This window comes from Bubalus bubalis, chromosome 16 (assembly GCF_019923935.1).
Source record: "Bubalus bubalis isolate 160015118507 breed Murrah chromosome 16, NDDB_SH_1, whole genome shotgun sequence".
Taxonomy (NCBI): domain Eukaryota; kingdom Metazoa; phylum Chordata; class Mammalia; order Artiodactyla; family Bovidae; genus Bubalus; species Bubalus bubalis.
In genome coordinates this window covers 77,584,389-77,728,567 of record NC_059172.1, presented here as the reverse complement: position 1 = coordinate 77,728,567, position 144,179 = coordinate 77,584,389, and the positions used below count along the sequence as shown (strand labels likewise).

Sequence of the window (144,179 nt, the reverse complement as noted above, 5' to 3'; positions counted from 1 at the left end):
CCAACCTGTAGAAGTTTAGGTATGGCAACAGAAATCTCCTTGAACCACCTCAGGTTCAAGAAGTAGAGGAAACAGTCTTTCATCTTCCCCATCGTGTGCTTCTTGTAAAAAAAAAAGAAGAGCTGGTCCCAAAAGAATAAAACTTAATGAAGTATGTGAAAGAGAAAAGGAACAGACACCACATGCACACAACAATACCATGTTTTCAAAATGTGAAAAAAGCAATAAAACTTGCCTATAGAAAAATAGATGGGGAAACAGTGGAAGCAGTGTCAGACTTCATTTTTCTGGGCTCCAAAATCACTACAGATGGTGACTGCAGCCATGAAATTAAAAGACGCTTACTCCTTGGAAGGAAAGTTATGACCAACCTAGATAGCATATTGAAAAGCAGAGACATTACTTTGCCAACAAAGGTTCGTCTAGTCAAGGCTATGGTTTTTCCTGTGGTCCTGTATGGATGTGAGAGTTGGACTGTGAAGAAAGCTGAGCAGTGAAGAATTGATGCTTTTGAACTTTGTGTTGGAGAAGACTCTTGAGAGTCCCTTGGACTGCAAGGAGATCCAACCAGTCCATTCTGGAGGAGATCAGCCCTGGGATTTCTTTGGAAGGAATGGTGCTAAAGCTGAAACTCCAGTACTTTGGCCACCTCATGCGAAGAGTTGACTCATTGGAAAAGACTCTGATGCTGGGAGGGATTGGGGGCAGGAGGAGAAGGGGACGACAGAGGATGAGATGGCTGGATGGCATCACTGACTCGATGGACGTGAGTCTCAGTGAACTCCGGGAGTTGGTGATGGACAGGGAGGCCTGGTGTGCTGTGATTCATGGGGTCACAAAGAGTCAGACACGACTGAGCGACTGATCTGATCTGATCTGATAGAAAAATATTCACCAGAAAATATTATCATTAGCAGATGAAAATTTCAAACCAAATCTTTTTAGAGAAATAATGAAGCAATCATGATTCTGAAGGAAGATCACAAAACAGAAATATAAAAACTCAGGGAAGAAATGGCCAGAAAACAGTCAGTAATAATGTGACAACAGGAGATGAATCAAGAACTTGAAAAGGTTGGGTTAAAAAAAAAAAAAAGAAAACAGAATAAAAAAGACCAAAAGATGTCAGAAATAAGGGTAAACTTGAAGGAAAAGAGACTGTTAAAAAAGCCTTTAACAAAATTCAAACACATTGTCATTAGACAATTTTGAAAAAATAAAAATAACAATAGAATACTGTTTGAATAAACTACAGTTTATATGCACACAATGGAGTACTATGCAACTGTAAATATTAATTAGTAAGATATATATGAACTTAAATAGAGTGATTTCCAGAAAATGTTATTAAGTGATAGAGATACCTTTATATGCAAAAAAAAAAAAAAAAAAGAAAAGAGAAATAAAATGGCTAATTTATCTTTTTATATTTACAGAAGGAAAAACAGGATATAAACCTAGTAACAAAAAAATTGGTTATCTGTGGGGGAGTATTATGAAGGTGAAAGGGACAAAAAAGGCCATGGCATTTCTCTAAGAAAGTATAACATTTCCATAATTATGACTTGTGGAAGCATGACAATATTCTACATATTCTAGAAATAAAAATTGATCACCAAGGGGCAGAAAACAAAAAATTAAAAGTAAAACCAAACAAAACCAATGTATGCCATTGTATTTCAAATGAATTACAATAATACTAAAAATAAAGGAATAAATTCAATATTTTTATTTTTTAATTGAAGGATAATTGCTTTACAGACTTTTATTGTTTTCTGTCAAACTTCAACATGAATCAGCCATAGGTATACATATATCCCCTCTTTTTTTATATTCCCTCCCAACCTCCCCATCCCACCCCTCTAGGTTGATACAGAGCCCCTGTTTCAATTTCTTGAGCCATACAGCAAATTCCCATAGGCTATCTATTTTACATAATGGAATGTATGTTTCCGTGTTACTCTTTCCATACATCTCACCCTCTCCTCCCCTCTCTCCATGTCCATAAGTCTATTCTCTATATCTGTTTCCCCATTGTTGCCCTGTAAATAAATTCTTCAGTACCATTTTTCTAGATTCCGTATGTATGCGTTAGAATACGATATTTACCTTTCTCTTTCTGACTTACTTCACTCTGCAAAATAGGTTCTAGGTTCACCCACCTTATGAGAACTGACTCAAATGAATTCCTTTATATGGCTGGGTAATATTCCTTTGTGTATATGTACCACAATATCTTTATCCATTCATCTGTTGATGAAGCATCTAGCTTGCTTCCATGTTCTAGCTATTGTAAATAGTGTTGCAGTGAACAAAGGGGATACATGCGTCTCTTTCAATTTTGGTTTCCTCAGGGTATATGCCTAGGAGTGGGAATGCTGGGTGGCTGGATCATCGAAAAAGCAAGAGAGTTCCAGAAAAACATTTATTTCTTCTTTATTGACTACGCCAAAGCCTTTGACTGTGTGGATCACAATAAACTGTGGAAAATTCTGAAAGAGATGGGAATACCAGACCACCTGACCTGCCTCTTGAGAAACCTATATGCAGGTCAGGAAGCAACAATTAGAACTGGACATGGAACAATAAACTGGTTCCAAATAGGAAAAGGAGTATGTTAAGGCTGCATATTGTCACCCTGCTTATTTAACTTATATGCAGAGTACATCATGAGAAACGCTGGGCTGGAAGAAGCATAAGCTGCAATCAAAATTGCCAGGAGAAATATTAATAACCTCAGCTATGTAGATGACACCACCCTTATGGCAGAAAGTGAAGAGGAACTCAAAAGCCTCTTGATGAAAGTGAAAGAGGAGAGTGAAAAAGTTGGCTTAAAGATCAACATTCAGAAAACTAAGATCATGGCATCCAGTCCCATCACTTCATGGGAAATAGATGAGGAAACAGTGGAAACAGTGTCAGACTTTATTTTGGAGGGCTCCAAAATCACTGCAGATGGTTATTGCAGCCATGAAATTAAAAGATGCTTACTCCTCGGACGAAAAGTTATGACCAACCTAGATAGCATATTCAAAAGCAGAGACATTGCTTTGCCAACAAAGGTCCGTCTAGTCAAGGCTTTGGTTTTCCCAGTGGTCATGCATGGATGTGAGAGTTGGACTGTGAAGAAAGCTGAGTGCTGAAGAATTGATGCTTTTGAACTGTGGTGTTGGAGAAGACTCTTGAGAGTCCCTTGGACTGCAAGGAGATCCAACCAGTCCATCCTAAAGGATATCAGTCCTGGGTGTTCATTGGAAGGACTGATGTTGAAGCTGAAACTCCAGTACTTTGGCCACCTCGTGTGAAGAGTTGACTCATTGGAAAAGACCCTGATGCTGGGAGGGATTGGGAGCAGGAGGAGAAGGGGACAACAGAGGATGAGATGGCTGGATGGCATCACCAACTCGATGGACGTGAGCTTGGGTAAACTCCGGGAATTCGTGATGGACAGGGAGGCCTGGTGTGCTGTGATTCATGGGGTCACAAAGAGTTGGGCCCGACTGAGCGACTGAACTGAACTTAACTGAACTGATGATGGTTTTATTCCTATTTTTTAAAGGAATCTCCATACCATCTTCCATAGTGGCTGTATCGATTTACATTCCCACCAACAGTGCAAGACGATTCCCTTTTCTCCACACCCTCTCCAGCATTTATTGTTTGTAGACTTTTTGTTGATGGCCATTCTGACTGATGTGAGGTGATATCTCATTACAGTTTTGATTTGCATTTCTCTAATAATGAACGATGTTGAGCATCTTTTCATGTGTTTGTTAGCCATCTGTATGTCTTCTTTGGAGAAATGTCTGTTTAGGTCTTTTTCCCACTTTTTGAGTTGGGTTGTTTTTTTGTCTTTTGTTTTTTTTTCCCCCTGGCATTAAGTTGTATGAGCTGCTTGTATATTTTGGAAATTAATCCTTTGTCAGTTGTTTCATTTGCCATTACTTTCTCCCATTCTGAGGGTTGTCTTTTCACCTTGCTTATAGTTTCCTTTGCTGTGCAAAAGCTTTTAAGTTTAATCAGGTCCCACTTGTTTACTTTTGTTTTATTTCCATTACTTTAGGAGGTGGGTCATAGAGGATCTTGCTTCATGTCGTCGAGTGTTTGGCCTGTTTTCCTCTAAGAGTTTTATAGTTTCTGGTCTTATATTTAGGTCTTTAATCCATTTTGAGTTTATCTTTGTGTATGGTGTTAGGAATTGTGCTAATTTCATTCTTTTACATGTAGCTATCCAGTTTTCCCAGCACCATTTATTGAAGAGGCTGTCTTTGCTCCATTGTATATTCTTGCCTCCTTTGTAAAAAATAAGGTATCTGTAGGTGAATGGGTTTATTTCTGGACTTTCTATCTTGTTCCATTGGTCTATATTTCTGTTTTTGTGCCAGTACCATACTGTCTTGATGACTGTGTAAGTGTTAATTGCTCAGTCATGTCTGATTCTTTGTGACCCCATGGACTGTAGCCCGCCAGGCTCCCCTGTCCATGGAATTCTCCAGGAAGAATACTGGAGTGGGTTGCCATTTCCTCCTTCAGGGATCTTCCCAACCCAGGGATTTAATCTGGGTTTCCTGCATTGCAGGCAGATTCTTTACCATCTGAGCCATGAGGGAAGCCCCATAGTGTAGCATTGATTGTATTGATGACTATAGCATTGTAATATAATCCAAAGTCAGGAAGGTTGATTTCCAGCCCCATTCTTCTTTCTCAAGACTGCTTTGGCTATTTGGGGTCTTTTGTGTTTCCATATGAATTGCGAAATTTTTTGTTCTAGTTCTGTGAAAAATGCCATTGGTACATCGATAGGGATCACACTGAATCTGTAGATTGCATTTGGTAGTATAGTAATTTTCACAATATTGATTCTTCCTACCCAGGAACATGGAATATCTCTCCATCTGTTTATGTCATCTTTTATTTCTTTCATCAGTGTCTTATAATTTTCTGTGTACAGTTCTTTTTGTCTCCTTAGATAAGTTTATTCCTAGATATTTAATTCTTGTTGTTGCAATGGTGGATGGGATTGATTCCTTAATTTTTATTTTTGCTTTTTCATTGTTAGTATATAGAAATGTAAGTGATTTCTGTATATTGACTTTGAATCCTGCAACTTTGCTAAATTCACTGATTAGCTCTAGTAATTTTCTGATACTATCTTTAGGGTTTTCTATGTACAGTATCATGTCATCTGCAGACAGTGAGAGTTTTACATCTCTTCTGATCTGGATTCCTTTTTTTGCTTTCTCTGATTGCTGTAGCTAGGACTTCAAAAACTACGTTGAATAACAGTGGTGAAAGTGGACACCCTTGTCTTGTTCCTGATCTTAGGGGGAATGTTTTCAATTTTTCACCATTGAGAATAATGTTTGCTGTAGGCTTATGATATATGGCCTTTACTATGTTGAGGTAGGTTCCTTCTATGCCCATTTTATGAAGAGTTTTTAACATAAATGGATGCTGAATCTGTTAAAGGGTTTTTCTACATCTATTCAGATTATCATATGGTTTTTATCTTTCAATCTGTTAATATGGTGTATCACATTGATTGATTTGCATATATTGAAGAATCCTTGCATCCCTGGAATAAACACAAGTTGATCATAGTGTATGAGCTTTTTGATGTGTTGCTGAATTCTGTTTGCTAAAATTTTGTTGAGGATTTTTGCATCTATGTTCATCAGTGATATTGGCCTGTAGTTTTCGTTTTGTGTGTGTGTTGTCTTTGGTTTTGGAATCAGGGTGATGGTGGCCTTGTAGAATGAGTTTGGAAATGTTCCTTCCTCTGTAATTCTTTGAAAGAGTTTTAGAAGGGTAGGCATTTGCTCTTCCCTAAATGTTTGATAGAATTCTCCTGTGAAGCCATCTGGTCCTGGGCTTTTGTTTTATGGGAGATATTTTATGACAGCTTCAATTTCAGTGCTTGTAATTGGGTTGTTCATAATTTCTATTTCTTCCTGGTTCAGTCTTGGAAGATTGAGCTATTCTAAAAATCTGTCTATTTCTTCCAGGTTATCCACTTTATTGCCATATAGTTGTTCATAATAGTCTCTTATTATCCCTTGTATTTCTGCACTGTCTGTTGTAACATCTCCTTTTTCATTTCTAATTTTGTTGATTTGATTTTTCTCTGTTTTTTTTTTTTTTTCTTGATAAGTCTGGCTAAAGGCTTGTCAATTTCCTTTATCTACTCAAAGAACCAGCTTTTAGTTTTGTTAATCTTTACTATTGTTTCTTTCATTTTTTCCCTTTATTTCTGGTCTGATTTTTATGACTTATTTCCTTCTGCTAATGTTGGGGGTTTTTGTTCTTTTTCCAGTTGTTTCAGGTGTAAAGTTAGGTTGTCTATTCAATGTTTCTATTGTTTCTTGAGGTAGGATTTATTGCTATAAACTTCCCTCTTAGAACTGCTTTTGCTGCATCTCATAGGTTTTGAGTTGTCATGGTTTCATTGTCATTTGTTTCTAGAATTTTTTTTATTTTCCTTTTGATTTTTTCAATTACTTGTTGGATATTTAGAAATGTATTGTTTAATTTCATGTATTTGTATCTTTTACAGTTTTTTTCTTGTAATTGAAATCTAGTCTCATGGTGTTGTGGTCATAGAAGATGCTTGATACAATTTCAATTTTCTTAAATTTAATGAGATTTGACTTGTGACCCAAGATGTGATCTATCCTGGAGAATCTTCCATGTGCACTTGAGAAGAAGGTTTATTCTTCTGCATTTGGATGGAATGTCCTGTGGATATCAATGAGACCCAGCTCATCTAATGTATCATTTAAGACTTGTGTTTCCTTAATATTTTCTGTTTTGATGATCTGTCCATTGATGTGAGCTGGGTATTGAAGTCTCCTACTATTATTGTGTTATTGTCAATTTCTCCTTTTATGTCTGTTATGTTGTCTTTTTGACAAACACCTCTATGTATTGAGGTGGTCCTATGTTGGATTCATCAGTTCAGTTCAGTCACTCAGTCGTGTCCGACTCTTTGTGACCCCATGAATTGCAGCACACCAGACTTCCCTGTCCATCACCAACTCCCAGAGTTCACTCAAACTCACCACTATCGACTCGGTGATGCCATCCAGCCATCTCATCCTCTGTCCTCCCTTTTTCCTACTGCCCCTAATCCCTCCCAGCATCAGAGTATTTTCCAATGAGTCAACTCTTTGCATAAGGTGGCCAAAGTACTGGAGTTTCAGCTTTAGCATCATTTCTTCCAAAGAAATCCTAGGGCTGATCTCCTTTAGAATGGACTGGTTGGATCTCCTTGGAGTCCAAGGGACTCCCAGGAGTCTTCTCCAACAACACAGATGAAAAGCATCAATTCTTCAGCGCTCAGCTTTCTTCACATCCAACTCTCACATCCATGCATGACCACTGGAAAAACCATAGCTTTGACTAGATGGACCTTTGTTGGCAAAGCAATGTCTCTGCTTTTGAATATGCTATCTAGGTAGGTCATAACTTTCCTTCCAAGGAGTAAATGTCTTTTAATTTCATGGCTGCAGTCACCATCTGTAATGATTTTGGAACCCCAAAAATAAAGTCTGACACTGTTTCCGCATCTATTTCCCATGAAGTGATGCAGAGGAACCAGAGATCAAATTGCCAACATCCGCTGGATCATGGAAAAAGCAAGAGAGTTCCAGAAAAATATCTATTTCTGCTTTATTGACTATGCAAAAGCCTTTGACTGTGTGGATCACAATAAACTGGAAAATTCTGAAAGAGATGGGAATACCAGACCACCTGATCTGCCTCTTGAGAAATTTGTATGCAGGTCACGGAGCATCAGTTAGAACTGGACATGGAACAACAGACTGGTTCCAAATAGGAAAAGGAGTTTGTCAAGGCTGTATATTGTCACCCTGTTTATTTAACTTATATGCAGAGTACATCATGAGAAACGCTGGACTGGAAGAAACACAAGCTGGAATCAAGATTGCTGGGAGAAATATCAATAACCTCAGATATGCAGATGACATGACCCTTATGGCAGAAAGTGAAGAGGAACTCAAAAGCCTCTTGATGGAAGTGAAAGTGGAGAGTGAAAAAGTTGGCTTAAAGCTCAACATTCAGAAAATGAAGATCATGGCATCTGGTCCCACCACTTCATGGGAAATAGATGGGGAAACAGTGGAAACAGTGTCAGACTTTATTTTGGGGGGCTCCAAAATCACTGCAGATGGTGACTGCAGACATGAAATTAAAAGACGCTTACTCCTTGGAAGGAAAGTTATGACCAACCTAGATAGCATATTGAAAAGCAGAGACATTACTTTGCCAACAAAGGTTCGTATAGTCAAGGCTATGGTTTTTCCTGTGGTCATGTATGGATGTGAGAGTTGGACTGTGAAGAAGGCTGAGCACCAAAGAATTGATGCTTTTGAACTGTGGTGTTGGAGAAGAGTCTTGAGAGTCCCTTGGACTGCAAGGAGATCCAACCGGTCCATTCTGAAGGAGATCAGCCCTGGGATTTCTTTGGAAGGAATGATGCTAAACCTGAATCTCCAGTATTTTGGCCACCTCATGCAAAGAGTTGACTCATTGGAAAAGACTCTGATGCTGGGAGGGATTGGGGGCAGGAGGACAAGGGGACGACAGAGAATGAGATAGCTGGATGACATCACTGAATCAATGGACGTGAGTCTGAGTGAACTCCAGGAGTTGGTCATGGACAGGGAGGCCTGGCGTGCTGCAGTTTATGGCCTCACAAAGAGTCAGACATGACTGAGCGACTGATCTGATCCGATGTGATCTGATGGGGCCAGATGCCATGATTTTCATTTTCTGAATGTTGAGCTTTAAGCCAACTTTTTCACTCTCCACTTTCACTTTCATCAAGAGGCTTTTGAGTTCCTCTTCACTTTCTGCCATAAGGGTGGTGTCATCTGCATATCTGAGGTGATTGATATTTCTCCCGGCAGTCTTGATTCCAGCTTGTGCTTCTTCCAGCCCGGCATTTCTCATGATGTACACTGCATATAAGTTAAATAAGCAGGGTGACAATATACAGCCTTGATGTACTCCTTTTCCTATTTGGAACCAGTCTGTTGTTCTATGTCCAGTTCTAACTGTTGCCTCCTGACCTGCATATAGGTTTCTCAAGAGGCAGGTCAGGTGGTCTGGTATCCCCATTTCCTTCAAAATTTTCCACAGTTTATTGTGATCCACACAGTTAAAAGCTTTGGCATAGTCAGTAAAGCAGAAATAGATGTTTTTCTGGAACTCGCTTGCTTTTATGATGATCTAGCAGATGTTGGCAGAAAAGGCAATGACACCCCACTCCAGTACTCTTGCCTGGCAAATCCCATGGATGGAGGAGCCTGGTAGGCTGCAGTCCATGGGGTCACTAAGAGTCAGACATGACTGAGCAACTTCACTTTCACTTTTCACTTTCCTGCATTGGAGAAGGAAGTGGCAACCCACTCCAGTGTTCTTGCCTGGAGAATCCCAGGGACGGGGAGCCTGGTGGGCTGCCGTCTCTGGGGTTGCACAGAGTCGGACACGACTGAAGCGACTTAGCAGCAGCAGCAGCGGATGTTGGCGATTTGATCTGTGGTTCCTCTGTCTTTTCTAAAACCAGCTTGAACATGTGGAAGTTCATGGTTTACGTATTGCTGACGCCTGGCTTGGAGAATTTTGAGCATTACTTTACCAGCGTGTGAGATGAGTGCAATTGTGCGGTAGTTTAAGCATTCTTTGGCATTGCCCTTCTTTGGGATTGGGATGAAAATTGATCTTTTTCAGTCCTGTGGCCACTGCTGAGTTTTCCAAATTTGCTAGATTTTCCAAATTTGTTGCATTCATAGATATTTGCAATTGTTATGTCTTCCTCTTGGATATCCCTTGATCATTATGTAGGTCCTTCCCTATCTCTTGTAATTTTATTTATTTTATGGTCTATTTGTCTGATATGAGGATTGTTACTCTGGCTTTCTTTTACCTCCAGTTTGCACGGAATACATATTTCCATCCTCTCATTTCAGTCTATATGTGTCTTTAGGTCTGCAGTGGGTTTCTTGTAGACAGTGTATAAATAGGTCTTGTTTTTGTATCCATTCTGCCAATCTGTTTTGGTTTGAGCATTTAATCCATTACATTTATAGTAATTATTGATATCTATGTACCTATTGCCATTTTATTAATTGTTTGGGATTAATTTTGTAGATCTTTTCTTTCTCTTGCATTTCCTGACTGTATAAGTCCCTTTAACATTTGTTGTAAAGCTGGTTTGGTGGTACTGAATTCTCTTAACTTTTGCTTGTCTGAAAGGTTTTTTATTTCTCCATCAATTTTGTATGAGATCCTTGCCAGGTACAGCAATCTTGGTTGTGGATTTTTCCCTTTCAGTACTTTATATATATCTTGCCATTCCCTTCTGGTCTGCAGAGTTTCTGCTGAAAGATCTGCTGTTAAATGTATGGGGTTTCCCTTGCTGCTTTTAATATTCTTTCTCTGTGTTTAGTCTTTGTCAGTTTGATTAGTATGTGTCTTGGTGTGTTTCTCCTTGGGTTTATCCTACATGGGACTCTTTGTGTCTCTTGAATTTAATTGACTATTTCCTTTTCCATGTTGGGGAAATTTTCAACTATAATCTCTTCAAAAACTTTCTCATACCCTTTCTTTTTCTCTTTTTCTTCTGGGACCCCTATAATTCAAATGTTGGTACATTTGATATTGTCCCAGAGGTCTCTGAGACCATCCTCAGTTCTTTTCATTCTTTTTACTTTATTCTGCTCTTAAGAACTTATTTCCACCATTTTATATTCCTGCTCACTGATTCATTCTTCTGCTTAAGATATTCTGCTATTGATTCCTTTTAGAGTATTTTTTTAGTTTCAATAATTGTGTTGTTTGCCTCTGTATGTTTATTCTTTAATTCTTCTAGGTCTTTATTAATTGATTCTTGCATTTTCTCCATTTTGTTCTCCAGGTTTTTGATCATCTTTACTATCGTTCTGAATTCTTTTTCAGGTAGTTTGCCTATTTCCTCTTGATTTATTTGGATTTCTGTGTTTCTACTTTGTTCCTTCATTTGTGTAGTATTTCTCTGCCTTTTCATTATTTTTCTTTAACTTATTGTGTTTGAGGTCTCCTTTCCCCAGGTTTCAAGGTTGAATTCTTTCTTCCCTTTGGTTTCTGCCCTCCTAAGTTTATGACTTAGCAGCAGCAGCAGCAAGTTTGGTCCAGTGGTTTGTGCAAGATTTGTATACGCTGAGATTTGTGCTGAGTTTTTTTTTTTTTTTTCCTCTTTCTTTTTTTAAATTTATTTATTTTAATTGGAGGCTAATTACTTTACAATATTGTATTGGTTTTGCCATACATCAACATGAATCCGCCACGGGTGTATACGTGTTCCCCATCCTGAACCCCCTCCCACCTCCCTCCCTGTACCATCCCTCTGGGTCATCCCACTGCACCAGCCCCAAGTATCCCGTATCCTGCATCGAACCTGGACTGTGCTGAGTTTTTGTTTGTTTGTTTGTTTTTCCTCTGATGGGCAAGACTGAGTGAGGTGGTAATCCTACCTGCTGATGACTGGCTTTGTGTTTTTGTTTTGTTTGTTGTTTAAATGAGACGTCCTGCACAGGGTGCTACTGGTGGTTGGGTTATGCCCAGTCCTGTATTCAAGTGGTTTCCTTTGTGTGAGCTCTCACTATTTGATACTCCCTAGGGTTAATTCTCTGGTAATCTCGGGTCTTGGAGTCAGTGCCCCCAGTCCAAAGGCTCAGGGCTTGATCTCTGGTGAGGAACGAAGATTCCACAAGTGGTTTCTTATGGCATTAAGTGAGATTAAAACAAATACCCGAAAATGAGAAACCAAAGATGGACCCCAGACTAATTGTGGTTACAAAATCAGGCAAATAATAATTAAAATAATGTAATATACACGTATACATATACACCCATAAGCGAAATAAAAACAGTCCATCAAAAATAAAGTTCAGTAGTTTGACCCAGACAACAAAGGAAATCAAAAGTTATATCTACCAGTTAAGAAAAATACTAACTAAAGCAGAAATTGGAAAGCAAAACTAAAGCAAGGTGCCAAGTGGGGAATAAAGCAATGAAAACAGAACTAGCAAATATGTTGAGAGGAAAGAAAAAAAAGAGAGAACTGATATGCAAAGCTAAATAGAGGTAGATGAAGAAGATTTATCTACAGTAAAGATTAACTGAAAGGGGAAAAGAACAGTAGGAAAAGCAAACAAAGAAACAAATGTAGTAAAAATATAATAGGTTTAAAAAATTAAACATTAAAATTTTAAAAAAGAGAAAAGAAAAAAAAAATGGAAGAAAGAAAAAAGAAAACTCCAGAGAACTGAAAAAGTGCAATGTAGAGACCGAGGTTTATAACAATAAAAAGTGTGACTGGATATATACATATACACCAAAAGCAAAGGAGAAAATGAAAGATATAAACATCTGAATGCAGAGTTCCAAAGAATAGCAAGAAGAGATAAGAAAGCCTTCTTCAACGATCAATGCAAAGAAATGGAGGAAAACAACAAAATGGGAAAGACTAGAGATTTTCTCTTCAAGAAAATCAGAGATACCAAAGGAACATTTCATGCAAAGATGGGCTCGATAAAGGACAGAAATGGTATGGACCTAACAGAAGCAGAAGATATTAAGAAGAGATGGCAAGAATACACAGAAGAACTGTACAAAAAAGATCTTCACGACCCAGATAATCACTATGGTGTGATCACTCACCTAGAGCCAGACATCCTGGAATGTGAAATCAAGTGGGCCTTAGAAAGCATCACCATGAACAAAGCTAGTGGAGGTGATGGAATTCCAGTTGAGCTATTCCAAATCCTGAAAGATGATGCTGTGAAAGTGCTGCACTCAATATGCCAGCAAATTTGGAAGACTCAGCAGTGGCCACAGGACTGGAAAAGGTCCGTTTTCATTCCAATCCCAAAGAAAGACAATGCCAAAGAATGCTCAAACTACCGCACAATTGCACTCATCTCACACGCTAGTAAAGTAATGCTCAAAATTCTCCAAGCCAGGCTTCAGCAATACGTGAACCATTAACTTCCTGATGTTCAAGCTGGTTTTAGAAAAGGCAGAGGAACCAGAGATCAAATTACCAACATCTGCTGGATCATGGAAAAAGCAAGAGAGTTCCAGAAAAACATCTGTTTCTGCTTTAAAGACTATGCCAAAGCCTTTGACTGTGTGGATCACAATAAACTGTGGAGAATTCTGAAAGAGATGGGAATACCAGACCACCTGATCTGCCTCTTGAGAAATTTGTATGCAGGTCAGGAAGCAACAGTTAGAACTGGACATGGAACAACAGACTGGTTCCAAATAGGAAAAGGAGTTCGTCAAGGCTGTATATTGTCACCCTGCTTATTTAACTTATATGCAGAGTACATCATGAGAAACGCTGGGCTGGAAGAAACACAAGCTGGAATCAAGATTGCCGGGAGAAATATCAATAACCTCAGATATGCAGATGACACGACCCTTATGGCAGAAAGTGAAGAGGAACTCAAAAGCCTCTTGATGAAAGTGAAAGTGGAGAGTGAAAAAGTTGGCTTAAAGCTCAACGTTCAGAAAACGAAGATCATGGCATCCGGTCCCACCACTTCATGGGAAATAGATGGGGAAACAGTGGAAACAGTGTCAGACTTTATTTTGGGGGGCTCCAAAATCACTGCAGATGGTGATTGCAGCCATGAAATTAAAAGACACTTACTCCTTGGAAGGAAAGTTATGACCAACCTAGATAGCATATTGAAAAGCAGAGACATTACTTTGCCAACAAAGGTTCGTATAGTCAAGGCTATGGTTTTTCCTGTGGTCATGTATGGATGTGAGAGTTGGACTGTGAAGAAGGCTGATCACCAAAGAATTGATGCTTTTGAGCTGTGGTGTTGGAGAAGAGTCTTGAGAGTCCCTTGGACTGCAAGGAGATCCAACCGGTCCATTCTGAAGGAGATCAGCCCTGGGATTTCTTTGGAAGGAATGATGCTAAAGCAGAAACTCCAGTACTTTGGCCACCTCTTTCGAAGAGCTGACTCATTGGAAAAGACTCTGATGCTGGGAGGGATTGGGGGCAAGAGGAGAAGGCGACAACAGAGGATGAGATGGCTGGATGGCATCACTGACTCGATGGACGTGAGTCTGAGTGAACTCTGGGAGTTGGTGATGGACAGGGAGGCCAGGCGTGGTGTGATTCATGGGGTCCCAAAGAATCGGACATGACTGAGCGACTGATCTGAAATGATCTGATCTGATACACCCATAAGCAAAATCAAAACAATCCAACAAAAATAAAGTACAGTAGATTGACCCGTTGAACAAAGGAAACCAAAAATTATGTCTAAAAGTTAAGAACAAAACTAACTAAAGTACAAAATGGAAAACAAAACTAAAGCAAAGTGCCAAGTGGGGAATAAAGAAATGAAAATGAAACTAACAAATATGTTGAGAGGAAAGGAAAGAAATAAAAGAAAGAATAGATAGGCAAAATTAGATAGAGGTAGATGAAGAAGATTTATATACAGTAAAGATTAACTGCAAGGGGACAACAACAGTAGGAAAAGCAAACAAAGGAATGAATGTAGAAAAAAACTATAGGTTTAAAAAATTAAAATTAAAAAAAGATAAAAAAAAAAAAAAAAGTAAAACTCCACAGAACTGCAAAAGCCCAATGTAGAGGCAGAGGTTTATAACAATAGTTAAAAAACAAAAAATTTGGCTGAGAAGGGCAAAAAAAAGCTCTAAAGCTTAATTAGATTTCATAGTGCCAATAAAATTGACAAGTACAACACAAGGGGGAAAAAAAAAAGAAAAAATCCTAAAGAATCTACATAACAAGTCAAAACATAAGAAAAAGAAATGTTTTTCTTGAGTCACTGCTGTCAGAGTCCTTTCCCTCCCTGGGACTCACAGTCTACCTCGCCTCCCTAGGATGCCCTGCAACACTGTGCTGGTCTCTGTACCTGCTGTGGGGGCAGCTCAGACTCTAATCTGGTCCTACTCCTGTGTGTTCTTGCTTCCAATGTCCATAGCTATCAGAACTAGTGCGTTTTCTTTTGTGGGAGCTCTCAATGTCTTTTTATATATTCCATAGACACAGACTTTGCCTAGTTGATTTTGTGGATTTAATCTGGAGCTTGTACAGCCGGTGGGAAGTTTTGGGGTCTTCTTCCTTAGCCACACTGCCCCTGGGTTTCATGTAGTTTTATTTCCACATCTGCATGTGGTTCTTCCACTGGGATTTGCTTCTGAGGCTGTCCTGGAAGACTTGGGTTTGCCCCTGTGAGGGCCAGGTGCAGAGGTGGTGCAGCTGCTTGGGTCACGGGGGTTCTGGCAGCACCAGGTAATCAGGGGATTTGGCAGCTAGGGTAGTAGGGAATAAAGTGCTCTAGAAGGGTATGGTAACCAGTATTGGCCAATACATTCCAGTATTCTTGCCTGGAGAACCCCCTGACAGAGAAGCCTGGCAGGCCACAGTCCACAGGGTCGCAAAGAGTTGGACATGACCAAAGCGTCGCTGTGTGCAGACACAAGACTTTTTGCCTGTGGCAAGTATCCCCTTGCTTCCATGGCTGCCTGGCTTTCCTTCACAGGCATTTCCCACCACAATCTCCTCCCTCACACCCCCTTGATCTGTCTCTCCAGTCAACAGCAGCCCTCACCCTGGGATTGCCCCACAATCCCTAAACTCCAGTTCCCAGCCACTGCACCTTCCAGGGGACCTGTGTCCCTGTCCGGGGTACATATGGCTGTGGCAAAAACTGTCTGATGCTCATCCCATTCAGGCTGCCACAGATCAGCTGCTTCACTCTCAGCCTTAAATGTTTCTCCTCTGACCCAGACAATTGCTCCAATGTGGGAATCAAACCCTGCTTCAGTTCCCCCACCCGCTGAGGGCAGGTCCAGTCCTATTAACACTCCTGTTTTTCCCCCTAGTTCCTTTATCCTACCGAGTTCTGCGTGGTTCTATATATTCTTTTCCACCAGTCAGTACTCCTGTCTGCTCTCAGCTGGTGTTCTGCATGCACTTCTGTGTCTGAAGGTGTGTTCCTGATGTATCCGTGGAGAGAGATGTACTCCACATCCACCTACTCCTCCACCATCTTGTTATCCTCAAACAATTTTTAAACATGGTATTTAACTATATCTCTTCAGTCAGAGGGAGGAGGGAAGAGATGGGAAGAAATGGCAAAACAAACAAACAAACAAACAAACAAACCTGAATTTTTTTTGTAGGCAGTTTTATAGTAGTATGGATGAAACAACTCTGAAATTATCTTAGGTATATTGTTGGGTTGAGGAAATTAAATAAATGCTTTGAATGTTTTCATGTTGTTAAGAACCAGGATTCTCACTATGGAAGAAGGGAGATACAAACATAGGATGAGGCAGGGCAAGGAAAACTCTATGGAGATGAACTGGATTTCAAGGTATCTGTAAGAATAGTGATTTCTGGTATCTTCATAGGTAGATGATTAGATTATATAATACATTATACATAAATATTATATAGATCACGTATGTATAGTAGATTATATAAGCATATATGTACACTGTGTGCACGCACACATACACACACACACACACACACACATGTTTCTTAACTCTGCTGAAAGGGCCTACAGGCAAAGATAAATACTCCAGGAGCAATGAGCACATTGAAATCTACATTTTGACTTCTAATTGCATTTTCCACTAAAATGACCAAGTTTCCTCAGAGAAATGGATGATTCAATGGTGGGACAGGGTTTGCAAAGTGATCCCAGAACATATTAAGCCACAAAGTAAGAAAATGTTAAAAATAACTGACTGGGACATGTTAAAAGGACAATGGAGCTAAGGAACTCTGATGAACAGCAACAGGAACTCCCACTGGGCCAAATCTGGTATAATATGGGTACTCAAATTCAGTATAGAGAGATAAAAAGTTTAAATTAAAAATAGGAATTTATGAGGTCACTTTGATAATGAATGGCTTGCGCAGGTAGATGAATGAATGAATGAATGAGGGAGAACTTTTCTGACTGATAAAGGTGGAGAGAAAATTGGAGTAGGAAAATAAAAATAATTCAACTGTACTAATAAAGATTGTAAGAGGGAAAGAGCAAATATATGGTGGGTAAACTGAACAGTACCTTGACCAAATGATCAAAATCAATATAGCAATGAGGGGCAGATATGCCATGAGTGCCATCCCAAAGTGATGTTCTCAAGACAGGACATCATTTCTGTCTCCAACTTGTGATGCTTAACTCAAATCTAATCATAAGGAAACATCAGAAAAATCACAATGAGAGGGATATTTCCTTTTTAAAAAACATGCCTGCAAACTAATACAATTATGTAAAGTTTAAAAATAAAATAAAATTTAAAAAAATAATAAAATAAAAAAAAATAAAAAATAAAAAACATGACTGCATATTAAAAATATCAAAGTCATGAAAAAGTGAGAAAAGCTAAGAAGTTATTTCAGGTTAAAGGAAACTAAAGATATATGACAATGAAAGATAACACATAGGCCTGAACTAGAGAAAAAAAATGTTATAAAGAATATTATTTGATCTACTGACAAAATTGGCAAAGTATTGTGTCAATGGTAAATTTCCTGAAAGTGATGATCACACCATATAAGAGATCATTTTTCTTAGGAAATACAAAAAGTAGTATTTATGAGTACAGATATATGATTTGTGCAACTCAGTCTCAGATGGTTCAGAAAAAAAATATGTATCTATCTATATTAACAGATATACAAATAGATATAATGCCACAGATTAGATAGATGGATTAGATCGGATTATGTTAAGTGAATAAAGAAGTAAACAGCACAAAATGTTGGGAATCTGGGTAAAGGCTATATGGAATTTTGGGGTACCCTCATTAAAATTTTCTTTACATCAGAAATTATTTCCAAGCAAAAAATTCTTATTTAAATTGGGAAAACAAGGAACATAGACACCATGTATAAGGGGTCGAACTGTGTCCCACCTAAAAGACATATTCAAGTTCTAAACTCTGGTATCTGTGAATGTGACCTTATTTAGTTAGAAAAAAGATCTTTGCAAAGTAATGAGTTAAAGGTTTTGAAATGATATCACATTGGATTAGAGTGGGCCCTAAATCTCATGCCTTATATACTTAATAAGGAAAGGAGAGAACACAAAGACAAATACAATGGTCATGAGAAAACAGAAACAGAGATGAATGTGATACAGATAAAAGTTAAAACTGGCAATGATTTCTGGGTGCTACCAGAAGCTAGGAAGAGGCAAGGAAGAATTCTCCCGGAAATGTCAGAGGGAGGATGACTCTTCTGACACTTTGAATTCAGATTTCTGGCCTCCAGAACTGTAAGTGAATAAATTTCTGTTGTTTTGAGATACCATATTTGCAGTGATCTGTTACAGCAACCTTAGGAAATTAATATATCATGAAAAACATAATAAGTGCTATAGAAGATAAATATCAGAAATAAAAAAAGTCAAGAAAATAATGGAAAATAAATATATAAATCAGGCAAAAGAGACTCAATACTTGCATAAATGGAATCTCCAAAGAACAATCAAACAGAATAAATAAATTATAATTCAAAACAGAAAATAATTGAATCTACATTTTGAAACAACACATCATACTGCAAAAAATCTGATACAGAATAGTCAACATGATATTTACCTTGGGAAGTTTACTAGATTTTGGTGATAAAGACTCTTTCAGCAACCAGACAAAAACTTACAATGGAAAGAAAAAGAGCATCAGACTTTTGGTCTGAAACTACGTAAAGAAACCAAGATATGGCTGTAGAACCTTTAGCAGTGAGCATTCAATTTTTAATCCATGAAAATCTAAAATGAAAACAAACATTGAGATAAGGGATACATGGTAGGATATTCTATTTATGAATGATAAAATTAAAAGAGAGATAAAATATAGAAAAGTAAAAAATGCTCTATGACTCATCCATTTGTACAAGTGAGAACGCAAGAATAAAGATGAAATCAAATATAAGTAAAGCATATTAAGTATTACAATGGGAAACAATGCGGGAAGATAACATTATTGACTAAAATTGAGTTGTGGAAGAAAGGGAAGGAAGAGGAAGAAGATACAACATCTTGAGTTGATATGTTATATGAATTCTAATAGTAAAATTAGTTTTGTTTGTTTTGCCTAACTGCACGCCTTTAGAGATCTTTGTTCCTTCACCAGGAATCGAACTCATGCTGTCTGCAGTAAAAGCACTGAGCCCTAACCACTGAATTGCCAGAAAATCCCCCAAATGACTTTTCTTTAAAAGTAATTTTCACCATGATTTTCTCATAAATCCTAAAAATATGATTTCAAGAGGAAATCTGTGGCTATTTTTGTGGTTTACATGAAGCACTTTAAATTCTTTAAAGTTTTTTATTATCAAAAACTTTTATCAATGCCTGTCATATCAAACATTTTGATAAGTACAGTAATATACTAATAAACTTTATTTCTCTCATTTTTTATGGATAAGGATCAAGAGTTTGGGAAGAGATGAGAATATATGGCTGAATGAAAACTGGCAGAGGACAAAAATCATTAAAAATAACTAGGAGAGTAGAGTTCTTGCCTTAACTGTAGGAATCAGGCTGAGAAACAGCACAGGGAAAGAGAAAATAATAGAAAAGTGAGGGAGGTAGGATTCCTCGTAGCAATAACACATAAATTACCATCCTAGTCTGGCATCCTTTTTTCTTCTCTTTTATTTCTGCTTACCAGAATTGGTATACACAGGTTACTGTTTATGATGATAAATACTAGTGTTTTCTATTTTCTAAATTTAGTTATGCTGTTAGTATTGTGCTCTCACAATAATGGGTGTTCTAAAAATTTAATGGCTTCTTCTAAGCCTAGATTTCCACATTTTCAATGAATTGGTTAGTTTTTTAAAAAAAGCCAAAATAATGGACAAATTAAGTTTGTCTTTGGGAGCAATGAGTTTGGCTCACAACTGAAAAAAAAAAATGCCTCCACTTCCAGAAATGATCTGGCATCAAGTACAATTTTTTTTTTTCACTGCACTTGATCTTACACTTTAAATTTTGTTTACCATATATTTTGCAAGTTATATGGATTATGTGGGCTTCCTTGTGGCTCAGACAGTAAAGAATCCACCTGCAATGCAAGAGACCTGGATTCAATCCCTGCGTTGGGAAGATCCCCTGGAGAAGGGCATGGCAATCCACTCCAGTATTCTTGCCTAGAGAATCCCATGGACATAGGAGCCTGGCGGGCTGCAGTCCATGGGGTCACAATGAGTTGAACATGATTGAGTGACTAAGCATACATATGGATTATGTGGATATACACCTCTTCCGGATGGGGTGGAGGGATCCATTCCAATGTTCTTCTCAGTGTTAATAATATTTGTATGTAGTAGAACTACAAAACTTAAAAAAAAATTTTTTCTTTTCATATTTTATGTATTACAGCTTGAAACTTATAATTATCATAGTTCCCTTATTTTAACCTTTAATTAACCCTTAATTTAACTATACAATTACCATTGATCTTCTTAGCAACCTTATAAGGAAAGTATCATTTCTGGTGTTTAATGTAGGAAAAACAGCTATTTTATTAATATACAGCGTTTGTTCTTGTTTTTTTTATCAAAATTACCCAGAGAGGTACTAGATTCCTTTGCTCCTTCTAAGACAAATTTGAAGTTTATATAATAAAATTTGTAATGAATGACTCACATTAAACAGTATCAATTATAGGTTAACTATGATAGATCTTTAGTGCCTATTAATATATCTGCCAATCATTCCTCATCCCACATCATCCCATATAGATTTTTAATGGTAATTTGGAAAATTCCTAAAAAATCACATTACTTTAAGGAAAAAAACTAGGCTATAAAATTCAATATTTCAGAACTGTAATACAAGCCATGTATGTAAGTGTATATAGTTCCAAGAACAGACAAATGTAACAAATGCACTTATTTGTGAACTCTGGACAACTACATACTAAACTGTAAAACCCAAAAAATGAATGCCATAGGCAGTAATTAGTGCAAGAAGTTGAAGAATAAGTCAGTGTACATAGAAGGATATACTGAATTCATAGTCATTTAAAAATATTATATTAGAGAGAATCACAAGTATGTATGATGTAGACATGAAAAATATTTATTGTTAAGATAAGTTGTGAAGATTATATTTATGAAAATAAGTAGGCTATCAAATTTATTCATAGATGAGTGTGAATTTCTTTCTCGGTTTACATTAAATATCATTTAGGATTCTGAGCAAAATAAGACTTCAAATAATGTCAGATACTACTTGTTGAATTTCCATCCTAGCTTTTACTCCTTTCTGACATAACCCCAATTTTAGTAGCAAAGTAGGCAGAACAGTGGACTCAGCTGCAGGAGATGAATCACAATTAATCTAATCAAATTTTCCTTTGAGTAATAGGTTTAGTGGGGGGCAGATGACCTAGTTCTAGCCAATACATTGATAGGATGTCTATGAGGTCAGCTTCTGGATAAGGTTTTCTTCCTTGATTTAAAGAAAAAACATGTCAGGAGAAACTTGCCTTATTCCTAATTTTGGATGAAATTATGTGAGACTCTGATGCCATCTTTGGGAACTAGGGAACAATAAACCCCAAGCCTCTGATGCCAGATGACTGGAAAGATGAAACGTGTGAAACCCTGAGGACACAGTGACCTACAGTTAGCCAACCCTAGAACTACTTTCCTGTCATGGGAGATGATAAATATCTATTATTAAGTCACTCTTTATTGAGCACCCTGTCACTTGAAGTCAAAATATATCCTACTTGACACGGGTAAAAAAAGCAGGTATTATCTGGTAGCTGATCAGTACATCTGTGGAGAGGTCTGAATAACCCAAGAGTTGTATGGAGTGCTAGATTCAGAATTCAGGGAAACGTGCCAAGAAGGGTTATAGAAATGATCTGTGTATATTCACTTCAAGGACCAACATTCATCGACAATCATCCCTTTACAAATACAGAAGAATTCTAGCTCACAATGTTGTATAAACAATAAAAAATTCCAAACTAACTAAATCACAGGTCTAAGTGGTGTGAAATGCCTTTCTGAATGTTTCATATTTCTGAGGCCTTTGATCAAGCAAATATTTCTACACTATTCCATAAGCCTTGTCAACTACCAATAGTATGGAAATAGTATGTCCTCTCTAAAAATACAGAAACATTATGTAAAGTGAAAATAGCACTATGAAATTAAAAGTCATAGGAGTGAGTTCTGACTCTACTAATTATTCGGTCTGTGACCTAGTAATTTTCTCATCTGCAAAGTTGAGATGTGTGCTGTGTGTGCTTAGTCACTCAGTTGTGTCCAACTCTTGCAACCCCATAGACCGTAGCTGGCCAGGCTCCTCCATCCATGAGATTCTCCAGGCAAGAATACTGGAGTGGGTTGCCATTTCCTTCTCCAGGGGATCTTCCCCACCCAGGAATCGAACCTGGGTCTCTTGCATTGCAGACTCTTTCACGACTGAGCTATGAGGGAAGCCCTAAAGTTGAGATAATGTTTTTATTACAAAGTTATCAGAGTCTTATATGTGACAGTGTAGAAAATGTGAAGGCTGATGTTTGTAAAAGGAATTAACAATTCCTTTGTTGACTATAAAAAGTGTATTAAACTTGTCAAAAGTCAATAACCTTTCCAAGTTTACAAAAGCTTCATGGCTTTCTTTGCATGCTATCTCCACTGTCATAGGGAAAAGACAACAGCAAAGAACAGCTGGTGTCAAAATACATGTTTTTGTGGAGACCATAAATTTTGCTGTATCTTTTGCTTTATTCTCAAAATATGAAAATATGTCATTTATTTATTGAAATCCATAATACAAAAACCAAAGTCATTACACAAAAAGTTGCTCAGTCATGTCCGACTCTTTGTGACGCCATGGGCTGCAGCATGTCAGGCTTCCCTGTCCTTCATCAACTCCTGGAGCTTGCTCAGACTCATGTCCATTGAATCAGTGATGACATTCAACCATCTTGTCCTCTGTCATCCCCTCCTCCTTCTGCCTTCAATCTTTCCCAGCTTATGGGTCTTTTCTAATAGTTAGCTCTTCACATCCCTTGTGGCTTAGCTGGTAAAAAAAATCCGCCTGCAATGCAGAAGACCTTGGTTCGATCCCTGGGTTGGGAAGATCCCCTGGGGAAGGGAAAGGCTACCCACTATAGTATTCTGGCCCGGAGAATTCCATGGACTGTATAGTCTATTGGGTTGCAAAGAGTTGGACATGACTGAACAATTTGCACTTTCACTTTCAGCTCTTCGCATCAGGTGGCCAAAGTATTGGAGCTTAAGCTTCAGCATCAGTCCTTCCAATGAATATTGAGGTCTGATTTTGTTTAGGATTGACTGGTTTGATCTCCTCCCAGCCCAAGGGACTGTCAAGAGTCTTCTCCAGCACCACAGTTCAAAAGCATCAATTCTTCAGCATTCAGCCTGTTTTATGGTCCAACTCTCACATTCACACATGACTACTGGAAAAACCACAGCCTTGACTAAATGGACCTTTGTTGGCAAAGTAATGTCTCTTGTTTTTAAAATGCTGTCTAGCCTGGTCATAACTTTTCTTCCAAGGAGCAAGAGCCTTTTAATTTCACAGCTGCTGTCACCATCTGAAGTGATTTTGGAGCCCCAGAAATAAAGTCTCTCACTGCTTCCATTGTTTCCCCATCTATTTGCCATTAAGTGATGGGAATGTTGAGTTTTAAGCCAACTTTTTTACTCTCCTCTTTCACCTTCCTCAAGAGGCTCTTTAGTTTCTCTTTCAGTTCAGTTGCTCAGTCGTGTCCAACTCTTTGAGACCATGAATCACAGCACACCAGGCCTCCCTGTCCATCACCAACTCCCAGAGTCCACCCAAACCCATGTCCATCGAGTCGGTGATGCCATCCAACCATCTCATCCTCTGTCGTCCCCTTCTCCTCTTACCCTCAATCTTTTCCAACATCAGGGTCTTTTCAAATGAGTCAGCTCTTCGCATCAGGCGGCCAAAGTATTGGACTTTCAGCTTCAACATCAGTCCTTCCAATGAACACCCAGGACTGATCACCTTTAGGATGGACTGGTTGGATCTCCTTGCAGTCCAAGGGACTCTCAAGAGTCTTCTCCACCACCACAGTTCCAAAGCATCAATTCTTCAGCACTCAGCTTTCTTCACAGTCCAACTCTCTCATCTATACATGACCACTGGAAAAACCATAGCCTTGACTAGATGGACCTCTGTTGACAAAGTAATGTCTCTGCTTTTTAATATGCTGTCTAGGTTGGTCATAACTTTCCTTCCAAGGAGTAAGCATCTTTTAATTTCATGGCTGCAGAAACCATCTGCAGTGATTTTGGAGGCCCCCAAAATAAAGTCAGCCACTGTTTCCACTGTTTCCCCATCTATTTCTCATGAAGTGATGGGACCGGATGCCATGATCTTAGTTTTCTGAATGTTGAGCTTAAGCCAACTTTTTCACTCTCCTCTTTAACTTTCATCAAGAGGCTCTTTAGTTCTTCTTCACTTTCTACCATAAGAGTCGTGTCATCTGAAAATCTGAGGGTATTGATATTTCTCCCGGAAATCTTGATTCCAGCTTGTGCTTCATCCGGCCTGGCATTTTGCCTGATGTATTCTGCATATAAGTTAAATAAGCAGGGTCACAATATACGGCCTTGATGTACTCCTTTTCCAATTTGGAACCAGGCCATTTTCCATGTCTGCTTCTAACTCCTGCTCCTTAACCTGCATACATATTTCTCAGGAGGCAGGTAAGGTGGTCTGATATTCCCATCTCTTGAAGAATTTTCCACAGTCTGTCGTAATCCACACAATCAAAGGTTTAACAGAGTCACTGAAGCAGAAGTAGATGATTTCCTGAAATTCTCTTGCTTTTTCTATGATCCAATGGATGTTGGCAATTTGATCTCTGGTTCCTCTGCCTTTTCTAAATCCAGCTTCAACATCTGGAAGTTCTCAGTTCACCTGCTACTGAAGCCTCACTTGGAGAATTCTGAGCATTACTTTGCTAGCATGTCAAATGAGTGCAATTGTATAGTAGTTTGAACATTCCTTGCCATTGCCTTTATTTGGGATTGGAATTAAAATTGATCTTTTCCAGTCCTGTGGCCACTGCTGAGTTTTCAAAATTTCCTAGAGTATTGAGTACAGAACTTTCACAGCACCATATTTTAGGATTTGAAATAGCTCAACTGAAATTCCATCACCTCCACTAGCTTTGTTCAGTGATGCTTCCTAAGGCCCACTTGACTTTGCACTCCAGGATGTCTGGCTATAGAAGAGTGATCACACCATCGTGGTTATCTTATTAAGATCTCTTTTGTATCGTTCTTCTGTGTTCTTGCCAACTCTTCTTGATATCTTCTGCTTCTTATAGGTCCATACCATTTATGTCCTTTATTGTGCCCATCTTTGCATGAAATGTTCCCTTGGTATCTCTTTTCTTGAAGATATCTCTATTCTTTCCCATTCTATTGTTTTCCTCTATTTTTTTTTTTTTTTTGCAATGATCACTTAGGAAGGCTTTCTTGTCTCTCCATGCTATTCTTTGAAATTCTGCCTTCAGATAGGTATATCTTTCCTTTTCTCCTTTGCCATTCACTTCTCTTCTTTTATAAGCTATTTGTAAGGCTTCCTCAGACAACTATTTTGCCTTTTTGTATTTCTTTTTCTTGGGGATGGTTTTGATCACCACCTCCTGTACAATGTTACCAACCTCTGTCCATAGTTCTTCAGGCACTCTGTCTATCAGATCTAATCCCTTGAATCTATTTGTCACTTCCACCGTATAATCATAAAGGATTTGATTTAGGTCATACCTGAATGGCCTAGTGGTTTTCTCTACTTTCTTCATTTTAAGAGAGCAACCAATATCCCTCAAGATATAAAAATTCTACCAAGCTTTTAACAAATGAAATGTAATATAGATAGATCACATCATGACTAACTAAGGTTTATCCCAGGTATACAAGGTTGGCTTAACAATCAAAAATCAATTTATGTAATTCACCATATTAACAAACTAATAAAGAAAAGCCTTAAGGATCATCTCAATAGATAGATTATCTGACAAAAAGAAAGCACATCTACTCCTAATTATCTCTCAGCAAAGTGAGGAATGGAAGCCTACATCCTGAATCTGATAAAGGGAAATCTATAAAAAAAATCTGCAGCTAACATCATGCTTAATGGTTAAAGACTGAATATTTTTCCAAATATAATCAGGAAACAACCAGGGACATTCACCATCCATCACTTAAATTTAAAAATCAACTGTATTTCTAAATACTAGAAATGAGAAATATAAAACAATAGTTAAGTATAGTTATAAAATGATCTCCAAAATTCTCTCCCCATAGTGTACATGATTTGTATAATTAGTCCCATTGAATGTGAGTAAGACTTGTCAAAATGATGGATTTACTCCCATGATTATGTTACATTTCTGGCAAAAGGAAATCTGTTGATGTAATTAAGATTCCCAAGTCATTTTGTTTCGAGTTGATCAAAATGGAGAGTATCCAGTGGGTCTGACTTTGTCAGGCAGAAGACCTTTAAAAGCATGAACAAAGGGATGCAGTGGTTAAGAATATGTCTTTTAATACAGGAGATGTGGGTTTGATCCTTGGTCAGGCAACTAAACCCAAGTGCCACAATTAGAGAGTCCACCCATGCTGCAACTAGACCCTGCCAAATAAATAAATAAATATATTTTTTTAAAGCTTGAATACAATCTTCTGCCAACCTCAAAGAAGACAGAAGCCACACTGAGCCTGAAAGCTGTAAGGAACTAAACTCTGTCATTACCTGAATGAACCTGGAAGAGCAGGCTGAGACTCTCATGATGATGCAATTGTGGCTGACTCACTGGTTAGCCATGTGAGCCCTGAGCAGCGGATTCAACCAACCCATGCCCAGATTCCTGACCTGTGGAAACAGATAGTCACTTAAGACACTAACTTGGCTTATTATTATTATTAATTATGTAAATTATGGTCATTTATTTCTCAGCATTAGAAAATTTATATAGATACCATTCATAATAACATTAAAACTATGTAACAACTGGAGATAAAACTGACAAAAATGTGAAAGATCTGTACGGCAAAATCTTCAAAATATTGCTGAGAGAAATTAGGCCTAAAGAAATGGAGATACACACCATCTTCATTGGAAAATGGATAATTTAATGTTAATGAGATATCAATTCCTCTCCAAAATGATCTATTTCAATTCAATCCCAATCAATATTGCAGCAGACTTGTTTGTAGAATTTGTTAAACTGATTCTAAAATTTAGATGAAAATGCAAAGGAACCAGAAAAACTAAAATAATTTTGAAAAAGAAATAAAGCTGGAACAGTATAATACTTAAAGTGTCTAAGACCTATCACACAACTACAGCAATCAAGACAGTGTATCACTGACATAAAGATTGTCAGACAGAAGAACAAAACAAAAATGCAGAACCTGGAAAGAGACCCCCCACTAACTAATTTACAACAAAATTATAAAGGCAATTAAGTGGGGAGAGAATATTCTTTTAGGCAAATGATGCTGGAACAACTCTATACTCCTATACAAAACAAAAACTAAAACTTTGATCTACACATCAATCCACACTAAAAAGTAACTTAAAATGATTCATAGATGTAAATGCAAAACCAAAATCTATAAAACCAAAAGAAAATACAGGAATAAACTTTTGTGACCTTGAGTTTGGCGAAGATTTTTAACTATGACACTATGGCGAAGATTTTTAACTATGACACTCTTAAGAGAACTTAAAGATAAGGTACAGGTTAGGAGAAAATATTTTCAAATCACATATATAACAGTGGACTTACATTAGAATTCATAAAGTCCTCATAAATTTCAACAATAAGGAAATAGTTTTTAAAAAGCAAACAAATATTGTTAAAGACACTGTAAAGAAGATACACAGATGGCAAATAAGCACATTAAAAGATGATAAACATCATTAGTCATTAGGGAAATGCAGTTAAAACCACAATGAGATACCACTATGTTATCTATTAGAATTGTCAAAATTAAAATTGACCATACTAATTGTTATCTGGGGTATAGAAGAATTAGAACTGTAATATACTACTGGTGGGAATGTAAAATGGTATGGCAACTTTGGAAATTGTATGGTAGTTAAACATACACCTATTAATTTATCTGGCCATTTCATTTCTGCATATCTACCCTTGAGAAAGTAAAACACATGTTCACACAAAAATCTGTAGACACATTTTCATAGTAGCTTTGCCTGTGATACTTAAAAACTGGAAAAAAAAATGAAATGTTTATCAACATATAAATTGAAAAACAAATACAGTATATCCATACAATGGAGTATTACTCAGCAATTTAAAAAAAAAATGAGCTTTTAGGTTTATCTAGTCAAAGCTATGGTTTTTCTTGTGGTCATGTATGGATGTGAGAGTTGGACTGTGAAGAAGGCTGAATGCCAAAGAATTGATGCTTTTGAACTGTGGTGTTGGAGAAGACTCTTGAGAGTCCCTTGGACTGCAAGGAGATCCAACTGGTCCATTCTGAAGGAGATCAGCCCTGGGATTTCTTTGGAAGGAATGATGCTAAAGCTGAAACTCCAGTACTTTGGCCACCTCATGCAAAGAGTTGACTCATTGGAAAAGACTCTGATGCTGGGAGGGATTGGGGGCAGGAGGAGAAGGGGACGACAGAGGATGAGATGGCTGGATGGCATCACTGACTCGATGGACGTGAGTCTCAGTGAACTCCAGGAGTTGGTTTTGGACAGGGAGGCCTGGCATGCTGCGTTTCATGGGGTCGCAAAAAGTCGGACATGACTGAGCGACTGAACTGAACTGAACAGTATAAGTGAATCTTAAATATCCTGAGTAAAAGAAGCTAGATGAAAAAAGCATATGCTATAAGAGTCTAAGAAACAAAAATAAATGTAGAACACGCTTAGCACTCAGATACTAATTTCTAATATCATTTTCCAATACATGGGTGATTCTAGGACTGGGGCAGTAAACAGACGAGCTGAGTCTAAGCGCAGTTTGAAATGCCAGAAATTAAGAAATTGCTCAGACACACACATGAACAAATACATACATGAGTTTCCAATGTCCAAAGATGGAACAACTTGAGCATAAAAATAAAATAGATCATAAGTCCAAGTATAAAATAAATACCCATGAGTTCATACTGATATAAATAAAACACTGAATAAATTGGTAAATGGGAGAGAAGAGGTAAATCTCCCATGCAGAAGAATTCCAAGTAAGTTATACAGATACTCCACCCTAAAGGAGGGAACTAGTACTAGATTGGTGAAAATGTAATTGCGATTTTGTATTGTGAATTTTAAATCAATATAACATCTTTATTAATCAACATAGGAACCATTACACTCAACACATTTTTGCCAATGAGAGAGAAAAACCTGTTTATTCCTGTAGCATAAAAATCCTCGCTTTGGTATTCATGGAACTCTTGGGAAACATTTTCCCTGCAAAAAGTTATCAAGATGCTTGAAGAAGGGGTAGTCAGTTAGCAAGATGTCAGGTGAATATGGTGGATGAGGCAAAACTCCATGTGTGCTGTGCTGTCCTTAGTCGCTCAGTCGGTCTGACTCTTTGCGACCCCATGGATATAGGCTGCCAGGCTCCTCTGTCCAGGCAAGAATACTGGAGTGTGTTGCTATGCCCTCCTCCAGGGGATCTTCCCGACCCAGGGATGGAACCCAGGTCTCCTGAATTGCAGGCAGGTTGTTTACTGCTGAGCCGCCAGGGAAACCCGAATTGGGCCCCTTCTGTTGACCAATGCCAGCCGCAGGCGCTGCAGCTTTTGGTGCACCTCATCGATGTGCTGAGCATACTCCTCAGAGGTAACGGTTCTGCTGGGATTCAGAAAGCTGTACTGTACCAGACTGGCAGCAGACCACCAAACAGTGATCAGGATTCGTTTGGTGCAAGTTTGGCTTTGGGAAGTGCTTTGGAGCTTTTTCTCAGTCCAACCACTGAGCTCAGTCCAACAGTAGTCCCTGACTGTTAAATATGGAGAGATGGTTTGTTGTTATGTAGAATAAGAGAAGTCAACAGACACTTCAAAATGATGACATTTTTTGATTTGTAGTCAGTTCATGAGGTAACCACTCATCGGGCTTTTCACCTTTCCAATTTGTTTCAAATGCCAAATGACCATTGAAAGGTTAGCAATTTCTGTGTAACTATAAGAGGATCGGTGTCAATGATCCTTTCATTGGTCACTGTCAACTTCCAATGACTGGTTACTGTGCTCCTCTTCTTCAAGGCTCTGTCTCCTTTGCAAATCTTCTTGAACCACCACTGCACTGTACGTTCATTAGCAGTTCCTGGTTGATGTGCTATTGATGTTGTGAGTCGTCTTTGCTGCTTTATGACCCATTTGAACTTGAATAAGAAAACTGCTCTAATTTGCTTTTTGTCTAACATCATTAGGGATAGTGAAAGTCGCTCAGTCATGTCCGACTCTTTGAAACCCCATGGACTATTCAGTCCATGGAATTCTCCAGGCCAGAATACTGGATTGGGTAGCCTTTCCCTTCTCCAGGGGATCTTCCCAACCCAGGGATCAAACCCAAGTCTCCTGTATTGCAGGTGGATTCTTTACAGCTGAACCACAAGGGAAGCCTAACATCATTTCCCTAGTCTAAAATAAACATGACATAAATAGCAAGTAATAAGTCATTAGCAAAAAAACAAAAAGTGAGAAATGCACCACATTAAAATGATGCAGAGTATAACCACATTTAAGAATGTATTCCAATATCAAATGGCAAAGTTCAACAATGCAAAATCGCAATGACTTCTGCACCAGCCTAATAGCAATATTAGTTCATTAATTAACAAATATACCAAATTAATATGGCAATAAGAAAAACTACACAGAGGATGTAGGGAAACTCTGTACAATCTGTTTAATTTCTCTGTAAATGTAAAGCTATTCTAAAAAGGCTGTCAATTAAAAAATTAAATCAGATACTTAGTCCTGAAAAAAACTGTGTGTATATAATTTAATACATTTAATAAATCAATTATAAATTTTTTAAAACTAATGTATAGTGACAAAAAGCAGATTATTGGTTGCCTAGAGATTCACGAGGAGTGACAGAGATTGGAGCAGATAGAAAAAAGGAAGGGATTAAAAAGTGGTATAAGGAAACTTCTAGAGGAAGACGGTATAATTATCATCTTTTTCTGTGGTGATGGCTTCAAAAGTATATACTTATGGTAAAGCTTAACAAAATGTACACTTTAAATAAAAGCAGCTTATTATATGACAATTTTATTTTAATAAGGCTTTTTCTTGCTTAAAAAATTTTAAAACTTCCAGACTTGAACTAAGTAATTGTATTTTAAAAAATAGTCTGCAGTAATATTTGGAGTTAGCCCCATCACACCTGAATTTAACCATTGAGCTTTTTTCTTCCAGTTTTATTCAGATATAATTGACATACAGGACTATATTAAGTTTAAGGTGTACAGTATAATGCTTTGAGTTACAGCCATCATGAAATAATTATCACAGTAAGTTCAGCGAATATCCATCTTATAGATATAATTTTAAAGAAATAGAAAATTTTCCCTGTGATGAGAACTCTTAGGATTTACTCTCTTAACAACTTTCATACATAACACAAGCACTGTTAATTAAACTTATCACGTTGTACATTTAGTGGTTATTTATAACTGGGAGTTTGAACCTTTTTACTGCATTTTTAAATTAAACCCCTCCCCTTGCCTCTGGTACCACAAATCTGATCTCTTTTTATATGAGTTTCTTTGTTTTAAAAGTATAATTGACTTACAATACTATGTTAATTCCTGTTACACAACATGGTGATTCAATATTTCTATACATTTCAAAATGACCATCGTGATAAGTCCAGTTATGATATGTCACCATACAAAGATATTACATAGTTAGTGACTATATTTCCCACACTGTGCATTTCATATCCCTGATTCATTTATTTTGCAACTGGTAGTTTCTTTCACCTAATCTCTCTCATCTATTTCTTTCACACCCCACCCCTAATATCCCCCCCCTCTGGCAACCACCTGTTTGACCTCTGTATCTATAACTCTGTTTCTATTTTGTTATGTTTGCTTATTAGTTTTCTAGGTTCCACACATATAAGTGAAATCATACAATATTTGTCTTTCTTTGTCTGACTTATTTCAGGTAACATAATGCCCTCACAGTTCATCCTTGTTGTTGCAGATGGCAAGATTCCATTCTTTTCTACAGTTGAGTGATATTCCATTATATATTACATATATATCACATCTTCTTTATCACACCTATATCACATCTATTAATGGGCACTTAGATTGCTTCCATATATTGGCTACTGTAAATAGTGTTGCAGTGAACATACAGATATATACATCTTTTATAATTATTGTTTGTGTTGATTTTTTAAATAAATACCCAGTAGCAGAACTGCTTGATCATTTGGAAGTCCTACTTTTAACCAGTGTATTTAAATAGTGAGCTTGTTTCACTTAAAGATTAATATATTTAGGAATTATTTTTGTCAACAATGCTAATCATGCCGCATCAAATTTCGTGACCTAATGGTGATTTAGGACATGTTGAGAATTTTATTATTGTTTTCTTACTTCAGGAATTTCAATCTTGTGGAAATATTTTAGTCAGACGTGTATGGTTTGAGGGAATTTTTATAGTCAATCAAAATTAAGCCAAATATAGTGTGTCATTTAAAATGAGACTTTATGCCAACATTATGGCTATAGCAGCCTGGAACCCCCATTCTGAGCCATCTGCTATTTAAAAATCACACTCCTAGGAATACTGGCATTTGGTCACCTGGGGCCAAATATGGCTATGCTACTTATCATCTTTATAACATTGGGAAACTGAGAGCTTCAGTTTTCTCAACCATGTAATGCAAATAACAGTACCTACTTTGTGAAACTGTTGAAAGGTTACACAAGTTAACACATGTAAAGGTCTTAGAAGACTACCTGGCAGTGCTATCCAGATTCTACAAAATCTACAGATTCTATGGCATTAACCATCAGGCAAGTGTAACTCAAAACCACAGTGAGATACCTCTTCATCTCACACACTATGAGAGCTATAATAAAAGACAGTAACAAACATTTCCAAGAAAGTGAAGAAATTGGAACCTTTATACACTGTCAGTGGAAATACAATATGTCTAGTCACTTTGCAAAGCAGTGTGCAATTCTTCAAAAGGTTAAACCTAGAGTTACTATATGACCTAGCAATTCTAATCCTCGATATATAACCCAGAGAAATGGAAATACATGTTCACATGAAAACTCATACATGAATGTTAATAGTAGCCTTATTCATAATGGCCTCCAAACAGAAAGAGCCCAAATGTCCAACGACTTCTAAACAGATAATCAAAATCATAGCATATTCACAAATCATAGTATAGTAAATCAAAGTATATTCATAGAATGAAATATTACTCGGCAATAAAAAAGAGTGAAGTGCTGATACACGCTACCATGTGATTGAAACCTTCTTTCACATGCTATGTGAAAGAACCCAGTGTAAAAGACCACATATGGTATGATTCTATTTATATGAAATGCAGAGAAGGAAAGTAGATTCAGTGCACTGTTGAAAAGGTTTTAAGGGAAAAATAGGAGTGACTGCTAATGAATATGGAGTTTCTTTTAGGGGTGATGTAAATTTTCTAAAACTAATAGTGGTGATAGTTACACAACTGTGTTTAAGCTTAGAACCACTGAACTGTACACTTTAAGACAGGTGAACCATATATGTGAATTATAGCCAATAAAGCACGTTAAGTAGTTTAAAATAAACTGGAAAAAGGAAAGCTAAAAACAACAACAGTATTAATAATAATAAATTAGTTCACTTCTCTGGCTTTATCCTCTTCCATTCCCCAATTTACCCCATGCTCTATCCATAATGGCCTCCTTGCAATTCCCATATTATGTCTTCCTATTAGATGTCCTGTGAACATATTATATCTGCTTCCTGGAGTTCTCTTCAGCCCTCTTCTGCCTGCCTAACTCCTTCATATTTAAAACTAGTCAATCAGAGTAAGCTAATGGCCCAAAAGATTGATTCCCAGTGACCTAATATGATAAAATTTACTTCTCTCATGTAGACACTCCCCAGGTGTTCAGGGATTCAGGCTCCTTACCTCCATCAGCTCTGCCCACCCAGGAGTCTTTCACTGTATTCTCTATACCAGGCTGAGAAAACCAGTGGGGCATCAGCACAGATAGAACTCGAGGAATTTTCCAAATGATTAAGTCATTTTTGAACATTGTATCTTTAAGAGATGTCAGGATACCCAGCGGTCTTGGGTTCAGCACAAAGACTATTTATTAGCTTATAACCCTATATCTCAAATGCATTGCACTACTCCCCTTCTCTCTACATCTTCAGGAAGAGGTGATTTGCTTTAAAAATTCAAAGATTATTTTTAAGAATAAGAATGCTGAGGGGAGAAAAAGTAGTATTCAACATCTCTACTGAGGAATTTATGATGTAGCACAGGATGGAAGCTGAAGTTAAAGGAAACTTTCCTTACAGGACTACTTATTAAAAAATGGAACACACTTCTTAGGACAATTCAAAGTGTAAACACATAACATCCAAACTTCTTGTACAGGTAAATTAGTGTTCTCAGCTATCTCCTGCCCCCAAATTTCTCTGCCACATTGAGGACGGTTCAAGAGGACTAGAGGATATGTTGGTTGCAGAGAGAGACATTTGAAAGCACTCACTTTTATGGAAGTCATAAGAGAGAAAAATCTCTCATGTTATTTAGAATCATCCTCAATATATTTATTCTAAAAAAAATAATACACATAGCCAAATACCGTTCTCTGTGTAAAATCTTTACAAATCTGAAATGCTGAGAATTCAGCTTCTGATAAAATCCATTCACTTTTCCAGTTAGACTGGTAGTGGTACTGAGTTGGCAGTACAAAATCGAATGTGCTTATGCAGCTCATCCCAGTACCTGTTAATTCGGGCTGGCACTTGGAATTTCAGATCTGGTCCCTCCGCGGAGCTGGGCGGAGCCGTGGGCGGGGCCTGCCGCGGGGGAGGCGGGGTGCTGGGAAAGCCGGGGGGCGGGTCTGCTAGTGAAGCCTCGTAGTATCTGAGCTTGCGAGGGTCCGCGGCGCGAGCAGCGTGCTCCGTAAGGCTTCGCTTCACGTGGCTTCGCAGTGGACCCCGCAGCTCCGGGCGCTCCGTGCTAGCGGACTGCCAAGAGATGTGAGCACCGTGGAGATGCTCGTGGCGAGCGACCGGGAGCCGGCAGAGACGGCGCTGCTCCTGAGGATGGGCTGCGCCGAGAGACCGATACAGCCCCGGGGTGTCCGGGGGAAGGGACGAGGACCGCAGCCCGGGACCGGGAGCATCCCGGTGCTGGAGCGGGCGGGAAAGTCAAGAGCCACAGCCTCTGTCCAGTGCTTGCGAAGCCGCCGCCCCTGGGGTGCGCCCCGCGGTTTGTGAGTACTTTGCGTCGCCTGTCCGCAGACGGAAGCCGGGGAACACCCCTGGAGAGCTCTACGGGATCCCCACAACCGCCGTCGCCTGGTCTCCCCGCCTACCTCAGGGACAGAGTGACTGCCACCTCCCCCCCCCCCCCCCACCTGCGGACCCGGGGCAAGGGCGGAGGCCCATCGGGGCCGCCCCCTTCACACCCAGGAGGTGGAGAGTTCACCCACCTCTCCGCCGTCCGCTCCAGCCAAATTCAACTCCGGTTCTCTCCTCCCGCGGCCCCGAGCCTCCTGACGCCCCCTGGTCCTCCCGCTATCCCCCCTCCCCAGAGACAGGGGAGGAGAAAAGAGGAGCCCAGGGCGTCATGACTGAGCTGAAGGCGAAGGGTCCCCGCACTCCCCACGTGGCGGGCGCAGCGCCCTCGCCCACCCAGGTCGGAGCCCCTCTGCGGGGACGCCCAGACGCGGGCCCCTTCCAGGCGGGCGAGGCCTCGGGCCCGACGCCCACCGCCTCGGGCCTCCCCCTCTCCCTGGACGGACTGGTCTTCCCTCGGCCCTGCCAGGCTCAGGACCTGGACGGGAAGACGCCGGACCCAGAGTCGCTGGCAGACGTGGAGGGGGCGTATTCCAGAGGGGAAGCCGCAGAGGGCGCTGCTGCGAGACCCCCAGAAAAGGACGGCGGGTTGCTGGACAGCGTCCTGGACACCCTGCTAGCGCCCCCGGGCCCTGAGCGGAGCCCCGCCAGCCCCGCCGTCTGCGAGGGCCCCAGCCCTTGGTGCCTCTTTGGCCCCGAGCTTGGCCAAGACGCCCGGGCTGCGCCCGCCGCCCAGGGGGTCCTACTCCCACTCATGAGCCGCCCGGAGAGCAAGGCTGGCGACACCCCCGGGGCCGCCGCCGGCCAGAAGGTGCTGCCCCGAGGCCTGGCGCCATGCCGGCAGCTGCTGGCCCCGACGGCCTCGAGCCACCCCTGGCCCGCGCCCGCGCCGAGGCCGTCTCCTCAGCCCGCGGTGGTGGAGCTGGAGGAGGACGACTCGGATCCCGAGGGCTCCTCGGGGCCGCCCCTGAAGGGCAAATCCCGGCCCGCGGGAGGAGACGCGATCAGCGCTCCTGGGACAGCCGCGGGAGGCGTCGCCCCGGTGCCCAAAGAAGATGCCCGCTTCTCGGCGCCCAGGGCCGCCCCGGCGGAGCATGACGCGCCCGCCGCGCCCGGGCGCGCCTCGGTGGCCACCGCGGTGATGGACTTCATCCACGTGCCCATCCTGCCGCTGAACTCGGCCTTCCTGGCCGCCCGCACCCGGCAGCTGCTGGAGGGTGACAGCTATGACGGCGGGGCCGCCGGCGCCTTCGCCCCGCCGCGGGGCTCGCCCTCCGCCTCGGCCGCCCTGGGCGCGCCCGGAGACTTCCCCGACTGCGCGTACCAGCCTGACTCCGAGCCCAAGGACGACGCGTTCTCGCTCTACGGGGACCCGCAGCCGCCCGCCCTGAAGATCAAGGAGGAGGAGGAGGGGGGCGCCGAGGCAGCCGCGCGCTCCCCGCGGCCGTACCTGCTGGCGGGGGCCAGCCCCGCCGTCTTCGCCGACTTCCCGCTGGGGCCGCCGTCCAGGCCGGGGGAGGTGGCGGTGCCCGCGGCCGCCACAGGGGCCCCCGGCTCGTCCGCGGCCGCGTCGGGGTCAGCCCTGGAGTGCGTCCTGTACAAGGCGGAGGGCGCGCCGCCCCAGCCGGGCCTGTTCGCGCCGCCGCCCTGCAAGGCTCCGGCCGCGGGCGCCTGCCTGCTGCCGCGGGACCTGCCGTCCACCTCGGCCGCCGCCGCCGGGGCCACACCTGCACTCTACCAGCCGCTCGGCCTCAACGGGCTCCCCCAGCTCGGCTACCAGGCCGCGGTGCTCAAGGAGGGCCTGCCGCAGGTCTACCAGCCCTATCTCAACTATCTGAGGTGAGGGCCCGGCGCGGCGCGCAAGGACCTGTCCGGCCGCCCCCGGCCCCCGGCGCCCGGCTCCCCAGAGTGGCCGCCAGGGGTGGGTGGCCGGGGCGGGGCGCAGCGCAGCGCAGCTTGGCTTCCTTTTCCTCACCTCTTCTCCTCATTTTGGGGGGGGGAGGGGACACCGCGGGGGCCCAGATTATGCTGTTTCTGGAGCAGGCGTCCCCGACAATATGTTTCTAAACTTTCCAGATCTGCGCAGTCCCAAGGCGAACCAGCCTCGAGTTCTAAAAGTGCAGCGTCACTCTGGGTCCGCCGTAGGCCCGCGGAGCCGAAAGGGTGCGGCGACTCTGGGGTTTTATAAAATGCTTTTCTTCCTAGAAGGACAGTTACCGAGAACGTGCGTTCCGGAGAAGAAACGGTAATGCATCGTTCTCCCGGGCGGGGTGGCGCTGGGTGCCCGGCCAGAACCCAAAGCAGAACCATCTTAGGGGTCTGGACACTTGGCGCTTCATTTTCACCCGAATCTCTAGATTGAAATTAATTTATGTGTAATATATTTACAGTATGGCTTTAAATATCAATCACTTCAGTGCACTGTAGGCTAGTATTGTTTCAAGTTCTCTACTACTTTTAGCATACAAGTTTTGAAAAACATTTTAATTTACATACGAGAGTTACAGAATTTTAAAGAAAAAAGAAAGTGCTCTGGATTTGGAATCTTGTGTTGTGAATAGTCAAAACAGTGTCAATATATTGAACAATGCTTTAAAAAGACAAACACGGGTACTTGTTTAATTACAGAGATGACTTTTTAAAATGATTGTACTTTTAGAGCAAAACCACGTTTATTGTTTCCCACCGTGCAACAAGGTTATAACATTTGTCAAAAGACTAAGTTGATTCTCTGTAATGAGTTTTGCAGGAAGTTTTTTTTTTTTCTGAACATAAAATTAAATATTAATTATTTATTACTTTTGTTGGTACTCCTGATGAGAGGCTAATAACTTGCAAGTCTGATGAATCCAGTAACAGGTAGTATATCAAGTTCAGTTTGTTATGTTTTTCAGATCTGTATTTATATATGGCTGTAATTTTTAAAAACCTTGTCACTCTGTCTATTCTGGGTTAAGGAAACTTTAGTATTAGATAGTGGTGCACTTAAAAATAAATTGAGTACTTTGTTTTGCATTTCAAGGCCGGATTCAGAAGCCAGCCAGAGCCCACAGTACAGCTTTGAGTCATTACCTCAGAAGATTTGTTTAATCTGTGGGGATGAAGCATCAGGCTGTCATTATGGTGTCCTCACCTGTGGAAGCTGTAAGGTCTTCTTTAAAAGGGCAATGGAAGGTAGGCTCCTTTCTTGTTGGTTTAATTATAAATGACACCATCTAATATTTTACAGATCTTAATTAGCCCTTGCTTCTTCTAAGAAATGATGGTATTTCCATACAACTAAAAATATATGATGATATTTTAACAATATATTTTTATTTATAATAATGTCTTGAATGTGGTTGGATATTATAATTGTATAATATTTGACTAACACTTTTAATATTAGACAAAGCATATGAATCTTGCAACATGCTAACATTGTTCATTAACTTTAGAGAAACAACTTTATTCTAATTGAATTTTTATATTTCTATCACATCTATGTAAGATAACACTAAATTAAAATTTTCTTCCAAAAGTAAAATGGTAGAAGTCATCAAAATTATATATGTACATATATATGATGCAGTTACAAGTTTTCTTCATAATTATGTCCTTTCCCTGTATGATGTTTATGTAATAATTATATAATGGTAATTACAGAAAAAAATGGTTAAAGTTCCCTTTTTGTTTAGTGCAAACAATTTAAATCAAAAGAAAAATTTGGACTCCACAGTAATTTAATTTCTGCAGAAATATTTTGCTTTAAGTAAGTCTTTCATATTTTTAAAATCATCCAAATTACATATTTACCTAATAATTTTAGATTGATTTGCATAATGTATTTCATATTTGAACTTTTATAAAACATATGTTTTAATTTCATCCTTTCTATCTACACTAAACTCTAAGCGGCCAAGCACATTTATATTTGAAGATAGAAATACACTTAGACATCATTTCACATTTGAATTCTAGCGATAACTGTATTTTATAACAAGCGGACATGAATTTATGGTTGTCTCTGGAGTTCTGAGATCACACCTAGACAAGGAACCAAAGATCTGAATGTCTGCTTTTTTGCTTCCTGTTTGTGAGTTTTCTGATTTCAAGAGTCCTCTACATATAAGTAGGAAAGGAGGGAGTGGGGAATTTTTACCTTAAGGGAGCATTCAAAGGAGTTGACATGCATATTTAATACACATTTCCCCTAAGTGAAGTCACTTCAGTCGTGTCCGACTCTGTGCGACCCCATAGACAGCAGCCCATGAGGCTCCCCGTCCCTGGGATTCTCCAGGCAAGAACACTGGAGTGGGTTGCCATTTCCCTCTCCAATGTGTGAAAGTGAAAAGTGAAAGTGAAGTTGCTCAGTCGTGTCTGACTCTCCGCGACCCCATGGACTGCAGCCTTCCAGGCTCCTCCATCCATGGGATTTTCCAGGCAAGAGTACTGGAGTGGGGTGCCATTGTAGGTTAGTACTTCTAATTCTCAAGGAGTTAAGAAATGGTCAAAGAAACCGAAAAGTTTGACCAAGAAAGGAGAGTTCGGTCCACACACTTTGCCCATTTCTGGTCAGTTCCCAAAGGAGACATTGGGTGCCTCTTGGCATTGGCATGTCGGTATAAACCCCCAACAGGTTTCTGCCATAAGCCGTATGAGATCACCATGGAACCGCAGAGCAGGGCTCCTTACTTGCTTCATGCAAGGCATGTCATTCATTCACACAAGCACACGGTAGAGGTAATAAAGCACAGCAGAAAACGCGTTTGCTAAGAGGACAAAGAACTAGAGCTCCAAGCATCCTTACCTTGTCCTGAAGGATCCTGGACGAGCCCCCAGGATGAAAGGTTGTTGTTGAATCACACGAAGACACCGGGATTCTTGACACCCGGAGGAGAAGAATTCAATCCGGGGCCAGAGACAAGGCTTGATCGCTCAGAGCTTTTGTGTAATGAAGTTTTATTAAAGTATAGAGATAGAGAAAGCTTCTGACATAGACATCAGAAGGGGGTAGAAAGAGTACCAAAAAGATTAATCCAAAAGATGTTTAACAAAAAAATTCACTATCCCTATAGATTGCTAACATATAATTCTTCATAACTATTATGCCCTTTTAGTGAAAATGATTCTCATCTATTAATGGTATATGTACTCCTCCTACTGAAATTAATGTTTCAAAAAAAGTAATTGCTCTTGTGCATTTTTAAAATATGATTGTTTCTCATGAAGGATGGATGTATTTAACTGATATTGAGTGTATGTATTAAATTAAGGGGACTTTAATTGCATTTTAAATTAGTTGAGGTGCTGTGACAAGAGAAAATGTGAGAAAATGGGACAACTGAAGGTAGTCTTAACTTTCCACTGACATCATTTAGTCATAGTTGCAGTTTGAGGCCCTTTGTGTGTGTGGAAGAGTTGATTCTCCAGTGGGTAATTGAAGTTACTGTTCCTATCTGACTTTGATCCTGGTTTAGTGAACATTCCCCTCTGCATTAATGTGATTTTCTTTATACTTACAGTTTTATTAGTCTAATTCTTAAATGAATGACCCTGTTGGAGTCTCCCCAAAGCCAGTTTATTCTAGCCCAGCTCTCTCTTTCTACAGATACACAAGTCCTAAAGACATACATCTAAATTTCTAAAGAGCATACAGTTAGTTGGTAGCTGACTGTTAGTCAACATAGGTTAGATTTTCTTTCATTGCAATGCTTATAAATCAGAGATGGTATGCAAAAGTAGGCATATGACAAATGCTACTTAATTCTTGAAAATTACTTCAAAAGTGCATATAGGACCAAGAATACTCTAATTAAAATATAAATGTTTTCACATCATTATTATCAGAATAGCATCCTAAACATAAAAGATGTCTTCCCAAATTTGCAATGACAAAGCATTTTTTGGATCACTACTGTTGGCATGGTTCTGTTTTAATTTTGAGTAATAGAAATGAAGTACCTTTATTCAACATCGTTTACGAAGAGGAGCTCAAGATAAAAGTTGATAAATCATTTGGCTGTTAAATGACGAGTAAAATTAGTGACCTCTGGACATTGAGAAGAGCTTGTAAAGTGTATATATTCAAGGAAAACTGATGAGATTAAGATTAAACTAAGACTTGAAGATCCATATTAGGAAATTATTAAAGGTTAAGAAGTTTGATTGCCAGTGTTTGCTTGAATCAGTCACTTAAGGCAAGAAAATAGAAGGTTCTTTGAGTTTTCAAGAGTGAGAAAGATGAGTAGAAGAATATTTGTAATTGAAGAGAAATACCCAGTTTGAAATCTTAGAGTAAAATAGGGCTGTGTAATGAACAACTTCAGGGTATAACTATATGTGGATGCCATATGTCCAGAAATTGAATGTCATAGTCAACAATATGAATATTAAATACCAAAGATAATGATGATAATGGCCTTCAGGAGTGCTTTGTATGTGCCTGTGACTATTTTAATGTTGTATTGGTCTTGACCCTTTTAAGCCATATGGTGTAGACATTATCATCATTTTCAGTTTATAAATGAGGAAACTGCCTTTGTAAATTGCCTTAAATCACAAGAAGCAGTGGAATAGGATTCAAATCCAAGGTGTTTGACCCCAGAATCTATGCTTTCCACCACTACACTTTCTTTCTCATAATAGGAAATTCAGTTTCAGCTTCACAAAGAAACAATAGAGGGTTGGAAGAAAAAATATGAGCCAAGTGAGAAAACATCTAAGAAGGTAGAAGGGAATCCTAACGAAGAATGCAATATCAAGGGTGATTGAAAGTGTGTAATGTAAATGGATGGATGATACTAACACCACATTTAGGGCTGCAGTGAAAAGACACATTCAGGAGCCAAGAGCCAGTTTCCCCACCCCTGCTCCAAGTTAGAAGTGGGAGACCATAATGTGTATGCAGAAGTTACTCAGGAAAACTGGATTTCTCATGGTATGAAACAGAAAAGAGAAGAGGCAGAGAAAAAAGACATCCCTCAGGAAGTAGGAGAATGCAGAGGACAGAAATGACCTCTTAAGCTGAAAAAAAGAAAGAAAGAAAGAAAATATTAGCCAAAAAATAGTTGCTTGAATAGCCCATTGCATTCCTTTACTAATACTTGGAGTGAACCAGGAAGTGGTCAGAAATTGCCTTAATGCCTTTCAAGGAGAAGTCATAATGACCTGCCAGTCCTATAAACGCAGGCCTTGTATTAAGAAGGAAAAGATAATTTCTCACTGCCTTACCTCAGTAGGCACTGTGACTCGCTCAATGCTAGGAATACCAAACAGTCAGTGTGTAATTGTTTGCTAAATGAACCAGTCATAACAAATGATGCCAAGCTTTTATTCTTTGCATATTTTATACTGTGACAGCATTTGTAGTGAATATATTTGATGGAATAGGGTTGGGAAATATTGTTAATATAGTTGAAACATATTGTTTAGAAGATAGGAAGCTAAGTAGATATTGATGGATTTTTAATTATATTACATTATGCCTCATTTTTCTATCTTAATTGAGGTATAAGTGACAAATAAAATTGTGAGATATTTAAAGTATACCCTGTAATGATTTGATATTATAGGTTCATGGTGAAAGAATTCCTCCCCATCAAGTTTTTTAACATACCTCAGGTATTTGCCTTTCTTTTTGGCAAGGACATTTAAGTTCTACTCTCTTGGCAAATTTCAGTTATATAATGTTATACAATGTTATTAACTGTAGTCACAGTATTACACATTAGATCCTCAGACCTTATTCACCTTATACCTGAAGGTTTGTATCCTTTTACCAATCTCTCCCTATTTCCCCCCACCCTCCAGCCCCTGGTAACCACTTCTCTTCTGTGTTTCTAGAAATTCAACTTATTTTTTAAATTCCACATGTAATGATATCTGTGGTATTTATCTCTGTCTGGCTTATTTCATTTAGCATAATATGCTCTATGTTCAGCTAGTTTTTGTTTTTGCATTAATTAACCAAATGTTTGTTGAGCACCTGCTGTATGCCAGGGACTATACTAGGTGCTGGTTGAAAAGTAAAACAGGACAGACCTAACTGGCTGCAGCACTAGTGGAGTTTTTAGTATAGTGGAGGAAAGGGACATTCTCAGTTAGCATGCGTTTAACAAGTTATTATATATTAATGAGTTATTCCTGGACAACTAACTAGTCACTTGACCCATCTGACAGATGCTGGGGGTGGTGGAGAAGTCTTTAGAATTAGAAAGACACCCTCATAAGCAGTCTTCCCAGGTAGTCCTGCTACTGCTGCTGCTAAGTCGCTTCAGTCGTGTCCGACTCTGTGCGACCCCATAGACGGCAGCCCACCAGGCTCCCCCATCCCTGGGATTCTCCAGGCAAGAATGCTGGAGTGGGTTGCCATTTCCTTCTCCAATGGATGAAAGTGAAAAGTGAAAGTGAAGTCGCTCAGTCACGTCCGACTCTTAGCGACCCCATGGACTGCAGCCTACCAGGCTCCTCCGTCCATGGGATTTTCCAGGCAAGAGTACTGGAGTGGGGTGCCATTGCCTTCTCCGAGGTAGTCCTAGTGGTAAAGAATTCACCTGCCAATGCAGGAGACATAAGAGACATGGGTTCCATCTCTTGGTTGGGAAGATCCCCTGGAGGAGGAAACGGCAACCCACTCCAGTATTCTTGCCAGGAGAATCCCATGGATAGAGAAGCCTTGCAGACTGCAATCCATGGGGTCACAAAAAGTCAGACACAGCTGAGCGTCTGAGCACATCATAAGCAGACCACAGAGGAAACAGAACAGAAATGAAGTATTTTTAATAGCATATTTCTTTCTGAAGTTGAGTGGAGCTGGTGTCATAGTCTAAAAATGAAAACTGATGTAGTAGCATCGTTCTCCGTGGTATGACTTCTAAAGCAGAAATGATGAACATTCAAATTTGTGAAAGATTATTTTTAAGACCAATTTTAGGTTTATAGCAAAATTGAGAGGACGGTATAGAGATTTCCCATGTACCTCCTGTGATTGCACATGCATAGCTTCTCTTATTATCAAAATCCTCCACCAGAGTAGTATGTTTGTTGCAATTGATGAATCTACGTCAACACATGCTTATCACTGAAAATCCATAGTTTACATTAGGGCTCACTCTTGGTTTTGTACCATTGAGTGGATCTGGACAAATGTATGATGACATGTATCCATGGTTAGAGTTTTATACAGAGTATTTTCACTGCCTCCCCAAATCCTCTGTGCTCTTCTGTTCATCCCTTCATCATCCCCAACTTCCTGTCAACCACTAATATTTATATTGTCCCCATAGTTTTGCCTTTTCCAGAATGTCATATAGTTGGAATCATACAGTAGGAAGCCTTTTCAGATTAGCGTTTTCCCTTAGCAATATTCATTGAAGCTTCCTCCATGTGAAAGGCTCATTTCTTTTTAGTGCTGATTAACATTCCATTGTCTGAATATACCACAGTTTATTTAGTCATTGATCTACTGAAGGACACCTTGGTTGCTTCCAGGTTTTGGCAGTTATGAATAAAGCTGCTCTAAAGATTTGTCTGCAAGTATTTGTGTGAACATCAGTTTTCAACTCCTCAGGGCAAATACCAGGCTTTCCTGGTGGCTCAGTGGTATAGAACTCGCCTACCAAAGCAGAAGTTGTGGGTTCCATCCCTGAGTCAGAAAGATCCCCTGGAGAAGGAAATGGTCGGGGGAGTCTGGCAGGCTGCAGTCCAAGGGGTCGTGAAAGACTTGGACATGACTTAGCAATTAAACAACAGCAGCACGGCAAATACCAAGGAGTGCGGTGGCTTGGTTGTATGGTAAGTGTATGTTTAGTTTTAGAAGAAACCACCAAATTGTCTTCCAAAGTAGCTGTATCATTTTACATTCCCACTGGCAATAATTGAGAGTTTGTCTTATTCCATGTCCTTGCCAGCATTTGTGTTTCTAGTGCTTTAGATTTTCTCCATTCTAACAGGAATGTAGTGCTAGCTCATTGTTGTTTTGACTTAAATTTCTCTGATGACATATTATGTGAAGTATATTTTCATATGCTTATTTGACATCTATATATCTTCCTTGGTGATGTGTTTATTACAATTTTGGCCCATTTTTTTTTCTGTTGAGTTTTAAAATGTTTTTTGTGGATTATTTTTGTTTGTTTGTTTGTTTGTTTTTAAATTTTATTTTATTTTTAAACTTTACATAACTGTATTAGTTTTGCCAAATATCAAAATGAATCCGCCACAGGTATACATGTGTTCCCCATCCTGAACCCTCCTCCCTCCTTCCTCCCCATTCCATCCCTCTGGGTCATCCCAGTGCACCAGCCCCAAGCATCCAGTATCGTGCATCGAATCTGGACTGGCAACTCATTTCATACATGATATTTTACATGTTTCAATGCCATTCTCCCAAATCTTCCCACCCTCTCCCTCTCTCACAGAGTCCATAAGACTGTTCTATACATCAGTGTCTCTTTTGCTGTCTCGTACACAGGGTTATTGTTACCATCTTTCTAAATTCCATATATATGCGTTAGTATACTGTATTGGTGTTTTTCTTTCTGGCTTACTTTACTCTGTATAATAGGCTCCAGTTTCATCCACCTCATTAGAACTGATTCAAATGTATTCTTTTTAATGGCTGAATAACAGACCTTTATCCTAGGTATTTTGCAAATATTTTCTCCCACTCTGTCTTTTTGTTGTTTTGATAGTGTATTTTACATAGTAGACAGATTCATTTTTAATGAAATATTGTTTCTCAATTCTTTCTTTCATGGATTATGACTTTAGTATTATATCTGAAAAATGTCATCAAACTCAAGGTCATGTGGATTTTCTCCTAGGTTATCTTTTAGTAGTTTTATAGTTTTGAATTTTATGTTTAGTTCTCTGATCCATTTTGAGTAGATTTGTGAAGGGTGTAATGTCTTTGTCAAGATAGATTTTTTTGCATATGGATGTCCAGGGTTGTTCTAGTATTATTTGTGAAGAGACTGTCTTTTTTCTATTGTAGTACAATTTCTCTTTTATTTTTTTAATTGATTTATTTATTTTAATTGGAGGCTAATTAGTCTACAATACTGTACTGGTTTTTGCAATACATTAAACTGAATCAGCCATGGGTATACATGTGTTCCCCATCTTGAACCCCTCCTCCCACCTGCCTCCCCATCCCATCCCTCAGGATCATCCCAGTGCACCAGCCCCAAGCACCCAGTCTCATGCATCGAACCTGGACTGGTGATCTATTTCACATATGGTAATATACATGTTTCAATGCTATTCTCTCAAACCATCCCACCCTCGCCTTCTCCCAGAGTCCAAAAGTCTGTTCTATACATCTCTGTCTCTTTTGCTGTCTCACATACAGGGTCATCATTACCATCTTTCTAAATTCCATATATATGTGTTAGTATACTGTATTGGCGGAGAAGGCAATGGCACCCCACTCCAGTACTTTTGCCTAGAAAATCCCATGGACGGAGGAGCCTGGTAGGCTGCAGTCCATGGGGTCACTAGAGTCGGACACGACTAAGCGACTTCACTTTCACCTTCATCCATTGGAGAAGGAAATGGCAACCCACTCCAGTGTTCTTGCCTGGAGAATCCCAGGGATGGGGAAGCCTGGTGGGCTGCCGTCTATGGGGTCGCACAGAGTCAGACACGACTGAAGTAACTTAGCAGTAGCATACTGTATTGGTGTTTTCTTTCTGACTTACTTCACTCTGTATATTAGGCTCCAGTTTCATCCACCTCATTAAAACTGATTCAAATACAATCTTTTTAATAGCTGAGTAATACTCCATTGTGTATACGTACCACAGCTTTCTTATCCATTCATCTGCTGATGGACATCTAGGTTGCTTCCATGTCCTGGCTATTATAAACAGTGCTGTAATGAACATTGGGGTACACATGCCTCTTTCAATTCTGGTTTCCTCAGTGTGTATGCCCAGCAGTGGGATTGCTGGGCCGTATGGCAGTTTTGTTTCCAGTTTTTTAAAGAATCTCCACACTGTTCTCCATAGTGGCTGTACTAGTTTGCCTTGCCACCAACAGTGTAAGAGGGTTCCCTTTTCTCCACAGCCTCTCCAGCATTTATTGTTTGTAGACTTTTGGATAGCAGCCATTCTGACTGGCGTTTGATGGTACCTCATTATGGTTTTGATTTGCATTTCTCTAATGATGAGTGATGTTGAGCATCTTTTCATGTGTTTGCTACCATCTGTATGTCTTCTTTGGAGAAATGTCTGTTTAGTTCTTTGGCCCATTTTTGACTGGGTTGTTTATTTTTCTAGTATTGAGCTGCATGAGCTGCTTGTATATTTTTGAGATTAATTCTTTGTCAGTTGCTTCATTTGCTATTATTTTCTCCCATTCTGAAGGCTGTCTTTTCACTTTGCTTATAGTTTCCTTCATTGTGCAAAAGCTTTTAAATTTAATTAGGTCCCATTTGTTTATTTTTGTTTCTATGTCCAATATTCTGGGTCATAGAGGATCCTCCTGTGGTTTATGTTGGAGAGTGTTTACCTATGCTCTCCTCTAGGAGTTTTATAGTTTCTGGTCTTACATTTAGATCTTTAATCCATTTTGAGTTTATTTTTGTGTATGGTGTTAGAAAGTGTTCTAGTTTCATTCTTTTACAAGTGGTTGACCAGTTTTCCCAGCACCACTTGTTAAAGAGTTTGTCTTTTCTCCATTGTATATTCTTGCCTCCTTTGTCAAAGATAAGGTGTCCATCAGATCAGATCAGTCGCTCAGTCGTGTCTGACTGTTTGCAACCCCATGAATCGCAGCACGCCAGGCCTCCCTGTCCATCACCATCTCCCAGAGTTCACTGAGACTCATGTCCATTGAGTCAGTGATGCCATCCAGCCATCTCATCCTCTGTCCCATAGGTGCATGGATTTATCTCTGGGCTTTCTATTTTGTTCCATTGATCTATACTTCTGTTTCTTGCCAGTACCATGCTCTCTTGATGACTGTAGCTTTCTTGTACAGTCTGAAGTCAGGCAGGTTGATTCCTCCAGTTCCATTCTTCTTTCTCAAGATTTCTTTGGCTATTTGAGTTTTTTTGTTGTTGTTTTTCCATACAAATTGTGAAATTATTTGTTCTAGTTCTCTGAAAAATACTGTTGGTAGCTTGATAGGGATTTCATTGAATCTATAGATTGCTTTGGATAGTATATTGATTTTCACTATATTGATTCTTCCAATCCATGAACATGGTATATTTCTTCATCTATTTGTATCCTCCTTGATTTCTTTCACCAGTGTTTTATAGTTTTCTATATATAGGTCTTTTGTTTCTTTAGGTAGATTTATTCCTAAGTATTTTATTCTTTTCATTACAATGGTGAATGGGATTGTTTCCTTAATTTCTCTTTCTATTTCCTCATTGTTAGTGTATAGGAATGCAAGGGATTTCTGTGTATTAATTTTATATCCTGCAGCTTTACTATATTCACTAATTAGCTCTAGTAATTTTCTAGTGGTGTCTTTAGGGTTTTCTATGTAGAGGATCATGTCGTCTGCAAACAGTGAGAATTTTACTTCTTCTTTTCCAGTTTGGATTCCTTTTATTTATTTTTCTTCTCTGATTGCTGTGGCTAAAACTTCCGAAACTATGTTAAATAGTAGTGGTGAGAGTGGGCACCCTTGTCTTATTCCTGACTTTAGGGGAAATGCTTTTAATTTTTCACCATTGAGGATAAAGTTTACTCTGGGTTTATCATGTATGGCTTTTATTATGTTGATGTATGTTCCTTATATGCCTGCTTTCTGGAGGGTTTTTGTCATAAACAGTTGTTGAATTTTGTCAAAGGCTTTCTCTGCATCTATTGAGATAATCATAATTTTTATCTTTCAACTTGTTAATGTGGTATATCACATTGATTGATTTGTGAATATTGAAGAATCCTTGCATCTCTGAGGTAAAGCCCACTTGGTCATGATGTATAATCTGTTTAATATGTTGTTGGATTCTGTTTGCTAGAATTTTGTTGAGGATTTTTGCATGTATGTGTATCAGTGATACTGGCCTGTAGTTTTCTTTTTTTGTGGATTCTTTGGTTTTGGTATTAGGGTGATGGTGGCCACATAGAATGAGTTTTGTAGTTTACCTTCCTCTGCAATTTTCTGGAACAGTTTGAGGATAGTTGTTAGCTCTTCTCTAAATTTTTGGTAGAATTCACCTGTGAAGCCATCCAATTCTGTGCTTTTGTTTGTTGGAAGATTTTTTATTACAGTTCGATTTCTGTGCTTCTGATGGGTCTGTTAATATTTTCTATTTCTTCCTGGTTCAGTTTCGTAAAGTTATACTTATATAAGAATTCGTCCATTTCTTCCAAGTTGTCCATCTTATTGGCATATAGTTACTGATAATAGTCTTTTGTGATCCTTTGTATTTCTGTGTTGTCTGTTGTGATTTCTCCATTTTCATTTCTAATTTTGTTGATTTGATTCTTCTCCCTTTTTTTCTTGATGAGTCTGGCTAATGGTTTGTCTATTTTATTTATCTCCTCTAAGAACCAGCTGTTAGTTTTGTTTATTTTTGCTATAGTCTCCTTTGTTTCTTTTTCATTTATTTCTGCCCTAATTTTTATGATTTCTTTCCTTCTACTAACCCTGGGGTTCTTAATTTCTTCCTTGCTTTAGGTGTAAAGTTAGGTTATTTAGTTGATTTTTCTCTTGTTTCCTGAGGTAAGTCTGTATTCCTATGAACCTTCCTCTTAGCACTGCTTTTATTGAATCCCATAGGGTTTGGGCTGTTGTGTTTTCATTTTCATTTGTTTCTATGCATATTTTGATTTCTTTTTTGACTTCTTCTGTGATTTGTTGGTTATTTATAAGAATATTGTTTAGCCTCCATATGTTTGTATTTTTAATCGTTTTTTTTTTTCCCCCATGCAGTTAATATCTAATCTTACTGCATTGTGATCAGAAAAGATGCTTGGAATGATTTCAGTTGTTTTGAATTTACCAAGGCTATATTTATGGCCCAGGATGTGATCTATCCTGGAGAATGTTCCATGTGTACTTGAGAAAAAAGTGAAATTCATTGTTTTGGGGTGAAATGTCCTATAGATATCAATTAGGTCTAACTGGTCTATTGTATCATTTAAAGTTTGTGTTTCCTTGCTAATTTTCTGTTTGGTTGATTTATCCATAGGTGTGAGTGGGGTATTAAAGTCTCCCAGTATAATTATGTTATTTTTAATTTCCCCTTTAATACTTGTTAGCGTTTGCCTTACATATTGTGGTGCTTCTATGTTGGGTGCATATATATTTATAATTGTTATATCTTCTTCTTGGATTGATCCTTTGATCATTATGTAGTGTCCTTCTTTATCTCTTTTCATGGTGTTTGTTTCAAAGTCTATTTTATCTGATATGAGTATTGCTGCTACTTCTGCTTTCTTTTGTTCTGCATTTGCATGAAATATCTTTTTCCAGCCCTTCACTTTCAGCCTGTATGTGTCCCTTGTTTTGAGGTGGGTCTCTTGTAGACAGCATGTATAAGGGTCTTATTTTTCTTTCCATTCAGTCAGTCTTTGTCTTTTGGTTGGAGCATTCAACCCATTTACTTTTAAGGTAATTATTGATAAGTATGATCCTGTTGCCACTTACTTTATTGTTTTGGGTTCGAGTTTATAAGCCTTTTCTGTGTTTGCTGTCTAGAGAAGATCATTTAGCATTTGTTGAAGAGCTGGTTTGGTGGTGCTGAATTGTCTCAGCTTTTGCTTGTCTATAAAGCTTTTGATTTCTCCTTCATATTTGAATGAGATACTTGCTGGGAATGATAATCTTGGTTGTAGATTTTCCTCTTTCATCACTTTAAGTATGTCCTGCCATTCCCTTCTGGCCTGAAGAATTTCTATTGAAAGATCAGCTGCTATCTTTATGGGAATCCCCTTGTGTGTTATTTGTTGCTTTTCCCTTGCTGTTTTTAATATTTGCTCTTTGTGTTTGATCCTTGTTAACTTGATTAATATGTGTTTTGCCTTGGGTTTATCCTGTTTGGGACTCTCTGGGTTTCATGATCTTGGGTGGCTATTTCCTTCCCCATTTTAGGGAAGTTTTCAACTATTATCTCCTCAAATATTTTCTCATGCCTTTTCTTTTTGTCATCTTCTTCTGGGACTCCTATAATTCAAATGTTGGGGCATTTAACATTGTCCCAAAGGTCTCTGAGGTTGTCCTCACTTCTTTTAATTTTTTCTTTTTTCCTCTGTGCTTCATTTATTTCCACCATTCTATCTTCCACCGCATTTATCCTATCTTCTTCCTCAGTTATTCTACTGTTGGCTCCCTCCAAAGTGCTTTTGATCTCAGTTATTATTCATTATCGATTGACTCTTTTTTATTTCTTCTAGGTCCTTGTTAAACATTTTTTGCATCTTTTCAATCCTTGTCTCTAGTCTATTTATCTGTAACTCCATTTTGTTCTCAAGATTTTGTATCATCTTTACTATTATTATTCTGAATTCTTTTTCAGGTAGACTCCCTATCTCCCCCTCTTTTGTTTGGTTTGGTGGGCATTTGTCCTGGTCCTTTACCTGCTGAATCTTTCTCTGCCTTTTCATTTTTTTAGATTACTGTGTTTGGGGTGGCCTTTCTGTAGGCTGGAAGTTTGTGGTTCCCCTTTATTGTGGAGGTTGCTCCCTGGGTGGGATTAGACTAGTGGTTTTTCAAGGTTTCCTGGTTAGGGAACCTTGCGTTGGTGTTCTGGTGGGTGGAGCTGGATCTCTTCTGTCTGGAGTGCAATGAAGTGTCCCATAGGAAGTTTTGGAATATCTGTGGGTTTGGTGTGACTTTGGGCAGCCTGTATTTTAATGCTCAGGGCTGTGTTCCTGCTTTGCTGGAGAATTAGTGTGCTAGTGTGCTATGTCTTGCTCTGGAACTTGTTGGCTCTTGGGTGGAGCTTGGTTTCAGTGTAGGTATGGAGGCTTTTGGATGAGCTCTTGTCAATTAATGTTCCCTGGAGTCAGGACTTTTTTGTTGTTTTCAAGTTTTGGAGTTAAGCCTTCTGCCTCTGGCTTTCAGCCTTATTTTTACAGTAGCCTCAAGACTTCTCCATCCATACAGCACAAATGATAAAACATCTAGGTTAATGGTGAAGATATTCTCTACACTGAAGGACACCCAGAGAGGTTCACAGAGTTACATGGAGAAGAGAAGATGGAGGAGGGAGATAGAGGTGACCAGGAGGTGAAGAGGGGGAGTCAAAAGGGGAGAGACCAATCTAGCCAGTAATCAGTTCCCTAAGTGTTCTCCACAGCCCAGAATACCCAGAGAGATTCACAGAGTTAAGTAGAAAAGATAAGGTGGAGGGAGGAAATAGAGGTGACCTGGGGGAGAAAAGGGAGAGTCAAAAGGGGAGAGAACAATAAAGCCAGTAATCACACCCCTAAGTGAAAATGGATAGTGAAGATTAGATTCTTAAAGGTACAAAATTGACAACAAATACCTAAATGCAAAATTAAAAGTCTAGAGTAGAGGTTAGACTCTCATAAATAAATATTAGAAATACAAAACAAAATCAATCACAAAAATTATAAAAAATATGTACATGAAACTTGCTTTAAAAATAGGTTTTCATCTTTTTTTGTGCAAGGTAACAGGTTACAAAAATGAAAATTAAAGGAGTAATAAAGAATGTAAAAATAAAAAATGATAATAGTAAAAATATATCTAGGAATTTCTCTGGAGCTGTTGTGGGTAGTGGCGGTCAGTTCAGTTTCAGATAGTTCCTTGTTCCAGCTTTCACTTGTTCTCAAGGTCTATGCTGCTGCTGCCACTAAGTCATTTCAGTCGTGTCTGACTCTGTGCGACCCCATAGACGGCAGCTCACCAGGCTCCCCCATCCCTGGGATTCTCCTGGCAAGAACACTGGAGTGAGTTTCCATTTCCTTCTCCAATACATGAAAGTGAAAAGTGAAAGTGAAGTTTCTCAGTCATGTCTGACTCTTAGCGACCCCATGGACTGCAGCCTACCAGGCTCCTCCATCCATGGGATTTTCCAGGCAAGAGTACTGGAGTGGGTTGCCATTGCCATCTCTGCTCAAGGTCTATAGGCCCCCTCCAATGCTTAGTTGGTGTTAGCTGCAGGATTTTAATCTGTTGCACCTGTCACTTCCAAAGCGGTTCCCTCTTCTTTGTTTATTTTGACTTCCTCTGTTTGCAAGTCACTTCAGTGTCTAATATCCACCCTTACACAAAGGGGTTAAGGTGGTCACTTATTTAGGCTCTCTTGTTCAGTTGTGCTGGGGGGAGGGAGGAACACTGCAAACAAATATTGCTGGCATGTGTGGGGGGTGCTTGCAGGGTATGGACCACACTGGGTTTGCCCCACTCACAGCGTCTGTGCTTTCCCAATCTATACTGATCAGGCCCAGGGTGCTCTGCAGGGGCACTGTCCAGAGTGGGCTCTACATTTCATGCTCTTCCCAGGTCTAAGCTGCTCAGGTTCAGATTCTTGGATACTCCATAAGGGCACAGACATGGTTGGGCACGCATTTTGTGCCCTTTCAAGGTCTGAGCAGCTCAGGTGACCAGGTGGTTGGCAAGCACACTATCCTAGGTGGGCAGTGCATCTTAATCACCTTCCCAGTTCCAGGTGTTCTGTGTGTCTCCTCTGAGGAACTGATCTCTGGCTGTAACCCTCCTGGCAGATGTCAACCGTCCAGTATCCCAGGAAGACTTGGTTAGCAACTGGGAGCGTGCTAACAGTTTGGTGGAGGATGTGTTTCTGAGGCTGAGATTGCCCCTTGCCTTGTGGCTTTGGCTGCCACCCGCCTGCCTCTCTGCCTCTAGAAGGGGAGGGCCAGTCCACAGCTGGCTAGCTCTCCTTTGGTGTCACTCAATCCTTTGTTCTGTGAGCAGGCCAAGCTGTGCCTTGGTTAGAACTTTTCGTGGGAAAGTTCTCTCTCCCTTTTTCTTTTCTCTCTCCCTGGCTATTCCAGTTTGGGTTGCTATCTCATGTTAGCTCCCTCAGATTGTCCTCAGGGCACTCAGGCCTGGTCCTTACCCTAAGCATGCAACCTGTGCCTCCCTGTCCAGCCCTCGCTGGCTGGTGGTGGCCACAAGCATCTGGGCTATTTCTCCACTGGCAGTTGCAGTTAGGCATGTATTCTGTGGGTTTTATTTTTTTTTATTTTTATTTTTTTTCCCTCCAAGTTATGTTTCCCTCTGAGATTCCAAAACTCCTCAAAGACCTGCCTGTGAGAGGGTTTCCTGGTGCTTGGAAAGTTCACCTTCATGACTCCCTCCCCAGGATGGGTCTCTGTCCCTAATTCTTTTGTTTCTCTTTTTGTCATTTATATTTTGTCCTACCTCCTTTCGAAGCTAATGGGCTGCCTTTCTGGGTGCCTGGTGTCATCTGCCAGCATTCAGAAGTTGTTCTGTGGAAGTTGCTCAGCATTCAAATGAACTTTTGATGAATTTGTGGGGAAGAAAGTGGTCTTCCTGTCCTATTCCTCTGCTATCTTAGGACCACCCCCTCCCCATTTCTCTTTTATTAGAGATAAGTTGACAGTTAAGTTGGTTCTGTTTTTAGGCTTTCTATTCTGTTCAATTGATATATTTGTCTGTTCTTTCACAATGTCTTGATTATTGTAGCTTTGGTGTAAGTCTTGAAGTCAAGTAGTGTCAATCCACCAACTTGCATATTGTGTTGCCTATCATGAGTCATTTGCCTCTCCATATAAACTTCAGAATCATTGTGTTAAAATCCATAAAACCCTTCTGGGATTTTGATTGGGCTTATACCTGTGGATTGTTTTGGGAAGAACTGACATCTTGACAGTACTGAATCTTCCTATCCATGAACATGGACTATCTCCCCATTTATTTAGTTCTTTTATTTCATTTATTAGAGTTCTGTGATTTTCCTCATATAAATTATATATATATAGTTATATTTATACATAAGTACTTCATATTTGGGGATGCTAATTAAATGGTATTGTATTTTTAATCTAAAATTCCACTTGCTCATTTCTGGTACATAGGAAAGCAACTGACTTTTGTATATTAATCTTGTATCTTGTGACCTTGCTATAATTATTAGTTCCAGGAGTTGTTCTGCCAGTCCTTTTTGGATTTTCTACATAGAAGAATATATCATCTGCAAACAATGAGTGTTATCTCTTCCTTTCCAGTGAGTGTATCTCTTATTTTCTTTCTTTTTTTTTTTCGTCCTATTGGATTTGTAGGACTTCTACTACAGTGCTGAAAATAAATGGTGAGATTAGATATCTCTGATTTTTCCTGACTTGATGGAAAATCTTCTAGTATCTCACCACTAAGTATGACCTTAGATATAGATTTTTTGTAGATTTTTTTTTTATCAAGTTGAGAAAGTGCCTCTCTATTCCTCGTTCACTAAGAGATTTTTTTCACGAATGAGTGTTAAATTTTGTTGAATACTTTTTCTGCATCTGTTGATGTGATCAAGTGATTTTTCTTTTTTAGCTTGTTAATGTAATGGAACACATTAATTTTCAAATGTTGAACCAGTATTGCATAGGTGAATTAAACCCCATTTGGTTGTGATGTACAGTTACTTTTATACTTTTTTTGGATTTGATTTGCTAAGATTTTGATGAGATTTTCCACATCTACATTCATGAGAGATATTAGTATATAATTCTCTTTTTTTGTGATGTTTTTGTCTAGTTTTGTATTGAGATAATGCTGGCCTCATGGAATGATTAGGAAGCATTCTTTCTGTTTTCATCTCTGAAAGAAAATGTAGAGAGTTGGTATCATTTCTTCCTTAAATGTTTGGTAAAATTCATCATTGAACCCTCTGGGCATGGTGCTTTCTGTTTTGGTCAGTTGCTAATTATTGATTCAGATTCCTTAATAAAGTTCTGTTCAGATTGTTTGTTTCTTCATATGTGAGATTTGGCAGATTGTGTCTCTCAAAGCATTGATCCCTTTTCATCTGAGTTATCAAGTTTTTAAGCATAGAGTTGTTCATAGTATTCTTTATTATTCATCTCATGTCCACAGGATCTATAATGATGTCTCCTCTTTCATTTCAGATATTAGTAATTTGTATCCTTTCTCTTCTTTTTTGTTAGCTATCCTGGCTAGAGGCTTACTAATTTTATTGATCTTTTCAAAGAACCAGTTTTTGGTTTTGTTTATTTTCTTTATTCATTTCTTCTTTTCAATTTCATTGATTTCTGATCTAATTTATTATTTTTCTTCTACTTATTTAGCTTAATTTACTCTTTTTTCTAGTTTCATAAAGTGAAAGTTTAGAAGATTAACTTTAGATATTTTTTCTTTTCTGATGTAATATTTAATGCTATTTTATTTTCTAATATATTTAATGCTAAAAAAATTCCCTCTAAGCACTATTTTGATGTATCACACAGGTTTTGATATTTGTGTTTTCATTTAGTTCAAAATATGTTTAAATTTCTCTTGATATTTCTTCTTTAAATCATGTTTTATTTAAAAGTGTGTTGTTAAATATCCATGTACTTTGACATTTTCCAGTTGTCTTTTTGTTATGATTTTTAGCTTAGTTTCTTTGTGGTGTAAGAACAGACATTGAATGATTTCTGTTCTATGAATTTGTTAAGGTGTGTCTTATGGCATAGAATGTGGTTTACCTTGATGGATATTTCATGTGAGCTTGAGAAGAAGGTATATTCTGCTGCTGTTAAATGAAGTAGTCTATTGGTGTCAGTTATGTCTAATTGATGATATTGTTGATTTCAACTCTGTCCTTACTGATTTTCTTCTTGCTAGATCTCTCTATTTCTGCAAGAGAGGTGTTGAAGTGGCTGACAAATAGTGGACTCGTGTATTTCTCATGAGTCCATTTCTCATTTCTGTCATTTTTACCTTACCAGATTTTGATGATCTGATGTCAGATGCATATGCATTAATAATTGTTATGTCTTCTTGGAAAATTGGCCTCTTTAGCATTATGTAATGCTCCTCTTTATTCCTAATAATTTTCCTTGCTTTGAAGTCTGCTTTGTTTGTTAATTTTTTTTTTTTTTTTGACAGACTCATGAACTTTTTTCCCTGCATTTGGAGCTCTATGGTGCTTTTTACACCTATTTTAGTCCACAAAATTATCCAACCTTCCCTTCCACGATAGTTTCTTTGACTTATATCTGGGCTTTTAAGAAGACAGTTTGCCAATAATCTTATTTAATATTCTCTCCAAAGAAAACTGTGGCAGTTTTCCTGTTTCCCTAAAAGTAAACATGTAATTCCCTGGAATTTACTTCTAAATTCTGTAAATAATAATACATCCTATTATTAAAGATAATAAATTGGATAATTTATTCTTAAACTGCATGTCCCTCAGGTTAATATTTAGCATGAGGAGTAAGCTGGTTTCAGGCACAGTTTTGTGCTATGACCCATTGATGTAAGCCTCTGCTTTACTGAAAAAGAAATAGTGAGAATGATGGAATTTGGTGACATGCTCAGTATATGGTTATGTAGCATTCTCAAATTATTATTCTCCTTCAGAACCTGCATCTTAACCCTACTGCAGAAACACAAGGGTAGGTATTGGTGTGAAGACGTGCATGCTAATGCTAACAGGTAGTGCTTTTCCTCCAGACTTTAGATTGTTTTACTTTAAGTACTCAAGTATGCGACAATACAGTCTCCTTAAAAAGTATCAAGACATTGCCAATGAGACTTAAGTTCTCTTTATAACTACCTCTTATCTGTTCTTGCCTACCATTCTTCTACACTTCTATCTTAGTTTTTTACATTTTTGTGTATGTGTGTCTGTAATATGTTGTTTTAGATATGTTGATACACAAATGATATATCATAATTTGTGTATCACTTCTCATCTTATTTGTTTCATAAAACAATGACTGGAAGCTTGGTATGTTTATATGTAATCCTAACATTCTTTTAACTATTCAGTTCAGTTCAGTTCAGTCACTCCGTCGTGTCCAACTCTTTGTGACCCCATGAATCACAGCACGCCAGGCCTCCCTGTCCATCACCAACTCCCAGAGTTCACCCAAACTCACGTCCATAGAGTCGGTGATGCCATCCAGCCATCTCATCCTCTGTCGTCCCCTTCTTCCTGTCCCCAATCTCTCCCAGCATCAGAGTTTTTTCCAATGAGTCAACTCTTCGCATCAGGTGGCCAAAGTACCAGTTTCAGCTTTAGCATCATTCCTTCCAAAGAACACCCAGGACCGATTTCATTTAGAATGGACTGGTTGGATCTCCTTGCAGTCCTTTTAACTATTACATTAATACTTTATAAGATGAAAAGCCTCTTATGAAGACATTGCTGTTGAGTAAGCATTTTGGCAGTTGACTACTTGGGTATGTGCCTTGCTCTTCTTTCTGGAATATAATTATTTTCTTTTTTTGGCTGTGCGGGGTCTTCTTTGCTGTGTGAGGGTTTTCTCTCGTTGTGGCAAGTGAGGGCTACTCTTCGTTGCAGTGCATGGGCTTCTCATTGCAGTGGCTTCTTTTGTTGAGGAGCACAGGCTCTAGAGTGCAGTCTAAGTAGTTAACAACGGGCTTTGTTGCCTCGAGGCATGTGGAATCTTCCCGGACTAGGGATTGAACCCATGTCCCCTGCATTGGCAGGCAGATTCTTGAAACACTGGACTACCATAGAGGTCCATAATTAAGTATTTTTATACTCTAAGATAAATCTGTATAAATTAAATATTAGCTTGCTTCTTGCTGCTAAAACAATTTAATTCATTAATTTTTCACTCCAGATGCGTATATTGATACTTAACTGCATTTAAATGTTACTTGTGCTGGGAATACAAGTGAATCAATGTGTATGCAGTCCATGTCTTTGACATGCACAAAACCAAGAAGAGGAAAACACAAACAGAAACCCTGATGATAAATTACTGAACACAAGAATACATTGATATGTTATGCCAAAGCAATGAATGATTCCCTCTAGGGTTCAGTTAGATAAATCTAGAAGGATTGCAGTTTTTTCCACTAATATATCCTATTGTTGTATAAGAACCTTATTCATTTAACAAATACCTTACTACACTTGACTGTGATCAGGTGCTATTCTGAGTGCTTTTGGTATTAAGTCAGTTAATTCCTCTAAGAGTCCCATGAGGTGAAGGTACTCTCACTATTTGTATTTTACCAGTGAGAATACAGAAAGGTTACTACACAGTGTAGGGGCCAAGGGCCAAGCACAGGGCATCTGACTCCAGCTTCTGTGCTTTGTGTGCTTCTGTACTGTCTCTCCAGATTGTTCTGTACTTGAATATATACTAATTACTTTATAATTTTTCAGACAAAACGTATTTCATGGGGAAATGGTTTTCAAGTTGTGCTTCTTAACTTAGTCCCATTCCTTCTTAGCCCAGAACAACCCTACTTTTATTTGTTTATTTGTTTGACTCTTCTGCTTAACATTTTATTTGAACAAGGAATTCTCTGCCCGCATTTTTGTTGAACACCACTGCATTATGACAGGAAACTGTTAGCCTCAGTCAAGTGTTTATTCAGGTACTTGAGTCAATCCTACACAGTTTCTTGACTGTTTGCTGAAAACTTTTTGGCATCGGTACAAAGATAGGATGAACGTTTGGTCAAGATTTCAAATCTAATGCTTCAATATTTTAAGAGAGTATCAACATTGTCACCTGAAAATTACATCTGAGTTATGGAGCTCTATCTTTTGTCAGCAAAACAAAGTAACTGCAGGAAATGTCTCATTAATAAATTCTTTAAGGGTCTGGTTGAAATAGTTCATTCTTAAGACAGAGACCTCAAAACAGGCACACAAATTTTTTACTTCCCTAGATTTTTCAACTTTTCCTTATTTGAAACGTCAAAAAGTCACATCCTCTGTAATCTGTTGCTGCTTAGTCATCTCAGTTGTGTCCAACTTTTTGCGACCCCACGGACTGTAGCCCATAAGGATCCTCTGTCCATGGGATTCTCCAGACAAGAATAAAGGAGTGGGTTGCTATGCCCTTCTCCAAGGGATCTTCCTGACCCAGGGATTGAACCCACGTCTCCTGCAATGTAGTCAGATTCTTTACCAGTGAACCACAGGGGAAGCCCCTGTAATCTTCTCTATCCACCTGATTTGTAGGAAGGAGATGAACATGTTCTCCTTGTTGCTGGATGACCTTCGTATAGTGAACTACATAATGCACACTTCATATCATCTATTATTGTGTTTTTCTTTTTACTTTGACTTCTACAAAGCAAAGAAGTAACTTTCCATGTTCAATTTTTTTAATGTAATTAACTTAGATTTCTGGTTTCATTCTCAACTGCTGCTACAGTGTTGGTCTTATGTACTTTATGTAACATTTTAAGAAATTATATAATGTTTTTTTTTGAAGCATAGTACTCGATAATAATCATTATTTCTTAAGGGAAAAATACTTTCTATGTTATTTTCTCTTCTATAATATAATGAATTATTTATGAAATAGAATAAGCAAGTAGTGAATATGGACCATGAGCTCAACATTGTGCTATAACATTTGTAGGGCTTCAGTGGTAAAGAATCTGCCTGTCAAGCAGGAGATGTGCATTCGATCCCTGGGTCATGAAGACCCCACCTAGAGAAAGATATGGTAACCCACTCCAATATTCTTGCCTGGGAAATCTCATGGATCGAGGAGCCTGGCAGGCTACATGGCAAAGAGTTGGACACGCCTTAGCAGCTAAACAACAACAACAAATAAAAATTAAAGTGTAAAAAATAGTGGTTATTATTTATTTAGTGTTTATTAAATTTAGGCACTGATCATAAGCTACATGTGCTAGCTTATTTAACCCTCAGAACAACCCTCTCAGGCAGGTTCTGCTTTCTTCATTTTACAGATAAGGTTCATCCAGTTGGTGAGAAGTAGGGCAGAGCTCAGTTCCTGGAGTTCATGCTGTAACCCTTTCCTGGATCCTGTGGCCTGTACAGTAGAACAGCAGTCTCCAGCCCCTTTTGGTACCAGGGAGCAGTTTCATGCAAGACAGTTTTTCCATGGACTGGACGCGGGATGGGAGGATAGTTTCAGGATGATTCAAGTTCAGTAGGGTTTGTGCTCCTATCAGAATCTATTGCCTCTGCTGATCTGACAGGAGATGGAGTTCAGGCAGAAATGTGAGAGATGGAGAGCAACCGTAAATACAGATGAAGCTTCGCTCTGTCATCCACTGCTCACCTCCTGCGGTGCAGCCTGGTTCCTAACAGGCCACTGACCACTACTGATACAAGGCCCAGTGGTTGGGGACCCCTCCAGTAGAAGGTACAGTCCTTGATTTCAAGGAACTTGCAGGTAGCTGATAGTTTAGTGCCTGACTGCATTCTGTGATGCAGACAAGTGCTGAAGTACATCAGGGGAGAAGCTACCAGTATCTGTCATTACTGACTGCCTATGGGACAGGAACCATGCTAAATGCTGTGTATTCATTCTCTCTCTTCTTATCCCCACTCTTTAGTGTCTAAGCAGAGACTCACAAGTTAAGAAGATTACCAAAACTACTAGGTAATGGTGGAAGAGCTTGTTTCTTTTGTCCTGTAATAGTTAGAAAAGGTGACTTATGGGAAATAGTAGGATTTATTCACAGTAGAATAAAGAGTAGGAATTAAGAGGCTTCAATTTTAGCTGGGTTATTCAGTAAATAGTCTTGGAACTACCGGCTCACTGTGACAAAGAAAAATTTCAGGTGGGCCAACAGTTTTGAGTTTTGGGTTTTTTTTTTTTTTTTTTTTTTAGGAAAAAAGGATTAAAAAACATAGAAAAGACGGAAGCATGTATTTTTAATATTGGAATGGCAAAGCTTTCTTTTATTACATGAAGTTCAGAATTCAAAATCAAACATGGTCAATTTTGCTACATAAATGAATTTGAAACTTTTTCTATAAGGAAAAAAAATGTCAAAGGACAGATTGGAAAGCTATTTGTAACACATGTATAAGTCGGAAGGATGTTATTGCTAAGGTACAGAATATTCTTTCTAACTTTTGTTGTTACAAAGGAAAAAAGATGAAAAGCTAAAAAGAAAAACAAGCAATAGATACGAAAGCAATTTATAAAACATAGTCTAGATGTATGAAAAATGCTCAATGTACTAATAATTATTACTGATTAAAATAATGGGCATGCCAAAAATCATATTGATAAAACAATGAATAATAATCTTTTGAAAGTTGGAGAGCAATTTGATATTATTTATTAAAAGTATTCATTACTTTGGCCCAACAATTCTACTTCTAGAAACTCATCCTTAAAAGAACTCTAAAAATGTGTAAAAATACCTCCAGGTAGATGTTGAGTACTACATTATTTGCAATACTGAAAAAATGAAAACAGTTCAAATGTCTGTTTATAGGTTAAGAAATTATGACACACCCTTGCAATAAAATACACTGTGGCATTTTAAAAGAGTGAGCTAGCTGTCTATATTTCAAGTATGAAAAAGCATCTTAAATATATTGTGAAGAAAAAGTAACAATATCATTTGGGGTAAAAATAATTTCACCCATTTGATATTACTGTGTATAGAAAACTATCTGAGAAAAAATACACCAAGCTGTTTACTGCTGGGTTATGATATGATAATATGTTTTGTTCTTTAAGCAAAAATTCCCTGAAGACGCCACTGTTGCACATCCACCTCGTGTCTGACTTCCTCCACACTAGCTCTACCTAGTGTGAGCTGTAGCTAATGGCAGTGTGCACCACTTTTCACCTTCAGGCACCCAAGGAAGTTGAATGAAACTAACAAAAGGTGACACGGCACAAATACTCAGGAGAAAAGCCAGAGGTCACCCTGCAGTATGAATTAAGGAATGGAGCCTGACTACAGAGCCAAGAACTGACAGAGGTCCACAACTCCTCATCACAATGTCAGTATTCAGAAAGACATGCAAACAAAAGTTTCATTGTAGTCCCTTGTCAGTAATACCTGATTTGACCTGACCTGAATTCACTTGACAGCAGAACCTAACCCACACTCATGTTTTATAGGCTATGTGAATATTCATACATTTTTCCTGCATAAATATTACTGTGTTTTATTACAAAGTTTTGCTCTATATCAACTATGTAAAATCTAAATAATTCTGAATTCTAAAATATATCCTCAGAAGGTTTTGGTGAATAGATTTGGATTTGTACGAAGAAACAGATTCATAAATTTGTTGAACACAGTGTCCACAGTTTTGCAGTATAGCAGCCCTGAAAATCACTGCTCAGCCTTTTGGTTGAGCTAAGTGTAGTATGGAGGGCTTCCCAGGTGGCACAGTGGTAGAGAATCCACCTGCGAGTACAGGAGATGCAAGAGACTCGGGTTTGATCCCTGGGTCAGGAAGATCCCCTGGAATAGGAACCTGTTCCAGTCTTCTTGCTTGGAGAATTTCATGGACAGAGGAGCCTGGTGGGCTAGTCCATGGGTACACAAAGAGTCAGACATGACTGAACATCTGACACAGCCCTGAAAATTATAATGAATATTTACTGGACAATTATTGATATTCTTCTTATACCCACCCCAGTGTTCTTGCCTGGAGAATCCCATGGACAGGGTAGCCTGGTAGGCTACAGTCCATGGGGTCCACAAAGAGTCGGACACGACTGAGCAATTAACACTATACTTTTACTACCATGCTGGATTTTACAGAAGGCCACAACAGATAAATGAGCCATAATACCTAACCTCATAGAGTTTTTAATTTCATCAGGGAGATGACAACCTTATAACTAAGTATAATACAGAATGTGGTTGGGATTTCAAAGGGAAAAAAGGTCATATGTAATTCAGTTCAGTTCAGTTCAGTCACTCAGTTGTGTCCAACTCTTTGCAACCCCATGAATCCCAGCACACCAGGCCTCCCTGTCCATCACCAACTCCCGGAGTTCAAACTCACGTCCATCGAGTCGGTGATGCCATCCAGACATCTCATCTTCTGTCATCCCCTTCTCCTCCTGCTCCCAATCCCTCCCAGCATCAGAGTCTTTTCCAATGAGTCAGCTCTTCACATGAGGTGGCCAAAGTACTGGAGTTTCAGCTTTAGTATCAGTCCTTCCAAAGAACACCCAGGACTGATCTCCTTTGGAATGGACTGGTTGGATCTCCTTGCAGTCCAAGGGACTCTCAAGAGTCTTCTCCAATACCATAGTTCAAAAGCATCAATTCTTCGGTGCTCAGCTTTCTTCACAGTCCAACTCTCATATCCATACATGACTACTGGAAAAACCATAGCCTTGAATAGATGGACCTTTGTTGGCAAAGTAATGTTTCTGCTTTTGAATATGCTATCTAGGTTGGTCATAACTTTCCTTCCAAGGAGTAAGCGTCTTTTAATTTCATGGCTGCAGTCACCATCTGCAGTGATTTTGGAGCCCCCCTCAAAAAAGTCTGCCACTGTTTCCACTGTTTCCCCATCTATTTCCCATGAAGTGATGGGACCAGATGCCATGATCTTAGTTTTCTGAATGTTAAGCTTTAAGCCAACTTTTTCACTTTCCTCTTTCACTTTCATCAAGAGGCTTTTGAGTTCCTCTTCATTTTTTGCCATAAGGGTTGTGTCATATGTAATTAGAGCTTCCCTGGTGGCTCAGAGGTTAAAGCATCTGCCTGCAATGTAGGAGACCTGGGTTTGATCCCTGGGTCAGGAAGATCCCCTGGAGAAGGAAATGGCAACCCACTCCAGTATTCTTGCCTGGAGAATCCCACAGATGGAGGAGCCTGGTAGGCAACAGTCCACAGGGACACAAAGAGTCGGACACGACTGAGCGACTTCACTGCACTTCACTTCACTTCATATGTAATTAGGGATACCAAAATGTATTTTTGTGGGGAAGAGAGCACTTTAGGTAGACTGCTAAGAATGCAGGCTTTTGATAGCAGGAGTTTTCATAATGGCCTTTATAAACAAAAAGTAGGAGCAGAAGCACAGTTTGGCTAAAGCATGGAACGTAGTCAGGGATCCACAGATCTTTTATCCTTATATATATAACTTGATGGTTTTTTTCCTGGGGTATTGCTCTCATGCGATTTTCAAAGGGAGATTTTCAGAGGGATAAGTGACTCCTCCCAAAAGTTAGGCGCCACTGCCATAGAGAAATGGTGAAATGTATTATTAAATGGAAGGTTGAAAATACATGGGATGACAAAATGTGATGCTGGACAGTTAATTGCGGGGAGAATGAGATGCCCTTAAAATTTTTTGTGCACTGTGGTGACGTATTCCAGTATGTTGCTTAGGAAATGTAATATGTTCACAGTATCTAGGGAGGATTGTGGAGAAGGCAATGGCACCCCACTCCAGTACTCATGCCTGGGAATCCCCATGGATGGAGGAGCCTGATGGACTGGAGTCCATGGGGTCGCTAAGAGTCGGACACGACTGAGCGACTTCACTTTCACTTTTCACTTTCATGCATTGGAGAAGGAAATGGCAGCCCACTCCAGTGTTCTTGCCAGGAGAATCCCAGGGACGGGGGAGCCTGGTGGGCTGCCGTGTGTGGGGTCGCACAGGGTCAGACACGACTGAAGCTACTTGGCAGCAGCAGCAGCAGCAGGGAGGATTGAGGCAGGAAGCTCCAAACCCATGAGAACAGACTGGAAATGATGCATTGAGGATCTGGGCCAGGATGGTGGCCCAGAAAAATGTGTTCACTGGGTAGATAGGAGCCAAGATTAGTAGGGTAACCAAAGTTTCAGGAGAAATTTGGGAGAAAAAAATGTAGATAGAGGAACTTTGATCTAGAGAAAGGAGCAATGAAAGGAGTAATGTGCGAGTAACTCTCTCGCACAGAGTTGGACACGACTGAAGCGACTTAGCAGTAGCAGCAATGGCAAAATAAAGATCTAGGATACAAAGAGAAATGCATGCCTGTGAGAAATTTCCTGTTACATGGGGATATTTGCTAAATCCTTAGGAATGGAGACGTCTGGCAACAAATTTGGCGTTATTCACTGCCTTGTTTTCATTACCTCCAGCTCCCCTGAAACCTTAAGTGAACTTTCACTTTACATAATCACTGTGCCTTCCTGTTGCTTTGGGGAAATGAAGGAAGCTGGTGATGTCAGTATAGGTGGCAAGAAACCCAGAAAGAAAGGACTGTAGCATAATGAGCCATGAGCACTTTCTACGGCTGGAGAAAGCCATTTCTCCCCACACATACTATACCTCTCATTTTCTGACATGGTGTACCCACCCCAGGGCCTGTGCATTGACATGAGTGAAAGAATTATTATAATTTATATCTATTATTATACAAAAATAAGAAATGAATTATATCAATGGTATCTGTCCTAGCACACTCTTTCAAAGTATACATCAGAGGCTTTGGAAGCACAAGACCTCCTAATGGAAGTGCCTAAGGTCCATGTTACAGACATGTTGGTGAATGAAAACTCCCCCCTTAATTCGGGTTTAGGATATAGCGAAGTATTGCAGCTTAGTTGGATCTGCAGATTAAAGATAATCCCAATTAATTAAGCATAGTGAACAATAAAAATGGCAGGGCTGGAATTCCTCCTCCTGCTGCTAAGTCTCTTCAGTCGTGTCTGACTCTGTGCAACCCCACAGATGGCAGCCCACCAGGCTCCCCTGTCCCTGGGATTTTCCAGGCAAGAGCACTGGAGTGGGTTCCCATTTCCTTCTCCAATGCATGAAAGTGGAAAGTGAAAGTAGGAAGTCACTTGGTCGTGTCCGACTCTCAGCGACCCCTTGGACTGCAGCCTACTAGGCTCCTCCATCCATGGGATTTTCCAGGCAAGAGTACTGGAGTGGGGTGCCATTGCCTTCTCCGGGAATTCCTCCTACCTCTCTAGTAATAGTTCCTCTGATACAGAGCTCTAGACAGTGTAGTCAGGCATGTAAGGCCATCAAAACAATTATAATTAACCAAGATAACAGTTTGAAATGTGAATTTATATACATTATCATAAGAAATGAACCTTGCTTTAGGAATATGTTTCACTAGAGATGTTGGCTAATAACTATGTGAAACCATTATTGTAAATTAAACATTTAAAGTTTAGTACTCTGAAACTGAGGAGAAACCTGTACAATTTTTAAACAAAGGTTTAAATTAAGGTCATGTGATACGCAATTTCATCATTCACAAATTGCATTTAACCTAATGAAAAATGTTTAGAAACCTCCTTTGAGGGTTTCTAAGGAAAAACCACAAGTTTTTGCTATTCTTCCTATGAAATACTACCTCTGAAACAAAACAAAAAATAAATGTAAAATAACTGGATGGCCAGATAAAATGCATTCAGCAAATACTTTTGAAAGATAGATAGAAAACACTGCTCAAGATCTAAATAAATAAATATTAGAAAAATATAGTTTTGGAGGTTATTATCGTGTTCAACTCTGTGACCACATGGACTGCAGCATGCCAGGCTTCATCAGACAAGTGAAAGAACACAGAGTTTCACATCTTGGTTTGTATTACAGTGAGTTACTGCCAAAACGTAGTCACCAAAACATTCAATTCAGTAGAATTTGTGGTTGTGTTACTCGAGGCTGATGAAATGACTGGGGCAGGCTTGCACAACTTGGCGACTTGACTCTCAAGTAGTCCAGACCCATGGAGTCTCAGTTGTCATTTTGCTGCTCCTGCTGCTGCTGCTAAGTCGCTTCAGTCGTGTCCCACTCTGCGCGACCCCATAGACGGCAGCCCACCAGGCTCCCCCGTCCCTGGGATTCTCCAGGCAAGAACACTGGAGTGGGTTGCCATTTCCTCCTCCAATGCAGGAAAGTGAAAAGTGAAAGTGAAGTCGCTCAGTCATGCCCAACTCTTAGCGACCCCATGGACTACAGCCCACCAGGGTCCTCCATCCAAGGGATTTTCCAGGCAAGTGTACCAGAGTGGGGTGCCATTGCTTTCTCCGAGTTGTCATTTTACACCGTGCTTAAACCAGTGGTTTAAAACCAGTGGCTTTACACGAGTGGAAGAGATTCTGGATCTCATGTGCAGAGAGTGCAGGAAATCTCCTGGTGGTTACTACCCATTTTGTTGATCTACCCAGGGGCACTAGCACATACAAAGGTTGATGTGGGTGCCTGCCCCTTCTCTGCCCAGCCTTACTCTCCTCTTGATTTTCAGAATAGGAGCTGGTGGAGGACTGAAGCTGTTTGAGAGAATTTATCTGAGTTAACATTATCTCATGATCATCAGTTGCTTTATGATGGGATTTTACTGATTGTTAGGTTCTATTTCAGTAATGAAATACACAGAAAAAAAAGTGTTTTTGATGAGTCAGTAAAGCAAAGATGTAGTCTCAATAGTAATTGCCTTTTTTACTAAAAGAATGTTTTATGGAAAGACTGCATAAACTCCTGATAGGATTTTTACTGTGATATTAAAAAACAAATCCAGGTTAAGGTTACAGGTAGCCTCATATAGGAAACTGACTTACTACTTCCTTCATAGGCAAGCTAGACATTGCAGCAAACAAACAAGTGGAAATTTTAAGTGAACAAAGCTCTGCAAGGTGTCATTACTGTGACTGATTTTTAACAGAAGACCCTTAAGATACAGAGGAGTCATAATGGTACTTTGCAATCTAATGAGGCATGACAACAAAAATCTTTTACCACACAATGGTTTTCTCATTGCACATTATTTTAAAGAAATGGTAGGATTTAAAAACAAGCTACATATTTTCCTGTATAAAAGTATATGTATCCTAAAGTGCTGATCTTTCCTATGATGACAGGTGTCTCAGTAGTATGCTACTTAGCAGAAGGGGCACTTAGTCTACCCCTTCAACTTAAAGACAGTGTTTTGATAGAAGAATGGAAGTGTCTCCCTTTTGCAAGACTGCTGCGATCTAAAGAGCATTTTGAAAAACATTTGTCTGTAGATGATTCTCTTATATGATTTTATTGTGAAGGCATTATGAGTACATTATAGATATAAGGTTTCATAACTATATACACTTTAAAATAGAATTTTCTACTTATTAAAAAATTTTCCCCGAGTGTCGATGGTTATTATATGTAGTAGTAAGAGGCATTTGTGGGCTTCCCTGATGGTTCAGTGGTAAAGAACCTGCCTCCCAGTGCGAGACGTGGGTTCGATCCCTGGGAGGAATCTTCTCCAGGAAGATCCTCTGGAGAAGGAAATGGCAACCCACTTCAGTATTCTTGCTTTGGAAATCCCATGAACAGAGGAACTTGGCGGGCTCAGTCCATGGGATCACAAAAGAGTCTGATGTGACTTAATGACTAAACAACGAGGCATTTATGTAACACTTATTACATGCCAAGAACTTGACTGCATGTGTTACATGAAGCACAAAGTGGTTAAATCACTTGCACAGGCCAATAATGAATAAATGTCAAAACTGAGACTAGAACCCAGAGAACCTTCTATCTTATCCATTACATCTCTTCTTATCCATTATATAGTGTCTCTTTGTCTTAATTGTTTGTAATGAAAACTAATTTACATCAGGGAGGATAAAACTTCACGAGCTAAATTTCAGGTAGGGCGAGGGGAGACTTTGCATAATTGATAGGTGGAATTGGAAACTGAATATTATGACTAAATAATCTGTCCTGCAAATAGTCCTTTCATTGTCCATGGTTTCTGGATGACTCTCTTCCTCCTCCTTCTCAACCTTCCAACACTCTCCCATCCTCACTTTCAGCTGTGCTTCCTAACTTTCTGAAAACACTTCCAGAAAATGCTACCACCACATGTACCCCCATGGCATCTAACTCATAATTGAATTTTCCTCCTATTACTGGGAATCTGTGGTCCTCCACAAGACAGCCTATGGCCCTTGTGCACTAGGTCCCATCTTCTATTGACTCATGGGCAGGCTCCAGAAATTTTTCCCCTCCCTGAATTATTATTTTTCTCTCTGATTGATCCTTATTCTCAGCATGTAAACATGCTATTATTTCTCCCATCCTAAAAATAAAACCAAGATATTTCTGTTGATTTTCTAATCCTTCAGGTAACAACCATTTCTCTACTAATTTTGCAGCCAACTCCTCCAATAAATTTTTTTATCCCTTTGTTTCTTAAGCCTAATCCAGTCGGTCTTTGTCTCTTCCACTCACTTCACCAGAACTTCTCTTGTCAAGATTGAAAATGAAAGTGAAACTGTTAGTCGCTCAGACATATCCGACTCTTTGCAACCCCATGGATTGTAGCCTGCCAGACTCCTCTGTCTGTGGAATTCTTCAGACGAGAGTACTGGAGTGGGTTGCCATTCCCTTCTCCAGGGGGATCTTCCTGACCCAGGGATCAAACCCGGGTATCTGGCATTGAAGGCAGATTCTTTACCATTTGAGCTACCTGGGAAGCCCTTGTCAAAATTGAGTTCAGTTCAGTTCAGTTCAGTCACTCATTCATGTCCGACTCTTTGCGACCCCATGAATCGCAGCACACCAGGCTTCCCTGTCCATCACCATCTCCCGGAGTTCACTCAAACTCATGTCCATTGAGTCAGTGATGCCATCCAGCCATCTCATCCTCTGTCGTCCCCTTCTCCTCCTGCCCCCAATCCCTCCCAGCATCAGAGTCTTTTCCAATGAGTCAACTCTTTGCATGAGGTGGCCAAAGTACTGGAGTTTCAGCTTTAGCATCATTCCTTCCAAAGAAATCCCAGGGCTGATCTCCTTCAGAATGGACTGGTTGGATCTCCTTGCAGTCCAAGGGACTCTCAAGAGTCTTCTCCAACACCACAGTTCAAAAGCATCAATTCTTTGGCACTCAGCTTTCTTCACAGTCCAACTCTCACATCCATACATGACCACTGGAAAAAATTACCACATTGCAAAATCTGGCCAACAATTCTTAGTCCCATCTTACTTGATCTGTTGGTGGCATTTGACAGTTGATCACCCCACCTTCCTGGAAATGCTTTCTTCACTTGGCTTTCAGGACAAGACACTCTTGATTTTCTTCACTAGCTCCTGTTAGTCTCCACTTCCCCTTTAGCTTTTAAAATTAGAGAGCTCAGTGCTCTGTATTTGGACCCCTTCCTTTCTGTTTTTAAACTTGGCTCAGACGATAAAGAATCTGCCTGCAATACAGAAGATGCAGGTTTGATCCCTGGGTTGGGAAGATCCTCTGGGAAAGTGCATGGCAACCCACTCCAGTATTCTTGCCTGGAGAATCCCATGGACAGAGGAGTCTGGCGGGCTACAGTCCATGGGGCCTCAAAGAGTCAAAGGCCTCAAAGAGTCCTCAGACACAACTGAGTGAGTTTCACTTTCCTTTCTGTTTTTAAACTAATTCCTTAGAGCTCATGACTTTAGATAAATCATCCATATCCTGATGCCATTTCCTTCTCCAGTGCATGAAAGTGAAAAGTGAAAGTGAAGTCGTTCAGTCGTGTCCGACTCTTCGCAACCCCATGGACTGCAGCCTGCCAGGCTCCTCCGTCCATGGGATTTTCTAGGCAAGAGTATTGGAGTGGGTAGCCTTTCCCTTCTCCAGGGGATCTTCCAGACCCAGGGATCTAGCCTGTGTCTCTTGCATTGCAAGTAGATTCTTTACCATTTGAGCCACCAGGGAAGCCATGTAGTCCCTTACCACCTCTAAATGCATATGGGTTTTCTAAATAGATAATTAGAAGTACCAGGTGTTGCTAGTTGAATGCTGCATAAAATTTAGTGTTTTAAAACTTAAAAGAAATGTGGATAGTTAGGAGAGACTTCAGAACAGATCCAGAGGCATCATTTTGTTTATAAAGACAGCATAGAACTAGCCTCGAGAAGAATAAATGAAAGCTGATCCACTATCAGAAAGAATTTTAATTCAAAAGAGATGAAGAGAAAAAAGAAGAAGCAATTTTGAATAGTAGCATCGAGGCCTTTAAAAAATGAAACATTGGAATGTCACTGGTTAGATTCTATAAACTACTTAGTTCCTTTTTTGGATTATATCCAGAATCTGATCTCTTATCACCATCTCCACTGACCACTTGGTTTCAAGTCACAATTATTCTCCTTTAGATCTATTGAAACAACCTCTTAACTGGTCTCATTTCTTTCCTTGTCCTCCTCATTTTTACTCTTTTTTTACATTTTACATTTTTACTGAGATTTTATACTCAACCTAGAAGCTAAAGTGATACTGTTAAAATTTAAGCTACATCATGTCAGTCCTCTGATCAAAACTCTGCAGTGGCACTATTTTCTTTCAGAGAAAAATCGAAGTTCTTACAGTGGTCCCCAAGGCTCTTCAGGATCTGAGGCCCTTTACACTCTGACCTTCCTCTCTACCACGATTCCCACTTCACTAGGGCAGCTCTCACATTATTAGTTTGCTCAGACAATCCAAGTCAGCTCCCAGGGTGTTGGCCACTGGCTCTTTCTGTTTTAATTTCACTTCTTGACTCACTGTACTTATCCAACTCATTCTAACTTGCAGCTTCAATGAATGTCCTGAACAAACTTTGGTGACTTCCAACCTCTCATTTAACAGTCACATTCCTCCACTAGAATGTTTCTAGTTGTTTAACACCTCTATCAATAATACATAGATTTAATTTTAGGAAAAAGTGTACATGAATTGACTTGCTAAAAGAAACAGAAGAAAAATTTGGGTAATAATCTGCTTTGAGTTCAGTTCAGTTCAGTCCCTCAGTCGTGTCCAACACTTTGCAACCCAATGGACTGCAGCATGCTTCCTTGCTGTCTCAGCTGATAAAGAATCTGCCTGCCATGCAGGAGACCTGGGTTCAATCCCTGGGTTAGGAAGATCCCCTGGAGAAGGGAAAGGCTAACCACTCCAGTATTCTGGCCTGGAGAATTCCATGGACTGTATAGTCCATGGGGTCACAGAGAGTCGGGCACAACTGAGTGACTTTCATTTTCACTTTGGACTGCAGCATACCAGGTTTTCCTGTCCATCACTAATTTCCAGAGCTTTCTCAGACTTACATCCATTGAGTCAGTGATGCCATCCAACCATCTCATCCTCTGTTACCACCCCCACCTTCTCCTCCTGCTTTCAGTTTTTCCAAGCATCAGGGTCTTTTCCAATGAGTCAGTTCTTTGCATCAGGTGGCCAAAGTATTATAGCTTCAGCTTCATCATCAGTCCTTCCAATGAATATTCAGGATTGATTTCCTTTAGGATGGACTGGATGAATCTCCTTGCAGTCCAAGGGACTTGCAAGAGTCTTCTTCAACACCACAGTTCAAAAGGATCAATTCTTCCATGCTGATCTTTCTTTATAGTCCAACTCTCACATCCATACATGACTATTGGAAAAAAACCATAGACCTTTGTTGGCAAAGAGATGTCTCTGCTTTTTAAGATACGGTCTAGGTTGGTCATCATAGCTTTTCTTCCAAGGAGCAAGCATCTTTTAATTTCATGGCTACAGCCACCATCTGCAGTGATTTTGGAGCCCAAGAAAATAAAGTCTGTCACTCTTTCTGTTGTTTCCTCATCTATTTGCCATGAAGTGTTGCAACCAGATGCCGTGATCTTAGTTTTCTGAATGTTGAGTTTTAAGCCAGCTTTGTTACTCTCCTCTTTCAATTTCATCAAGAGGCTCTTTAGTTCTTCTTCACCTGCTGCCATAAGGGTGGTGTCATCTGCATATCTGAAGTTATTGATATTTCTCCCTGCAGTCTTGATTCCAGCTTGTGCTTCATCCTACTCAGCATTTCGCATGATGTACTCTGCATATAAGGTAAATAAGCAGGGTGACAGTATACAGCATTGATGTACTCCTTTCCCAGTTTGGAACCAGACCATTGTTCTATGTCCAGTTCTGTTTCTTCTTAACCTGCATACAGATTTCTCAGGAGGCAGGTCAGGTGGTCTGGTATTCCCATCCCTTTCAAAATTTTCCACAGTTTGTTGTAATCCACACAGTCAAAGGTTTTGGTATGGTCAATAAAGCAGAAGTAGATGTTTTTAGGGAACTCTCTGGCTTTTCTGATGATCCAAAGGGTTTTGGCAATTTGATCTCTGCTTCCTCTGTATTTTCTGAATCCAGCTTGAACATCTGAAAGTTCTCTGTTCTGGGTCATTAAGATCATATTTGTATAGTTCTGTGTATTCTTGCCCCCTCTTCTTACTACCTTCTGCTTCTGTTAGGTCCATACCATCTCTGTCCTTTATTGTCCCCATCTTTGCATGAAAGAGATCTCCAATATTTTGTATTCAATTGTTTTCCTTTATTTCTTTGCATTGGTTACTGAGGAAGGTTGTCTTATCACTCCTTTTTTTTTGCTTTGGAACTCTGCATTGAAATGGGTATACCTTTCCTTATGTCCTTTTCCTTTTGCTTCTCTTCTTTTCGTAACTATTTGTAAGGCCTCCTCAGACAACATTTTGCCTTTTTGCATTTATTTTCCTTGGGGATGGTCTTGATCACTTCCTTCCGTACAATGTCATGAACCTTCATCCATAGTTCTTTTTGGCACTCTGTCTAGCAGATCTAATCCCTTGAATCTATTTGTCACTGTATGATCATAAGGGATTTGATTTAAGTCATATGTTAATGGTCCAGTGGTTTTCCCTACTTTCTTAATTTAAGTCTGAATTTTTCAATAAGAAGTAGCCCTCAAGTCAACAAAAGAGTCCAAAATGTAGTGAAAGAAAGAAAGTGATGTCACTTGGTCACGTCAGACTCTTTGCAACCCCATGGACTGTAGCCTGCCAGGCTCCTCCGTCCATGGGATTTTCCAGGCAAGGATACTGGTGTGAGTTGCCATTTCCTTCTCCAGGGGATTTTCCTGACCCAGGGATCAAACCTGCACTGCAGGCAGACTCTTTACTGTCTGAGCTACCAGGGAAGCCCTTAAAATGGAGTACTTGGGTGCAATCTCAATCCCGTCTCTTATGTTGTTGGAAGGGAGTGTTTGCTATGACCAGTGTGTTCTCTTGGCAAAACTCTGTTAGCCTTTGCCCTGTTTCACTTTGAACTTCAAGGCCAAACTTGTCTGTTACTCCAGGTATCTCTTGACTTTCTACTTTTGCATTCCAGTCCCCTATGATGAAAAGGCTGTCTTTTTTTGGTGTTAGTTCCAGAAGGTCTTGTAAGTCATCATAAAACCGTTCAACTTCAGCTTCTTCAAATGAGTGGTTGGGGCATAGACATAGATTACTGTGATTTTGAGTGGTTTGCCTTGGAAATGAACAGAGATCATTCGGTCATTTTTTGAGATTGCAAAATGCAGTACTTGGGTTCAATCTGTATACAGTCAGCAAAAACAAGACCTGGAGCTGACTGTGGCTCAGATCATGAGCCCCTTACTGCAAAATTCAGGCCCAAAAAGAAGAAAGTAGGGAAAGCACTAGAGCTTTCAGTTGTGACTTAAATCCCTTGTGATTATACAGTGAAAGAGCAAATAGATGTAAGGGATTAGATCTGATGGAGTATCTGAAGAACTCTGGGTGGAGATTCATAACATTGTACAGGAGGTGGTGACCAAAACCATCCCAAAGAAGAATAAATGCAAGAAGGCAGACTTGTTGTCTTAGGAGGCTTTACAAATAGCTGAGGAAAGAAGAAAAGCAAAAGCAATTGAGAAAGAGAAAGATATACTCAGCTGAATGTAGAGTTCCAGAGAACAGCAAGGAGAGATAAGAAGGCCTTCTTCAATGAACAATACAAAGCAATAGAGGAAAACAATAGAATGGGAAAGACTAGAGATCTCTTCAAGAAAATTGGAGGTTTCAAGGGAACATTTCATGCAAGGATTGGTACCATAAAGGACAGAAATGATAAGGACTTAACAGAAAAGGTTTTAAGAAAAAGTGGCAAGAATACACAGAAGAACTATACAGAAAAGGTCTTAATGACCCAGATAACCATGATGATGTGATCACTCATCTAGAGGCAGGCATCCTGGAATCCAAAGTCAAGTGGGCCTTAGGAAGCACTGCTATGAACAAAGCTAGTCAAGGTGATGGAATTCCAGCTAAGCTATTTCAAATCCTAAAAGATGTTGCTGTTAAAGTGCTGCACTCAATGTGCCAGCAAATTTAAAAAAACTCAGCAGTGGCCACAGGACTGGAATAATCAGTTTTCATACCAATCCCAAAAAATCAGTGCCAAAGAATGTTCAAACTAATATACAGTTGCAGTCACTTTCACATGCTAGCAAATTTATACTCAAAATTCTTCGAGCTAGTATACAACAGTATGTGAACTGAGAATTTCCAGCTGTACAAGCTGGATTTAGAAAAGGCTAAGGAACCAGAGATCAAATTGCCAACATTTGCTGGATCATAGAGAAAGCAAGGGAATACTGGTAAAGCATCTACTTCATCTTCATTGACTATGCTAAAGCCTTTGACTGTGTGGATCACAACAAACTATGGAAAATTCTTAAAGACATGGGAATACCGGACCACCTTGCCTGTCTCCTAAGAAACCTGTGTGCAGGTCAAGAAGAAACAGTTAAAACCATACACAGACTGGTTCCAGATTGGGAAACGGGTTTGACAAGGCTGTATGTTGTCACCCTGCTTATTTAACTTCTATGTAGAGTACATCATGTGATATACCAGGCTAGATGAATCAAAAGCTGGAATCAAGATTGCTGGGAAAAATATCAACAACTTCAGATATGCAGATGATACTGCTCTAATGGTAGAAAGTGAAGAGGAAATAAAGAGCCTCTTGATGAGGGTGAAAGAGGTGAAAAGCAGTGAAAAAACTGGCTTGAAACTCAACATTCAAAAAACTAAGATCATGGCATCCAGTTTCATCACTTCATCAGAAATGGAAGAAGAAAAAGTGAAAGAAACAACAGACTTTATTTTCTTGGGCTCCAAAATCACTGCAAATGGTGACTGCAGCCATGATATTAAAAGATGTTTTCTCCTTGGAAGAAAAGCTATGACAAACCTAGATAACATATTAAAAAGCAGACATCATTTTGCAAGAAAGGTCCATATAGTCAAAGCTGTGTTTTTCCCAGTAGTCATGTACTGATGTGAGAATTGGATCATATAGAAGGCTGAGCACTGAAAAATTGTTGCTTTCAAATTGTGGTGCTGGAGAAGCCTTTTTGAGATCTCTTTGCACTGCAAGGAAATCAAACCAGTCGATCCCAAAGGAAATCACCCCTGAATATTCGTTGGAAGGACTGATGCTCCAGCTCCAGTACTTTGGCTATGTGATGTGAAGAGCCAACTCATTGGAAAGACCCTGCTGCTGGGAAAGACTGAGGTCAGGAGAAGTGAGTGGCAGAGGATGAGATGGTTGGATAGCATCACTGACTCATAGACATGAACTTGAGCGAACTGCAGGGGATTGTGAAGGATAGGGAAGCCTGGCTTGCTGCAGTCTATGGGGGTTGCAAAAAGTGGGACACAACTTAGCAGTTGAACAACAACACGACATGTATTTTTGTTTATGAGGATTACATGAAATAAACCAGTTAAGTTCTTAATATACTCACCCATGATGTGAGTCTATAAAATTTTATCTCCTTCCTTCTTCCCCCAACACCTTTTTTCTTCACTTTAACTAAAAATCCTGGAATCTTACCTTAAGATACTTTAAAACTTCTGTTATTGTCCAGCTCTTTTTCACACTCTGCCAGAAATTTACTCTTTCCCACTCTCTTCACTCTGGTTTTATACGACCAGCCCAGTTTGGCTAATATGAAAAACTGGTTCAAACTTTTATCTCATTGTATATGTGTCTGCAGAATGCTGCTGCTGCTAAGTAGCTTCAGTCGTGTCCGACTCTGTGCGACCCCAGAGACGGCAGCCCACCAGGCTCCCCCGTCCATGGGATTCTCCAGGCAAGAACACTGGAGTGGGTTGCGATTGCCTTCTCCAATGCAGGAAAGTGAAAAGTTAAAGTGAAGTCGCTCAGTCGTGTCCGACTCCTAGCAACCCCATGGACTGCAGCCCACCAGGCCCTTTCATCCATGGGATTTTCCAGGCAAGAGTACTGGAGTGGGTTGCCATTGCCTTCTCTGGTCTGCAGAACACTGTGCTTCTAAAAAAATCAGAAGAATACTGGTAAATGAATGTCTGTACTCAACTATTTGAAAATAAGTTGCAGACATAGTACTTTACCTCTCAAGATTTCAAATGTGTTCCTAAGGACAATTACAAAGTAATCACAATATTTTTATTACACCCCAAAATTTAACATTGATATAATGATTTTATCTGGTATATAGCCATTATTCAAATTTTCCCAGTTGTTCCTAAAATGTCCCATATAAAAAAAATTTTTTCCATGCAAGGTCCAATCAAGAACTATGTATTTCATTTGGGTAAAAAGTTTCTATAGTTTTTCATATAAAAGGATCACCCAGCTTTTTTTTCTGTCTTTCATCACATTGACATTTTTAAGGAGTCCAGGCAAGCTGTTGTAGAAATTCTCAGTCTGGATTTGTCTGATTTTTTTTTTTTTCCTATGTGATTAGATTCAGGTTAAATATTTTAACAAGAATAATATACAAAAAAGTAGTTATTAAATACTCTGGTCTCCTGATCTTGTTACATGCTTAAAATTATGGGGAGTCCAAAGAATTTTTGTTTGTATGGATTATATCTATCAATATTTGTTATGTTAGAATCAAAACTGATAATTTTTAAAACATTTTTATTAACTCACTTAAAAGGCAGCAAACCCATGAGATGTTAATTTTCCAATCCAGAAAAATTTAATGGCAACAGTGACATTGTTTTAAATTTTTAAGTCATTTTAATGTCTGCCTTAATTGAATGCAGCTGTGTCTCATAACTTTGTCTGCATTTAATCTGTTGCAATATGTTGTTTTGCTTGAAGCATATGAAGAAAATGCAGCATCACACAGATACGTAATTGGAAAAAGGAGGAGTTTTTTAATAGTCTTTTCATCCTTCACAGGTGGTGGTCATTTCTTTAGAGATTGCGAAAGGGTGATATTCTACTTCTGTTATTCCTTCTGATTTTATCAGCTTTAAAATATTTTTTAGAGTTCATTCTCTCTTCCAAAAGGCAATTTAGACGTATTTGTTGCTCAGTTATTTCTTTTTAATTATCAATTTTCAAAGTAATAAGTTTATACCCTGGAAACCTCCAGTAGTTTACGTTGAGTTCATTTTGTGTTCATGGCTTTTTATTTAGTCACTGTGCTTTAATGGGGCTTCCCCAGTGACTCAGCATTAAAGAATCTGCCTGCAAGGTAAGAGACGGGGGTTCAATACCTGGGTTGGGAAGATCCCCTGTAGGAGGCATGACAACCCGCTCCAGTATTCTTACCTGGAGAATCCCATGGACAGAGGAGCCTGGTGGGCTACAGTCCATGGGGTCGCAAAGAGTGATCACAAATGAGGCAACTTAGCCGGCAGGCTAGTGTTTTAATCACTTAAACTTAATTATTTTTGATGTAGAAATTGTCTTATCTTTGGTCAGGATGACGTGAACACACTTCATTAACTCTCAGTAACATGAAACTCAGTCACAGTAGAACATCCCACTCTCAACTTGTACATTTCGCATCCTGGTGCTGCGTCAGCCATTTCTCCACAGAGCTCTGATTGCTTTCAGATGAAAATGATATTAGACTCGGCGATCAGTCTGCATCCTAGCATTTATTGCTGCTGTGGTTGTCTTTGCTTCTGGGCATTTTCAGTGGACAGACCTAGAAAATACATCTCTCTGAAAAAAACGGGGCAATCATGAGTTAGCACCAAGATTTCCTCAAGCGTGGCACTATTTCCATTTTGGACCAGTTAATTCTTTACTGTAGGGAATGTCCTGTGCATTGTAGGATCTTTAGCCACACCCCAGTTTCTCCTCAGCACCTAACCCCTCATTTGTGTAAAACAGCAGCGTCCCCGGGCACTGTGTAATGTCCCAGAGTGGAGGTGGGGAAAAGAGGCAAAATTTCCTCTAGTTGAGAATTACTAGTTTACACTTATTTTTCTAGCAAGGTTTAAATAACTCCATAATTGTTTTATACTCACACCCATGCACACCATTTTTTCCTTCAAAATGCCACTATCAGGATGACTTTATTCTTCCATAGTTTGCATGAAATCTTAGTCCAATCATACAGTTTTTAATCAGAAGAACAATCTTATTTCCGAATCAAAATGTACTGGCCAGCAATACAGTAAAAACTGCAAACTCTAATCTAAGTTGGGGTCTCTCCTCTGCCCTTGCTCAGCACTGCTTGGGGCCTGAAGCCTGCAGGGAAGAAAGAACAAGGTCACCTCCTTCTCACCCTGCTCTCTCTCGGAAGAACCATTGACCTTTTTAGGGCTAAGGTATGGGAAGAGGGGTTGGAGGGAGAGGAACAGGTGTACATGGCATGTACACACGTGACTGTCCCTAGAGTTCTCTGTGTTTGGTGGAAGATCATAGTTGACTGTTTCTCTGGCAGGATACTTTGGTGGGACTCGGGGGGATACGCTGCTGGGAAGCCCCAGTTGTATCCTGTAATGCAGGTGATGTTTCTGTTCTTTTCTGGACTCCTCAGCTCTGGATTTCTGGTGGTCAGCCCTACACAGACTCTCTCTGTTGGATCACACTGCCTTCCGCGCTGTCCTCATAGGTGGACATTTTTACAAAGAAAGAGGAAAGTTTTTATTGACATAAATATCTTCAGAAAAAGTGCTTTAGTTAAAGATGTAAATGTTAATGATTGTTGTCAGTCACTCAGTCATGTCCGACTCTTTGTGACCCCATGGACAGCAAATCGCAGAAACTTTGTTACCATCACCCTCAAAAAATGTTTTAAATCATTCGCTTTCTAAAAGTCCCCTTGCATCCCGTCCAATCACTCCTTAAAAGTAGCTATCATCGCAGCTTCTAACATCATAGATGGTTTTAACTGTTTTGTAAATTTTTATGCCTGAAATTATACAGTGTTTTCCTGTGTCTGCTTCTTTCCCATAACATTATACTTACGGAGTCCATTCACATTTTTACATGGGCTAGACATTCATTCTCATTATGGTATGATGTATTAAATGAATAAAGTACAGTTTGTTTATAAATTATGCTATAGATGATCATTTCGATGCTTTCAATTTGGGGCTATTTATGAACAGTTTCTATAAAAATTCTTATACAGATTTTTTATATATATATGTATACCTATCCTTACAATATAAGTTTTTTCATTTACCTCTCCCAGGACCCTGGGAATTTCACTGGTCCTAGACTATTTGTTCTGTGGTGCAGGTTTATATAACATGGTAGTGAAAATCACCTCTGAAAAAGGCCAAGATTTTTGTTTATTTGTTTTATTTTTAGTCATGAATAATTCCTCTCCCAAGTCAAAGTTTTGGACACATTTCTGGCTTAAATGGTATATTCTTGGTATTGTATTCTTGGTATTATTTTCATGAATAAGGCAGCCTTTTGAGCGTCTCCATCCTACGGAGACTTCAGTTCCTGTCTCTGTCTTCCAGATGGCCTAATGTCACGTACTCCAAACCCTCGTGAGCTTAAAATGCTAGCTTTCAGCTCCTGGGTCCCTTATCTGTATCTGCAACTATTTTTGGACTACTGCAAAGTTCACTCGGATTTATCCCTCTGGCTTTCATATCTTTCTTTTCTTCTGACTTATGAGATTTTCTTTTTTTTTTCCTGTTTCTTTCTTCCCTCTCTTCCTCTCTTTCTCCTTCCTTCTCTCCTCCTTTCTTCCTTGACTATAATTTGTTGACATGCCTCTGCCATAATTTACCCAGCATTTGTGTGTTTATGGTGGAAAGAGTGTCCTCATAAACATCAGCTCATGTTACCTCAAGCCTAAATTTTTGTAGGTTATATTGTACATTTTTTTTCCTTTGGTCCTTTATCTGTTGAACATATACTCATTTCTCTTATCATTTTGCTACATATTTCCCTCTTCTTATCATAAAAAGACATGAAAAATTGTGACTTGACTTAAACCAAAGTGAAATGTGCTCACTTGTGCTCTGAGAGGCAACACAAATAATACAGATTTCTTATTTTAAAGGTAAATCTCTTTCTAGCTTATAATCAGATCAGATCAGATCAGATCAGTCACTCAGTCGTGTCCGACTCTTTGCCACCCCATGAATCGCAGCATGCCAGGCCTCCCCATCCATCACCAACTCCCGGAGTTCACTGAGACTCAGGTCCATCGAGTCAGTGATGCCATCCAGCCATCTCATCCTCTGTCGTCCCCTTCTCCTCCTGCCCCTAATCCCTCCCAGCATCAGAGTCTTTTCCAATGAGTCAACTCTTCTCATGAGGTGGCCAAAGTACTGGAGTTTCAGCTTTAGCATCATTCCTTCCAAGGAAATCCCAGGGTTGATCTCCTTCAGAATGGACTGGTTGGAGCTTATAATAAAAAGACTCAATTAAAATGGAATTTTAAGCCTGTATTAAGAGAAATTTTAAAAGGACTTTTATTTTTCAGGTACCTAAAATTTTTGTATGTCACTAGGCAAGTAAAATGGTCATATTTTAATAGTACTTTTATATTCACAGAATGTGATTTTTTTAATAATAGTAGTGCTTGGAAGTTATATTAAAATGGTAAATATAGAGACCAATTAGAAATAATATATAAATATAATCATTCAATAGTCCCTTTTTTGCATGTCATTAAACAAATTTTTCTAAAATAATAAAAATTCTCCTGTTTTCCAAAGATATCTGTTAAAAAAATAAGCTTGGTGAAGGTGCTGCATGTGCCTCATGGTTTACTAGTATAAACAGGCAAGGAATTTACTGAAATAAAAGGCATTCTGTAATAGTAAATATTGAAAGGTGGTAAGTAAAAGTCTGGGGCAAGGGATTTTTATATGACATTAAGTGAAACATTATTATAAACCTTTTATTGTTGAGTATCTTTATGACTATTATTGTTGAATATATATATGACAGTAAAACAGTGCATGTAATTAGATAAGTATGTTTCCAACAATATTTATCAAACTGTTATTAGACACAAGACTCTAAAGACCTAGTTTTTACTCTCACAAAATGTAGGGAGAAACAGGCACATAGCATTTACAAGAGGAATACCTTGAATATGCAATTGCACAAAGAAGAAATGGCCAGATCTTTCTATCATCAGTCAGGTAAGACCAGACTTGAAAGATGAGTAAGAATTTGCCAAGCAGATAAATTTGAAAAGGGAGGAGAGTCATAGAGACATGTTTCCTAAACTCATATTTCAAGAGTTTAGGAAAAGACAGTGATGTCAGTACAACTGGAGCATAAAGAAAATAAAAGGGAGTATGTAATTTAGAAGAAATCTTGGTAGTTAGTACTCATCTTTTGCTTTTCCCACCATAAAGGAGGTAAGAGATTTTCCAAGGAGAAAGAAAGCAAGGTTCTCTATTGTAGACTTCAGGTAATAGTTCCTCAGGTTTCAAGAGGGGTCAATGATGCATATGTGAAAGTGGAGATGGAGATGGTATCTCCTACTTGGGTAAACTCTCCTATTGTTGATCACATGCCACTTATCCTGTTTGTGGTGGCCTATGAGAAGGGGACAACAGAGGACAAGATGGATGGATGGCATCACCAACTCGATGGACAAGAGTTTGAGTGAACTCCAGGAGTTGGTGATGGACAGGGAGGCCTGGCGTGCTGTGATTCTTGGGGTTGCAAAGAGTCGGACATGACTGAGCAACTGAACTGTACTGAACTGATAGCTTATAAATTGATGAAGTGGGGAAAACCACTAGACCATTCAGGTATGACCTAAATCAAATCCCCTACAATTATACAGTGGAAGTGAGAAATAGATTTAAGGGGCTAGATCTGATAGACAGAGTGCCTGATGAACTATGGACGGAGGTTCGTGACATTGTACAGGAGACAGGGATCAAGACCATCCCCATGGAAAAGAAATGCAAAAGCAAAATAGCTGTCTGAGGAGGCCTTAGAAATAGCTGTCAAAAAAAGAGAAGTGAAAAGCAAAGGCGAAAAGGAAAGACAGACCCATTTGAATGCAGAGTTCCAAAGAATAGCAAAGAGAGATAAAAAAGCCTTCCTCAGCAATCAATGAAAAGAAATAGAGGAAAACAATAGAATGGGAAAGACTAGAGATCTCTTCAAGAAAATTAGAGATACCGTCTTTACATTTCATGCAAAGATGGGCACAATAAAGGACAGAAATGGTATGGACCTAACAGAAGAAGAAGATATTAAGAAGAGGTGGCAAGAATACACAGAAGAACTGTACAAAAAAGATCTTTACAACCTAGATAATCACGATGGTGTGATTACTCACCTAGAGCCAGACATCCTGGAATGTGACGTCAAGTAGGCCTTAGGAAGCATCACTATGAACAAAACTAGTGGAGGTGATGGAATTCCAGTTGAGCTCTTTCAAATCCTGAAAGATGATGCTGTAAAAGTGCTGCACTCAATATGCCAGCAAATTTGGAAAACTCAGCAGTGGACACAGGACAGGAAAAGGTCAGTTTTCATTCCAATCCCAAAGAAAGGCAATGCCAAAGAATACTCAAACTACTGCACAAGTGCACTCATCTCACACACTAGTAAAGTAATGCTCAAAATTCTCTGAGCCAGGATTCAACAATACGTGAACCATGAACTTCCAGATGTTCAAGCTGGTTTTAGAAAAGGCAGAGGAACCAGAGATTAAATTATCAACATCTGCTGTATCATAGATAAAGCAAGAGAGTTCCAGAAAAATATCTATTTCTGATTTATTGACTATGCCAAAGCCTTTGACTGTGTGGATCACAATAAACTGTGGAAAATTCTGAAAGAGATGGGAATGCCAGACCACCTGACCTGCCTCTTGAGAAATTTGTATGCAGCTCAGGAAGCAACAATTAGAACTGGGCATGGAACAACAGACTGATTCCAAGTAGGAAAAAGAGTATGTCAAGGCTGTAGATTGTTGCCCTACTTATTTAACTTATTTGCAAAGTACAGCACGAGAAACATGAGTCTGGATTAAGCACAAGCTGGAATCAAGATTGCTGGGAGAAATATCAATAACCTCAGATATGCAGATGACACCACCCTTATGGCAGAAAGCAAAGAGGAACTAAAGAGCCTCTTGATGAAAGTGAAAGTAGAAAGTGACAAAGCCAGCTTAAAGCTCAACATTCAGAAAATTAAGATCATGGCATCCAGTCTCTTCATGGCATAGATGGGGAAACAGTGTAAACAGTGTCAGACTTTATTTTGGGGGGCTCCAAAATCACTGCAGATGGTGTCTGTAGCCATGAAATTCAAAGACACTTACTCCTTGGAAGGAAAGTTATGACCAACCTAGATAGCATATTAAAAAGCAGAAACCTTACTTTGCCAACAAAGGTCCATCTAGTCAAGGCTATGGTTTTTCCAGTAGTCATATATGGATGTGAGAGTTGGACTATAAAGATATCTGAATGCCAAAGAATTGATGCTTTTGAACTGTGGTGTTGGAGAAGACTCTTGAGAGTCCCTTGGACAGCAAGGAGATCCAGCCAGTCCATCCTAAAGGAAATCAGCCCTGAATGTTCATTGGAAGGACTGATGTTGAAGCTGAAACTCCAATACTTTGGCTACCTGATGCAAAGAGCTGACTCATTAAAAGATCCTGATGCTGGGAAAGATTGAAGGCGGGAGGAAAAGGGGATGACAGAGGATGAGATGGTTGGATGGCATCACCAACTCAATGGACATGAGCTTGAGCAAGCTCTGGGAGTTGGTAATGGACAAGGAGGCCTGGAGTGCTGCAGTCCATGGGTTCTCAAAGAGTTGGACATGACTGAATGACTGAACTGAACTGAATTGATAGCTTATAAATATTTCTGAATGTCTTGTAATTCCTGGTAATGAAGGAGTGGGTAAACAGCAAGGAAGTTAGAACGTAGACTGCAGGGTGGTTTAATAGAGAGACTTTTATAGACTTGTTATATAACCACAGTGTGTATAAATTTGACAGTATGCAATTTGACCATCAGTCTATGATTTATGAGAAATCAGCGGCTGGATCTGGACATGAATGTGTTTTTTGAATCGAGGATATAAATTTGTCTGAAGAAAAGTGGTGGCAGCAGACATCATGCTGAATTTGCTACCATCACAGTGTAATCTTTTGCAGACTTCCCAGATAATGCTGTAACAGAGCTAGTGCTTTTAGGCGTGAATTTTCCTCATCTGCATGTACAGCCAGGTATTTGATGGATTAATACATATAATGGAGTTGTCCTTTCTGCATTCTTGCCTTTTTTGGTGGCTCTGAGTATTGGGCAAGTGTTGTGATACAGAGTCAGGTCTGGGCCCCATACCAAATTATCTTAGTCACCTCTAGTTGGAATTGACGGGCTGCAACATTTCTTAGGTCAAAAGATCTCTTAGAGAAGATTAACCTCTAACTATATATGTCCTATATTTTGCTTGCATGATGCTATATCTGCTTTGCAGTTTTGACAGCCCAATATTCATGTTGAAGATGACCATAGCTTAGAATGCACGGATCTTCCAGATATCTTCCATTCTTTATGGAAATCTGTGATGATATGAGGCATGCCAGTTCCTCACAGTAGTGACTTCATGCCAGTAGTCTTAATTACCAGAGATTGTCCTTCCCATCAAACATAAAATTTTAAAATGCTCAGCTGTTTTTCCCCCAAGAGTTATAAGAATTGCATTCTATTTGGTAACTATAATTTATATATTTTACTTAAATATATCTTTCAATGTGTTTAGTACTTGCTATCCTTCACACCAGACTGCCTCCCTCATGCATCCTCTGTTGCAACTTACCTGCTGTTAGTCAAACTAAGCATTTTGGAATCCCTTTTGGAAGAGTGGTATATTGGGGCCTTATTTCCTGATTTTATGCATATTTGAGAATGTCTTTCTGTTGACTTTAAACGTGAATAAATTGGCCAGTTTTACATTTCTTTGGTCACCTCTAAAACAGATCTATCTGTATTTGGGATTTAGGGACGTGTCAGTAAATCATAGTTGTAGTAGACATTCCCTAAGTACTTGCTGTATGATTAACTATTCCAAGCTCTTATGTGAGCTCGTTTAGTTCTTAAATGTGACCCAAAATACTAACAGTGTCCTCCTTTTACTTGCCATTGGTCACCAGCTAGCAGGTAGTGAGGCTGAAATGTGAACTGATGCAGTATTGCTCCAAAGTTCATACCCTTAATTTCTTATTCAACCTTTTGGGTGAATTAAGCTAAAATTTCTGCCTGTGTGACATTAAACATGTTACTTAGCTTCCCTGTGCCTCAGTTAACTCTATAAAATGGGATCAATAGTGCCTCCAAGATTGAGTTAATACATGCAATAGCTTGTAACAGTGGCCAGCACATAGTAAGTGCTTAGTAATTGTTGCTGTTATCATCTTAGAGACTGTAATCTTCAGATATGAGCTATGAACAAGCAATCTGATTTCAGTAAATGCTCTTCTGCGCTACAGTATCAATAATTAAGATGCATTTCAGTTAAGGAAAAGGGATTACTCAAAAAGCAGTATTGGAACATAATAGACACTCAATCAATACTTGTCGAATTAATGAGAATTTTCTAAAAGTGTATATATATTCACTTAACAAATAGATGTTAGATGCCTTCTAGATCTGTATAGATAGGCTGGAAGGAAACCTGAAAATGAAAGTAGTTGCATAGTCATGAGATTGTAGATAATTTCCTTTTTTTGAATTTATGCAATCTGTTAAAAAAATTCTTGAATGACACAGTTTATGAAACAACTTGACCAGATAACTACTGAATTCTTTTTCATATGTTGAGTTCGAGATACCTACCATGAGGTGGTTGGAAGGTCAGAGCTTAGGATGAGATTTTGGAGCCATGCACGGATGATGAGATTACCCACATGGTGCTTACAATGGAATACAACATATAAGGTGGAGAAGGAAATGGCAACCCACTCCAGTATTCTTGCCTGGAGAATTCCATGGACAGGGGAGCCTGGTGGGCTACAGTCCATGGGATTGCAGAATTGGCCACGACTGAGCACACAGCATACAACATATAAGGCAAAGGCAAAGGTATGGACAGTGGGAACTTGAATGGTTGGAAAGAAGATGAAGAGTCAGAAGAGATGTACTTCAAATAGAAAAAGCAGGGGCAGGGGGACTGGTGGAGAGATTGTACATGGCAGATTGTACAGAAAGTCAAGAAAGAGTCACTGCAGTTAAGAATGAAGACATCGTTGATGGCATTACTCTGCTTTATAAGCACAGTGGACATATAAGCCCAGTTCCAATAAGCTGAGGAGTGAAGGTTGAGATGGTTGGATGGCATCACCGACCCGATGGACGTGAGTTTGAGCAAACTCCGGGAGTTGGTGATGGACAGGGAGGCCTGGTGTGCTGCAGTCCATGGGGTCGCAAAGAGTCAGACATGACTGAGTGACTGAACTGAACTGAACTGAAGAGTAAAGGAAACTGATTAAAGGCTGCAAGTGCAGGTGACTTTTTCACCAACTTAGATGACAAAGAAAGGGATGAAGTCAAGGAGAATTAAGAGTGAGACACACAGTTCCTTTTTTTTTTTTTTTCTTGATTCTGGAATTTTTGAAATGGAAAAGCTTGAGGAGAAAAGAAGACATCCTTGAAAGGGGAGCAACTGAAGATTTTAGGAGGAAACTGATTGGGAAGGTTTGAAAGCAGGTAGAAAAGAATGGTTTTAGCAACATGCAGTGAGTACCCTCTAATGGGGACATCTTCTCTGAGACACTGAAGAAGGAGGTGCTATTGTAAATCATTTAGAAATGGAAAAGAGACCGCTTAGAAGCATTCCAGCTACAGATGGTTCAGGCTTTTTTCCTGGATGTTTTTGACAGAGGAGTATAGAGAAGAACAGCCTGCCCTTAAACAAGGGCAGTTATATCTCTGAGCACCGTTTAAGTGTGTTCTCTAGAGAGGATGGAAAAATCTTGCTTTCTGTTCTCTCATGAGAAATCAGTGCAGAGTCAAGATAAATTATCATAGATAAATAGATAAACTTACATACACTTTTGGGCTTCTCTGGTGGCTCAAACAGTAAAGAATCAGCCTGCGATGTGGGACACTTAGGTTCAATCTCTGGGTCGGGAAGATCCTCTGGGGGAGGATATGGCAACCCCCTCCAGTATTCTTGCCTGGATAATCCTCATGGACAGAGGAGCCTGGTGGGCTATATTCCATGGGGTCGCAAAGAGTCGAACACAACTGAGCGACTAAGCACAGCACAACACAAACACTTTTACTCCCACAGTCATTCCTGTAGCCTGAAAAAAAAAAAAAAAAAAAATATATATATATATATATATATATAAATTAAACCAGAGTCCAGTTAGAAAGTAGCATGCAGTGCATTCCACTAATCTAGTGGGCATAGTTGTGGAGCTTCATAACTGCTCTTTGGAGAGAGGCAAGAGAATGAGCACTAGTGTGTGAGAGTGGTGTTGGTGGTTTAGTCACTAGTGATGTCTGACTCTTGCAACCCCATGCACTGTAACCCACCGGCCTCCTTTGTCCATGCAATTCTCTAGGCCAGAATACTGGAGTGGGTAGCCATTCCCTTCTCCAGGGGATCTTCCTGACCCAGGGATGGAACCCAGGTCTCCTGCATTGCAGGGGGATTCTTTATCATCTGAGCCCCCAGGGAAGCCCAGTATGTGAGAGTACATGAATAGAAGTTTGTGGAGGAATCCATTTTGGAGCAAAGACCATCTGATTTTCTAAAACATCCCAGGTCAAGAATCATTTTGTTATTAGCTATCTCGTAAAACGTGGCCTTTGTGCCATTTATCGTTGCAGCATAGCCTTTTCTTGCTCAGTTAAATACACATTTAAGGGACCTCTGTGTTCCTTTACTACAAACTTTGGTTAAAAAAATGGATCTGATTTTAATGTCAACTAATACAAAATACTGGGCTTCCCAGGTTCTTCAGTGGTAAAGAATCTTACTTGCCAAGCAGGAGAAGTGGGTTCACTCCCTGGGTCAGGAAGATCCTCTGGAAAAGGGAATGGCAACACCCTCCAGTATTCTTGCCTGGAGAATCCCATGGGCAGAGGAGCCTGCTGGGCTGCAGTCCTTGGGGTTGCAAAAGAGTCAGATATGACTTAGCAAGTAAACAACAATATAAAATAGTATAGGAAAATTCCATGGTATTTTAAAATTGAAAATTTCAACTTTTAAAATTATTTTTAAGCAATCTGATGATGTTAAAAGTCTCACAGTCTATTTCATAGGAATTCAATGGAAAATAAGAAGTGCCAAAGCAGTAAATATTCTAGTTAATATTTATATATCTAAGCTGACAATTTTTTTCATTTTTATTTAACCTAAATAAATTAGATTGCTCCAGGCCTTATTAAATATAACATATTTTGGTTTAAATAATCATCATTGTTGAATATTAAACTTTTTTCCCAGACTTTTTGAAGGGTATAAGTAACCACTTATACAAAAACCCATCACAAAATGAGCACAGGATCATGTTTTACCCTCATTTCTTCTGTAATTCTCTCCTGTCCTTCATTGAGTTTTTCTCATTGTTTTAAATTGCTCTCCCTTTATCATTATTTCTCTCCATCCTGTTTTCTAATTTTAGCCAAGATAAACCAGACAGTAAAGTCAATACAATCAGTGATAGTTTTACATGCTATTCAAGTTCATGAGATTCTTTAAGAGTGAATTTGCTCCAAGATTCTCCAAAAGAATTAAGCACATAGGTTTTATTAAAAAGTCTATCACAGAGACTTCTTTGTCTATATCTGTTCTCTTGAAGGTTTATATGTTAAAAAGAAAAGGTTTTACTAGAACTTGACTATCTTAACACACTAATGCTTATCAGCAACATGTACCTAATCTTGAAATAATGGTGATCTAAAGACATGGTGATCTGCTGACGCCATTAATAAGATGCACAGAAATATTTTACAAAAGATGTTTAAAGGAGTTCTGGAATTAGTTTCTAAGATGTGTTCCCCTCATTTAGGCTCCTGAAGGCGCAGGTTTATTGCACAAGGTTAGAGCATTATAAGCATTCAGCTATGCCAAGCAAGAGGCCAGCTGAGACAGTCATGCTCTTGCTAATGTGCACCTCTCCTCTTTTAGTTGTCACTGCATAAGCTTTCCAGCAGTCTTTAGATATTTTGAATAATTGTTCCCTATTTTTTGTTTGTTTTTTAGGACAGCATAACTACTTATGTGCTGGAAGAAACGATTGCATTGTTGATAAAATCCGCAGAAAAAACTGCCCAGCATGTCGCCTTAGAAAGTGCTGTCAGGCTGGCATGGTTCTTGGAGGTAATGATGATGTTTTCATCAATAACTGTCTGATATTTATATTAACTAAATTCTGTCTGATGTTTGTATTATAAAACCATGGGTCAGAAAATCTTAGTTTTCTTATTTCTATCTTGATTATTGGTGTCTGGATGAAGCAGCTGATATCATTTTATTAACACTGTGGATTTCCAGCAGATTGAAGTTTGTTATAGATACGTAGTAAACTTCATTTTGTCTATATTGCTTGTAAGTAGATGTTATGGGACGGTCGGGCTTTCCAGGTGGTGTAGTGGTAAAGAATCCGCCTGCCAGTGCAGGAGATGCAAGAGACACAGGTTAGATCCCTGGGTCAGGAAGATCCCCTGGAGTAGGAAATGGCAACCTGCCCCAGTATGCTTGCCTGGAAAATTCCATGGACAAAGGAGCCTGGCAGGTTACAGTCCACAGGGTCACAGAGAGCTGGATGTGACTGAGCACAGCATGGGAAGTTCACCAGCCTCTCGTTAAGTGACACGGGTTGAAGTGTAGGCTCTGCTGCTCCCCACCATGTAGGCTTGAGTACATCACCAGCCCTTTCTGGGCACCAGTCTCTGTCTGCAAAATGAGCACAGTGAAGTCTCTTCCAGCTCAAATACTGATTCTGTGAACTGGATAAGTACATTAATCTCCATCTCTTCCTGCCTCCATCAACCCCTCCCTTTCGATGACCCTTCCTCATTCTCTTTAAATAACTGAATATTGAGCCCTTACACTTACCAGGTACTATTTTAAGTTCTGGGAGTTCTACAGTGAGCAAAATGGACCAAATCTCGGCCTTCATGGAGCTTACACTCTAGGCAGAGGAGAGCAACACATATACATATATATATATACACACACACACACACACACACACACATAAAAGCAGAGACATTAATTTGCCAACAAAGGTCCGTCTAGTCAAGGCTATGGTTTTTCCAGTGGTCATGTATGGATGTGAGAGTTGGACTGTGAAGAAAGCTGAGCATGGAAGAACGGATGCTTTTAAACTGTGGTGTTGAAGATTCTTGAGAGTCCCTTGGACTGCAAGGAGATCCAACCAGTCCATTCTGAAGGAGATCAGCCCTGGGATTTCTTTGGAAGGAATGATGCTAAAGCTGAAACTCCAGTACTTTGGCCACCTCATACTCCAGTACTTTGGTTGACTCATTGGAAAAGACTCTGATGCTGGGAGGGATTAGGGTCAGGAGGAGAAGGGGATGACAGAGGATGAGGTGGCTGGATGGCGTCACCAACTCAATGGATGTGAGTTTGAGTGAACTCCGGGAGTTGGTGATGGACAAGGAGGCCTGGCGTGCTGCGATTCATGAGGTCGCAAAGAGTCGGACACGAATGATTGACTGAACTGAACTGAACTGATGTATATATATCAAGTGATGATAAATGCTATGCAGTGTATTAAGCAGGGTTCATTCATGGGAATCTCAGAGAGGGGCTTCACTCCTGAACCCTTTACTCTGATTAAAATTTTCATTTTAGTCATTTCCTAAGCAGTAATATTTCTAAAATCCTGAACTTGATGTAGTAGTTCTAATTTTTCTACAACGAGCTTTAAAAATTCATAATTTATTGAATATGTATCTAATAAACCACCGGCCACAGTTCATATACCATAAATGGTATCTGTTACCTTCTGAGAAGGAGTGTATGAGACCAACATTTTTTGACTGCTCACTGTGTTAAGCACCCTGCTTAGTTCTGTCTCTACAGCCTGTGAACATGTACAGTCTAATCCCTAATAAATAATTGTCAAACAGAAGAGTGAGTGATTTAAGAGTGGTGTCAAACATTATTATGCAGATAAAACAAAGGAATGAATTAATTCTGTCTGAGGGAGCTGGCAAAAGCTTCCCAGAGGAGGCTTTCAAAGAATGAATACAAACATTATCAATGGAAAAGGAGAAAAGTATTTACAATGAAAAACATGATACATTGGTGATGATTTTTCTGGAAAGTCAGTTGTTTAGTGGGAACAACAAGAAATGAAGCTTGAAAGTTACCTTGGCCCAGCTGGGTTCTGGAGGTTGAACTCTGTTCTGTATGCAGTAGAACCAGTGATCTTTCTAACAAACTGTGGACCATCCATGGAATAGAGCCCACATTTCTAAGTGCAGCACACCAGTCCTTTCCGCACCGAGTAACTGCCCTCTCTTTCTCTAAGCCCTTCTCCTACCAGTTCTGGGGGAACCCTACCCTCCAGTCACCAACACTCACCTGTCTTTGCACACTTTTGACTTTTGCCTGCGCTGTTCTTAAACTCCTTGTGAATTGTTGTATTTCCTTCACATTAAGTTCAAGCATCATATTTTTTGTGAAATCTTCCCGTCTCCCTAGTCACTGAGAGATAGGGGTGGGGACAGTTAAATGTAGTGCTTTTCATGTCTGGGGAGGCTGAGCGTCCTTGAGTCAGCCTGGATTGGACCTTGCACTACTGATACTTACTTCTGCATTCCTGCCCTTCCAAGGGGAGACTGACCCAATTAGGAATGATGAGACCCAGCAGTTCCCACTCATCCCAGCCCACACAAGGGACTGGAAATTCACTTTCTCTCTCTCCTCCCACAGTTTCTTGTATTTACATTCTTCTTTGTACTTCCTTCCTTGTTTTATAACTATTTACTTGTATCCCAATCAACGATTTCTCCTAATCCAAGTTTGAGTTGTTTACAAACAGGAATTTCATTTTAGTGTTTCAGCAGCAAAGTACTTGTTTAAGAAGTGCTCACTAAATATCTGTGACGATTATTTTAAAGTCAGAATCTGCCTGCCAATGCAGAAGACATACGAGATACCAGTTTGATCCATGAGTCAGGAAGATCCCCTGGAGAAGGAAATGGCAACCCACTTGGGTAGTCTTTTTTTTTTTTTTAATTCATATTTTATTGAAGGGTAATTGCTTTACAGAATTTTGCTGTCTTCTGTCAAACCTCAACTCATTATTAGAGAAATGCAAATCGAAACTACGATGAAATATCACTCTGGTATTCTTGCCTGAAAGGTCACATGGACAGAGGAGCCTGGCAGGCTACAGTCCATGGGGCTGCAGAGAGTTGGACTTGACTTCGCACACAACGTACTTGCATGCATTCTTGAATATAAGGTCCAATGTAGCCATTACTGGAACACAAGAAAGAGTGTTTGGAGGACGCAAGAGGGATGTGGTTTCATGTAGTGTTTTTCATTTTGAGGAAGGGTGCTAGCCCTTAAGCAGTCTTCCATTCCATGACTGAATTTATTTTACTGGTCTTAACTGTTATAATGGAAAAGTGATTTAAGATACACCAGTGTAAAAATGATGAGACACCTAGCCACTGAGAAACTTGAGTTTGTTCAGACGAGAGATTTGGGGGTTCCAACCAGCGACAAAATAGATGCTCAGTAAGAAACAGAGTGATGAGGAGAAGAGAACTTCAGAGAAGACTCGGAACCAGGATGCAGGGGGAGGGTTCGAGTCTAGGGACAGAGCGTAAAGCAGCATCAGAGCAGGGTCAGCAGCAACAAACATCCTTGTACCTGTGACTTTGTGTGTACCGACTGAGAAGTCCTCTAGGCTGTATATCTAGAAGGCTAATCAATTTCTGGTTCACTGAGATATTGTGTACCTGTAAACTTACTGTTACCTAATCACCAAATTACCCTCCAGCGTCTTTGCTTCTGCCGATGTTTGAGAGCTCTTGTGGTTATGATGTTATGTATCCTTACCTGTATTTTCAGCCTTTTAAACTCTTCTCATTTGATGGTCCTAAAATTGATATCTAATTTTGTTTTAATTTGTGTGTCCTAGATTATGGTGAGAGCAAATATTGCTATATTTATTGGCCGCTTGTACTTCCTGTTCTGTGATTTAGCTATCCATAGTTATTGGCCATTTTTCAACAGTATTGTCTTTTTTGTTACTGATTGATACAACTTACCTCTGTACTCTCCTAATTCTTTATTAGCTACATACAATTTATGTCTTGACTTTTTACCTTGTTTATAATATCTTTTTTCTAATTTTTATATGATCACATGTGTCAGTATTCTCCCTTTATGTTTCTTAGCCCTGAAATTGTATAGATAATTTACTGAAAATCATCTAAACTCTTAAAAGTTTATTTTTATATTCAAGCCCTTAACTTCCCTACAAGTATTTTTTTTTTATGTAGGGAGACAAGAATGAAACTTTATTTTCTATATGGATAACCAGTTGCCAGAGCACATTTACTGATAAATGGTTTTCAGTAGTTTTTGATGCTGCAGTTCTATAGAAGTAAACATGTTCTGAGCCTCCACACTGCCTCAGATCTATTCACAAGTAAATTATACATATGTACTACTATTAAATTATATATTAATGATTCTTATTTCTTTTTATTCCCTTACTAAAATATAAATATTTTTCTAGTACTCCAGTTACAAATTCCACTGGAACTTGTAGTGCTATATCTGATGTATATCAAATTTCCATATGTATTTACTTCTCTTCCTGGTTTCTCTGATCTGTTGCATTATTTATACCTGAACCACTACCACACACTCTGAAGTGGTATAGCTCTCAAACTGTGTTTCAATACCTGGTAGAATAAGTCTCCCTAAATTACACTTTTTCCAAATTATTGGCTTTTCTTGGCCCTCTGAATTGTACTTTTAAAAGTCTGATCTTAAAAGGTTTATTGACAATGGTATCTAACACTTAAAAACATGAGTTCTGGCCCCCCGGTCTTAGTTATATATCAAAATTCTTTGCCTCTTTTTTTCCCATCAAATAATCTTTAAATCCTGTGGTCATCATCACAAACTGGGAAATACCATTTAATTATTTCATAAGTGGCTCTTCACAGAGGTTTATTAGAAAGAAGCTGGCAGCACACTCTTTTATGTCTGTCCTGATGTTGTTCTTCCTGGGAGAGTCATTGGCAAGGGTCTGGGAGTCAGTAATCTAACTGCTGGAAACCAGGAAGAAGGTAGTAAATTCACTGGATCAGATTCTAATTGCTAGCCCTGTGTTAAAATTTTGGAGTAAGGGAGGATGTACTTGTGGTCTTTTGAGAATGAGAACTTCTTTTTCATGATGATGAGAATTGCTCAAAGTTCAATTCTTCAATAATTAGAAGAGTTTCACTGAAGTAATAATTGCCTCGACATTACTGAAGATAGAGCCTGTGTTCTCCCCCTCCCTTCTTTCCATGCATCCTTCCTTCTTTTCTTCTTTTCTCTTCATGTTTGTCACTTTTCTGAGGTTTTACATTCCTAATGTAATTGTTGTTCAGTCGCTTAGTCATGTCCAGCTCTTTGTGACCCCATGGACTGCAGCACGCCAGGCTTCTCTGTCCTTCACCATCTCCCGGAGCTTGCTCAAACTCATGTCCATTGAGTCAGTGATGCCATCCAACAATCTCATCCTCTGTCATCCCCTTCTCCTCCCACCTTCAATCTTTCCCAGCATCAGGGTCTTTTCAAACGAGTCAGCTCTTCTCATCAGGTGGCCAAAGTGTTGGAGTTTCAGCCTCAGCATCAGTCCTTCCAATGAATATTCAGGACTGATTTCTTTTAGGATGGACTGGTTGGATCTCCTTGCAGTCCAAGGGACTCTCAAGGGTCTTCTCCAACACCACAGTTCAAAAGCATCAATTCTTCAGCTCTCAGCCTTTTTTATTATCCAGTTCTAGTACATGACTACTGGAAAAACCATAGCCTTGACAAGACAGACATTTGTCAGAAAAGTGATGTCTCTGCTTTTTAATACACTGTCTAGGTTTGTCACAGCTTTTCTTCCAAGGGGCAAGCATCTTTTAATTTCATGGCTGCAGTCACCATCTGTAGTGATTTTGGAGCCCAAGAAAATAAAGTCTGACATTGTTTTCATTGTTTCCCCATCTATTTGCCATGAAATGATGGGACCAGATGCTAATATAGAGTCATTTGAATAACAATAGATGAAACAGAAGAGAACATTGACTATTGTAAACAATGCTGCAATGAACATGTATTTTCTAGTTAGTTTTTTTTTTTTTTTCCTTCAGATAAATACCTAGAAATGACATTACTGGATTATATGGTAGTTCTACTTTTAGTTTGTTTTTTTTTTAATTTTATTTTATTTTTAAACTTTACATAATTGTATTAGTTTTGCCAAATATCAAAATGAATCCGCCACAGGTATACATGTGTTCCCCATCCTGAACCCTCCTCCCTCCTCCCTCCCCATTCCATCCCTCTGGGTCGTCCCAGTGCACCACTACTTTTAGTTTTTATTTGAAAACTTCCATGCTGTTTTTCCAATTTAAATTCCCACCAACAGTGCATGAGAGTTCCCTTTTCTCCACATCCTCATCAAAACTTGTTATTTCTTGTCTTTTTGATAATAGGCATCATGACAGGTGTGAGGTAATGTCTCAGTGTGGTTTTAATTTGCACTACCCTGATATTAGTGATATTGAGCACCTGTTCTTGGCCATCTCTATGTCTTCTTTGGAACAATGCCTATTTAGATCCTTTACCTATTTTTCAATTAAATATATGATTTGCAAATATTTTCTCCCATTTAGAACTTAACCTTTTCAATGCAACATTATTGACAATAGCTATGACATGGAAACAACCCAAGTGTCTATTGATGGGTGAGTAGATAAAGAAAATATGAGGTATATTTTTTATATATATGTATATATTTTTATGTATGTATACACACACAGTGAAATATTATTCAGCAATAAAAAATGTCATTTTTGGCAACATGGATTGGTTGGACCTTAAGGGCATTATTCTAAGTGAAATAAATCAGAGAAAGATAAATACTGTATTATCTCACTTATATGTGGACCATAAAAAATGAGCGCTTTCCTTGTGGCTCGGTGGTAAAGAATCCACCTTCCAATGCATGAAATGCCAGTTCAGTCCCTGGGTAAGGAAGATCCCCTGGAGAAGTAAATGGCAACCCCCTCAAATATTCTTGCCTGGGAAATCTCATGGACAGAAGACACTAGTGAGCTACAGTTCTTGGGGTCACAAAAAGAGTTGGATACAACTCAGCAACTAACCAACAATGTAATGTACAACTTGGTGACTAAGGCTAATACTCGATATTGTATGGTATACTGTATTGTATATTTTAAAGATGCTAAGTGGGTAGGTTTTAAAATTCTTATCACAAGAATAAAATGATAAGTAGCTATGTATGAGATGGATGTTAACTAGACTTTATTGTCGTGATCATTTCGCAATATACACAAATAATAAATCATTCTGTGTTACATCTAAAACGAATATATCAATTTTGCCTCAGTGAAAAAGAGAGAACATGAAAATATTTAAAAGAGTTAGCAAAATCTTATGATAGAGTATCAAAGGTCAGAAATATTAGTGTTTCTTTCATGTCATGACGTAGATTTGCAGGTTTGCTTCAGCAGCTATGGTCTGGTTATGAGAATTATGTTTGAGTTACTTGGCCTCTAAGTTGCATATGATTCTTGTTTTTAATGACTCACTTCCCTTACCTTCACTAGGTCACAGTGAACTTTTGCATTTTGTTCATTGCTGTACAGTACTGAATAGGAAAGATAGTTATACTCTGAAGGACGGTAATATATCTTCTAGTTTAAGTGTTCTACTTCTAACTTATTTCCTTTAGAAAATATTTTGTGTAACAACTCATAAATTTTTTCTCTGAAATGAATATAGCTCTGTTTTTGTATTTATTGTAAAAATGTTAAACTATTATAAACATACTTAGCTCTTTCAAAAATAAGTAGCCTTCTACATAAAAGAATGATTAAATGCATGGTTATATTGCTGATTTTTAAAAGCTGGAGACTATTTTTATAGGTTTGTTTTTGTTTTGTTTTGTTGGTAGAGAGGCTTATCCTCAAATTTTAAAAGGTTATGTTTGAAAGCAGTTTCTCTCTTACCTCCTCCTACACCTAGATTGGCTTCATTCTCTTGGCAAAGAGCTGCAACTTTCTGGGCTGCAAGATTGTGTGGTGAAGTGTTCTCTTTTTTCCTCCTTCTACACTTGAAGACAACAGAGCCTCAATTTCTTTTCTGAAGAATTCCAAAATTCTTGACTTTGGGATGCTGAAAAGTACCTTTTCTGGGAGTTCAGATGCCTCCTCTATGCTTTTGATTACTATTTAAAAAATGAAATCTATCCTCTCTAATGCAGGAGTTGCTGTGGGTGATGCCTGCCACCTACCTCTTTAGAACTCTCGTGGTCTTCCTCTGATGAGCACCTCCTTTTCCACCCAAACCCTAGTCTTTGCATCACCAACCCCTGCAGAGACAGTACTCACACTGCTTCCCCACGTTGGCGTATTGAAGCCTGTAGCTAAATAATGTATTTTGGTCGCCGCCTTATTGTTCACCCTAAACTTCATCCCATACACACTTGGTAAGGATATTCCTTAGAGTATTCATTCTCACTTCTTTGCTTCAAGTTTTATGGGAGTTTGGAAGGGCTGCTTTTGTGGCTGCCAGCCTGGACAGTTCAGCTGTGTCTATCAGTATCTCCTATTCTCTAGACACAGTAAAAACTTAGGGTTGAAGGGTACAAGGATTCCCTTCTATTTGCAGTCTGGCTTGTTTGAAAGATGGAGACATTTACTCTTTTAAAAACTCAACTCTAATATACTTGTTTGGCAAGTACCTATTTAAATCTTATACTTCCTATTCTCTAGCATTTTTGAAGCATTTTGATATGGGAAGTAGAATTAGATCCTGAAGGAGGAAAAACAAGCTAAGTCAGTGCTGCAAGGGATTGTGAGAGCATAGTCCCAGTGAACTGATCCCAGAAACATCATCCTTTTGCTAATCCAAAGTAACTGTATATATCTAGACATAATCTACTGTAGGGGTAGTTGCTGGTGAATTCACCCAAACTACAGCATCAAGTATGGATGTGAGAGTTCGACCATAAAGAAGGCTGAGTGCCAAAGAATTGATGCTTTTGAACTGTGGTGTTGGAGAAGACTCTTGAGAGTCCCTCGGACTGCAAGGAGATCAAAACAGTCCATCCTAAAGGAAATCAACCCTGAATATTCACTGGAGGGACAGATGCTGAAGCTGAAACTCCAATACTTTGGCCGCCTGATGCAAAGAGCCAATGCATTGGGAAAGACCCTAACGTTGGGAAAGATTGAGGGCAGAAGGAGAAGGTGGCGACAGAGGATAAGATGGTTGGATGGCATCACCAATTCAATGGACATGAGTTAGAGCAAACTTTGGGAGATAGTGAACAGGGAAGCCTAGTGTGCTGCAGTTCATGGGGTCACAAAGAGTCAGATACAACTTAGTGGCTGAACAACAACAACAGTGATGCTTATTATAATCCTCATAATGTCAAAGGATTTGCACCATTACTTGTCTACTAATCTTTACCCTCTATTTCCCCATTTGATTCTCAGAAAGCATTCTGGCTGTCATAAAATTTCCATTTCAGTATCCTACATAATATTCTTCACTTACTTCTACTTAGCAGGTCCAGCATTACCTTGTGAGATTTTATATCTCCATTCAATATAAAATATTTTTGCCAGAAGTAAGACAAATATAAGAAAGAAAGGCCCAGCAAAGTAAACAGCACTCATTTTCAAACATGATCTAGAAATAATACTCAGTATTATTTTATTCACTCTGGTAGATTACTTACATATTTACCTATTTGCTTGATTTTTTTTCTAATGCACAAAGTCATCCAGTTTATTTTTGAAATAAACTTTATAAGTTCCTTCTGTAAGAATTTGTGATACTCATTCACTATATTTCAGAAAATATCTCTGTTGCACTTTTAATTAATAATTTTGCTGGTTATAAAACTGAGGGTTGAATTTTTTTCCCTCTACTCCTTACTAATGGAAAGGAAATGCAACCCGCTCCAGTATTCTTGCCTAGAGAATTCCATGGACAGAGGAGCCTGGCAGGCTACACTCGACAGAGACACAAAAAGTCAGACATAACTAAGTGAGTATCCATATCACCCCTAACTAATGTTGCTGCTGCTGCTAAGTCACTTCAGTCATGTCTGACTCTGTGCGACCCCATAGACAGCAGCCCACCAGGCTTCCCCATCCCTGGGATTCTCCAGGCAAGAACACTGGAGTGGGTTGCCATTTCCTTCTCCAATGCATGAAAGTGAAAAGTGAAAGTGAAGTCGCTCAGTCATGTCTGACTCTTCGCGACCCCATGGACTGCAGCCTACCAGGCTCCTCCATCCATGGGATTTTCCAGGCAAGCGTAGTCTGCTCTCTTTGCTTGTATAATTTTTTCTGAGAATTCTCCTATGTATCTAATAGTTGTTTCTGTGAGGTAATAATTTCTCTGAATTTGTAGACAATACTTTTTATACTTGGTTCTCCAATTTCACTCTAACATAACTAGTTTTAGGGACGACCCAGAGGGATGGTATGGGGAGGGAGGAGGGAGGAGGGTTCAGGATGGGGAACACATGTATACCTGTGGCGGATTCATTTTGATATTTGGCAAAACTAATACAATTTTGTAAAGTTTAAAAATAAAATAAAATTAAAAAAAAATAAATTTAGTTTTATTTGTTCTACTGGAAATCATTGTAACTTCTAAATCTGGGAATTTATGTCTTCTATAACTACCAGAAGCGTTGAAACCATCCCAGTATTCTTCAAATATTTCCTTCCTTTTCATTGCCACTTTCTCCCTCCAGACTACCTCTTAGACATACATTAAGTTAGTGCATGTGTCTTCCATATCTCACTTTTCCTGTTTCGTTGTCTTTCTGTGCTATATTCTGTGTAATTTCATCAGTTCTGGCTTCCAGTTCACCATTCTTTCATTTTAGTGGTATTTTTTTTTAAACATTCTACATGGTTCATTTATAAATTTACCTATTTCTTTTTAACTAGCATTTCCATTTCTGGTGTTTTCATTACTTATCATATATCTTTAATAATTATAAAATATCTATTGCAAATATTTGTATTCAGTAATTTCAGAGCTCCATAGCTCATCATATAGTTGTGCTCTTCTGGTGTGGTGGTTAAAAATATATCCTTGATTATGGATATGGTTTCTCAATGAGTTTTAATTTTTTGTAAAATTCTGTGTGACCTTAATTGAGGGAGTTTCTCTCAGAGAGAATTTTCATTTTCTTCTTCCAGTTACGATAGGGATTTCACCAGCAAAGGACCACTTTTCACATTTACTTTTTGCCTCTGTGTTCCCCATACCTTGCAGGTAGAAGTTAGAGTATAGCATCAGAACAGAAGGGTTTGATTTCAATTTCTCCGCTAACAGCTGCTGGACCTCAGGCACCTACACTGCTTTACACATCTCTATTTTTATTTCTATTGTGACCACATAGTGAGAGTTACTATGAAGGTAAATGAAATGATGCATCTAAAGCATACAGCACAATGGCTGGCTTGCAAAGATTTCTGAGTGGTAGCTTAAAACAGCCTTTATTCTTAACATCATTCAGTGCAAACTCTATCACTGGCAGACTAAGGGTTTAACTTTAATGCAAAAGCTATTATTTCTTTTAGTGTTTCATTGTTTCATTGTAGGAACCTTTGAAAAATCAATGCAGATATCTTGGAATTGAAATTAATTTACACAGTCATAGCTAATAGAGGTATTTACTTAACATAATAGTTATTAAATAGTCATTGTATATACTTATGTTTTCAAGCCTTGTTTCCCATGGGAACATGAGCTGAAAGGAATGATATATATTTTACATGGCAAAAAATTTTTCTAAATGATTGAAAATATTCTTTAGTTGAAGATTTGGGAGTTTTGATTTTTTTCTTTTAGAGGAGAATGTCTTATTCATATTGATTTTTCCTGTGACCCCAGGAGCATGCTGGGTTATGAAAGATATTTGCTAATTTTATCCATCAAAGGCAACGAGGAGAATTTGTGTGGTTTAGGATGAAGAGAAGGACGTAGGAGAAGTGAGGTGAAAAGGGAAGGTGAAAGTGAGATGCCTACTGCGTGTACCACTTCCCATGGCCTTCCAAATCTTCACTAAGATTCTATTAAAGCATGGGAAATGTGTATGTGGCCCTTCCTGTGAAATCTGTACATAATGCCATTGTCTTTTTTATTGAAGTGTAGTTGATTTAGAGTATTATGTTCGTTTCAGGTGACATAGCATATTTTTTAGAGTATTTTCCATTATAGGTTATTATAACATATTGAATATAGTTCCCTGTGCTATACGGTAAATCCTTGTTACTTATTTATTTTAGGTACAGTTGTTTGTGTCTGTTAATCTCATACTCCTAATTTATCCCTGCCTCCTTTTTATAACCATAAGTTTGTTTTCTGTGTCTATAATTTGTGTCTATTGTATATTTAGATTGATTATATTATTTTTTAGATTCCACGTATAAGTGATATCTATCATATATTTGTCTTCCTCTGACTTACCTCACTTAGTATAATATTCCCTAGGTCCATCCATGTTGCTACAAATGATAATATTTCATTCTTTTTATGACTGAGTAGTATTCCACTGTGTGAAAGTGTGCGTGTGTGTGTGTGTCTGTGTGTGTGTGTATCACATCTTCTTTATACATTCATCTGTTGAAGGACATTAAGGTTGCATCCATGTCTTGGATATTGTAAATAATACTGCTATGAACATTTGCATTTTTTTCAAATTAGAGTTTTTGTCTTCTGACAAGGGCTTAATATCCAAAATATACAAGCAGTTTATATAACTCAATATTAAAAAATCCAATCAAAAAGTGCACAGAAGACCTAAATAGATACTTCTCCACCAATGGCCAACAGGCACATAAAAAGATGCTCAACATCACTAATTATTAGAGAAATGCAGTCAAAGCCACAAAGAGGTACCACCTCACATTGGTCAGAAGACCATCATCAAAAAGTCTACAAAAATAAATGCTGGAGAGAGTGTGAAGGTAAGGGAACCCTCATTCACTGTTGGTGGGGATGTAAATTGGTGTAATCACTGTGTAAAACAATATGGAGGTTTTTTTTTTAAAAGGAAAAATAAAAACTAAAAATAGACCTACTTATGGGCTCCAGCAATCCCATTCCTGGGCATACAATGCCATTGTCCATAGGCTTCTAATTTAACTGAAAATAAATCTGATATTCTAATTTATTTTTCTTTATTGATCATCTGCTTATTTTTCCTGACTGTGTGTTTCTTAATCCTTGATTTTCAGTAATTTCATCAAGATTTTGCTCTAGCTTAATCTATTAATTTTCTTAAAACAAAGTAAGCTCCTCTGGGTCTGAAAATTCGAGTTTTCTTAGATATTAGCAAAGTATTCTCTTAATATTACCTTTGAATCTTTTTTCCTGTTTCATGTTTTCTTTCTCTTTTTCATGATCCCCAAGAATAATCTATATGTTGATTCTCTATTTATATGTCTTTTATATCTACCTTCTTTTCTCTATTAATATTTTAATCCTTTGAAACTTCATTTGACAATTTTTCTCAAAATCTTCATGTCTGTGGTTTAGTTTTTACACTGGCAGTTCTCCTTTCTTATTCTTATGACAGGTTTTAAAATTTACAATGATTTTATTTATATTTTTAATTTATTTTTTATCTAAGTATAGTTAATGTACAATACTATGTCAGTTACTGGTGTACAGTGTAATGATTCACAATTTTTAAAGATTATATTCCATTTATAGTTATTATGAAATTGGCTATACTACCCCTGTTTTGCAATGTATCCTTTGTAATGTATCCTCATAGTTTATTTTATACATACTAATTTGTACCACTTAATCTCCTACCCTATGTTTCTCCTTTTGCCTTCTCTCTTCCCACTAGTAACCACTAGTTTATTCTTCATATCTGGGATTAAGTTTCTTTTTTGTTGTTTTCACTTAAGTGATATCATCTTTCACACTTAAGTGATATCATCCAGTGTTTGTCTTTCTCTCTCTGACTTATTTCACTTAGCATTATACCCTCCAAGTCCATCCATGTTGCTGCAAATGTCAATATTTGTTTATTTTTTATGGCTGGGTACAATGGCACCCCACTCCAGTACTCTTGCCTGGAAAATCCCATGGACGGAGGAGCCTGGTAGGCTGCAGACCATGGGGTCGCCAAGAGTCGGACACGACTGAGCGGCTTCACTTTCACTTTTCACTTTCATGCATTGGAGGAGGAAATGGCAACCCACTCCAGTGTTCTTGCCTGGAGAATCCCAGGGACGGCAGGGCCTGGTGGGCTGCCCTCTATGGGGTCGCACAGAATCGGACACGACTGAAGCGACTTAGCAGCAGCAGCAGCAGTATTCCATTATATATATGTACTACATCTTCTTTATCCATTCATCTGTTGATGGACACATATCTTAGCAATTGTAAATAATTCTGCTATGAACATTGGGTACATGTAACTTCTTGAATTAGTGTATTTGGGTTTTTTCAGATATATATACTCAAGAGTAGAATTGCTGGGTTATGTGATAGTTCTATTTTTAGTTGTTGAAACAACTTCACGCTATTTTCCACAGTGACTGCACCAGTTTACATCCCCACCAACAGTGTCTGAGTATTCCATTTTCTCCATATCCTTGCCAACATTTATTTGTGGTTTTTTTTTTTTTTTTTTTTTTTGACGATCGCCATTTTGACAGGTTTAAGATAATACCTCACTGTGGTTTTGAATTGCATTTCTACAATGATTAATGATGCTGAGCATCTTCTTATATGCCTGTTGCCGCTGCTAAGTCGCTTCAGTTGTGTCCCACTCTGTGTGACCCCATAGACGGCAGCCCACCAGGCTCCCCCGTCCCTGAGATTCTCCAGGCAAGAACACTGGAGTGGGTTGCCATTTCCTTCTCCAATGCATAAAAGTGAAAAATGAAAGTGAAGTCGCTCAGTCACGTCTGACTCTTAGCAACCCCATGGATTGCAGCCCACCAGGCTCCTCCATCCATGGGATTTTCCAGGCAAGAGTACTGGAGTGGGGTGCCATTGCCTGTTGAACATCTACATTTCCTCTTTGGAAATATGTCTGTTTATTTCTTTTCTCCATTTTTGGGCTTCCATTGTGGCTCAACTGGTAAAGAATCCTCCTGCAATGCAGGAGACCTGGGTTTGATCTCTGGGTTGGAAAGATCCCCTGGAGAAGGGAAAGACTACCCACTTCAGTATTCTGGCCTAGAGAATTTCATGGACTGTATAGTCCATGGGGTTGCAAAGAGTCAGACACGCCCATTTTTTAATGGAGTTGTTTGCTTGTTTATCCTTTTTAAAATGTTGAGTTGGAGCTGTTTGTATACATTGGATATTAACCCCATATCCATCATATCATTTACAAATAGATGCCACAAAATGAGATTGTTTCCTTAATTTCTATTTCTGATAGTTTGTTGTTAATGTGTAGAAATTGTTTTTATAAATTAATTTTTCTTTATTTTTTAAAGCTTTTTCTCTGTCATCTCCCATTTTATCTCACCCTTTTTTGTAATTAATTTCATCTTTTATTTAATGTTTTTGTTTCTACTCTTTGATTTCATGAAACTTAGATGCCACTTTATCTTTGAAATACAGTGAAAGGATTGCATAAGGCCATTTCCTACAACAATTCTTACTCTACTTTGTAATCATCTGATTTTTGATTTTACATTCCCTTTTTATCATTTCTGAAAATATTTTTGCTTAAATTCCAAATATGCTTGCTATTTACTTCACATTTAAGACTACATAATTCTAACTTGGCCTGCTATTGGACTTAGTAATTGCTAGCTGGTTCTCCTTGTTTTCCTTCCTTGTTTGACTATCCATTTATAATTTGAGCTATAAGATATGAAGTCTCAACTGTCTGGTTTGATATGGAAAGAGAGAAACAGTGTTTAGGGACATAAATGCAGCTATTTTAGAAAGATTGTCAACAGCTGGTTTGCAGGCATATGTGAACCCAAACATTCTACTATAAAATATACTACATTTTCTGCCTAGATTGTATCTTTTACTAAAGGGAAATTCCACTTAGATTTCTTCCTATTATTCAAGAAGTGGAAGTAATATGGCAGGAAGCCAGATTATTGTTCAAGCCCTTGTGGAAGCAAATTGGTTTGTTGCTGTGCAGCTGTTAATTTGTTCAGTAAAATGATTGTGTAGTACTATATGCAAGTGCTATGCTTTCAGTAAGGAGCTTATGTTTTAGTTGAGGCAGAGATGATTATCAAAATAATCACATAAGATAAAATATTATATCCTGATAGAAGATGATAAATATTAAGAAAAAAATAAAACAGGGAAGCAGGTTTGAAGGCATAAAAGGTTACTGTTCATTTGCTTCTGCTCAATCAAATATGACCAGTAACTCCAAAAGTAATTCTCAGTTTTCCGTTGCTTCTCTCTCTACCTCTTGTCTGGTTTGCCCCTCAGATTTAGAAGACTAAGTCATGGGGTTAAGTAGTTGATATGACCACATAGTCCTGATTCAGTTATCTGTCACTATTCTGTTATGAAAATGGACTAAAGGACTTATGTTCTCTGCTTTCCCTGTAGTCATCATGTGCCCAAGGGTAGGTCCTCTCACTCACTACTTCTAACATATATTAAGGTGTACTGCATGAATTTCCTAAGTGTTCCTGGGTTCTGCATTCTATTCTGATGATCTATATGTCTATTCCATGAAACTATTAATAATTTAATAGTTTTGGTTATGGTAGTATTATTGTAAATTTTAATATATAGCATGGCATATATTACAATCACAGTTGCTCTTTTAATGAAATTCTCTTGTCTACTATCACACACATTTATTCTTCTAGTTGTTATTGTTCATTCACTCAGTTGAGTCTGACTCTTTGCAACCCCATCAGGTAGCCAAAATATTGGAGCTTCAGCTTCAGCATTAGTCCTTCCAAATACTCAGGGCTGATTTCCCTTAGGATGTACTGGTTGGATCTCCTTGCAGTCCAAGAGACTCTCAAGAGTCTTCTCCAGCACCACAGTTTGAAAGCACCAATTCTTCAGTATTCACCCTTCTTTATGGTCCAGGTCTCATAGCCGTACATGACTACCGATTTATTCTTCTAAGTGAACAGTAAAACCATCATTCCTAATTCTACAAATTATTAGATTTTGATTGAAGCAGTATAAAATTATGTACTAATTTGGACATATTGATACTTTAAGGTTTCCAATTCAGGTACAGATGTCTTTTCATTAATTCACATTTTTTTGTGTGTCCTATGACACAATTTTACAATTTTAATACAGGTCCTATGCTTTTCTTCAATATATTCTAGAGTATTTTGTAAACTTCAACCCTTGTGATAGAATATTTTCTATTTTTCAAGTGGCAATTATTGAAAGCAATAAATCTAGTGATCTTTATAAATGTTCTTTCTAGCCATGTAACTTAATTATCTCAATGCATTGATAGATTATTAGTAGTCCTTTCAGTTTTCTATAGTCCTTTTATGTAGAAGTTAAGTTTTTCATTATTAATATTGTTACTTCTACTTGCCCTGTTTTGTATTTTCCTGGTGCATCTTTTCTCATCTTTTAATTTTCAGCTTATTTTTCTATATTTTTTTTGCATTTCTGAAGAAAACTTTGCTGGCTTGCTCACATTTCTCTTCATTTTATTTTCCCTATTCAATCCTCCTTGTTAAATTGTAAGTTTTACTCTGCTTTCCCATTTTGCTAATGCTTACATCCCATCCTGATGTCTATAATGAAATCTAATGAATATATGATGAATGAATGAATATAATGAAATATAATGAAATCTATATTCCTGTATTATTATATAACAATTAAACAGCAACTGTGACTGATCATTTAACCAATTGTTTTATTAACATATACTAGACAAGTTCATAATCTTTTGTTCCTTCTCCTCCCCCACTCTTATATATCTTTTCTCTCTCAAGAATCTTTCTTAATACTTACCTTATAAATTCCTACTCCTGGTAATAGCATCTATTCAGATTCAGTTATGTATACTTCAAGAATAATTTTACAGTATTGTATCCTTAACTCAACATTCAGAAAACTAAGATCATGGCATCTGGTCCCATCACTTCATGGCAAATAGATGAGGAAACAATGGAAACAGTGACAGACTTTATTTTCTTGGGCTCCAAAATCACTGCAGATGGTGACTGCAACCATGAAATTAAAAGATGGTTGCTCCTTGGAAGGAAAGTTATGACCAACTTAGTGTATTCAAAAGCAGAGACATTACTTTGCCAACAAAGGTTCATCTAGTCAAGGCTGTGGTTTTTCCTGTGGTCATTTATGGATGTGAGAGTTGGACTGTGAAGAAGGCTGAGCGCGGAAGAATTGATGCTTTTGAACTGTGATGTTGAAGACTCTTGAGAGTCCCTTGGACTGCAAGGAGATCCAACCAGTCCATTCTGAAGATCAGCCCTGGGATTTCTTTGGAAGGAATGATGCTAAAGCTGAAACTCCAGTCCTTTGGCCACCTCATGTGAAGAGCTGACTCACTGGAAAAGACTCTGATGCTGGGAGGGACTGGGGGCAGGTGGAGAAGGGGACGACAGAGGTTGAGATGGCTGGATGGCATCACTGACTCGATGGACGTGAGTCTAGGTGAACTCCGGGAGTTGGTGATGGACAGGGGGGCCTGGTGTGCTGCGATTCATGGGGTCGCAGAGTCAGACACGACTGAGCGACCGAACTGAACTGAACTGAATTGATGCATATAATGCATATGACCTATATGAAACAATGTAATGAAAATCCACATATGAATTCATCTGGCTTAGGAAAGTTTATTACCAATGCTCTTGAAACTGACTGTGTATTTCCTCCTGGTCCTTTCAGTTTTCCCAGGAAACTTCTAGCTTTAATTTTAGGTTTTTCGTTCTGTTGTATAATTCTGTAGGCTTTCTGATTATCTATGTGTCCCTTAACAATATATTCTTATGTGTGTTTTGACTTTGAAGGCTATTGCATACAGTGCAGCTGTGAACATTCTTGAGTCTTCTAGTGCTCATATGCAAGTTTCTATAGGTAAGGTATGCACCTGATTATAATATATGTTCATCTTGGTTGTACTAGATAGTGCTAAACTGTTTTCAAAATAATTATACCAATTCACATCCCATATCAGCTCTCTATGAAAGTTCTTGTTTTTGTATCTTTGCCATGCTGGATAGGTTGTATTTCATGGTGACCGTAATTTGCATTGCTGTAGTTACTAATGAGATCAATTGTATTTTTGTTCCCTGTTTTTATTTTTTCTTCCTCTGTAAAATGTCTGTTTATGTCTTTCTCTCTGATTTAAGGGATTCTTTGTATACTGCCTGAAGAAGGAAAATGGCAACCCACTCCAGTATTCTTGCCTGGAGAATTCCATGGACCGAGGACCCTGGCTGCAATCCGTGTGGTCGCAAAGAGTCAGACACGATTGAGCTACTGACACTTTTGTATACTATGGATATATATGTTACAAATATCTAATTAAAGAATGAGAAAGAAGAGCCTATCTGATAAAGTGGTTATGGTTGTTGTTTAGTCACTAAGTCGTGTCTGACTCTTTGCAACCCCATGGACTGTAGTGCTCCAGGCTCCTCTGTCCATGAGATTTCCCAGCCAAGAAAACTAGAGTGGGTTGCCATTTGCTTCTCCAGGGCCTCTTCTGAGCCCAGTATCGAACCTGCATCTCTTTTTTTTTTTTTTTTTTTTTTTGAACCTGCATCTCTTGCATTGGCAAATGGATTCTTTACCACTGAGCTACCAAGGAATTTTGGCCAAGTGGTCATTGGGCATAAATCGAAATGAAATGAGAAGTGAATCTTGTACATATTTAGGTGAAAGACCATTTTAGGTAAGGGAAACAGAATAAAGGCCTGAGGCAGGAACAGAAGCAAGTTCCTCAGAACTCAGCGAGTTCCAAGAACATGGGCATCAGGTGGATGGAGCTGGGGACACTGTAAGAGTCTTTGCAGAATGATATTGGGCTTTGTCGAGTTTGATAAAGAATTTGGATTTCATTCTAAGTAGGATGAGTAGTCACTGAGTGTATTGAGCAAGGAGTGAAATAATCCAAATGAAGTTCCCCCACCCCATGGGAAAGCATTCTATTTTAATTATAGCAGTGTGTACATGATTGAAGTTGTGAAAGGCCCATTCAGCTGAGTAGAGAATAGGCTGTGGAGGTACAAGGATGAAAGCTGGGAAATCAGCCAGCACATGTTGCAGTAGTACAGCTCTGATGACGGTGGCTTAAACGATGGAAGAAGTGGAAATGGGGAGAAATGATTGGATTTGAATTATTATTTCATAGTAATGCACCAGGATCTGCTGATGAATTAGATATGAAGTGAGAGAAGAAGTGAGGTAGCAAGGATGACACCAGAGTTTTTCCAGAGCAATAATGTAAATGGAGTTGAAAAATGGAAGCTTCAATTTGGGGACAGGTGTATCAAAGTTTGCTTTAAAAACATTAAGTCTTGGGGAGGGTGTTATTAGTTATACAAGCAAAAATGCTGAATAGTAAGTAAGATAGTTGAGTCTCGAATTCCCTGAGAAAGTTGAAGCAGGAGTTATACATTTGCAACTGTTCCATAAATACATGGCATAAAGATATGAGTAGATGCAGACACGTATAAAGAGAGTATAGCTGTGTAGGAGAAGTCTGCGGACTGAGTTTGGAACGCCACGATTTAGAAGTTAGGAAGATGTAAAGAACAAGCCAGAGAGACTAAAGGAGTGGCCACAAGAGGTATGTGGAAGCCAAGAGACTAGAGTGTTACAAGTAGAAGGAAATGATCAACTGTGTCGAGCACCACTGATGGTTTGATTAAGATAAGTAGTGAGCAGTGACCATCGTTTTTTGACTGGTGGAAATCACTGGTGTGCTTGCCAAGAGCAGTTCTATTGGAGTAGGGAGAAAAATCTGACTGGAATGGGTTCCAGGGAGGATGGGAGGAGAGAGAGTAATCTCACTTCAGTGGATGGATTGTGCATGAGAGGATTAGAGGATGCAGGCACAAGGGCAGACAGTTGCAGAGAAAAGTCCTTGAGTAGATGAAGAAAAATAAGATTTAGTGCTGAAGTGATAGGGGCACAGGCAGTCCATGCATTGCAACAGGAAGGAGGCAGAGTATCAGGCTACCACTAGTACGTGTTGATTACAAAGAAAACACTCTCTAGATGGATCTCCTCTTTCCCTAAGCCTCAAAAAATTAGCTTCTCTGCTTCTGTTTCCATCCTCAAAACGATGTCCATTAGGTGGAATGAGGGACAGCTATCAAGTCTTTCTCTCCACATTATTTCTAACACCTCCATGCCCATCCCTTAGCATCTGAGCCCATCTTCCCTCCTTCCAGCAAAACATTGAAAACTCCTGAAGATAGATGCCGGGGGGTGAGTTGAGGGTGGCTACTGGGCTCACACACCTAGTCTCTACTTAGGTTACCAAACCACCAGGTACTGTTGTTTTTCAGTGTACATAATGTTACATATTATACAGTTATTATGTATTTTTACTGAATTCTGGGTATTTTTACCATTATCTTTTTTCTCAGTCAACAGTCATATGAAATTATATAGATTTGTTCATTATATTAACAGCGATTTTTGTACATGAAGGTTAGGAATCACTTCTTTGAAAGACCACCTTATATGAAATTCAGCAAATCAGGAAAAAAATCACATTGCTGTTCCCATTCTCTTCTTTGTATTCTTCCTGGGATATTCCTTTTACAAGCTCTATGTTAAGCCAAAATAATAACTTCAGTAGCTCAAGAAACATTCCCTGGTGGCCCACTGTGCGGTAGGCGGTTTGGAAGACTTCAGGTCTGCGTTAACTGCAGGAGACCTGGCCCTTGTCCTCATGGGGCCTGGTGGAGGCGGTGGTTGTGTACTCGGAAGGAAGCAGATACAGCAATGGAGAAGAACTACAGAAAGACATAATCATATATTCTTTCATCCATTCAGCAGAGGTTTATTGAGGCAGTACCAGACACTGAGTGAATATACAAAGCTGACAAAGAGGCGATCTCTTCTTTGAAGATCACTGTAAAGAACAAGGGGACTTTCTCTTTAACCCTTTTCTTCTCTTAACATGATCTTCCCTTGGGGACTCTGATTTGTATCTACAACACTGTATGTGGTTACAATAATTGTATATCTAAATTTAAATATCTATCCAAATTTTAATCTAATGTTGTCCTCTGTGGAGCTCTGGACCTTAACTTAAAATTGCCATTTGTGGCAGAAATAAAGAACACCACTCCCTTCTATATTTTGCTCTATGATGAAACAAAGGCAATTTAAAAGTTTGGTGCAGATGTACCTGTGTTTTTACAGTTCACATGTTATATAATGTCAAAAGGACTTAAGGTTAACTGTATTTTTAATAACAGCTGATTGTTTTATTTAACTTGCTAAGAGAAAAGTCAGAGACCAGATGCTGGACAATGGAACTAATGAGGTCCAACTCATAGTGAAAAAGTAAAAGTGTTAGTCACTCAGTCATATCTGACTCTTAGTGACTCTATGGACTGTAGCACACCAGGCTCCTCCGTCCATGGGATTCTCCAGGCAAGAATACTGGAGTGGGTAGCCATTCCCTTCTCCAGAGGGTCTTCCCAATCCAGGGATTGAGCCCAGGTCTCCCGCATTGCAAGCTGATTCTTTACCGTATGAACTATAGGCTTGATTTCGAGTGCAAACCTCATCGAGAAAAATATTCTGAAGTAGTGTTTTCCAAACTGTTAATTCCCTGAGATACTAACAGATCTTTCATCAAGTAAAAAGGCCAGATAGACTTGGAAAGCACGGTATATTAACATTTTTCTCTTAGAGATCCATAATCCAAACAATGTATTGAAGGTTCTCAGATACAGGACTAAGTAAGGTAAGGATATCACTTTAACTTTATTAACACAGCATTGCTTAAACATATATGCCCATAGAAGCCTGTGTTGTTTGTTTGTTTCCTTGGGTTTTGGAGGAAGAGGAATATACGTGATTAAGAACATGTTTTAATATCAGAAAATTCAAACAAACAAAGTTATAGTTTTCACTTCCTCTCTCAATTATTTCTAATCATGTTTCAAAAGTCAGAGCTAATGTTAGTGAGTGTCTGCTATACCAGGCACTTGACCACATACCTTACACATTATCCTATCTAGACTGATGACAGTATTGAGAGGTAAATTCCCTATTTAAAAGCTGAATAAACTGATACTTGGATAAATAAAATAATCTACCCCCCATATAATGTTTTTAAATGATAGGATTCATACACAGATACGGCCAACCCAAGGTCCATTTTTCCCACATGCCACACGTTCATGAACTGTAGATAGATGAATTATTACATCTCTTAAGATGTGTTTTGGGAAGAACAAACATGTCTTGTAGGGGGTGGAGTATAGAGTGGCAAGATTGTAACAATTTAGAGCTTCAGGAAGAGTGCTTCAAGAAAAGCCAGAGGAATCAGAGATCAAATTGCCAACATCTGTTGGATCAACAAAAATGCAAGAGAGTTCCAGAAAAACATCTACTTTTACTTTATTGACTACGCCAAAGCCTTTGACTGTATGGATCACAACAAACTGTGGAAAAGTCTTAAAGAGATGGGAATACCAGGCTAACTGACCTGCCTCCTGAGAAATCTGTATGCAGGTCAAGAAGCAGCAGTTAGAGCTGGACATGGAACAGCAGACTGGTTCCAGATTGGGAAAGGAGTACGTCAAGGCTGTATATTGTCACCCTGCTTATTTAACTTATATCCAGAGTACATCATGAGAAATGCTGGACTGGAAGAAACACAAGCTGGAATCAAGATTGCCGGGAGAAATACCAATAACCTCAGATACGCAGATGACACCACCCTTATGGCAGAAAACGAAGAAGAACTAAAGGAGCCTCTTAATGAAAGTGAAAGAGGAGAGTGGAAAAGTGGGCTTAAAACTCAACAGTAAGAAAACTAAAATCATGTCATCTGGTCCCATCACTTCATGGCAAATAGATGGGGGAGACAAGGGAAACAGTGACAGACTTTATATTTTTAGGCTCCAAAATCACTGCAGATGATGACCGCAGCCATGAAATTAAAAGGCACTTGCTCCTTGAAAGAAAAGCTATGACCAACCTAGACAGCATATTAAAAAGCATAAACATTACTTTACCAACAAAGGTCCGTCTAGTCAAATCTATGGTTTTTCTACTAGTCATGTATGGATGTGAGAGTTGGACTTTAAAGAAAGCTAAGTGCCAAAGAATTGATGCTTTTGAACTGTGGTGTTGGAGAAGACTCTTGAGAGTCCCTTGGACTGCAAGGAGATACAACCAGTCAATCCCAAAGGAAATCAGTCGTGAATAGTCATTGGAAGCACTGATGATAAAGCTGAAGCTCCAGTACTTTGGCCAGCTGATGCGAAGAACTGACTCATTGGGAAAGACCCTGATGCTGGGAAAGATTGAAGGCAGGAGCAGAAGGGGATGACAGAGGATGAAATGGTTGGATGGCATCACTGACTTGATGGACATGAGTTTGAGCAAGCTCCAGGCGTTGGTGATGGACAAGGAGGCCTAGTGTGCTGCAGTCCATGGGGTTGCAAAGAGTCAGACATGACTGAGCAACTGAGCTGAACTGAACTGAACTGAGTGCTTCAGGAAAGCATCTTTTAATAATACTGTACATTTTTTCAATTCTTGTTAATTCTCCTGGTGTGCAAAGTTCTCCTTTAACATATACTGTTTGATCTGCTCTGAGTCATTAGCCTACAGATTTAGAGAAATAAAGGCTATATGAAGGGGCAGCAGTGTGGTCTGGTGGAAAGACCGTAGTCTTTCCCTGACCATTTTTAATTCTGTCCTGTTCCATCAGGTTACTTTCTATTACTGTTATCCATTTCACTCATAGTGCACACTATTGTTTGGTATTATCTTGCTCTTTATTTGTTTACAGGTCCTCTCCATCTTCCCCTCAGAATACAAGCCCCACGAAAACAGATACTTTGTCTGATTATTCAGTGCTGCAGTTTCAGAACCTTAAATGATGCCTAGCACATAAAACCACTCAATAAATGTTTTATGAGTAAGTAAAAGAAAGACTAAAAGAAATTAACCCTTGATTAATATCTCTGCTCTGGCATTTATTATCTCTATAAACTTAGCCAATTACTTAGCCTCTGTAAACCTATTCCTCATCTTAAAAAATGGAAATGCTAGTGTTTATTTCAAATGGTTGAGCATCAAGTTAAATTATATAAGATAGATATGTAAATAATCTAGTTTAATGTTAGTTCACCTTTCAATTTTGCTTTTATTGCATGTCCCCCATTCTTTTTCACTGGGATTCATGAAAAGACTGGATCACAAACAGAAATGTGAACATTTCTATATTAATTCAAATTGCACTTCGTATAATCAACATGTTAGGAAATTGTCTTGGAATTTATTTTGTGTATAAGACTTGTTACACTAATCAAAGTGTAAAATATTTGCTTTGGTTTTCAGTAAAATTACATAGTTTCATAGTGTAATCAAATCCTGATAACACCAGAATTGAACTCAGCTATGGAAAGGAATGCATTTGAGTCAGTTCTAATGAGGTGGATGAAACTGGAGCCTGTTATACAGAGTGAAGTAAGTTATAAAGTGCAACACCAATACAGTGTATTAACACATATATATGGAATTTATAAAGACGGTAATGATGATCCTATATGCAAGGCAGCAAAGAGACACAGATATAAAGAACAGACTTTTGGACTATGTGGGAGAAGGTGAGGGTGGGATGATTTGAGAGAATAGCACTGAAGCGTGTATATTACCATGTGTAAAACAGATGACCAGTGCAAGTTTGATGCATGAAGCAGGGCACTCAAAGCTGGTGCTCTGGGACAACCCAGAGGGATGGGGTGGGGAAGGAGGTAGGAGGGGGTTCAGGATGGGGGACACATGTGCACCCGTGGCTGTTTCATGTCAATGTATGTCAAAAACCATCACAATATTGTAAAGTAATTATCCTCCAATTAAAATTAATTAATTTTTTTAAATGAAAAAAAGAGAAAGGCGGTTAATGCAAATTAAAAAGAAAACCATGCTGGAGTTGTTGGGGAGAGAAGAGGCTGGTAAGGGTGTTAAGTCTTATTTTCTGTTAATCACAATATTTTAGGATTGGAAGGAATCAAACCTTTGTGCTTTTTTCCAGCATCTCTCATGTGCTTTTTTCCAGCATCTCTCATCTAAACTTCTTTTTCAGAATCCCCCCAGATGACCATGAAGTCCTTGCCTGAAAACCCAGGGAGATTGTGTGAGAAAGAGTTTGAACTCAGAGTCCACATCATCCAAGTTCTATCACTCTAATATTGGGCATGCCATCTTCTCTACTCTTCTTCTTCCTAATTTATAAATGGAATTAATAATTCCCACTTACTGTGAGGCAACATGATACATATATAAAGCAGATACCCCACAAACGTTAATTCCTTCCCCTCAAAGAACTCATTCCTTCGCAAAGAAACCTTCATCTCCTTAAACACTTCTGGATCCTTTCTGTGTTTTGACTGGCATTTGCTTATCTGTCCCCTGCAGGATCTAGCACAGTATGGGGGGACTCCATAGAATAAATAGAATCCTTTTTCTTAATAACAATACCTGAGCTGAGAAATCACCAGGGCAAGTGCTTGCCGAGTCCAGGCAGGTCATTTAAGTGGGCAGAGTGATCTGATTTAAGAAAACTGACCAAAGGCCTACCACCAGTTTGCGGGCTATCTGTGCCCCGTCCAAAGCAACAGCTGCAGCGTGGCTTTAACAGATTGTTGCCACCCAGCTAATTCAGAAATGTTTTCATAACTCTGGGAAGAATCGTGTGAGCCAAAGAAAACACGTCTGTGAGCCAGAACAGGCGTTTGAAGACAGCCGACTGCAACCTCTGCTTAGATGATTGCAAAGCGTTATCAAGCCTCCCTTAGCCTTTTTTTTTTTTTTTTTTTCCAGGCGGAACAGCACAGACACTTGATACCATTAAGCAGCCCATGCCTGGCATAGAGTCGGCAGGGGCTGGAGTCCGGCCTGCCCTCTGATCACCCCAGGGCCTCTGGGAACTAGCAGTGGCCCAGTTGTATATCTTGGTCCCCTTCAACCACTCCTCACGTGGCGGATTTTCTACTCATCTTCCTGTCAGCCCGTTTTTCTTCCTAACACATCACAATTCAGCAGTGGGAAGAATTCTAGAAATAGAAATTCTACAAATGGTCTAGAAATACAAATGTGGTCTGACCAGCACAAGATGCGGACTCTCTCCCCCCTTAATTTAGAAATGAGGTTCTTTATTTTGGGTCCTTAGATCTCATACTACTCCACGTATTGATTTCAGGGAACTTCAACTGATCGTGAACTCACTGAAATTGTGTACAAGATTTTGTGGGGTTTGCATGTGTATATGCATATCCTTTAACAGATTCTTAAAAGAATAAAATTCAAAATAATACTCAACATCTACTAAAGGTTGTGTTTTAATTAATGTAGTTTTTAGCAATAATTTTGGGACAATTTGGTCAGAATAGTAATAACTATTCTAATACTCCTATCAGAATATTGGCCAACACTGAACTTGTGTGCGTGTGTGCTAAGTTCACTTCAGTCATGTCTGACTCTTTGCAACCCTATGGACTGTACCCCACCAGGCTCTTCTGTCCATGGGATTCTCCAGGCAAGAATACTGGAGTGGGTTGCTGTACCCTCCTCCAGGGGATTTTCCAGACCCAGGGATTGCATCTCTTATGTTTCCTGTATTGGCATACGGGATCTTAACCACTAGCGCCACCTGGGAAGCCCCCAAAACTGAGCTTAGTCTCTACTAAGAGCCATTTGTCTTTTCTATGTGTTTTTGTTTGTTTGTTTGTTTTGTTTGTTTGTTTGTTTGTTTTTTTACTGCAAAGCTCCATAACCTTGCCTTGGATACTGGTGGTGTAATTAATTCTTTAATCCATGTCTGAGACCTAACCTTTTTACTTACTAGGTCTCATTGTATTAGACTGATAACCAAAACCTATAACGCTATAATGCTGTAATTTTAAGACATTAGAAATAATTTTCTGCTGGAATATTTAGTTTCTGTGTATTTACATGATCTTTGTTTCTTCTTTTTTTCTTCTCTGTAGGCCGAAAGTTTAAAAAGTTCAATAAAGTTAGAGTTATGAGAACACTAGATGCTGTTGCCCTCCCACAGCCGGTGGGTATTCCAAACGAAAGCCAAGCCCTAAGCCAGAGAATCACTTTTTCACCAAGTCAAGACTTGCAGTTGATCCCCCCACTGATCAACTTGCTCATGAGCATTGAACCAGATGTGGTCTATGCAGGACATGACGACACCAAACCTGATACCTCCAGCTCTCTGCTGACAAGTCTGAATCAGCTTGGCGAGAGACAACTTCTTTCAGTGGTCAAGTGGTCTAAGTCACTGCCAGGTAATAATAATTTGTATATAATAGCATGTAACAAAAATTTTTGCTATGGCTTCATACTAGTGGGTGGCTAGATAAAACAGGCCATGCAATAAATTAAATGGAGTATAAACAGGGGGTTGTCGTGTGTGTTTCAGCAGTTCAAAATATTTATCTAGGCCCCTATATTATATACTGTTTGTCTAGGACCCTACTGTGTGCTATGGAAATAAAAAAGACATAGATAACATTTTGAGTCTTGTTGATGAATCAAGAAGTACATATATGAAGCAGTTAAGGAATAGCATAACTCTGTATTATCTACTAGATAGTATTATAGTTCACAGAAAGACAAATTGACCATCTTCTCAGAAACGTCTAGTTCATTCCAAATCCAAATTTAACCAACCTCATGTGGTTGAAAATAAGACTGAATGTATCTATTCATATAACAAGTCAAAATAGTATTCAGAGTGTAGCAGAGTAAAGTCAATTAAGAAATAAAATTGCTAAACCTAAAACAAATAATTTGGACACAGAGAAACCTCCAGTCACTATTTTTGTGAATTTATACTCAGACAGTGAGAATTTGAATTATGTCATCATGAAAGGATTTTCGTCACTTTATTAGTTACTTCTGCTCTCTCAGCACAGTTCCATAGGAGCCAAGAGACTGAAAGAATTACAGGGATGTAGTTCTCACCTGCTAAACCTTGGACTGCAAAGCTAAGAGAATAATACATGGGTAGTAATTACTTGTCAAATGGTGCTAGTGGTAAAGAACCTGCCTGCCAGTGCAGGAGATATAAGAGACACTGCTTTGATCCCTGGGTTGGGAAGATCCCCTGGAGGAGGGCATGGCAACCCACTCCAGTTTATTGCCTGGATAATCCCGTGGACAGAGGAGCTGGACAAGCTACGGTCCTTAGAGTCACAATGAGTCAGACATGACTGAAGCAATTTCACACGCATGTACAGTTACTTGTGGAGGCATTAATCCCATAATTAGAAATAAAACCTTTTTTAAAGTTATTTTCTCTTCACACTGATAGTAACCTTATACTCCTTTAGACTAGTTTATCGGATCAAGAATTAAACATATTATACATTTTAGTCTCCAAGTAAATTTAATAGCCTTTTTTTTAAAAAAGAATTCACTTCCCAATTTGCCTTAATACTATTTCTCAGTTATTCTACCTGAAAGGTTTGAAATATAATAGATGAATCGTTACTGAAAAGTCAAGTTTACATGAGACAGAAAGAAAAATAGATTCCTATTTGTTGACTCTTTAAAAAAATACATGTTGAGAAAGTTAATTAAGCTCGCTATTCTAGTGAAGATAAAGTAACATCAAAAATCAAAATGCCCAGGTTCTTATTAGTTTCACTCTTGTTGAAAGGCTTTTGACAGGTAATTTTTTTTAATTAGAAAAGTTCTGAATTTTTTTTTTAAAGTTTACTGTAAAGTGGTTATCAAACTTAATAGATTTTTATTAAAATATTACAATAACATTGGTGAACTTTTTCGGTTTTAAAATATTAGTGTTTATGTATTTAAACATTTATGTTTTTCTATTATTTGGAAAGGTTCTTTCTTTGATTTTTGTTGACACAGCTCCTATTTCTTTGGTTTTCATTTTGTAGATTCTCTACTGTTAAAAAAAGACTCTATTATCATTTGGCAAAGTTAGAAAATAACCAATTATAATTACAAAGATAATTTATTCATTTTGGGAAAAAACTAATTGAGTCTCCTAAGTTGAAATACAACTATCTGTCTAGACTTTTGATCCCCACACACCCTCCAAAAGAGTGAGAGAAAATTTTCACATTGCATTTGGTGACGACTTTTTTAATGTTGCAAAATGTTATTTGTGTATAAGTAAAGAAGAATGATGGCATCACCAGTATTACACATGTTGTTTTCATTAACTGTATAATAAGGGAAGCATTAAAATTATCAAAGTACTGAGTGGCCCATGGTCTTTCAAACCATATTTTCATGGTCTGAATGCTGAGAGTAACTTGAATGAATGATGAAAGCAGTCAGTGAAACAGAGTGACCATACTGACCTCTGTGGGAGGACTCAGAAGGACACGTGTATAACAATTTGCTCTCAAAACTACTCGCTGCTCAAAAACTTCCAGCTTTATTCACATCAGTCACTCAAGAAATGTCTATTGCACGTTTCCTTTGTGCAAGACGTAACCCTTACTCGGTGGTGGTAGAGGAGCCAGCAGGCTGGGCTCGTGATGGCACTGCATTGTCGTGCAGCGCATCCTTGCACCTGGTCATCGGTTTTGTCCATAAGGGAAACTTCTTTTATCTATCCACTCACAGGGTTATTGGTCCGTGAAAGATGGACTTAGTTAAATGAAGCTTATTGATCGATTACTTATTTAAAGTGGGGAAAAAAAAAAAAAAAAGATATTGCTCGGAAAACAAGTAGGTAGATCAGGCAGTTCTTTCACAAACAGAAAGTGTATTTTGGGAGTCAGCTTAAGATAAGATTTCAGGCCTTCTGAGGCATCAGAGAAGAGAATCTGCCCCGAAGCTCTGGAGAAAGGAATCATGGCCCTAAACTAAACAGGGACAGCGCTTATTCACAATATCCTTCGTTGTCTGATTAGGCTCAGACAATAGTAGACCTGTAGGGATTTGAAGTGAAAACACCATATGTAATAAGTGTTTGTTCAAGACCTAAAATTCCTTGGGTATATATGTTTATCCAAACAAACCAATGCCCTTTAACTTTGCAAAGAAAAAAAAGATAATTTTAAACACTTCTCTGGGAGAGAAAAAGATCAGATGCAGGCTGATGATCATCACCAAGGTGTCAGCACGCATGAGAGCCACAGGGCGCGTGGCTGCAAGCCCCCGAGAGGACTTGAGCTGCCTGCTCAGGGACTCCCGTTGCATCTTTGTCTGTGCTCTCCTTTGTCTTCGACGGGTCACAGTGATCACAGCATACCTGACATCTTTACCATACTATTTCAGAAATACCTTTCTTTTTCTATTTAATGGAGACTCACAAAATATGCCTCATGACAGTACATTTACAAGTGATCTCTGAGGTTACATTGTCTGTGACATATTGTATCTATATATGAATGATTTTACATTGACACTTAGCTCCAACTTCAGTGGGTAATGTTTTCCTTTTTGAAACTTGAAGTAGCATAATATTTGCAAAATTTAAAAAATGAGCAAGATGCATTCCCTCTGTTAAGGAACATTCAAAACAGTGTAATGAAAGATATTCAAAAAAGTGAAAGTGTCGATCAGTCGTGTCTGACTCTTTGCGACCCCATGGGCTATAGCCCACAAGTCTCCTCTGTCCATGGAATTCTCCAGGCAAGAATATTGGGGTGGGTAGCAGTCCCTTATCCAAGGGATCTTCCTGACCCAGGGATTGAACCCAGGTTTCCTGCATTGCAGGAAGGTTCTTTACCATCTGAGCCACCAGGGAAGCCTCAAACAGCTGTACAATTGATCCTAGTACAGCGAGGGAGTTAGGGGCACTGACTGTCCAAGCAGCCAAGAATCCACATATAGGTAAGAGAAAGCATTCTGAATAGAAGGAATAGTGTGGCTAATACTGTAAAATGAGGAAATCAAGAGGTATGTTTGGTGAGTAATAAATTAGACCAGGTCTGCACCCACAGATTCAACCAACCATGGATCATATAGTACTATAGCACTGAAAAAAATCTTGGGTGAGTGGACCCATGTTCAAATCTGTGTTATTCAAAGATCAACTGTAGTAGTATGTGAAAGTGACATAAGGTACGGATTTTAAAAACTGGAGACAGAAGAACATTTTTGTCTTTAGGGACAAGAGAAGGATTCAGAGACAAGGTATCAGTTAAAGTACACCATGAAGGAGAAGTGAAACTAATAAATAGTGTTAAGAAGAGAAAGCATTCTGGATAGAAGAAATAGTGTGGCTGATGGTGTAAAATAAGGGAATCATGAGGTGTGTTTGGTGAATAATGGTAGACCAGCATAAGAATGGTTCTAGAAGAGTGAAGGTCCCTTAGTAACGTAAAAATGTTATCATACCTTCCCCCCACAGTATAGTAATTAAAATTGTTAATAGCTGCTGGTTGAGAGAATACAACTTGCATATGGTTTCTCAAACACCACTGGCGTTCTGGGGGTTTCATCATCCAAGAATTAAGAAACCACTGAGAAACTTATATTGGAGAGAATCGCAGAAAGTAAATTTAGAGGTGTACATTGTGGGCTGAGTCAGGGTAGACTTTGGATATTAAATGTTTAAGTACTCATTCCCAGTCCAACTTCATCCTTATTCTTTATTCTGTGTATTATAGCAGAATACATCGTAGCAGAATTGATGTGAGAGAAAGGTTCAGGAGAAATATTTCCTTTGCATAAATTTTGCCTTGATTCTTCTATTTATTTGCTGGAAAAAAATATTCAGGCCAATGCTTTGACATTTGTGAACATATTTTACTGTTCAGCCAGACTACTTGCATTCATCAGTATCAGAAGACTAGAACAGTCCTTTGCCTGTTTTGTTTTTTTGTTTTTTTTTGTTTTTTTTTGCCTTTGAAGCATGCCAAAATATCTTTTGAGTCAGTAATAGCCATTGCATGCATGACAAAATATTTTTGTCTCTCTCCCCAAATCAAATGAATAAATTAAACTACTTCTCCCCAAAAAAAAGTGATGGAAAAGAAATGAGATTAGCCCTCTTGGAGTAAAGTCAGGGTTTGATAGTATTTTCATGAAGACACTAAAAAATGATTTTCTAATATTCTATTTCACTGAAACTACTATTGTCAATGTCACCAAAATCTTTTGTCAAATCAAATGAGTACTTTCAGCCCTTACCATGTTTTGCGTACCTCTGAAGCCATGACGGAGGAGCCGTGTCTTGCTGAACTCTTCCTGTAGTGTTCATTCCCTTCCAGGCAGATATGTTTCTCTCGATTTACACATCTGTTTCCTTTGTGGACTTGTTCTCCCATGAATTTGGCATTTCCTGGTTCCATCTTCTAGTCCAGTAGTTTCTCAGTCTGCAGGGCTGGATTTGCTCACTTACGGCCTTGTCTTCAGCTCCCATTATATTCTCATGATTCCTACTTACGTGGTGACAACCTAGATTCTCTACAAAAGTATTGGACCATATATTTATTGTGCTTATTACACATTTCTACCTACATGAGCTTCCAAGCCAGCATGACCTTCTACTCCATAAGCCTAAGACCTTTCTCTGTATCTTGAAATGGCACTGCAGACAGAATCTTGGTTATAATCTTTTGCTCACTTTTCTCCTTCACCTCTGTCAACTCTGCTTATTATATGTATGATTCATTATACATGCTATTTACACTGCTACTACCTTGAGCTATTTTAAGTCCTTATCATTTTCCCCTAGGTTTCAGTCACAGCCCCCGGCTGACACTATTATCACAGTTTCACACTGCCCACAGATAGTCCTCAATTCTGCCACTAGGATCATCTTTTCAAAAGCAATTATCACCTGTTATATTATTCCCATCCCTTTCCAGAACAACGTCAAACTTCTTAGCCTTACTATTTCAGGTCCTTCCGGCTCCTGAATTTACATTCTCTCTCCCTCTCCCACTTCATGCACCTCTGAGGCTTGGTTCCCACAAAACTCTTTGCTCAATTTCCAGCCTTTCTTCATCCACTTTGTTTTCCCTACCTGGTGGCCCTTCGCTTCTCCCACATTTTCCCCCAGCTAGTCCCTAACTAGTCTTCAGGATGCTAATCAGCTTGCCCTAGGAAGATTTCCCCAAGCCTCCCCAGATTGAGTTGAAGGTCCCTTAGCTTTTTGAGGACTATGCTGCCTTAAATCTTTACACTCAAGGTCGCATTTGTGCATAAGTTCATCAAACATATGGTAGTGATTACACTTGCTGTGCTGAAGCTTCTTTGTGCTTGTGTGGGAAGGTGCTGAGATAGGTGATGCTCTTCCCTTGTTATAGATTAACTGTTTCAGTACATGACAGTTTTTACAGGAGCACAACCGGTATATTGTATCAAATCTTTGGGATTAAGCCAGGAGAACCTAGAAGGTCATGTAGGCCAGGTGTTACCGTACACTTTCTTTTCAGTTTGTTTTAGGCATTAAGGCTTGGACAGTTTGTGACAGAAATTATCAGGTCAAGTCACTTAAAAGGAAAGAGCATTTTTCTTTACTACTTGTTGAACACAATTACAGGTCATCCACCACTTCTCTGTGTGAAGGTTTTCATTTTGATCCTCATCTCAAAAGTACTGAGTTTACCTGATCATTATCATCAATGGGAATTTGATCTCAGTGTTCCCGTCTTTGTTTCAGTATAAAGTAATGAATGATATTACAGTTAATGGCTTCAAAAAACTGCACTTCTGTACTAAGCATGTTAAAGTCAATTTAACATTGTACACTTATCTCAGATAAACTCACTTAAAGGGGGAGTTAATAGAGTTATTTTTCTGATTTTTTTTTTCATTCTGTTACATAGAAAGAATATACTTTCTGCTATAAATATTGGTAATTTTATATTTTATTTCACCAAGATTTGCCTTTTATATTATAACATACCCCAAATAAGCCAAGTCTATATGTGCCTCCCTTGAGGGAGTCTTGCTTTTCAGGAATTAGGAAACTTTATTATTTATCTCTTATCAAATGATCCTAAACTTAATGGAAGAAGTAATTACCCATTCTTTAAAGCCTATAAAGTATGTAGTTTACAAGTGGCATTTCTATACTAGATGTATTGAGTGACTCATAATTTAAAGAAAAAAAACAGGTAATATATAAACATGAACTTCAAGATGCATGTATGACATGAAAATAAAGAGAGAATTATGAAAATTGCGTGCCAAGTTTTTCTTGGCTAGTTATTTTTAGAGAGTCTTTCTGTACCTGAGTCAGTCAGGAAGTAAGCAATAAACACCAACTCTACAAAGTTTTAAAAACCAAAAACATCCTGCTATCAAAAACCAGACAAAAAAGAAAAACAGAATTTTCTGAAAAGACGTCAGGGCTTCACTGAATAGAAGGACAAGTCTGAAGAGGAGACAGAAACCAAGGCCTCTCTGGAGGGCCAAGACAAGCATCACAAATGACCCCATTGGATCCCACTGTCGTTAGGCACCACCACCATCATAAGTAAAGCCTACCCATATCTTGATCTTTGTTTTACTATTTTTGGCTTCAAAGTCCAGATAGTAGGTATTCTACGGATCAAACCTAGATCACAAACCCAGGGAACCAGAGGCCTTAGCCAGCTTCCTTGTGGGAACGTAGGGTACTTGCTTTTGTAGTTTGGTTGACCAAACTGCAAACGATGGGAAGCTATTCGCATAGAGGGAAAAAGAGACAGGGAGGGGGAGGGAAGTCCCGCTGCCTCTAAAGGGGCAAATACCTGCTGTGGTACCGCTGATTATGAATACGTGCTAAGGTTGTTTTCAGTCTCTCTGAGACTAAGAATTTCCAGGAAGAAAAGAGTAGTCTTCCTGCTATTCATACGAAGATGGGAATAGCAGGAAGTACATGAAGGAAAGATAGCCTTTTCTGTTTACTTTGAGATAATTAACCAAATCAGGAAATAAAGTTCTTTTACCCTTGAGATCTAAAGAATTAAGTTTGACTCTTGAAATAGGTCCTTTGTAAGTGGACTTCAGCAGAGTCTTAGAAGGAATAGATGTTATTTTAAAAGTTTTATAGAATGTGGTTGATGATCCTACCAAAATGTTTGTTTTCTTTATACCTTCAATGGAATATTTCACCCACTTTTACTGTTTCAAGTACTCAAGTACAAATAATTTAGAGTTGTATATCTTTTGCTCCATATGTCCCCATACCTCTAACTCCTATGCAAACGGATCTTCCATTGGTCCCTCAAACAGGCCCAAAGCTTACTTATTTTCTCTCTCGCCTGTTTTTTCTCCTTTATTTTGTCTCAGTAATGCTGTTATCATCATCATGCACCATTCAAGTAAAAACTGAAACATCTATTTGACTTCCTCTTTTTCCAATCTGTATATATTCAGTTGCCAATTTCTTTAATTTTACTCTTTAAAACTTTCTCCTATGTGCTCTATCTTCTCTACTCCTACCTGTTGACTTATTTCGAGCTTTTATCATCTCTCTCCTGGCCTTTGGCAATAGCTCCCAATTTCTCTCCCTAACTTCAGTCCTTTTCCCTTGAACACATCCTCCACATGGCTGCCAGTGAGCCCTGCATAGTGTAAATCAGGCTATATCACTCCCCTTGCTGCTTCATAGGCATGCAAGACCACCCATGATCCAACACCAGCCCACGCCTCCAAACACCTCTTTGCCTTACCCTCCTTTACGTTATCAGTGCTAAACTGGTTATCTTTCCCCAAGCAGGCAAAAAGAGAATTGGAAAGAGCTGGGAAAAAACACTGACTATGTAAGTCACGATGCATTTGCCCTTTTCCTGCCATTCTTCCTCTGCCACCAAAACCAGAGAAAGATCTAAAAGGGAGAGGTTGTGAAGGTGTGAAAGACCAGGACACTCACACCACACACACACACACCCACACACACACCCATATACATACAGACTTTAAAGCTCTTAAGCCATAGGGGAGTTTAAAATGAAACTGGATTAAGTTTCAGAAGGCAAAAGTGATCAGAAACCTGTGGAATCCACTCAAACTTTAATTAAGAGTTGTTAAAGAAAAATTAGAGGTAGCAAAACTGAAAACAGGGGTTTCACAAAATAAACCAATTTATGTTTAAATCCCAAAGAGTTGAGATTCCTCAGCAGTCTGACTTTCTTCTGCTCAGGCATTATCTCTGTCTGGGGCAGTTTTCCTACTCTCTCTACTGCCTGGTGGATTCCTTCTTACCTTCTCTATCCTTTAAGATTCTTTTTAGGGCAAGGGTTTTGTCTTACTCATCTTTGTAACGCAGCATTTTAACACAGTGCCTGGTCCATAATTGACTCCCCATAAATAAATGTTGCATGAATGACTGATACATGTTTGATTTAATTAGCGAGTTCCCAGAAATGCTAAATCACAATGACTAATTTTAATGAATTCCAATCTCTTATCCTTTTTAATTTTTTCTGACTTTATTATTATTATTTCCTGATTTTTTTTGTATATAAATATTTTGACTGAAAACATTACCCTTGTTGTTGTTGTTCCGTTGCTAAGTCATGTCCAACCCGTTGCAACCCCATGGACTGTAGCACACCACGCTTCCCTGTCCTTCACTATCTCCCAGAGTTTTGCTCAAACTCGTGTCCGTTGAGTCAATGATGCCATCCAACCATCTCATCTTCTGTCACCCTCTTCTCCTCCTGCTCTCAATCTTTCCCAGCATCAGGGTCTGTTCCAGTGAGTCAGCTCTTTGTATCAGGTGGCCAAGGTATTGGAGCATACCCTACTTACATCTGTTTTCAAATGTTTATTTTTCAGGTTTTGACATAGTGATTTTTGACACAGGGATCATTCTATTTTTAAATTCGTTTTGTAGGTTTTCGGAACTTACATATTGATGACCAAATAACTCTCATCCAGTATTCTTGGATGAGTTTAATGGTATTTGGACTAGGATGGAGATCTTATAAGCGTGTCAGTGGACAGATGCTATATTTTGCGCCTGATCTAATACTAAATGAGTAAGTAGTAACTTGACTTTTGTTGTTGTTATTATCAAAAGTGTATATGTAGGATACTCTTGAAAACTACATTTCAGTAGATGATCATACACCCAGTGTCCTAAATAATAAAAATTTCCTGAAATGTTTCTTGGAACTACCTCAAAATATAACTTGAACTGACAATATTAGTAAAAATGTATTATTCGTGATTTGCTATTTAGAGCTTTCTCTTTTATTTCAATATATAGTAGTTGTCACAAATAAAAATTTCTTAAACTTCAGAAATGTATCAAGAAATACATTTGGTCTTCTTAAAGACCAAATAAATGTTTAGTTTATCAAGTTAAAATTTTTACATTGGCAGTAATGAAGATAATGAAGTAAACGAGGAATAATTTTGCTTAAAGGTATTGACTTACCTTCAAAAAGTAAAAATATTATTTGTCTTCCTAGAGGATAAATTAGACTGGTAATTTATTTAAAACATTGAAAGATAATAAAATTGAATCCAATTTGCTTGATTATATTGGAATTACTATACTTAACTTTCTACATATAACTTTAAACTGAATAAGAATCTTTTCATGAAAGTATTTGTACTGAACTAATTGAGTCTGTTGACTCAGAATTATGTAAAATGATAAGTTATACTAAACTTTACTAAACTTACTAAACTTTACTAAACTTACCAAATTTTACTAAACTTTAGAGATTGCAGGTAATGTTCATATATGTTATTCTATTTTATCCCACAGTCCCTTGAAATTTGTAAGGAATCAGCACCCTTTATTTCACAGTTCAGAAAACTAAGGCAGAGGAGACTTCGTAATTTGCCAAAGAATCCAAGTGATGGTTGGGATTAATTTTATCTCTCCTGAGTCAAATCTAGTTTTGTCTTGTTTTTCCCACTATTCCTGATCACTTCTTTGACTAGTGCAGATACTACAAAACAGTACATAGCTGAGAAAATACCTTAAGTAAATGCCCTTGGTATTTCAGAATTCATGTTTGTCTTGTCAATTATTTAATGCCGCTAATGTTCTCTTTTCTATATCACCATATATTTCCTCTAAAATCATTCACAGTGTAGCCATTTTACACGAATATTCTAAACTGAATGCACCAAAGTATTCTACACTATTCAATTTCTGTGAATTCACTCTCCCATTGGATTGCACACGAAATTGTACATAGTTTATCCACAAGGAAAAAAAAATCAGTAAAGAAATATTTTCTGAGTGTTTCTCAGCACCACATTTTTAACTGCTACAACTTTGCTCTCCTTTCTTGGGTTAGGTTTTTAAAATGTGATAGTAAAAGTGAAGAGCAACATTAATCTTAGTTAATGTGTATTTAAAATAAACTTCCAACTTCAAAAATTTTTAACCTCAAAATCCATCAGTGTGAGTAAATTTAGAAGACGTTTAAAATTCCAAATATTGAGTTTGTTTATAAAAAGCCATGTTCAACAAATCAGGTAATAAATAAAACTCATAACCGTTCATAAATTACTTAAACTAGCTAAGACCGTGTGTGTTTATTTTTTTTTCCACTGTTGGTTTTTCTTTTGTGTGTTGTGTGTGGTGCAAGACAGCGGATGAAGGAGTCATCATTCTATTCATTATGCCTAACCATGTGGCAGATCCCACAGGAGTTTGTGAAGCTTCAAGTCAGCCAAGAAGAGTTCCAAGTGAGTATAAGTAACTGAATGCAAGAGATTTGCTTTTTTAATTTTTAATTCATTAAGGAAACCTCAAACAACAGTACTATTGTATGATTATAGATGAGTTATGAATCTTAATGAGTTGGAAACTGCAAAAGAGAAGCATCTATAGACTATAGTAAAGTTACCTCATATTTCTCAGATTTTATCTATCACCTAATACTAAAATAGCCCATCAAGTAAGCCAGTTTCTATTCTTTTTTTGGGTAAAACATGATTAAATAACTTTTTCATATTCATCCAATTAACTATTATAAACTAATTAATACTGCGTAAACACAGTCTATGCTTCCCTTCACCCCCACCCTACAAAGGATTTACTCTATAAAGCACACAGTTTTATTTGTAACTGTTCACGTTATGTCAGGATAGTTATATATGTCTAACAGTTACAACACATAACTGCAAGAATCAGTAGCATAATATAATAACAGTTTATGGACCACTCACAGTCAGTCCAGAGGGTTGGCCAAGAAAACCCAGGCTCCTTTCATCCAGAGGCTCTACCCTTTGTATCAGCTTGGAGTCTTCCATTTTATCTGACTAGAGGATGAGCACTGAGTAAGAGAAGGTTTGAAGACTAGATCTGGAACTATCTTCCACCCACGTTCTATGCTATGCTATGCTAAGTCACTTCAGTCGTGTCCGACTCTGTGCGACCCCGTAGACGGCAGCCCACCAGGCTCCCCCGTCCCTGGGATTCTCCAGGCAAGAACACTGGAGTGGGCTGCCATTTCCTTCTCCAATGCATGAAAGTGAAAAGTGAAAGTGAAGTCACTCAGTCGTGTCCGACTCTTAGCGACCCCATGGACTGCAGCCTACCAGGCTCCTCCGTCCATGGGATTTTCCAGGCAAGAGTACTGCACCCTAATTGTGGGAGAGCTCGGGAATGCCCCCTAGCTGTGTACCCAGAAGAAATCGCGCTGGTCACCACAAGAGTGGGCAGACGTCCATTCATTCATTCTCACACACAAAGAACATGTGCCCCTCTGCCTCCATGGATCTCCCAGGGTCTGTGTGGAACACTTTTTAAATTGCTTCCACCTTTTACCCTTTCCTGTGCCCTTCCCACACACAGGTAGACTCAACCTTGACTGTTTGAATTGGTTCCTCCTTCAGTCATTGTGATTTGAAAGGAAACCACAGAGAGCTAAGACCTGAGGTAGGAAGTGAGACAGGAGTCTTTCTCAGAAAAGATTTCTGCAAGGATTTCCTTCTAGAGGCATGGATCTTACATGGTAGGGCCGGGGGAGCATATCAAGAGGAAAGGCAGAAAAGCTGAACTCGTAAGAAGGCAGTTTACCTCATGAAGTCTGTGCTCAGACACAGATGGCTTTCATGCATTGGAGAAGGAAATGGCAGCCCACTCCAGTGTTCTTGCCTGGAGAATTCCAGGGACGGGGGAGCCTGGTGGGCTGCTGTCTATGGGGTCGCACAGAGTCGGACACGACTGAAGCGACTTAGCAGCAGCAGCAGCAGCAGGGAACCATAGCCCTTTACCCGACCCTTGGGAAGTCTATCTGGAGCACAGACCTTCAAGCATAATTTGATTAAAAAAAGCACAAAGTAGACAAAGGAATTGATATGGGACTGGCCAACAATCAACTGAAAGAACTTTAATAATACAGCAGTCAACTCCTGTCAATTCTTTTCTTGGTCGTAATGAATTCAATAGTAGATGTATCATAGATGGTCCTAGGTCTCCCAAATTAGTTGATAGCGTTAACATAATACTGTATTTATGGGTAGGCTACATTATGCAGGGAACCAAACAAGCCCTAAACCTCAGTAGCTTTCAAAAATTTCAAGTACTTATTCTTCTTACTATATTTTCACTGCAGATCTACAGGGAGACTCATTGTTATCACTCAGGTGTTCAGGCAGATGGAGGCAGCATCTTGACACCTGCCTCCATAATCACTAGAGCAGTGCTAAGGGAAGACAGTTGTAAGGAAAGGAAGGGAGATACACATGACTTCCACTCACATACCATGGAAGGCAAGGTTTTCAGCCATTTTCAACTTTAAGAAAAGGGAAAATCATGTACTTAGTGAATAGTACTACGTATAGAAACATATATAAATTATTTAGTATTATATGTAATAATTTGTGTAATAAAATCTACACAGATTTTAATGGGATTTTGAGGAGACACTTGGCACAGCTATTGAAATTCATCTTTAAATCTTAAAAAATAGGTAAGTATTACAAAAATATGGGGATGGGGAGAGAATTAGAAAGTTAGAATAATGAATAATGTGGAAAATACATACTCTGAATTCTTAGTCAAATCAGACTATATATACTAGAACTTTGTATCCTATAATGGAAACACTAGAAGTCTTTGAGTATGGAACAAATAAATATTGTTGAGAAAAGAAGCTTTATGTTTGAGGAAAACTTAGTTTGAATATTTAGCTAAAATTGTATCCTAAAATAAGTGGCTCATAGTTGTAAACACTTTAGCTTGTTAAAAATAAGCTAAAAGGAAAAAAAAATAAGCTAAAAGGAATAAAAATGAGAAATCTCAAAGAATACTTTTAAAAAATATATGCAATAGGAAAGTTGGCCAAAGAAAAGTTCAATGACTTGATAAGAATTTAAACCACCCATCTGCCATTAAAAATTAAAATACAGATACCCAGGAAAATATGGCAGGTTGAATACACACTTTAATCATTGTTCCTTTTAAACTACATAAAACTATTAGTCAAGGGATTTCTTTAAAAATAAAATAAAGTAAATAAAATGAAAGAAATATCAGTAGCAATAAAATCCCACAAGCCAGCAAGCAGAAACTAATTTAGTGTACCTGAGAAAGTGGAGGGCTTCCCGGGTGGTTCAGTGGTAAAGAACCTGCCTGCCAGTGCAGGAGACGCAGAAGATGCAAGGTTCTGTCTTTGGGTCAAGAAGATCCTCTGGAGGAGGAAATGGCAACCCGCTCCAGTATTCTTGCCTGGCAGAACCCATGGACAGAGGAGCCTGGCAGGCCACAGTTCACGTGGTCTCAAAGAGTCAGATGTGACTGAATGAGAAAGTGGTTTCTAAGCCAGAAGTAAGAAAAGTCAAAAAGCAAGTACCTTGATTTGTATCACTGAACCTCTAACATGTTTTGCAGTTAGTGACAACAGTGATCTTTTTTTTTTTTAATGAGAGTGAAAGTAGAATTAAAAACACCAAGTTCTCTTGAAAATGTGTTTCTAAATATCCACCAATGGTGCAGTTGTTCTGCAACTAAGGCAGAGATTGTAGGTTTATTCCCTGAAGAGGATGTAACAGAAGGCAGTTGGGTTGGTGGACTGCAGGCACTGATGAGGGTGAAGGGGGATAGTGTGAACAGATTAAGATTATATACCAAATGCTGAGACAACACCCTCCAAAATCACCAGTCCTCTGGAACACTGTCATCCAGGTTTATATTCTCCAGATAGGAAAATGAAAGATTCTTGTATAAAGAATTTATTAAGCTAGAAAAAAAAGAACTAAATATGCTAATAGCAAGGCTTTCTCTTTGAAATAGCTCAGCCAGAATGCCCTACACTAAAGCTTATAGTCAATAATAACTACTCATTCAAACAGAACTAGCAATCAGCTTTATAGTTTCCATGCTTGAATATAAATAAACAACCAGGGCATCTGAGGAAGGTCTTTGATATCAAACATAAAGACAAAATAGAAAAATAATTTAGAGGAAAGAGAGACCATGGAGAAATTTAAAAGCTATCCTTTGCTGTTGTTGAGTCACCCAGTCATGTCCGGCTCTTTGCTACCCCATGGACTGCAGCACGCCAGGCTTCCCTGTCCTTCACCATCTCCCAGAGCTTGTTCAAACTCATGTCCATTGAGTCAGTGATGCCATCCAACCATCTCATCCTCTGTCGTCCTCCTCTCCTCCTGCCTTCAATCTTTCCCAGCATGAAGGTCTTTTCCAGTGAGTCAGGTCTTCCCATCAGGTGGCCAAAGTATTGGAGTTTCAGCTTCAGCATCAGTCCTTCCAATGAATATTCCGGACTGATTTCCTTTAGGAAGGACTGGTTGGTTCTCCTTGCAGTCCAAGGGACTCTCAAGAGTCTTCTCCAACACCACAGTTCAAAAGCATTAATTCTTCAGCACTCAGCTTTCTTTATAGTCCAACTCTCACATCCATACATGACTACTGGAAAAACCATAGCTTTGACTAGATGGACCTTTGTTGGCAAAATAATGTCTCTGCTTTTTAATATGCTGTCTAGGTTGGTCATAGCTTTTCTTCCAAGGGGCAAGTGTCTTTTAATTTCGTGGTTGCAGTCGCCATCTGCAGTGATTTTGGAGCCCCCCAAAATAAAGTCTGTCACTGTTTTCACTGTTTCCCCATCTATTTGCCATGAAGTGATGGGACCGGATGCCATGATCTTAGTTTTCTGAATGTTGAGCTTTAAGCCAATTTTTTCACTCCCCTCTTTCACTTTCATCAGAAGGCTCTTTAGTTCTTCTTTGCTTTCTGCCATAACAGTGGTTTCATCAGCATATCTGAGGTTATTGATATTTCTCCCGGAAATCTTGATTCCAACTTGTGCTTCCTCCAGCCCAGCGTTTCTCATGATGTACTCTGCATATAAGTTAAATAAGCAGGATGACAATATACAGCCTTGACGTACTCCTTTTCATGGAACCAGTCTGTTGTTCCATGTCCCGTTCTAACTGTTGCTTCCTGACCTGCATACAGGTTTCTCAAGAGGCAGGTCAGGTGGTCTTGTATTCCCATCTCTTCAAGAATTTTCCAGTTTCTTGTGGTCCACATAGTCAAAGGCTTTGGCATAGTCCATAAAGCAGAAGTAGATGTTTTTCTGGAACTCTCTTGCTTTTTCCATGATCCAGCTGAGGTTGGCAATTTGATCTCTGGTTTCTCTGCATTTTCTAAATCCAGCCTGCACATCTGGAAGTTCACATTTCGCGTACTGTTGAAGCCTGTCTTAGAGAATTTTGAGCATTACTTTACTAGCATGTGAGATGAGTGCAAGTATTGTTTATATTAGTAAAATATTGCATGATGTTGCATGATGCAAGTGTTGAATGATAAAATAATTAAATAACTTGCATTTACTACACATTTCTGTGATATTAAATTTTACGTGAGAATTAAAACATTCATATATGAACAATTTTGAATGATTTGATTATGTAAATATTCTCAATATAATATTATTAAATATCCCAAACTATTGGATTGTAGGAGCTCAGGTGACTTATAATTTTCTTGGTATTTTCGGTATTTTTCAAAATTTTTCTAATTGATACACACTATTTTTAAATAACTAAATCAAAAATAAGTATTTTTTAAAGTATTCTCATCTAAAATAGCAAGCATATTGCTAACTGCCCTTGACTCACTCTCTCCCACTTGCCACTAATATATTTACAAGAAATGCTGAAAACCCACATATGGAATCAATAAGAATCTCAGAGAAAATTCTCCAGTCATGTAATGCTGAGTAATAATTAAGAAAACAATGAATTAATATAAAGAGCTCAAATAAAATAGAAATAACTTCTTTACAGCTGGTTCATCATAGATCTGAAATCTAAGGAAGAGAGTAGAAAGGAGAATAATTTTCAGAGATATCCCAGGAGCATAGGATGAGAGCCTAGTGATTAGATGATCATATCCTGGGAGCATGTTGTTAGTGGTTGATACTAATAGTGTGAGGCAGGATGAGATTAGGCCTGATTTTCCTGAAGTAAGGATAATTGCTTCAAGTCTGGTCCTCAACAGGTAGATGGACAGTGTCGAAGGCTTTGGGTTACTAGTTTTCCAGCTCAATGAGAAAACAATACTTCAGTAATCAGAAGAAAAAATAATTTTATAGTCATGGTGAAGAGTGAGGGAGATGTGAAAATTGGTTGGGATTGTTAAAAAGAGTTATGGATGTTTAAAATAGGTGCTATATGAAGTAAAGGGAATAGGTTATGATACTATATGTTATAACACTATATGTTATGATACACATACAGTTAAGTTTACTAGGTAAGTTAAAGAACATCTCAGCTTATTTTAGAGCCATATTAATGGATCATGCATTTGACTTAGCATCTGCTCAAAAGAGCATCTGACATTATTGTACATTCCTGTCTCAAATATTTAGTTTACAACTATACATATGCTGCATCTTTTTTGTTTTTTGTCTCCTGACTATTGATACAAGAGAAAGTCATTGATGTCAAGACAGGCTTCAACATGATATACATAGAGTTAAGATTTCAGTTGGCGCAAAAGTGTCCTATTGCCCAAATTACATAAGTCCCTTTTATACTGAGGATCTGAGCTCTTGAAGACTCTAAACCAGAGTTAACTCTTAGTTTCTATTGGCTTATTATCTCTGGCCTTCTTTTTCCAAGGGAAGTAGAAGTCAAGGTCTGTTGGGATACAGGGAATAAAGAAAGAGGTTTTTTAAAAGCTTTATTTATCTACCTTTGCTGGAGACATAGAGTTGACTTTACTCAAATGAAGTACACTTCTCTCTAGAAATATTGCTAAAGGTGAAGATCATAAATATCTAGATGCATAAATCCATAGATTATGTGATTTTTCTTTCAGTAATCTGGATATAGTTGTGGAAACTTCACTTATGGTTGAAGATTTGTTTGTGGGACAGCTGCGACCCAAGTAAGAGGAAATAAGGGAGCTGGGAGTTCTGGTAATACAGTTGCTAAAGAAACCAACCAGGACATCTCAGACAGGTCACAACAGAAGAACCAGAAAGACTTAGGAGAAAGGCTGTAGGTTTATTGACTACGTAGTGGAAACAAGAGAATGGGCTACAGTAAGACGTTGTGCCTAAGATTTGGATGTATGAATTAAAGGTTTCTGAGGTAGAAGTGTGAATTACCAGTTAACATCATAATGGAAACGACAGGCATTTATCAATAAAATCAGCAACAAAATTTAAGTATTTACCATTACTGTTATTATTTAATATTGTTCTGGAAGACTTAACCAATGTATTGAACCATGAAGGAGAAATGACAGCTACAACTGTTGGAAAGGAAAAAATAAGGGTATTATCTGAGTGTGGTATTGTCGTATACCAAAAAAAAAAAAGGATAATCCAACACAAACTGTTAGATTTAACAATATTAATAAATGAATACATAAATAAAATAGAGTATAGCCAAGTGGCTGAATATAAGAGAAAATTCAAACATCAATGACTTTCTCTTGTATCAATAGTCAGGAGACAAAAAACAAAAAAGATGCAGCATATGTGTAGTTGTAAACTTAAACTAAATATTTGAGGCAGGAATGTACAATAATGTCAGATGCTCTTTTGAGCAGATGCTAAGTCAAATGCATAATCCATTAATATGGCTCTAAAATAAGCTGAGATGTTCTTTAACTTACCTAGTTGTTGTTACCATATTCTTCAAAAGAACTAGAAGTTTTACATGTCCTAAAACTGTTAGTAGCACTCTTTTCTATTTAGATATTTGTTTCTAGAGTTGCGTATCAAAAGAGATCACTGTACAGTTCAGAAAGTTATATTATAAAGTGCTAGTGTCATCTTTTTAAACATAACTGCCATTTATAATTATCTTCTTACAGTTCCTTTAGAAGGACTAAGAAGTCAAAACCAGTTTGAAGAGATGAGATCAAGTTACATTAGAGAGCTCATCAAGGCAATTGGTTTGAGGCAAAAAGGAGTTGTCCCTAGCTCACAGCTTACAAAACTTCTTGATAACTTGCATGAGGTAAGTATTTTGGTTTTTAGAATATCAGTGATTATTCTCTGAATTCTATCTATTACTTTAGTGTGAAGTACAAGTTTTACTTCATGTGTGTTCGTCAAATTTATGTTTATACTTACACTTTAAAACAGTACTTGCATCATACTGCTCACAATTTATATTGTGCTTTTTTCATTTTCAGTATAGATCACTGAAATATCCTTTTACTAGTATTTGTGAAATTTGAGAGTAATGTAATGGTTGATAGGAATTGTGATACATATTCTTGAAAATGCTCCAAAATGTTCTTGTCTTAAGTTAGAAAATATTTTATGTAAACTGGAAAAGCAAAGATATGGATGTGGAGAAAAAGACTCTCATACCATTTTGGGTGGAGTTATAAGTCAGCAACAATGCTAATGGACAATCTAGCAGTGTGTGGCAATAGTTAAAGGTTGCATTCTTTTCATATTCCCACTTTTTAGGGTTTATCTTAAATAATTAGGCAAGTATTTAAGATATGTATGCCTCACTGCTTATACATGAAGGAAAAAAAAAAAAAAAAACCCTTAGAAATGCCTAACACCAAACTGGATAAATATATAGGGTTCTGGAAATTACAATTACAATACAATTCTGGAAATTAATCCAGCATTTGCATACAAACTCTTATCATTACTGTGTTCAGAAACACTAAAATAATAGAGGCATAAAAATCTCTCTGCTCATTAGATCAAATATGAGGCCTCACTGCTGAATGTGAACAGCCAAGAATTATTAGCCATTTAGATAAAGTCTCTCAAATGTAAGGCAGAGAACAAAATAAACAGAAAAAAAAATGTAACTTGAAGGAAAAAGCTCCAGTGCAGATAACAGAAGAAAGCATCAAAAATTAAACTACTCACAGAAATAAGAATGATGGTGCATCCATGAAAAAAGACTAGAAAACATTTTAAAAAGAACACTTAGTGAGAAAATACTTTTGGATAATTAAAGGAGGGCATAAATTAAAAATTCAATATAAATAGAAAGCTCAGAAAATATAAATCTCAGGAAAACTCAGATAAAAGTAACAAAAAAGAAAAAGATATGAAAATTTAGAGAGAGAGCAAATTTAGGGGATGAATCCACAGGGCTTCATTTTCCAGTTCGTAGTTATCTCCAAAAGAGAGGGTGGAGAAAATCAAGGAGAGGAAATTGCATAAGTAGTCTTAAAAGAAACGTTGCTAGAACTGAAGGATATGAATTTTCTGAGCATAAGGGCCCAGTGTACAGACTCAACCCAATTGAACCAAGGCACATTATTGTAAAATTTCAGCATACCCAGAATAAAGAGGGTATCCTAAAATATACCAGTGAAAAAAGAAGCAAGTCACATCAAATCATCAGGATTCGGAATGTTGTAGAACTTCTCAACAAAAATACTGGAACCCAGAAAATAATGGAGAATTTTGAAGGAAAGAAAAATCTTCAAAGAATTTTGTACCAGCCAAACCATCAAACAAATATGATGGCATCATGAAAGTATTTTCAGACTTTCAAGGTCTCCTAGACCTTACCTCAAATACAGCCTTTCTCAAGGGCATCTGCAGGATTTCTTACAACAGAACCCTGGCGTAAGCCAAAGGAGTATGAGATTCAACCCAGGAGAGACGCAAAGGGGTGTCCCAGCACAGTAACTAATGCACAGGGTTTCAGGGTACTAGCACCAAGAAAAAAAAAAAGTTAGATTTGAGATACTACTAATCGTATGAACATACTGAAGTAAGTTTTTACAATTCTGTCAGAGAATTTGACTATGGCTTTGTGATAAATATAGAAAAAAACAAACAAAAAAAGCAGAGAAACATGAGGTGATTAGCACTAGCAAAATTAAAGTAACTCATATAGGAAAGGAAATGTAATCCAGCAAGAAACAATAAAAATTTTTATAATATAAATGCTAGATATTGATTTAGTCCAACATTGAGATATATCTATATAGAGAATAGGAAGAAGAGAAAGTATGTGTAGTTGAGGAGATGGGTGTAAAATACAAGAAAGCTAAATCCTTATTTAATAGGATCTTAATAATGTAAACTTTGGGAAATATAATTTATTAGAAATACAGAGGTAAATATCAAATGACCCAAACTAAAGGAATTCAAAGTGGTTGCATCTGTGTTTTTGCTCCTGTAGGTCTTGCAGTACTATCTGACTTTCAAAAATATGTGCAAAATATTATTTTGACAGAATTAAAATTAAATTAAAATGATGCTTTCCTCGCAGCACAGTGGTTAAGACTCTGTGCTGCCAGTGCAGGGGGTGTGGGATTGATCCCTGGTTGGGGAACTAAGATCCCGCATGCAGTATGGTGTGGCCAAAAAAAAGTTAGATTAAAATGAATCAGGTTGGGTTGTTTGTATTGACATAGAAGAGTTTGCCTATTGTTATGTGGGAAAAGCTGGATTAAGAAATAGACTATAAAGTAATTTCATTTATGGAAATACATATGCATATATATTATTATTATTATGCATATATATATTATGCATATACTTGAGTATGTGTAAACAGAAAAACTTGAAATATACCAAATGTTCACACTGCTTATCCAATAGGATTACAGAATACTTTCATTTCTTTAAATCTTTCTATATATTAGTATGTTTCATCATATGTATGTAATATTTTATATATTATTCTGGAAATGGAGGGAGTTTTTTCATTTTGGTAAAAAACAACATCTGAAGCATTTCTATTATTAGAAAAATAAGCTTTGATGTTTACATAGTTTAGAAATTTATTAGTTTCCTTACATGTTTCTTATCCATTTGTTAAACCAACAGCTTGTCAAACAACTTCATCTGTACTGCTTGAATACATTTATCCAGTCCCGGGCACTGAGTGTTGAATTTCCAGAAATGATGTCTGAGGTTATTGCTGCACAATTACCCAAGATCTTGGCAGGGATGGTGAAACCTCTTCTCTTTCATAAAAAGTGAATGCCATTTTTATCTTTAAAAAATTAAATTTTGTGCTATGTCTGTTTTTTGGGGGGGTCATGATTATGAGGTCACGAGTTTTTACTGTTTTTCTCAAAGCCTTACATTTATAACGTGTCATACTGTGTAAATTTCAAAGAAAAGTTGTGAGTTTAATTGTTTTCCTTTATAAAGCATAATTCAGATTTTTAGTGTTTTTGTGAACCCATATTTTCCTTAAGAGTTTGCAAGGTTGAAACACTACTAAAGTGATTGTTAATGTTAATCTTATCCGTATCATTTCATATCATTCAGGTGACATTTTTATCTTTCACATATAACAAAGCTACTTTAGAGAAAAGAAGAATCTTACACGTAAAAACAAAAAGCTGTTCTATGTTCTTTCTATATAGCTCCTTTTGTCTCCCTGATTATATTTACAAAAATGAAACAAATTGGTATGCAAAATTGTAGCTATATGAGTGTATATACTTTTTTGTGAGAAGGTAATTTATAACCTTAACCATATTTTCCAAAGGGTTTTTAATGCAAAAAATATATAGAAAAAGAGTTTAAAATTCTTGAAATAGATTGATGCTCCTCAAACTAAGAAAACCAGCTTATATGTTAAGACTGTTTCCCAGATCTGAAACACAGATCTCTAAGGAGGTTATTAAGGAAGGAGAGCCATAGTGGGTTATGACAAGTATATCACGAGTTTTGCAGTTTTCTACTAGCCTTTTGCGGGGGGAATTGTCCTTTAACAAGGCATTCTGAATTGAAATAGGAAGCCAGAAAGTCTGTGGTCTAACTCTACCCGCTACATCTAGGGCATGTGGACAGTCACTTATCCTTACCAAGTCTCTATTATATTTCCTCATCTTTAATAATAACTTTCCTGTAATAATAACTTTCCTGTAGAATGTTCCTTTTGGTCAGAGCTTGTTACTCACTTTTCACATCAAAGAAGAAAGGGATGGAGGGTAGGTGGGGGGAAAAAAAAAGAAGGGAGGGGGGAAAAAAGAGATAAGTATTACTCTCTCTACTGAGTGGGCATAGTGGACAAATCACAGTTAAAATGTTTTCAGTGTCTCTGATCCAGTCTAAGAGATATTTTAGGAAACATTAAATACTGGCTTAAAATAATATAACCAATAACTAGAAAACACACAATTCACACTGTTATATGAGCTGAAAATATCCCTTTGGAGACACACGAGTTTTTTTCTGAGGTATCACTGGACACCTAGATGTCACTATTTTAAACAGGTCTATGTAAAAAAAAAAAAAAAATAGGTGTCACTGTTTTTTTATTTTTTGTTTTTTTAAACAGACCTATTTAAAAAAAAATACACACACACACACATATAAAACAGGAAGAAACACTGGTAAAAACAAAAACCAATCATTTTTTCTTCTAAATAAAATAATTTGTACCAATTTTAGGCATATATATAATTTTTAACAGTTCAGAGAAACTAGTAGACCTAATTCTTTTTTGAAATTTCTTTAAAATTGGACATTCCCTTATAAATAAAGCATACTACTTTATGCAGATTAATAGTTATTAATGAGGAAAAAAAAACAACTTTGAAAACAATATAGGAAACATTTACTAAAGCATCTGATTTCTTAATGCATTTTTAAATTACCCATTCCCTTAAACTGATAGATACTTAAAGTTTACCAAGGGGCAATAACATAGAATCATCAATTAATGAATAATAATACAACCCCCAAAACAAGATAAAGTGATTTCATCTGACCAAAAAAACCTGGCAGATCATAATGTTACCATAACTGTTTCTTGCCAATAACTTCTTCCATTTTCAGAATGAATTAGATATAGAGCAACTGTAAACAGTGAATCTTCATAAGGCATTTGAAATAGGGATTAAAACAATTTCTAACCAGGACCCATGGCTTGAGTTCTTTAGGTCCATGTCCCAAACAGGTAATAAACAAATTTCATAATGCTTGGTTATAACGTTCAATAAGAGTTTAAATCAAGAA

At 38.6% G+C, this 144,179-nt stretch overlaps 1 protein-coding gene across 2 annotated transcripts; it reads left to right on the top strand.

Moving 5' to 3' along the window:
* The first annotated feature begins 35,788 nt into the window (after window positions 1-35,788).
* Window positions 35,789-142,235, top strand: PGR (progesterone receptor). 2 transcript variants are annotated; one of them, XM_045163015.1, is made up of 9 exons: window positions 35,789-37,513; window positions 38,697-38,848; window positions 91,666-91,782; window positions 119,871-120,176; window positions 129,653-129,797; window positions 131,370-131,462; window positions 136,266-136,274; window positions 139,029-139,227; window positions 142,032-142,235. In XM_045163015.1, the coding sequence occupies exons 1-9, from the start codon at window positions 35,946-35,948 to the stop codon at window positions 142,185-142,187; spliced, it is 2,745 nt and encodes a 914-aa protein (XP_045018950.1). In that variant the 5' UTR covers window positions 35,789-35,945; the 3' UTR covers window positions 142,188-142,235. The 2 variants fall into 2 exon arrangements, with proteins under 2 accessions (XP_045018950.1, XP_045018949.1); XM_045163014.1 differs by lacking the exons at window positions 136,266-136,274; window positions 142,032-142,235 and having other exon boundaries at window positions 131,370-131,469; window positions 139,082-139,220.
* The last annotated feature ends 1,944 nt before the right edge of the window (window positions 142,236-144,179 follow it).

Bases quoted from the DNA above. Each gene is read 5' to 3' on its own strand.
- PGR (XM_045163015.1), top strand. From the start codon at position 35,946: ATGACTGAGCTGAAGGCGAAGGGTCCCCGCACTCCCCACGTGGCGGGC. The intron at 120,177-129,652 runs GTAATAATAATT...TTCGTTTTGTAG, and splicing joins GTGGTCTAAGTCACTGCCAG to GTTTTCGGAACTTACATATT. The intron at 139,228-142,031 runs GTAAGTATTTTG...TTAAACCAACAG, and splicing joins TTCTTGATAACTTGCATGAG to CTTGTCAAACAACTTCATCT.